Raw genomic sequence first — 134,222 nt, 5'->3', positions numbered from 1 at the left:
ATCTCTATACCCCTCAGCCCCATCTTATAAAAACCAGCTCAAATATCCCCCTCTTTTGAAACCTTTCCTATTGCCCTCCACCATCCTGGGCAAGGTCACTGCTGTCCTCCTGAATGCCCCCCTCCCACTGCCCCTCCTTCCTCCATCAGTCTTTGCCCCATGCTCTCGTGGCATTTGCTTGTCCACCTTGCTCATAAAGCTCTCTGGGTGCCCAGTCCTGGGCCTGGCACACAGTAGGTGCCCAGTAAATACTGAGTAACAGTTCCAAGAGGGGGCAGAAGACAGTGGGTCCAAGGACAGAGATGGTCCCAGCTTTGGAAAAGAGGGAGCAGTGGAGTGAAGGCAATTGCTATCCCCACTGGTCCCTCCATGCTCCCGGGAGGTCGTGAGAACCCTAGAGAGCCCGCTGACACATGCCAGACCTCAGATGGCACAGCCTGGGTCAGAGTCTCTAGCAAAGGGGCTGGCTCCCTCCAGCCTGAGCCAACCCCTCCCTCACTACCTGCCTGCTCTAGCTTCTCTGGGATGCAGAGAGGTACAAGGAGAGAGTTCTGGACCTTGAACTCTCTCCTTGTACCTCTCTGCATCCCAGAGATCTGAGTTTGTTCATTCCTTCAACAAATATGTATTAAGTGTCTACTATATTTCATGCACTATTCTAGTCACCAGGAATTCAGCTGTGAATAAGGTGGAGAAAGTCTTTGCCTTCCATGTGCTTATATTTTAGTGGAGTGACAGACAACAAAGAAATACAAAATGAGCACATGATATGTTATACAGAAGAGAAATTATGGCGTAAGGGGAGAATGTGACAGAAAGGGAGGAGGCTGCTTTTAGATAATGACGTGCGAGCAAGAAGGAAATGGTCCTGCAGAGATCTGGGGAAAGAGCCTGCCAAGCGAAGGAATGGCAAGTGCAAAGGCCCTGGGACAGGAGCGAGCTTGGCATGCTCAGGAAGTAAGCATCAAGGAGTCCATTGTGTCTGGACTGGAGTGACCAAAGAAGTGAGTGCCAGGAGGGGAGGGCCAGCTCATACTTAGGTCTCAGCGCAGCCACCAACCTGTTGGGTGAACTTGGTGCCTCCCTTCCTCTCTTTGGGCCTGTGCATGTGTTCCCATCTGAGAAATGGGCCCGCTGATATGTACCACCACCAGCCTGACTCCCAGGGCAGCTGTGAGGGCCCTGAGGAGGAGAGTATGAGGGGAGATGTGCGCAGCCACTGTGATGCCAAGGAAGTGCCTTGAGTGGGGATTCCTGGGAGCAGAGCCGAGGCCAAGCCCTAAAAGCCCTGGGCACCTACACAAGTGCTGGGATCAACATGGTGAGGACAGAACAGGGCTCAGGCAAGGGAGCCGGTGATTCCTCCATCTCCTGCTCCAGGTCAGAGTGAAGGCCTGGGACATGCACACTGGCTGAGCTGACACACCCCAGCCTCACCCAGCAGACTTCACCCCGACTACTGAGACTTGGACTGGCGCCCAGCTTTTCTAGGAATACAGCCCCTCCTTGATGACAGCAACCCAGGATCCATTAGGTCTGAGTCATGAGCCCTGCTCATGGGTGGTGGGGACAGAGGCCTTGTTTGGTTTAAGGTGAATAAACCGAACTCAGTCAGGTCTTGGGCCTGCCAGACACAGCCAGCTTGTCCCTGGACCATCTTACCTGGCCCCTCAGCCCACATCCTGCTCCACCCTTCCGCCAGCCTCAAGTGGCCCTACCAGCCCATCTACCTGTTGTGAGCAACAGGAATGGGTGTGGGCACCCATTCCAGGGAGGCCTGGTCTGGACACAGCCAGCTCCACAACCTGTCTTTTTTTTTTTTTTTTTTTAATTTTATTTATTTTATTTTTGGCTGTGTTGGGTCTTCGTTTCTGTGCGAGGGCTTTCTCTAGTTGCAGCAAGCGGGGGCCACTCTTCATCGCAGTGCGCCGACCTCTCACTATCGCGGCCTCTCTTTTTGCGGAGCACAGGCTCCAGACGCACAGGCTCAGTAGTTGTGGCTCACGGGCCTAGTTGCTCCGCGGCATGTGGGATCTTCCCAGACCAGGGCTCGAACCCTTGTCCCCTGCATTGGCAGGCAGATTCTCAACCACTGCGCCACCAGGGAAGCCCCACAACCTGTCTTATCCTGGGCTCCTCAGCCACCCAACATGTCCCAGGTCTGGCCACTTCCCATTCCACCTGGTCCAAAGCTGCAGGACCCCACACGATGGCAGTGGGAGGAAAGGACACCCCTCTACTCCTTTAAGAGCAGATTTCATCTACTAGTTTGGGATCTGACTCCAAGGAGGACTCAGTGATGGGAATGGGCTGAAGTCATCTCTCCATGGGGACACCCAGCCTGCCATTCAATGGACACTAATTGAGCACCTACTGTTGGGTACCTGTCATTGTGCTGGGTCCTGGAACCCCAGAGATGAGTGAGACTTGGATCTCTGTGCTCAAAGGGCTTGCAGTTCACAAGTGGTGGGGAGGTGGAATGGACACATGGACACTTGAGCCATATTTATAAAATGCTGTGGTTGGGGCAGTGATAGAAATAGTGAGAGAGAGATTTCACGGACCCCTCACTCAATCTGTCCAAAAGTCCACTTACCGTCTCCTCTCTACCCAGAGATGTCCTACCTCCCAGTTCCTCCATCTGGGTAAAGAGCACCATCATCTAAACCCACGCACCTACGGTCAACTAATCTATGACAAAGGAGGCAAGGGTGTACAACGGAGAAAAGACAGTCTCTTCAATACGTGGTGCTGGGAAAACTGGACAGCTACATGTAAAAGAATGAAATTAGAACACTCCTTAGCACCATACACAAAAATAAACTCAAAATGGATTAGAGACCTAAATGTAAGACCGGACACTATAAAACTCTTAGAGGAAAACATAGGAAGAACACTCTTTGACATAAATCACAGCAAGATCTTTTTTGATCCACCTCCTAGAGTAATGGAAATAAAAACAAAAATAAACAAATGGGACCTAAGGAAACTTAAAAGCTTTTGCAAAGCAAAGGAAACTACAAACAAGATGAAAAGACAACCCTCAGAATGGGAAAAATATTTGCAAACGAATCCACGGACAAAGGATTAATCTCCAATATATATAAACAGCTCATGCAGCTCAATATTAAAAAAACAAACAACCCAATCCAAAAGTGGCAGAAGACCTAAATAGACATTTCTCCAAAGAAGACATACAGATGGCCAAGAAGCACATGAAAAGCTGTTCAACATCACTAATTATTAGAGAAATGCAAATCAAAACTACAGTGAGGTATCACCTCACACCAGTTAGAATGGGCATCATCAGAAAATCTACAAACAACAAATGCTGGAGAGGGTTTGGAGAAAAGAGAACCCTCTTGCACTGTTGGTGGGAATGTAAATTGATACAGCCACCATGGAGAACAGTATGGAGGTTCCTTTAAAAACTAAAAATAGAATTACCATATGACCCAGCAATCCCACTACTGGCCATATACCCTGAGAAAACCATAATTCAAAAAGACACATGCACCCCAATATTCATTGCAGCACTATTTACAATAGCCAAGTCATGGAAGCAACCTAAATGCCCATCGACAGGTGAATGGATAAAGAAGATGTGTTACATATATACAATGGAATATTGCTCAGCCATAAAAAGGAACGAAATTGGGTCATTTGTAGAGATGTGGATGAATCTAGAGACTGTCATACAGAGTGAAGTAAGTCAGAAAGAGAAAAACAAATATCGTATATTAATGCATATATGTGGAACCTAGAAAAATGGTGCAGATGAACCGGTTTGCAGGACAGAAATAGAGACACAGATGTAGAGAACAAACGTATGGACACCAAGGGGGAAAAGTGGCACAGGGGGGTGGTGGTGGTGGGATGAATTGGGAGATTAGGATTGACATATATACGCTAATATGTATAAAATAGATAACTGATAAGAACCTGCTATATAAAAAATAAAATAAAATAAAATTCAAAAATTCAAAAAAGAAAAAAAAAAAGGGCACCATCATCATCCAAGTGAACCTGGGCATCCTGCTGAACTTCTCCCTTCCCTCTGCATTCAGGGAATCAGGTCTTACCAACTTCACCTCCTCCCCATCGCTCAGAAGTCGATATCACCTCCTCCAACTCATCCTCTATCTGCTTCCTGAGCAATTTCTTTCTGAAATGCAAAAATGAACATGTGATCCCTCTCTTGAAATTATTCAATTATTATTATCAATTCAGTTAAAATTATTCAATCTCATTGACTTGAGGATGAAAACCAAACCCTTTGGTATAGCATACATGTTCTTCCATGACTGGGCCTTTGCTGGCCTCTCTAACTTCATCTCTGGCCATTTAACCCTTCACTGCATCAGGCAAAACCACCCACCAGGCTTTTATGCCTCCAAACCTTTGCTCATGCTGCATCCTCTGCCCAGATGCCCCTCTATCACCTCCTTGGTACTCTCTTCCCAAACTCTCAGTCCTCCTCAGTTTGGGTCCCTCATCTGTACAGATATACATCCCAGTAGCACCTGTAATGTTCCCTGGCCCTTTCTTGCTTATGTGACTGTCTCCAATATTTCCTAAGAAAGAGGAGTGGAGGACATCTGATTCGCCTCATATCCCCAGTGCCCTGCACAGGGCCTGGCATGTGTGTTGATTATATGAATACATCTGGGACTGAATGCAACTTCAGGACAGCAAGGAGCCCAACTTCAGATGCTCAGTCAGCTGGGCTTGAGGGCTTCAGAGAGCTCTGAAAACCAGGCTGAACTCCAGTTGGCCCAGTGGGTCCAGCCACTGACCACACTGTGCTATGTCCATATGGGAACAGAAGTGACACTCTATTCCAAGGGCCACATTTTTTCTAGTTCTTGGCCCACCTGGCTGGGCTCCCAAGAACCCAAAATCTCCTCCAAACCCTAGATGTGGTACTTCATTCCAAAAGCCATCCTAAGCCCTTCTTTAGGGCTCACAGACAGCAGCTTCAGTACCTGCCTTCTCTCCTGGTACATGGAATCCTGGCTCGATCGCCGTCAACTAGAATAAATTTTTTGGCCAGGCCTCACCCTAGGAGTGACCTGGGGTCACAAGAGATCTGGTGTTCTGGGACCATGTGTCATCCAAGCAATTCCATTCACAGGCATAGCTCAGAGCTCAAGTCCTCTGAGCTAACACATAAAAGAGCTTAGAACAAAGCCTCATGAAATTCTCCTTCTCCCCTTCCAGAGCTCTGATGGTCTTCAGAAAGAAGACCATAGGTTATTATGGGCAGGTGCAATGTGACACCACTCCAGATCACTATTAATCTGATAGGGTCCATGGGTTGCAAGCAACAGAAACAGACTGCAAAATGGGGATTTTCCAGAAGAGTGTGTGGTGGTCTTAGGTTGGACTCACTCAGGAATATATCACCCTGAGATTTTAGATTCCAAGCTGTTTCCTGGGAGGTGATCCCAGGAAGCACTGGTAGGGGAATGAGGCTATGCAAGGTGGGAAAGGGAAGGGAACCAGTAGTGTGCATTACTGAGGTTCCATTGTGGGAAACCGGGCCTCAGTACAGCAGTCCTGCCCCAGGCTGGGACAGTGTGTGAACACATCTCAAGTTATTTTCACTGAAGGGGGAGGGACCTGGGATATATATTCACCAGCTATCATGAGTCACCGAAGGCTGCTGGAGGGAGGTCCTTAACTCTCCAGCCCTACTGGCCTGCGTCTCTTGTGTCTCCGAGCATCCAGAGAAAGCCTTCTGTCAAAGGATCTCAGTGGCTGTGAATGAAGCACAGATATGCACAGGTATGGTGAGTGCCGAGGAGATGTGGGTGAGGCACTGAGAACGCCTGCTACCGGAGCTGCACGAAAAATTAGAGAAAAATCTGAAGAATTAGGTCCTTAAAACCTGCCAGAGTTCACTTCCTAACCAGGGAAGGTGAGATATTTTGATGAACGGTCCCACAAAGATTGGATCCAATGGGGGACAGTAGGTCTCCAAAGCAAATTGGAGAAACTGTTACCAGGAGAAGGAAGAATGTTGCTAGTCAGACAAAAGCCACAGATGTCACTAAATCTTCCCCATAGGCTGATCCCTCACCTGTAGGATCAATTCACTCTCAGGAGCCCAGGACTTCATAAGGCTGGACCCACAGGGAAGTGACGAAGTCTCCTGGATATGGGAGTACTACACAGAGGTTCACTTGGGTCAGCTGGAGTGCTGATTGCTGAGTCCCCTCTGGCCTGTGCAACGCCTTACAGGTGAACCAGGAGGCATTGGTGCCATCAGGGCCTGGGCTCTGGAGTCTGGACACCTTGCCTGTGCAACCTTGGGCAAGTCATTTCACTTCTGAGCGACCGCATGTGGGTGTGTGGAATGTGGTCATCTCCAGGGGTTGCCATTCATGTCATACTCCATGGATGCTGTAGTGTGAAGTGAATTGGAGTGGTGGCAGGTAAGTAGCCAGCATCCTCAGTGGCAACCTCCACAAGCCATGTGACATGTTTTCAGGACCCTGCGGTGTGCTGGGGAGCTCCAGAGCTTTGTTCCCTATCTCCCACTCCCATGTTTCTCTTTGGGGGCTGCAATCACACTCTCCTGAGGTTACATTGTCCCGGATGTATTCATACAGTCTCCTGCTGTAGACAGGCTTACTCTCCAAAGTCAGAATGCAGTGTGCTTACATCATCCCAACTTTGTGGCCTAAAAAAACTGAGAGGGCTTCTCTCTCCACAGCCTCCTTCAGTGTATAAAAACCCAAGAGAAGACTCTGACAGGACTGGATAAGTCATGAGCTCATCTCTTGGGCCAATCAATGTGGCCAGGGGATTGGGCTTCTTTGGTTGGCCAGGCTAGGGTCACATGTACACTGCTCTTACCAAAGGAGTAAGATAAAGCCATTAGCAATACATCTTTTGGCCTGGCGAAAGACAGGAGCTGAGTCCAAAAGGCTAAAGTCCTCATTGTGCGTCCTGGAAATTCTTTCTTTTGTGAGACCCTCCCTTCCATGTCCAATGTCCCCCTGGTGATGGTGCACACCCTCTGGAGGCAGTGAGCTCACTTCCAGTCAGGGGCTGTGTTGGGCTGCACACCACAGGTCTGCAAGCCCTGTACTTGCCCAGCCTCAACGAGACAGGAGGGAAGGGGGTAGGGCACAACCATTAAAAGAATGACACAAACATTAAGAAGAATAGGATATGACAAAAACTGGTTAGAACCAACTAGGCCCAAGATGGCAGAAGATTCAACTTGCAGTAGACCTTGAGCCTCATTAATACATGCTCATTGTAATAGGTCAGCATATGCCAAACTAAACACCCACAGGCGCCATGACAGTTCATCTTTTCTCTGTGTCCTCACATGGTAAGAAGAAGCAAGGGAGCTCTTATGATCTGATCACCTTCCAAAGACCCCCTCCAAATACCATCACATTAGGGATTAGGTTTCAAGATAATAAATTTTGGCAGGACACATTCAGTCTATAGCATGAGAGAAAGAACAGTTACAAGGGCCTGCCCCAATATGTTTCTGGCACCCTCAGTGGCCCCATCCAACTGATGGAAAACATCAGTTTTATCTTCTGACCAACAATAGTCTATGTGGGAGGGGCTTCCCTGGTGGCGCAGTGGTTAAGAATCCGCCTGCCAATGCACGGGACATGGGTTCGAGCCCTGGTCTGGGAAGATCCCACATGCCACGGAGCAACAAAGCCCATGCACCACAACTACTGAGCTTACGCTCTAGAGCCCACAAGCCACAACTACTGAAGCCCGTGTGCCACAACTACTGAAGCCTGCGCACCTAGAGCCTGTGCTCCGCAACAAAGAAAAGCCACTGCAATGAGAAGCCCTCACACCGCAACGAAGAGTAGCCGCCACTCGCCACAACTAGAGAAAGCCAGCGCACAGCAATGGAAGACCCAACGCAGCCAATAAATTAATTAATTAAATAAATCTATTAAAAAAAAATAGTCCATGTGGGAATGTGCAAATCCCATGCTGAATACTTATTTTGTAGGGCCGGTGGCCCTAGAGACCTGTTGTCATTCACTCTTGTCTGTGTGATAACCAATAGCCTCCAATTTCTCCATAGCCTCATTTTAGTGAGCGTAAAATGATATCTCATTGTGGTTTTAATTTGCACTTCCCTAAAGACTAATGATGTTGGACACTTTTTCATGTGCTTTTCGGCTATTTGCACATCTTCAAGGGTCTGTTCAAGCCTTTTACCCATTTAAATAAATTGGGTTGTACATCTTTTTCTTTTTTTTAAACAACAGGAATTTATTTTTTAATAAATTTATTCATTTATTTTTGGCTGTGTTGGATCTTCATTGCTGTGCGTGGGCTTTTCTCTAGTTGCAGCGAGCAGGGACTACTCTTTCTTGCAGTGCGTGGGCTTCTCATTGTGGTGGCTTCTCTTGTTGCAGGAACACAGGCTCTAGGTGCGCAGGCTTCAGTAGTTGTGGCACGCAGGCTCAGTTGTTGTGGCTCACGGGCTCTAGGGTGCAGGCTCAGTAGTTGTGGCACACGGGTTTAGCTGCTCCACGGCATGTGGGATCCTCTGGGACCAGAGCTCGAACCCGTGTCCCCTGCATTAGCAGGCGGATTCTTAACCACTGTGCCACCAGGGAAGCCCCAGGAATTTATTTTCTTATGGTTCTGGAGGCTGTAAGTCTGAGACCAGGCTATAATCTTACAATGGGATAGTACTCAGCAATTAAAAAGAATAAACTAATGTAGTTCATCTTTGTAAACAGTTGCTGGTGAATGTGCAGAATGATACAACTGCTTTGGAGCATTATTTTGGGGGTTTCTTAAAAAATTACACATACATCTTCCTTATGACCCAGCAATTCCACCCAAGATAAATAAAAACATATGTCCACACAATGACATATGCATGAATATTCATAGCAGCTTTATTTGTAGTAGCCCCAAAGTGGAAACAACCCAAATGTCCATCATCTGGAGAATAGAAAAACTGAGAAACATCCATACAATAGAATACTACTCAGCAGTAAAAATGAATTAACTCTTTATATGTGCTATAACATGAATGAATCAAAAACATGATACTTCCCAAATGAAGGCAAACATAAAAGAGTACACACTGTATAATTCCATGTATATGAATTTCTACAACAGGCAAAGCTTATTTATAGGAACAGAAACGGATCAGTGTTGCTTTTAGGGAAGGGTGTGGGGAGGATTTCCTGGGAAGGGCAGAAGGGAATTTTCTGGGGTGATGGCAATGTTCTATATATTGTTTGGAGTGATTACACTGAAGTATACAGTTGTCAAAATTCATCAATTTAAACATTTAAGATCTGTACATGTCATAGTATATAAATTATATCTCTTTAAAAAAACTGAATTAAGCCTCAATTTATTTATTTATTTATTTATTTATTTATTTATTTATTTATTTATTTAATTTTTTGGCTGCATTGGGTCTTCGTTGCTGAGCGAGGGCTTTTCTGTCTAGTTGCCTCAAGCGGAGGCTGCTCTTCGTTGAGGTGTGTGGCCTTCTCATTGCGGTGGCTTCTCTTGCTTCTGAGCACGGGCTCTAGGCATGTGGGCTTCAGTAGTTGTGGTGCACAGGCTCAGAAGTTGTGGTGCACAGGCTCAGTAGTTGTGGCTCACAGGATTAGTTGCTCTGTGGCATGTGGGATCTTCCTGGACCAGGGCTTGAACTCATGTGCCCTGAATTGGCAGGCGGATGCTTAACCACTGTGCCACGAGGGAAGTCCCTATGCCTCAATTTTGGATTGCTATCACCAGGTGGCAGTGGAAACTAATTTCTAAGAGTCCAACTGTAAAGTGTGTGCAATGCCTAAGATCTGTAAATCATTCTATTAGTGAGTGTTCTTGAAAGCATGAGGCACAGTTCTGTAAGCATGAATTTTAAATTTCAATCAGTAGTATTGTGCTGGAGGTCTCTTTGTGTTTCTTACCCTCCCCCTGCCCCATTCAGCACCGTGTTTTAAAGAGCTATTTACTCTGTTGTGTGTCTGTCTAGCTCGTTGCTCCTTTACTGTGACAGAACGTTCCAGTGATGGACGCCTCATTGTGTCCAGCCCTCCAATCACCACAAATAACTTTGTGATAAAATATCCTCTTACATGTTCTTTATGCACCTGTGTAAGAATTTCTCTAATGATATAGCCAGGAGTGGGGTTCTTCCCAGCTCCACTCATAATATTTATTTATCTGTACATTTTTATCCCCTCTATTTCATAAATTGCCCCCAAATTCTTTGTGCTAAAACAGCTGAATCCAGGCAACATCCCAAACTTTTAAATGAAAGGAAATGTATGCTGTGAGTTGTTTTATTTGTATGTCTCTCTGCAAAATGTGTAGTGCTCTTTGTGATGTCGTTTAAATTTACAAAATAGTATTGTTGACTAAGATTTTTAAAAATAATTTATTTATTCATTTATTTTAATTTTGGCTGTGTTGGGTCTTCATTGCTGCATGCGGGCTTTCTCTAGTTGTGGCGAGCGGGGTCTATTCTTCGTTACAATGCACGGGCTTCTCATTGTGGTGGCTTCTCTTGTTGTGGCGCATGGGCTCAGTAGTTGTGGCTTGCGGGCTCTAGAGCACAGGCTCAGTAGTTGTGGCGCACAGGCTTAGCTGCTCCGCGACATGTGGGATCTTCCCGCACCAAGGATCGTACCCGTGTCCCCTGCATTGGCAGGCGGATTCTTAACCACTGAGCCACCAGGGAAGTTCCTGTTGACTAAGATTTGAACCTCCAAATTGGTAATCGTGGATTATCTTCTACTGAATAAATTTCTCCTGATTCTTTGTGGTAAAACAGCTGAATTTAAGCAACATTCTAAATTTTAAATTACCGGTGATGTTTTAGAACAAGAAGTTTTCTCCACAGTGGCACTATTGACATTTTGGGTGTGATAATTCTTTGCTGTAGGGGGCTGTCCTGTGCATTATAGGATGTCCCTGGCTACTACCCACTAGATGCCAGTAGCATCCCTCCTCCCTGGTTGTGACAACCAAAAATGTCTCCAGACATTGTCAAATGTCCAATGAGGGGGGCAAATCACCTCCAGTTGAGAACCACTGTTTTATGGTAAAAAAAACTCTGGGATTCACTTGGGACCCTTTTGCTAGACTCTCCCCCACCCCTTTTCATTTTTAATAAATTTATTTATTTATTTTTGGCTGCATTGGGTCTTTGTTGCTGCACGTTGGCTTTTCTCTAGTTGCGGCGAGAGGGGGATACTCTTCGTTGTGGTGGGCGGGCTTCTCATTGCAGTGGCTTCTCTTATTGTGGAGCACGGGCTCTAGGCATGCAGGCTCAGTAGTTGTGGCTCATGGGCTCTAGAGCGCAGGCTCAGTAGTTGTGGTGCATGGGCTTAGTTGCTCTGCGGCATGTGGGATCTTCCCGGACCAGGGCTCAAACCCATGTCCCCTGCACTGGCAGGCAGATTCTTAACCACTGCGCCACCAGGGAAGCCCCCCCTCCCTTTCTTTTTGTCAGTTTATTTCAACCCTAATCTCAACTACAGACTTGTATTACATGGTCATTTAAAAAATGTCCGTCCCTGCTTTCTAGCTGGAATAACGTTCTTTCTGGAGATACTTACCAGAGCCCTTAGTCTCTTAGTGGACTGAGCACCAAGTAGTCTTTGCTAGGTTTCCTGGCTTCCCTGTCTCAGACACTAAAGTGCATCAGAGGAGGAAGAGAGAGTCAGAATTCTCCTTGTGTCTGGCTCCCAGAGGAATCCAGAAGAGCAGGTAGAACCCCAGTGACTGATAAGATCTTAATAGTCTGTTGACCCAGTCTGCAAGGGGAACAGAAAAAGGGGGTCTTTCTTTTTAGTTCTCACATCCTCTCCCCTCCTCTCTCTAGATCTCTTTTTTTTTTTTTTTTGGTTGCACTGGGTCTTAGTTGTTGCAGGTGGGCTCCCTTAGTTGTGGCTCGCCAGCTCCTTAGTTGTGGCATGCATGTGGAATCTAGTTCCCTGACCAGGGATCGAACCTGGGCCCCCTGCATTGGGAGCTCAGAGTCTCAACCACTGCGCCAGCAGGGAACTCTCTCTAGATCTCTTTTGTAACAATTTTTATCTACAGTCCTTGGATAAGCACCCAGAGTGATGACTGTCCCCTATATTCCTCAGCACACTAGCACTGTAACTTTCTCAGGAAAGTTCTCTGTGTGGGAATTTCCTGGTGGTCCAGTGGTTAGGACTCAGCACTTTCACTGCTGAGGGCCCGGTTCAATACCAGGTCAGGGAACTAAGATCCTGCAAGCCGAGCAGCGTGGTCAAAAAAAAAAAAAAAGGAAAGTTCTCTGTGGTCAAATAAGTGAGGACAACACTGCCCACTGAATCCCTGTCTCGGACACTGGCAATGACCATTAGATTATTAAAGGCATTGAGAAGCTCTTCAGATGTCTTTTTTTTTTTTTTGGCCATGCTGCACGGCATGCAGGATCTTTCCTGACTAGGGACTGAACCCAGGCCATGGCAGTGAAAGTGCAGAGTCCTAACCACTGGACTGCCAGGGAACTCCCTCAGATGTCTATTTTTAACCTAGCATTTCTCAGATTGACTACAGAACTTTCCCATTTCTCCTCCATTGTTTAACAAATATTTATCGGTATTAACACCCCCAGAACTGGTGTCCCAAGGAACACAGTTTGGGAAATGTTGTCTTAGCTATTAACAACCTACATCTTTTGTAAATTGCCTTCAAAAGCCATTAATGCGTTCATTCATTTATTCAAAATACTGTTGGGCATCCACCATCCTAGTATGAGGACTACGAAGATTACTCGTCCAGGCAGCCCCCCCCGGCGGACAGATGAATCAGATCGTGTCAGTAGATATGTGAAGGTCTGAGCCAGATGTTGGGGAAACAGTGGAACCCAGTGATTAACTCTGACACTGGAGTTCTGCTAACCTTCACAGATCAGGCAATACCTCGCTAAGCCTAGAATACGAGATCGAGTCCCTTAATCCTTGCAGTGTCAGGGGCTTGTTAGAAAGGCAGAATCTCAGGCTCCACGTTGGAACTACCAAGTCAGAACCTGTGCTTTAACAAGATCTCCAAGGGATCTTTATGTACATTACTGTTTGAGAAGCACTGCCTTAAAATGAGCACACTCTCTGACAAGAAAGTAAACAGAAACAAAATGCAGTTCTGTGTGATGTCTTGGCCAAAGGCTGACCTAGCAGCCTCCAGCCCAGGCCAGTCAGACAGGATAGGAAGGGAAGATCGGCAGAGGCAACGAGTGTCTTCTTTCCTCTCCTCACCCTCACCCAGCAATGACTGATTCAGCAGGTAAGGCTACAGGCATGTCATCCGGTAGCAGGGACGGGTAATGAGGCCATACCTGTGGTCCTTCCTGCCTAGGTGTCTGCCATGACTGGGTAGGCATAATGGGTTTGACTGGGAGGAAGGGAAAGAGTAGGGTTTGGAGGGGAAGGGGATACTTCCCGTTACCCTCCCAGAGATACCATCTCTGCTCTAGACCAGACAAATGGCCAGCCACAGAGCCACAGAGCCCAGGGTTCAGGGCTCAGGGCTCAGGAACTTTAAGCTTCTTTCTCTTGATCCTCAACATTTGTTGAGGGAGGAGGTACAGGGAGGGTTCATGGCAGCCCGACCCATTGGGAAGGAAAGAAGTTCAGGGCGAGTGTACCTCGACGCTGAGCAGGTGGCCCGGTTTTGCAATCTCTTTCCCTCCACAGGTCGTGCACTTGTCTGGATGTAGCCCTGGGCACTGGTGGGGCGAGCTCTGCGGGCTACAGTGAGACTGAGGGCAGGCTGGGCCTTTGCTAGGGGCCCTGGTGAGGACCCGGGGGAAGGCTTTTCCCACAGACTAGGCTGTGATGGGTGGAGGGCGACTAGCCTAGGGTGGGGGTAACTAAGGGGAAGGAAACCGAAAACCACAACATTAATAACCACAATGAAGGGGAGCAGAATATGCTATTTTGAGCTGTAAGCACTTGAAAAATAGCAAATGTAGGGAGAGGCTTTCTCTGAACTCTCCTTATCTGCCTCAAGATAGATCTTCCAGAAGAACTCATTTGTCATAGAGTCCCTCCCCGGTGGTATCATCAACTAGGGAAGAGTGACTCTTATCACAGGAGAGGAGACTAGAAGTTGATAGCACACCCAGAAGATAAAATTTGTCACGAACTACCATATCTTCAATCTAAGGGCCCATTCATCTATCCTTAAAATCATTTCCCCTCACCTGAGAGTCCTACCTTCCCTGCCCAACCCCCCTCTTCCCTATTAAGATGGTATTTAATCCTGAATTCTAAGCCACCTCAGGGCATTCGTTATTCATTTCCCCCTGGGTATCTCCAGTGAGGTATACATGTTAATCAACTTCCGTTTGTTTTTCTCTTGTTAATCTGTCTTTTATTACAGGGGTCTCAGCTAAGAACTCACAAGGGTGGAGAAAACATTATTTCTTCTCCCCTACAACATCAAAAGACCAACAGCAGCGCTGCCCCTGCCCTTAGGAGGTCTTACGTGTGGTGCACCTCCCAGCAGGGGGTGCCTCTCTGCACCCTCCAGGGGCCAGAACAGATGAGGTGAGCATCCAGTGCCTGAGTCCACCAGGATGAGGACTTCTTGCTGTCCTGCCTAGATACTCCAAAGGCAAGTCAGGCAGCAGTAGACAGAGATGCGATAGGGAGGTGGCATTTCAAGCAGAGGGAAGGGCCCACACAAAGGCCCAAAGGCAAGACCACACTCACCTGGGTGGGAAGAGGGATCAGCTTACACACCTCCATCCAGTTCTGATGTAGCTGGCCCTATTGTGTTTTCTACTCTCCAAGGACACCATTCATATCCTGCGCCTGTCACTGTTGGTACAGTCCCTGTTTGTTCCCCAAGGACAGGACTACTTGCGACTCACTTTGTTTCCCAGCAGCCCACTACAGGTGGCCCAACCTAACCCTGACTGTAAGACTAAGAGCTGCCCGTAGCTCCACGGTAGGTGCTCAGGACACCTGGATCCGCTGTAGCAACCCTGCTCCCGCAGGCAACCTCCTCAGAAGGGTACCTGCCTCACCACCTCCTACTCTTTTCTGAAGAAAGGGTTAACCTAGAGAGTTGTTTGCTGAGGTTCCTGACACGAACCAGGCCAAGGCGTATCTGGGGGCGGACTCCTTGGCTGGGACTTGCCGGGGTCAGTCTGGTTTGTTCCTGATAACGTGAGCAGAGGATGATGTATGTGTGCTCTAAAAAATCCAAATAAAATTCTGGCTGCAAAAGTAATTCATGCTCATTGTAGAAAAATTGGAAAATAAAGAAAAATATAAATGAAAAAATAGATACCACCTTTAATCCCACCACCTAAAGGCAACCTCTTTATACATTTTGGTGAATTCCTTCCAAGTTTTTTTTTTTTTTCCCTACGCATATATGTGTACATATTTAACATAGCTGAGATCATACTATGAGTTTCATGCCTTCCTTTTTCACTTGGCAGTACATTATAAGCTCTTATTCATTTGCTGTAGTCATCATTAATATTCCATCCTACCCGCATATAATTTAGTTAGCTATGTCCCTGTAGTGGTTACAGATTTATATCACACTTCAACTGGGAATGTGCAGAAAAACTGTGATTTCTATATTCTTCGTCTCTAGCTGATCTAGTCTCCTGCACAACTTCCTACCTCCTCAAGAGGGAAAATTAACAGTGGGTCTAACTAAAGAATAATCTGAAGAAATAATTTGAATCGCCTGCCTTTAGGGTTTTGTCTTCCTATGTGACCCCATTTTGCATGTCAGAAACCTCCGTCTTCCTCTTTGCTTCTTTTCTGTAACAAATTCTAACCACTGCTCCTCCTGCCTTCTCATGGATACGGAATCGGCCAGGGTCTCAGCAGAAAACAGATGGCTTACCCAACGCAGTCACTGAAGAGTTTCATAATGGGACTACCTACGAAGATGCCAGCAAGCCTAGGGTAACACGTAAGAAATGGCGAAGCACTCAGGACCAGAGATATGTGAGGGCATTACCACCCCTAGTCCTGGGAGCAACGGCAAAAGCTGCAGCTGTGCTAGCGAGACCGTCGCACAGGAATTTAGGAGGAGGGATGCAGCCATGGCCTCCCCCGTGGTCTGGCTGAGAGGGAACTAGGGGAGTAATGACTCTGACATCTCCCTCCACCTGCCCTCTATCTCTTTTCAGGGCCTCCCATTGTCCCGACTGAATGGGAAGGCAGGGGAACAAGTATTCTGCAGAGGTCAACCTCCCAGTATACAGAGAGGGTGGAAAACGGTGGACAAAGGATTTGAAGGGGCAAGTGAAGAATAACCAGCCCACGTGATTTGTGCTGAGGAGGAAAAAACCAAAAGAAACAGGCACATTAATACTTTTCAAATCATATCTATTATTGGACTTCCAAGTTGCTTCTTATTTTCACTTTTATAAATAATGTTTTTTCAAATGGGGACATCTCTCAAACTCGAAATTTTCTACTGAAGTTAATATATAATGAGAAGAGGTGCAGGGTCTCCCAGAGTCCAATTGTATTAGTTAAGTCTCTCTCTCTCTTTTTTTTTTTTTGCCACGCTGCTCAGCTTGTGGGATCTGAGTTCCCCAACTAGGGGTTGATCCCGGGCCCTGGGCAGTGAGAGTACAGAGTCCTAACCACTGGACCGCCAGGGATTCCCTAGTTAAGTCTCTTTTGTTTATAAGTTACAAAAACACACCAGAGCTAGATTAAACTGAAAAAAAAAGAGGGGGACATTATCAGGATTATTAGGATACTAGAGAGTCTCCCAAGGCCCAGTGGGCTTCAGGAGTATGGGAACAGCAGCTACAAGGAGCAGCTGCTCCCCCTCGGGCTGAGGCAGCCCACACCACCATCCCACCCTCATGGCTAAGACTCAGACCTTGTAGGAGAGGGTGTAGCTGTGGTTCACGGGATGGTAGAGAAGTCACTATGGTGCTGCACTGGCAGAGCAGAATATGCTGGAAATCCACCCTCTAGAGTGCTTGGGATGTATTTACTGGGGTCCCTCTTCTACAAAACCACCTGTAGCAGGAGTGCGAGGGGAAGCTGGGGCGTTTGCATCACGCTGGCCACTGTGCACTGTAGGAGCTGGATGCTAAAGAAGCCATCTGTCCTGCAGGACGCTGATGCAGGATAAGTCACTTGCATCGCAGGAGCTGGATACTGGAGAAGCTGTCCAGGCTGTAGGAGCCAGGTGCTGCCTGCCACAGGGGCCTGCTGAGCAGAGCACACCGGAATCCGGAAGGAAAATCCCTCCTACAATGTCTCTCCAGTGCCCTCTACTGACAAAGCTTAACATCGGTCAGCTGGCAAAGGAAAAATTTTGAGATGATCCACTACATTTTTGCAGGGCAGACAATGAAGATTGAATTTGGAGCTGAGAGGCAATAGATTGAGAACTAGCACAACCCCAACTCCATATGCCCATAGGAGGGACGATGACTGATCCAGCTGGTGCCACCCCTGGATTGGTCAGTCACCTGTGCTGAGAATGGAACTGCATTCATAAAAAGAGAAGCAGTGAGCATGGACAGGCAGGTGCAAGAAAGCCAGCTGGTCACCAAGCAGCCTTCGGGCTCTCCAGGGGAGAGAAACAAGCATCTCAGTCATTAGAGAAATTGTCTGTCCTATAGATCAGGGACATTTCATCAAGCTTCACCATGGCTTGAAAAAATACTCCTCAAGACTACCCATTTTCTTTTATTCAAACATGCAGCTCACCAAGAAACCTTCTGATGTTTCCTCCCATCTACACAAAACCAGATGAGGGACAGATTTTGGGTAGTGGCTACGTATTCTGCTGTTTGAAAAGGGATATCATCCACCATAATCTAATAAATCAGCCTTTGATGTTATCAGCCATGGGTGTTATTAGTGAAAGTCTGTCACCAAGAATCTGCTCTTATGTGGTGCAGTAAGAAGTAAGGTTCTGACCCTGAGGAGCTGAGAACCAGGTTTTGGACTCGAGGGACTCAATCAGGGTGTTATCCTGAAGGACCTGCAGCCTACATCCTACACAACATCGCTAGCACATTCCCCAAGGAAGAACCCTGCAGAACACATAATTGGACATGGATATATCGAATTCTATAAATGTCCAACCAACAACCAACCTTCCTTCCTCCCTTCCTTCCTTCATAAATAAACATCATACTTACTACTGAGCCAGCACTATTTTGTTTTTTTTAAATTAATTAATTAATATTTTATTTTTGGCTGCATTGGGTCTTTGTTGTTGCGTGTGGGCTTTCTCTAGTTGTGGTGAGTGGGGGCTACTCTTCATTGCGGTGTGCAGGCTTCTCATTGCGGTGGCTTCTCTTTGTTGTGGAGCACAGGCTCTAGGCACACAGGCTTCAGTAGTTGTGGCATGCAGGCTCAGTAGTTGTGGATCATGGGCTCTAGAGCACAGGCTCAGTAGCTGCGGCACACAGGCTTAGTTGCTCCGTGGCATGTGGGATCTTCCTGGACCAGGGCTCGAACCCGTGTCCCCTGCATTGGCAGGCGGATTCTTAACCACTGTGCCACCAGGGAAGTCCAACAACCATTCTTTAGTTGCTGGACTTTTGGGCTGTTTCCAGTCTTTCACTAATTTATGTAACACAGAGATGAATGTCTTTGTGTTTAGTGTTCTTTTTGCTGTTGTTGTTTTGTATTTCAAGTGATTCCTTTAGGATAGATGATCGGATTTGGAAATAAATTGGTGTCAAATCGCATCCTCCTCTTTTTTGGGGGGAAGAGCATGAACATTTTATAGACATTTGAGACCTACTTACTGCCCAATGACTTCAGAATTGTACCAATTACAGTCCCACTAAAGGCCATTTCAGGACATCCTGACTTGGAGTATTAAGTTTGAAGTGTGTGCATGCGTGTGTGCACATACATATGAAATCTTGCTTTTTTTACACTTCTTTAGTTAATATTGGGGTTGGACGTTCATCCCACACTTATTATCTCTTGTCCTCTTTTGAGAGTATTCTGTTCAAGTCCTTCACAGTTGAGAAGTATTTTATTTCAATCTCTGGGGAATTTCATGTCCCAGATTCTCTGTTCTGCCCTCTTTTGGTTGGAGAGGGGCTCTTCTCCCACCTGTAAATCCGTTGGAAATTCCCTTCTGAAGTCAAGTTCCTTTGGCATAGGAGGACAGGCTTGGGTGGCTAAGAGCTTCCATGGGGCTGGAAACAAGTGTATGGAAGTCTGAAGCCTGCAGAGCCAGTTGAACTTTCATCCCCGGTTGGAGAGTTTTCAAACGGAAGGAACTCGTCTCTATATAATTTTCTTTTCACTTTCCATTTTTAAACACCCCAGAGGGACCCTGGGTGATTTTCTTCTCCTTATTTAACTCAAATTGAATCTCTGAATAAACTATGTCCCTCTTAGGAGCCTAAGACACATATTTAGAGGAAATGTATCATTTAAAGTGCTTTTTTTTTGAAGTCATGTGAGGAATTATCAGAGCAAGAATCTCCTCACCACCCTCTGTGCTCTGTGCCTTTTTTAGCTCAGAGCCAGGAGAAAAACTTTCTCCTCTTCCTCCCCCCCAGTTCTTTTCCCTTCTGAGTCTGACACAGAAGAAACTTGCACACAGGTGGTAAGTGGCAAGCATAGGGCAGTTGCATGTGTTGAAGTAAGTGTGGCACGTGCGGGAGTGTGAGAGGTGATAACACGCATTCACGTGGGGAGTGAGGCTGAGCAATGATAATCAAGGGAGCTCTGGGGAGAAGGGGCCATTTGTGGTCACCTTAAATGATGAACAGGATTTTGAAATACAGTAAAGGAGTCAGCTAAGTTTCTATCAGTTTCTACTCTGGCCTCACTGGTAAGTAGAGAATCCTGGTTCTCTGTGTTGATGCCAGAGACAGTTCTCCATCCATCCACCACCCATCCTTCCATCCATCCATCGATCCACCCATGCACACATGCATACATCATCTGACATTTTATTCATTCATTTCTTCATTCTTCCAATGCTCCCTCCATCTTTCCATCCATTCTTACGTTATCTATCAAGGCCCTACTCTCTGCAGCACGCTGAAGGCAAAAGTATTTTTTTTGCCTTTTTTAAAAATAACTTTATTTATGTGTTTTTGGCTGCGTTGGGTCTTCGTTGCTGCGCTTGTGCTTTCTCTAGTTGCGGCGAGCGGGGGCTACTCTTCGTTGCGGTGCGCGGGCTTCTCATTGCAGTGGCTTCTCTTGTTGTGGAGCACGGGCTCTAGGCATGTGGGCTTCAGTAGTTGTGGCTCATGGGCTCTAGAGTGCAGGCTCAGTAGTTGTGAGGCATGGGCTTCGTTGCTCCGTGGCATGTGGGATCTTCCCGGACCAGGGCTCGAACCCGTGTCCCCTGCATTGGCAGGTGGATTCTTATCCACTGCACCACCAAGGAAGTCCCGGCAAAAATATTAATAAGACAAGAGTTTAGCTTTCAAGGAGAACATAGGCTAGTGTTAGGCTGGACAACTTAAAAATAGATCATAATACTGTGCAATAAGTCCACCCTATAGGAGTTTGTTTAAAGTACGCCTCTATGAATGTCCCTTTTCCCCCAAAAGCCTTACCTGACCACTTAATCTAAAATAGGTTCTTGTATACTTACCTGGCAGGGGAAATACCACGATCAAGAAGGTGGTATTTCCCAGGGCAAGGCTCCTCCGTTGCACTCCGAGTGTGCCGACCCTTGCGATTTCCCCAAATGTGTGAAAGAAACTCAGCTGCATAATTTGTGGTCGTGGGGGACTGCGTTTGTGCTCTCTCCTTTAAAAAAAAAAAAAATAGGAAAAATATAAAATAGGTTTTTGTTACTATTCTTTTTCATAATATTCTTTTTCTTTTCCTTTAGAGTGTTTATCACAATTTGTTAATATAATAGTATGATTATTTGCTCAATTTCCGTCTCCCCAGTTGACTGTATACTCCATGGGGGTAGGTTCTATGTCTGTTTTGCTTACACTGAATACTCAACACCTGGTCCCAGCTGGCACACAGCAGGCCCAAAGTAGACATTTATTGAGTGAGTTAACAAATAAGCACTGATCGTACCCAGGCACGATGATTTCTTGTACTAAGCCAGTGGTTCTCAAAGTGTGATCCTTGGACTAGGAGCATCAACAACACCTGGGAACTTGGTTCGGAGTCAACATTCTTGGCTCCACCTGTTCGTTCACAAACTGGTCCCATACCCAGAGGGCAGGGAGAGACCAAAGAAAGAGGCAGACCACTCCAGACTGGTAGGTGGCAGATTTAATAAGCAAGGGTACTTACTTAGGAGGCTTGTCTTGGGCGCCTGCAAGACGAGTAGATCCCTGTACCCGCCCACCAAAACCTTCAAGTTAAAGAGACCTTAACTGGATTCAGTCATATATTCAGTCCAGACAGTCTCAACAATACCTTTCTGTCTCAAGGCTACGTCCTTGAAACAGCTCCCACTGTGGGAAAGTAGGCCGAGCCTACATTCCAAAGACAAAGGGTGTGGGCGGAGCCTGCGACTGGCTGAGTCCAGCTGGTGGGTCAATCAGTGGTCATGCCCTCTCGGTTCTTCCTCCAACACCAGCCCAGACCAGAATAGAATCAGAAACTCTGGAATCAGCAGTCTGTGCTTTAACAAGCGTTCTGGGTGATTCTGATGGAGACTGAAGTTTGCAAGCACTGTACTAAAGTGATAAACGGCCATTCTCGTCTACCGTAGACATCTGTGGATTTTAGCACAGAAATAAGAGTAATTATGTCTGGACTGGGAAATACTTCATGGAGAAGGTGACATTTTAAAGGAAGCCTCAAGCTAGAGAAGCCAGGGAAAAGCAATTCAGGCAGAGTACTGTGTACCCAAAGGCACATAGGCATGCATTAGCCTGGCCTTTGGAGGAGCCTATAAGTAGTTCTGCGGGAGGGTCCCGGGCATGGCAGGGAGATGAGGCCGGAGATGGAGGCAGGCGCCTTGAATGCCAAGTTTCAAGCAGGTAAGTAACTTGGTACCCCGTTTCCCCTCCCCACGGCTGTTCAGACTGGCCTGAGTCACACTTCCGCGGGCTCACTTCCCGTCCCCGCCTGCCTTTTTCCTCCCTCCCTCTTCTCCCAATTCTCCCACCTCCTCCCTTCCCCTGGGGGTGAGACGGCCCTGCTTCCAGGCCAACTCCACTCCTCGCCGACCCGTCCAACTCGCTGACGTCAGCTGGGCCGGGCGCGCCTCGTTGGCGGCTTTGGAGCCAGGCCTGGCCCCACCTCCCGGCTTTGGCGGAAAGCCCAGGATACTGGTCTGCGTCGAGGGAGCCGCGCACGCGCACTTGGTTCAGGGCGTCGCGGGGCTTTCAGGGCTCGGGAGAGAGTCCCTTCCTCCGGAGACACCTTGCTTCCGAGGGAGGGGTCCGTGGTGTCAATGTCGGTTGCTCGGGACCCACGCTTGCGTCATTTAGCGCCACCACCCTCAGGGGAACTGGCTCCCAGTCTGCGCCCTCTTCTCCGCGACCGACCGCGCTGGTGACTCACAGCAGGACTGGTGTCCACGGTCATCAACCCAACGGTGCCTGGAGGCGATGAAGGGTGATAACAGACTTCCTAACAATAGGTACTGTTTACCGAGCACTTCTTAGTGTGCTGGCACTGAGTCACCTGCACCTTGTAGTTCTCAACTTTATGCAACCCAGTGCCCTTTTCTTATAATACGTTTCAGTGCCACTTCAGCATTTATAGATAATGTAACCAACCTACATCCCAGTTCAATAATATTAAACCACAAAATGCCACAATTAGTGTAAAGGGGGAAATAGAAAGAATTTATAAGAACATACAGTTCATGCTCACTTGGGCAGCACATACACTAAAATTGGAACCATACAGAGAAGATTATATACATATACACATACACTTGTTTTTTTCAGCAGGGAAATGGTTGGGCAGACCCTCACTAGAAGATATAATGAAGTAGTTATTCCCTGCCAATCTGCAACAACTGCAAATGCAGCCCTCACTGATACAGATATGTTATATTAATGGCTCAAATACCACCAGTACTGTTGCCATTGCATTATGCTTTTCTGCAGTGGTGAACTCTCCTGCTGAAAAGTTCCAAATAAAACAGAATCCAGCCTTCCCTTGATTGACATGGTGCCCTGCTGTCTTTTGTTCGCCCCTCCAGATCCATTCTCCCTCATTGTCCCCAGGGCAGAGACCACTGGCACATCATATCTCATTGAATCCTTAAAAACACATTTGGACTGGGTATCATTATTTTACACATGTGGAAATAGGCTCAAAGAGATCAAGAAAGCTGCTTAGGTCTGTCTGTGGTGGGTCTTGAGTTCAGACTCGGATGTGACTGGATTTAAGGCCTCTGTTCCTAATTGCAAAGCTGCACTGCCCCTTTGCAGTTTGGGTCTTTGTCAGAGTCAAAGGACAGAGAGAGTGCTAGAGGAGGTCAGGTCCAATTCTCATAGAGAAGAGGGCCTTCACCAGAGTTGTACTAGTCTAGATATGCTGGGCTATGGATGATAACATATAGCCTCAAAATTTCAGTGGCTTGGAATTCCCTGGTGGTCCAGTGGTTAGGACTCCACGCTCTCACTGCCGAGGGCCTGGGTTTGATCCCTGGTTGGGGAACTAAGATCCTGTAAGCCGTGCGGCAAGGCCAAAAAAAAAAACAAAACAAAACTCAGTGGCTTAACATACAGTAAAGATTTATTTCTTGCTACAGTAAATTCCACAGCAGATCTTCTTGGTAGGGTGACTCTTTCCTGGGCAGCTCTCCTCCAAGCGGTGAAATCAGAGATTTGGCCTTCTTCCATTAAGAAGCTCTGCCACCTCAGAGCCTTTTGCTTCCAGCCTCACAGATGAAAGGGAGAGGGTGTGGAATATTACTTGGAATATTTTATGGGCAAATGTGGAGGTGGCATGCATTTCTTCTACCCTTCTCCTATGGGCTGAACTCAATCACATGGTCCATACCTAGATGCGAGGGGGCCTGGGAAATGTAGTCTGTGTTTGGTGAGCAGAGCCATGTCTCTGCAGAAGTGTCAAGCTCTTCCAGTCTCTATACTAAGAGCATAAAAAAAGGAGGCTTAAGTTCAAGTGTCATTTTTTTTTTTTTTTTTTTTTGCTATGAATACCTTTTACTTAAATACTGTAGGACTCACTTTCACAGTAAGGTACCTAAACTGTTTCTAACACAGGAGCCAAGTAACATCCAACTCTCCATGTACAGCGTCTTGTCATTTCTAGAAAAATCCTTTCACATTTTTAAAATCAGCTTCGGCTGGAAGGCCTGGGGTAATGGTTGAAGACCAGAGTGTCTCTAGAGATGCTGCATGAGAGTTTTCATTGCTGGTTCGGAGGCTGGGAGCCCCACTGGCCAGTGAGGAGGCCAGAGCCCCACCGACAGATGAGGAGGCCAGGCAAGATGAGTTGGAACATGTGCGGGGAGCTGGGTTCTGCACTTATGCAGACTCTGGGTTTCTCATCCTTCCTAGATGGGCTCTGGAAGATGGTCTCTTTATGTTTACACGTTGTGCTGCACCCCACAGGCCTACAAGGCCTGTGCTTGCCCTGCTTCAAGACTGAAGAAAGAGCCCGGAGTCAGCAACAGAGACATCAATGGTTTAATGATGGGGGAGCTTATACATCTGAAGCAAGGTCCTGGAGCGACACCCCACCATGTGCAGCAGATGGCAGGCAGGACATGGCGGCAGTCTTCACTCCAAGTGTTATCTTTGCTGTTGATCGCTGAATGACCACGCCTCATATCCTGCCCCCTTTCAGGGCCTTAGTTTCCTCATTTATTACATGGTTGTGGAAGCCCAGCCCTCAGAGCTGCATGATGGCCAGATGTAATTGGTAGGATAGAGTGCTGGTTAGGGGAAGTCATGGAGAGAGCTGCCTCCTCCTGAGGTCTGACCTTGCCTAATGACTCTCCTGACTCCACTTTCCACCTTCTTCAGCCAGGAAGGCCCAGCAGGATCTCCTGGTTGTTGAGGAGGCCTTCCCTGCGAAGCCTCAAGTGCCCATGGTCCCTCTGAACACTGGCATTGTTGGGGAAGAACGGTTCTGAGTAATTAATGAAGAGTGAAATCCAGATACTAGAATCTACCAGAGAACTCCAGCAAGCGCCCTGGAGACCCAGTGGAGGCCCCAGAGAACCTGGCATTAATCCAAGGAGATGCTGGAGCTGTGGCCGAGGAACTGGGCTGGTGTGTGTTGGGGAGCCCATGCTCACTTCAGTGGTCGTCCACAGTTTGGTCTGCCCCAAACCTCTCTTCCAGGAGTCAGCTCTCCCACACCCAAACTACAAGGTTGCAGTAGGAACTGTCATGTTTCTACAGTAGGCCCCTGGCCCCTGGTCACTTGATTGGTCCAGGGTCAGGCACTTGACCCACACTGGAACAATAATTTTTCAGCTTGGGAATTTTGGAGAGAGAAAGAGCTATCTTAACTTCTCTCCAGCTGATTGGTCCAATAACATATAACTCTTAGGTTCTCTTGACAGTCATATTTTCCTCACTGTGTGGAAGTAACAAGCAGGGGAAGCTGGTCTCAGAAGAGAGAATGAAAGATGAGGAGACTTCCAGTGGTGTCTGAGTTTCTGATTCTGCTCCATTCCTGAGGCTAGGCTGTAATCTAGACTCTGTGATATCATTAAAATTAAGTTTCCCCTTTTTGCTTAAGCTAGTTTAGATAGATTTTGTTGTTGTTGTTGTTATTGATCCAAAGAGCTAAGGAATAGTATGAACTTCCTTATCAAACACATTTATTCATTCAAGAAGTATTTCTGGTGCATCTACTATGTTCCAGGTACTGTGCAAAGTACTGGAAATTTGGGACTTCCATGGTGGCGCAGTTGTTAAGAATCCACCTGCCAATGCAGGGGACACCAGGTTCGGGCCCTGGTCCGGGAAGATCCCACATGCCATGGAGCAACTAAGCTGGTGTGCCACAGCTACTGAGCCTGCGCTCTAGAGCCCACAAGCCACAACTATTGAGCCCACGTGGCAAAACTACTGAAGCCCGTACGTCTAGAGCCCGTGATCTGAAACGAGAAGCCACCACAATGAGAAGCCCGCGCAACACAGCGAAGAGTAGCCCTCTCTTGCCGCAACTAGAGAAAGCCCATGCGCATCAATGAAGACCCAATGCAGCCAAAAATAAATAAATAAATTTATAAAAACAAAACAAAAAACCCCCCAAAACCCTCAAACTACTGGAAATTTAACGACGAATAGGATAGACGTGGTATATACCCCCAGGGACCTTATACTTGGAGGCTAGGGCAGGACAGACCTGGAACAAGTACTATACAGGTAAAATCCAGGTTTATGAGAACTGTCAAGAAGGAAAAAAATTTTCCTCTACCTTTCTCAGCTCTTCTGGCTGGTCTAAGAATTAAATTGACACGAGACAGAATAACAGGAGAAAATCAAATTTAATTACTTATGTACAAGAAATCCACATTGACGTGAGAGATTCCAAATACAGGCAGCATGAGGTATATATGTCATTCTGGACTAAGGAGAAGGGAGCACGTGTCTGGGACTTCAAAGGGAAGGAAGGCAATTTGTAGGAAGATGAAAAAAGAGCAAATGTTTGTTAAATGTTTGCTGAGGCGTGTAGAAACAATGGGACAGAGAGAGGAATTTTAACAAACAGACTTTGCTAGTTTCCTGCCTGTGTACCACACCTAGTTCATATTATACTATAGATAGCTCTGGTGATAGTTCTCTTTCCTGGAGAAGGCCCTCTCTCTGAATTCTTTTAGGTAGTTAAGGGGGAGGTGAAAAGAAAAAAAAGAAAAAAACTTCCTGAGTCTTTTGTTTTTTCCTCATGCCAAAGAGTCGTATTCTAGGGTGGCAAATTTTGCTCCCCTACAAAATATATCACAGGGTTGTGAGAACATACAAGCTGAGAACAGAAGGATGGGGCAGGGGTTGGGTGGAAGGAGATTGGAATTAGGATGTTGAGGAGGGAGAGCATCCCAGGCAGGAAGAAGAGCACGAGTGATGACAACTCCATCATGAACCAGCATCCTCTGGAGAGAAAACCACACTCCAGCTGAGCTGGACTAGCTGAGGGGCCTGATTTTTCACCTCCCCCCATTTTGAGCCCTCAGGTAATACATTGGTAAGAAGACTCTTTCCTTTTCCCCAGAAGCAGCCTAGCAGGGACCACTCCCTCCTGTCCAGACTGTTCTATTCCTTATTTATTTTTTTTTATAAATTTATTTATTTATTTTTGGCTGCGTTGAGTCTTCGTTGCTGCACGTGGGCTTTCTCTAGTTGCGGAGAGCGGGGGCTACTCTTGGTTGTGGTGTGCGGGCTTCTCATTGCGGTGGCTTCTCTTGTTGTGGAGCGTGGGCTCTAGGCGCGTGGGCTTCAGTAGTTGTGGCACACGGGCTCAGTAGTCGTGGCTCGTGGGCCCTAGAGCGCAGGCTCAGTAGTCATGGCGCAGGGGCTTAGTTGCTCTGCAGCTTGTGGGATCTGCCCGGACCAGGGCTTGAACCCATGTCCTCTGCATTGGCAGGTGGATTCTCAACCACTGCGCCACCAGGGAAGCCCTCTTCTATTCCTTATTGAGCTGTTGCATGGGGAGAAACACAAAACACTTCCAAGAAGGCCTTGACACACTGAACATGATCTGTATATGCATTCTTCCCTTTCATTCGTACCCCTTTTGGCAGAGAATGCTAACTTTCATCCTAATAGCCATTATCCCCACCTTACTTACTCCTATGTTGGGAGCACCATGTATCTGGCTAATAAAACCACATTTCCCAACCTTCCTTGCAAATGGGGGTGGCTAATGAGAGGTCAGTGGCAGTGATTGGATGGGATTTTGGGAAAGCTGTTTAAAGGAGTTAACTCAGCAAGCACCCCTTTTCCCTTTCCCCCGATTCTTCTTTCTTTGTCCCTGGGATATGAATTTGATGGGTGGAGCTCCAACAGCCATCTTTCACTCATGAGGTGATCTTGAAGATGGACGTCATGTGCTGAGGATGGCAGAGCAGATGACAGATTCCAGCTTCTGAGACCTTGTAGAATCCCCATACCAGCCTGACCTGCCTGCAGATGGTTTATCATATGAGAGGAAAATAAGTCCCTATCTTGTTTAGGTCACTGTTGTTTTGAATCTCTTACCAGCGACTGGACAAAATTCCTCATTGGTGTAATCCTAAAAGCCCTCTTGTAATTCAATTTCTCTCTACTAAATAGTCCCCAAGTCATCCATTCAATCATTTATTCATTCGCTCACTCAAACACTCTCTGATTGAAGATAGCCATCCCATATTCTAGAATCAGATGAGATTATGTGGGTGTAAAAGAGTGTTGTAGGGCTTCCCTGGTGGCGCAGTGGTTGAGAATCTGCTTGCCAATGCAGGGGACACGGGTTCGAGCCCTGGTCTGGGAAGATCCCACATGCCGCGGAGCAACTGGGCCCGTGAGCCACAACTACTGAGCCTGTGCGTCTGGAGCCTGTGCTCCGCAACAAGAGGCCGCGATAGTGAGAGGCCCGCGCACCGTGATGAAGAGTGTCCCGCGCTCTCCGCAACTAGAGAAAGCCCTCGCACAGAAACGAGGACCCAACACAGCCGAAAATAAATAAATAAACAAATAAATAAATTTATTAAAAAAAAAAAAAGAGTGTTGTAAATACCAAAGCATTAAACACATATTAGATTGTGTTATTATTTTAATTAATATTATGATTTGTTGTTGCTCAAGTGTCACAATTAAGAAGATTTTAGTGTGTAGCAATTTGCTAGAGGGAAACTCCCATTAAGTGGTGTGAAATTCAGTTCTATTTGATGTTGTAAATAAAAGAAGCAAGGGGTAACCCAGTGCAAGTGCTTCTCAAACTTTAATTTGCACAGAGAAATACTTGAGGATCTTATTAAAATGCAGATTCAGGCTCAGGGGGTCTGAGGTGAGGCCTCAGATTCTGCATTTCTCACAAACTCCTGGTTGAGGCTGCTTGCCGCCCTGGACCTTCGAATAGTGGGGACCTAGGAGATCTTTCCCTGTGCTGGAGAAAGAAATGATGAGAGAGGAGAAAGGGAAGCTAAGGGCAGAGAGGAGAGCATTTCAGAAAATGGGAAACAGTTTCTTTTAGAGGCTCTTATCTGCAAGCAGGTTGGTAACTTAATAAAAACCAGGAACTGTGCAGACCTTATTTTGTTTAATTCTTACAACCGTATATAAGAGGAATTCTAATTCTTAGTCTACAGTTGAGAAAGCAAGTGGAAGCTCAGAGAAGTTAAGGGATATGACCAAGGTCACACAGCAGGTCAGTGGCAGGGATGGGATTGCCACCCAGGTTTTTCAGAAGCCAGAGCCTGTGTTTCTTTCCTGGTCCCTTGCTAAAATTCCAGGGGGACATTTACTCCTTTTGCTGAATTCTTCCTCCTCACCCAGGAAATGCTGATCAGGGGAGGAGGACGAGGCTGCCCTAGGGAACCAGGCCCCCAGTATTTGAATGTTTGGCTCAGCTCTAATTTATCTGAAAGGCTTTCTGCGGCTGCTAAGCTCTGTATTTTTTGAACACTGGGACCTTGGTAGTGGGAAGTAAGGCGGGTACCGGTGGGATGTTTCTAAGTTTCGCTGGACAATTTCCATTTCGTAAGCCCGATCTCCTTTCTGGAGGTTGCCGTGGTCCAGAGCAGCAGGAGTATGTCCTGGGAAGTGGAGGCCACAGAGGTGAGAGCAAACCCTGCTCCAGCTCTGACCCGGGACCCTCGCTTTCTCCCTGGATGCCTTTGAAGGACTACTAAAACCTGACAGTTTGGCCCAGCAATCAGCAAACTGGCAAGTGCCAGGCCCCAGTGAGGATCCTTGCTTCCTCCCAAGATACGAGATAAATGGGCAGTTTGTGTCCCCATAAAAGTTCTGCCACTCAAGGTGGAGCCTCTGCCATAGGCTCCCACTGGTGGTGCTGTTCCCCAGGGGTCGGGTGTAAATCTGAGCCATTTCCTTCTCCAGTTTCCCAAATGTGACTAGCCTTTGTCTAATTTCACCACCGTGGGGAGCTGGGGAGGGTTCCGTGCACAATAAATCTTTCATTGGGAAGGTAGTTTTATCATTAGAAAGGATGATGCTAAAAAAGAGAGGATGTAAGTGACCAATGTGTTCAGGGATGTTGAAAGGAAGGGCTCAGGGTGAGAAGAAAGGGATGAGGCTGGGATCGCAGAGCAGGGTTGAGGAGGTGTGGGTGGAGAGAGTCATGGAGACATGCCAGGAATGCCAGTGCAAGGCCTGATTGCAGAAGAGTACGAAGGAGCTTCCTGGTGAGAAGAGAAACCAGGATACATGGTGTGGTTCCCTCTCCTCTCCTGAGGACTGGCTGTGGTCTGCTTGGACATTAGCTCCACCGTTGTGCGGAGGCTATTGGACGCACTGGTTTCAGGTCTCGGATCCAGTCACAGCAGCAACACCAGAAGTGGGGACGGAGGGGCAGCAGGGGCAGTCGTCTCATGGAGTGATGTCCAAGGCACCCTAGTGTGTAGTGTCTGAAGGGGAAAGACTTAATTAAGGGACCTCTCCTGCTCCCTTAATTAAGGGAGAGCAGGGACCTCTCCTGCTCCCAGGCTCCCCCTCAACCCTCATTTTTGAGACAGCATCAGCATTTCCAGGGCAGTGAAGGCCAAAGCCACCAGTTGGGCTGCAACACTGAGTGGTATTGGATATCCCAGATTACCCTAACTCTGGCTGGTCTAGTCCTAGAAGCAGAGGAAGGCCAGGAAAATGTTCCCTGGAGCCCATGGCCTCCACTGTCTCCTGGCCACCACTCTCTTAAGGGCCATGCTACTCTAAATAGTTGATCTTGCTGCCTCCACTTCCTTGATTCCCATTCTTCTGGCACTCTACAGTGTAGCTTCTGTCCCACCTCACCCCACTGCACTGAAACTGCTCCTGCTAATGGCATCAGCAATCGGAAGCCAAATCCAGGGGCTACTTCCCAGTTCTTACTTTTTCTTAAAATTTTTCATTTACCTTTTGATTACAATTGTTTCTTCTTGAAAAATCTCAACTCTAGGGCTTCCTAACTGGGGATCCATGAGTCCCTAGATTGTCTTAAGAAACAACATGCAGTCTTTAAAATTTTTATACCAAGTGTTGTACAAATCTGCATTTTCCTAGGGAGGATGGTCCAGGGCATTTGTTGGATTCTCAAAAGGGATCAGTGATCTGCCAAAATGTCAAGAACCAGTGCCCTTGAAATCTGTATTGGTTAGAATTAGGTTCTGCTGGCAGTGATCCAAGATAACCGTGGTTGATTTGTTCTTCATGTATACAGAATCAGTCATCAGAGCTGGAAGGGTGACTCTTTCTAGCTCTGCTCTGCCAACACCAGGGTGTAGTCCTCAACCTCATAGTCCAAGATGGTGCTCCAAGCAGCATGTTGGAAGGAGGGACAAAGAAGAATATAAAGGACATGCTCCTGCTGTCTCTCAAAGATTCCCAGGAGCTGCTATGTGACACTTTCACTTTTATATTATTGGCCCAAACTTAATCTCGTGGGTCATATCTATCTGCAGAGAGGCTGGGAAACGTCCTTATTCGGGGTAGTCTATTGCCATGGATGAAAGGGAGAATAGATATTGGGGGGCAGATATCAGCACCTGGCAGAGCTTCTGTGACACCACCAGTGGTGGATACTGTGATTCACACAATATCCCTTTCTATTTCTTTCTGGTTTAAGCTGGGAAGACACACTACCTAGATTCCCTTGCAGCTGGCATTCCAAATGTGATTTAGGAATTGCTAATTAAATGAACTTGCACAGGACTTGAACCTGGAGCTAAGTGGAGAGGAGGATCAGGTGAGGCATCAATTTTGCAGGCGTGGATTGTGGCAGACTTGTTTCCTGGTCACTGGCTTCCTGGTTTAGCAGCTTCCTGTAGCAGAGTGTTCGTGGCTTCTTTCCTGATCGTGATGACAGAGGCATGGTGATCCTGAGGGCTTACAGTTATCTCTGGAAGCTTCGTTTTAAGTCTACTCCTCCAGGCCTTCCAGCAATATTGTGAGCCAAAGCTTGGCAGATTTTAATGTTCATATTGGCCTGAGTATCCAGCTAAAGGGTAGATTCTGATTCAGTAGATCTGGAGTGAGATCTCAGATTCTGCATTTCTCACAAGCTCCTGGGTAATATCTGATGGTTAGGATGAATTTTTTTTTTCTGCACCTCGCAGCTTGCGGGATATTTAGTTCCCTGACCAGATATCGAACCCGGGTCCTCAGCAATGAAAGTGCAGAGGCCTAACCACTGGACCGCCAGGGAACTAGGATGGATTTTTAGTAGCTCAGTCCTAAGGTATCCTCTGCTTACCTACATCTGATCATAAATTCATTTCTGCTTTAACTACCTAATGATGGTTTCAGATTCTCCTAATTCTGTGACTGTTTCTTCCTTGTCTCTTTTAAGAGATCTTCTTCCTGTGTATTTTTTAAAATCTTTATTTATTTATTTTTTATACAGCAGGTTCTTATTAGTTACTGTTTTATACATATTAGTGTATATATGTCAATGCCAATCTCCCAATTCATCCCACCACCATCACTCCCCACCCACCCCCACTTTCCCCCTTTGGTGTTTCTGTGTTTGTTCTCTACATCTGTGTCTCTATTTATGCCTTGCAAACTCGTTCGTCTGCACCATTTTTCTAGATTCCACATATATGCGTTAATATACGATATTTGCTTTTCTCTTTCCAACTTACTTCACTCTGTATGACACTCTCTAAGTCCATCCATGTCTCTACAAATGACCAATTTCATTACTTTTTATGGTTGAGTAATATTCCATTGTATATATGTACCACATCTTCTTTATCCATTCGTCTGTAGATGGACATTTAGGTTGCTTCCATGACCTGGCTATTGTAAACAGTGCTGCAGTGATCACTGGGGTGCATGTGTCTTTTTGAATTATGGTTTTCTCTGGGTATATGCCCAGTAATGGGATTGCTGGGTCATATGGTAGTTCTATTTTTAGTTTTTTAAGGAACCTTCATACTGTTCTCCATAGTGGCTGTATCAATTTACATTCCCAACAACAGTGCAAGAGGATTCTCTTTTCTCTACACCCTCTCCAGCATTTGTTGTTTGTAGATTTTCTGATGATGCCCATTCTAAATGGTATGAGGTGATACCTCGTTGTAGTTTTGATTTGCATTTCTTTAATTATTAGTGATGTTGAGCAGCTTTTTATGTGCCTCTTGGCCATCTGTATGTCTTCTTTGGAGAAATGTCTATTTAGGTCTTCTGCCCATTTTTTGATTGGGTTGTTTGTTTTTTTAATATTGAGCTGCATGAGCTGTTTATATATTTTGGAGATTAATCCTTTGTCCGTTGATTCATTTGCAAATATTTTCTCCCATTCTGAAGGTTGTCTTTTTGTCTTGTTTATAGTTTCCTTTGCTGTGCAAAAGCTTTTAAGTTGCATTAGGTCCCATTTGTTTATTTTTGTTTTTATTTTCATTACTCTAGGAGGTGGGTCAAAAAAGACCTTGCTGTGATTTATGTCAAAGAGTGTTCTTCCTATGTTTTCCTCTAAGAGTTTTATAGTGTCCAGTCTTACATTTAGGTCTTTAATCCATTTTGAGTTTATTTTTGTGTATGGTGTTAGGGAGTGTTCTAATTTCATTCTTTTACATGTAGCTGTCTGCTCTTCCCAGCACCACTTATTGAAGAGACTGTCTTTTCTCCACTGTATATCCTTGCCTCCTCTGTCATAGATTAGTTGACCATAGGTGTGTGGGTTTACCTCTGGGCTTTCTATCCTGTTCCATTGATCTATATTTCTGTTTTTGTGCCAGTACCATATTGTCTTGATTACTGTAGCTTTGTAGTATAGTCTGAAGTCAGGAAGTCTGATTCCTCCAGCTCCGTTTTTTTTCCCCTCAAGATTGCTTTGGCTATTTGGGGTCCTTTGTGTCTCCACACAAATTTTAAGATTTTTTGTTCTAATTCTGTGAAAAATGCCATTGGTAATTTGATAGGGATTGCATTGAATCTGTAGATTGCTTTGGGCAGTATAGTCATTTTCGCAATGTTGATTCTTGCAATCCAAGAACATTGTATATCTCTCCATCTGTTTCTGTCATCTTTGATTTCTTTCATCAGTGTCTTATAGTTTTCTGAGTACAGGTCTTTTACCTCCTTAGGTAGGTTTATTCCTAGGTATTTTATTCTTTTTGTTGCAATGGAGAATGGGATTGTTTCCTTAATTTCTCTTTCTGATCTTTTGTTGTTAGTGTATAGGAATGCAAGAGATTTCTGGGCATTAATTTTGTATCCTGCTACTTTACCAAATTCAGTAATTAGCTCTAGTAGTTTACTGGTGGCATCTTTAGGATTATCTATGTATAGTATCATGTCATCTGCAAACAGTAACAGTTTTACTTCTTCTTTTCCAATTTGTATTCCTTTTATTTCTTTTTCTTCTCTGATTGCCGTGGCTAGGACTTCCAAAATTATGTTGAATAATAGTGGCGAGAGTGGACATCCTTGTCTTGTTCCTGATCTTAGAGGAAATGCGTTCAGATTTTCACCATTGAGAATGATGTTTGTTGTCGGTTTGTCATATATGGCCTTTATTATGTTGAGGTAGGTTCCCTCTATGCCCACTTTCCAGAGAGTTTTTATTATAAATGGTGTTGAATTTTGTCAAAAGCTTTTTCTGCATCTATTGGGATGATCATATGGTTTTTATTCTTCAATTTGTTAATATGGTGTATCACACTGATTGATTTGCCTATATTGAAGAATCCTTGCATCCTGGGATAAATCCCACTAGATCATGGTGTATGGTCCTTTTAATGTGTTGTTGGATTCTGTTTGCTAGTATTTTGTTGAGGATTTTTGCATCTATATTCATCAGTGATATCGATTTGTAATTTTCTTTTTTTGTAGTATCTTTGTCTGGCTTTGGTATCAGGGTGATGGTGGCCTCGTAGAATGAGTTTGGGAGTGTTCCTCCCTCTGCAATTTTTTGGAAGAGTTTGAGAAGGGTGGATGTTAGCTCTTCTGTAAATGTTTGATAGAATTTGCCTGTGAAGCTATCTGGTCCTGGACTTTTGTTTGTTGGAAGATTTTTAATCACAGGTTCAATTTCATTACTTGTGATTGGTCTGTTCATGTTTTCTATTTCTTCCTAGTTCAGTCTTGGAAGGTTATACCTTCCTAAGAATTTGTCCATTTCTTCCAGGTTGTCCATTTTATTGGCATAGAGTTGCTTGTAGTAGTCTCTTATGATGCTTTGTATTTCTGCGGTGTCCATTGTAACTTCTCCTTTTTCATTCCTAATGTTATTGATTTGATTCCTCTCCCTCTTTTTCTTGATGAGTCTGGCTAAAGGTTTATCAATTTTGTTTATCTTCTCAAAAAACCAGCTTTTAGGTTTATTGATCTTTGCTATTGTTTTCTTTGTTTCTATTTCATTTATTTCTGCTCTGATCTTTATGATTTCTTTTCTTCTACTAACTTTGGATTTTCTTTGTTCTTTCTCTAGTTCCTTTAGGTGTAAGGTTAGATTGTTTATTTGAGATTTTTCTTGTTTCTTGAGATAGGATTGTATTGCTATAAACTTCGCTGTTAGAACTGCTTTTGCTGCATCCCATACGTTTTGGATCATCGTGTTTTCATTGTCATTTGTCTCTAGGTATTTTTTGATTTTCTTTTTGATTTCTTCAGTGCTCTCTTGGTTTTTTAGTAACGTATTGTTTAGCCTCAATGTGTTTGTGTGTTTTATGTTTTTTCCCCTGTAATTTATTTCTAATCTCATAACGTTGTGGTGGGAAAAGATGCTTGATATGATTTCAATTTTCTTAATTTTACCGAGGCTTGATCTGTGACCCAAGATGTGATCTATCCTGGAGAATGTTCCATGCGCACTTGAGAAGAAAGTGTATTCTGTTGTTTTTGGTTGGAATGTCCTATAAATATCAATTAAGTCCATCTTGTTTAATGTATCATTTAAAGCTTGTGTTTCCTTATTTGTTTTCTGTCTGGACGATCTGTCCATTGGTGTAAGTGAGCTGTTAAAGTCCCCCACTATTATTGTGTTACTGTTGATTTCCTCTTTTGTAGCTGTTAGCACTTGCCTTATGTATTGAGATGCTCCTATGTTGGGTGCATATATATTTACAATTATTATATCTTCTTCTTGGATTGATCCCTTGATCATTATGTAGTGTCCTTCCTTGTCTCTTGTAACATTATTTTAAAGTCTATTTTATCTGATATGAGTATTGCTACTCCAGCCTTCTTTTGATTTCCATTTGCGTGGAATATCTTTTTCCATTCCCTCACTTTCAGTCTGTATGTGTCCCTAGGTCTGAAGTGGGTCTCTTGTAGACATCATATATATAGGTCTTGTTTTTGTATCCATTTAGCGAGCCTCTGTCTTTTTGTTGGAGCATTTAATCCATTCACATTTAAGTTAATTATCCATATTTATGTTCCTATTACCATTTTCTTAACTGTTTTGGGTTTGTTTTTGTAGGTGCTTTTCTTCTCTTGTGTTTCCCACTTAGAGAAGTTCCTTTAGCATTTGTTGTAGAGCTGGTTTGGTGGTGCTGAATTCTGTTAGCTTTTGCTTGTCTATAAAGCTTTTGATTTCTCTGTCGAATCTGAATGAGCTCCTTGCCGGGTAGAGTAATGTTGGTTGTAGGTTCTTCCCTTTCATCACTTTAAATATATCGTGCCACTCCCTTCTGGCTTGTAGAGTTTCTGCTGAGAAATCAGCTGTTAACCTTATGGGAGTTCCCTTGTATGTTATTTGTCGTTTTTCCCTTGTTACTTTTAATAACTTTTCTTTGTCTTTTATTTTCGTCAGTTTGATTACTGTCTCAGTGTGTTTCTCCTTGGGTTTATCCTGTATGGGACTGTCTGTGCTTCCTGGACTTGGGTGGCTCTTTCCTTTCCCATGTTAGGGAGTTTTCGACTATAATCTCTTCAAATATTTTCTTGGGTCCTTTCTCTCTCTCTTCTCCTTCTGGGACTCCTATAATGTGAAAGTTGGTACGTTTAATGTTGTCCCAGAGGTCTCTTAAGCTGTCTTCATTTCTTTTCATTCTTTTCTCTTTATTCTGTTCTGTGACAGTGAATTCTACCATTCTGTCTTCCAGGTCACTTATCCGTTCTTCTGCCTCAGTTATTCTGCTATTGATTCCTTCTAGTGTATTTTTCATTTCAGTCATTGTATTGTTCATCTCCGTTTGTTTGTTCTTTAATTCTTCTAGGTGTTTGCTCTTTAATTCTTCTAGGTCTTTGTTAAACATATCTTGCATCTTCTCGATCTTTGCCTCCATTCTTTGTCCAAGGTCCTGGATCATCTTCACTATCATTATTCTGAATTCTTTTTCTGGAAGGTTGCCTATCTCCACTTCATTTAATTGTTTTCCTGGGGTTTATCTCATTCCTTCATCTGGTACATAGTCCCCTGCCTTTTCATTTTGTCTATCTTTCTGTGAAAGTGGTTTTCCTTCCACAGGCTGCAGGATTGTCGTTCTTCTTTCTTCTGCTGTCTGCCCTGTGGTGGATGAGGCTATCTAAGAGGCTTGTGCAAGCTTCCTGATGGGAGGGACTAGTGGTAGGTAGAGCTGGGTGTTGCTCTGTTTGGCAGCTATCAGTAAATCTTTAATCCGCTTGTCTGCTGATGGGTGGGGCTGAGTTTCCTCCCTGTTGGTTGTTTTGCCTGAGGTGACCCAGCACCGGAGCCCACAGGCTCTTTGGTGGGGCTAATGGTGGAGGGCTGACGCCAAGGAGTACTTCCCTGAACTTCTGCTGCCAGTGTCCTTGTCCCCACAGTGAGCCACAGCCACCCCCTACCTCTGCAGGAGACTCTCCAACACTAGCAGGTAGGTCTGGTCCAGTCTCCCATGGGGTCACTGCTCCTTTCCCCTGGGTCCTGATGCACACACTACCTTGTGTGTGCCCTCCAAGAGTGGAGTCTCTGTTTCCCCCAGTCCTATCGAAGTCCTGCAATCAAATCCCGCTAGCCTTCAAAGTCTGATTCTCTGGGCATTCCTCCTTCCGTTACCAGACCCCCAGGTTGGGAAGCCTGATGTGGGGCTCAGAACCTTTACTGCAGTGGGTGGACTTCTGTGGTATAATTGTTCTCCAGTTTGTGAGTCACCCACCCAGTGGTTATGGGATTTGATTTTATTGTGATTGTGCCCTTCCTACCATCTCACTGCAGCTTCTCCTTTGTATTTGGATGTGGGGTATCTTTTTTGGTGAGTTCCAGTGTCTTCCTCTCGATGATTGTTCAGCAGTTAGTTGTGATTCTGGTGCTCTCGCAAGAGGGAGTGAGCGCATGTCCTTCTACTCCACCACCTTGAACCAATCTGTTCTTCCTGTGTTTGTCCCTTAATACTGGTGTATCCCAAGACTCAGGATTAGGATCAAACTACAGACTCTTCCTGCATGATCCCCTTCATTCTCCAGGCTTCAATCACTATCCGTATGTTTCTCAAATCTTTATTTCCAATTTGTACTCTCTCTTTAGCCCCAGATTCTAGTATCCACAGCTGACAAGAACTGAGTTGTACAGACGAGTAGGACATGAAAGAAAGCTTCCATGGTCAAATAAATTTGGAAAATGCTGGGTTAAATAGAATGAAATTGACTTTTTTGCTGAGGTGCTCCTAGAACTGTTAATGTGCTATTATGCATCGCAAGTGTTTAAGAGGGAGTGTGTAATACCCTGTGTTTCTTAAACTTATTTGACATCTGTATTGAACATAATCAATACATTTCCTCAGATTCTCTCAGCCCTGCCTGAGACCTGGACTCCTGACTTTTTGCTTTTCCTTAACTATTTAACTGTAGCCAGTGGTGTAGTTCTGTGGCCAACCAGCTGCTGCTGCCTGCATCTTGCATTGCTTTCCATCCCTCCATGCCTCTCTTCCCTTTTATATCATTCTTGAGGCTTTGGTTTTGTGCCTCCATAAAAAGCCTGAGCATATAATCTTTGCCTCAGGCTCTGTTTTCTAGGGAACCTGGGCTAGTATAACCTGCAACAGACCCCCCCCCCCTTTTTCCTGGAATATTAGCATCTCCTGGAACTTGGGGTTCCTAGAACACACTTTGCAAATGCTGCATTGGTTATTTTTCCCTGGATATCTGCAGGCACCTGAGACTCAGTGTGTCCAACTCCGAATCAATCTGTTTTTTTTTTATATCTGTTCCTCATTTGGCCTTTCCTGTCTTAGTGACTGCATCACATTTGCTCATCACCCAAGTGACCTGGGTGTTGTTCTTGACTCCTTCTTTTCCTCTCCCATCCAATCTGTCACCCCCTCTTGCTTCCTCCTTTCTTCTTCTCATCTAATTAACAATTATTCATTCTTAAAGAGACAGTGTAGATATCATCTTTTTACCCTGTCTCCTCAGTCTGTTGGGGTCTGGGTGATGTACCACTCTGAGTTTTCATAGGCCCTTAAATTGTCTCTCTTACAGCACTTTTAACCCTGTATGGTAATTGATCTTTTAAAAATGAATCTGTCTCCCCCACCACCTTTGGTGTCTTATTCAATTCTTAATCCCCAGCACCTAGGATAGAGAATTTACTGATTTATTGATTGATGGGAGTGGATGAGGCAGGTGGGAGAGAGAGAACTCCAATTTGTAAGTCCTCAAAGGGAGGAAAAATAATTTCCCCTCTAACTTTGTGAGTTCTTTGCTGAGACCTCTGTAATAAAAACACAGATTAACAAGAGAAAAGCAAAGAGAAGTCTATAAACATGTATACCTTATGCATACATGGGAGATCCCCAAGGGAAAATAAGTGACTCCCTGAGGTGGCTTAGAATTCAGGATTATACAGCACCTTAATAGAGAAAAAAGAGGGGGAATGTAGGACTCTCAGGGGAGAGGAAATGAGTTTTAGGAAAGATGAATGGGCCCTTAGAAGACTAGAAGGGAGGTATGATAGTTTGTGACCAAGTTTGTCAGCATGTTGTATCAACTTCTAGCCTCCTTTCCTGTGATAAGACTCAATCTTCCCTGGTCAATGATGCCTCTAGGGAGGGTATTTGTGACAAATGAGTTCCTTTTGGAGGATCTATCTTTAGACAGACAAGGGGGGTTCAGAGAAAGCTCTACCTGCATTTGCCATTTTTTCAAGTGCCTACAGCTCAAAATAATCAATATACCAAAGGAGTATATTGGGGTAGCATGTCCTGAACTCCTGCAGTCATATTTTGGGGCAGCATATTCTGCTAGCCTCATTCCCCACCTTTGAAAATTCCTCAAGAAATTTCACAGTCTAGAAGCTGAGTTGGTAGATCTCATTGAACCAGTCTCTTAGTCCTGAGAATAGGTCAGTTCAGTTAAACAACTGTGCCTCATTCCAGGAGGTGGTATCTCAGGTGGGATACTAGCAGGTATTTGATAAGAGACATTTCTTTGGAAACAAAACATATAATAGTTGGAGCACACTATAAGTCAGTTTCTGAGTCCAGAAGGCAGCCATGAGAAGATTTCTAGATATTGGGCTAGAAGCACCTTTCACAGTTTAAATGTTTTTGATGATGTCATTGGGTGTTCCAGTGAGCTTTCTGAGTGACCCAGACAGCAACAGACATGAAGGTTGTCCATACATGATCTGTTGTGGTGATATCTCTGAGGTTTATATCAAGTTGTCCAGTTTCAGCTTCCAGGGCTTTTGGAAAAGGGAAGTTTTTGTTCTTAGTGATTCCAAGTCAGAAGGGTGAAAGAAAATTGCAAGCATTAATTTGGAGAGTTTTAACCAGATATTAGAGAAAACTAGAATTCAAGAGCCAGTCCAGTTTGCAGGTAGATAACAAAACTTCAAAGACAATGCACAGGGCTAGAATCTCATACCCACAAGGATGTGTTATAATTTTCTATTGAAACATGATTTTTCTCTGTACAATCACCCCCATTTCTAGCAAAGGTAATCATGGTAAGATGAATCTGTTTGCAAAATAAGTCTAGTCTCACTAAACTTGGCCTGATTATTTACATAAGTGCAGCAAGAATAGCAATTGACCGTATAGGCTCTTTTAAAATCTGCTTTGTTGGAACTTTCATAAGGAATCTCTGATTGGACTTTTAAAAGACTTTCAAGGCTAGGAAGCCAAGCCAAGAACTCATCATCAGACTTCACATGCATATCTATGTATTTGGGTGAATTCCTCTGTGCCCCAAGTCCCCAAAATATCCTGAGGTTCCTGGGTCTGCCAGGAATTGATCTTCCTTACTCACCTGGTAAGGCTGGAAACCCTGAAATCAAGGAACCAGGAAATTTCTCAGAAGGGAGCTTAATAAGCATTGGCTCCTTAAAGTCAACCTTATTTCCTTAAAGCTGTCTGGCCATATCTGATTCTATGTACATCATTCTCAAATTTGATATCCTAGTCAAAGCCTTAGTAATATAACCAATGTTTCCAATTGTGTCCTATCACAAGGAGAACAGATTCTTATGAAACTTACACAAATAGTTATATTGCCATGAAAATAAGAATACTCAATAAGAGTCTGAATTCTGGAGGGATCAGGTAGGGAGAAAAGATAAATGCCTCAATTCTGTTTACAAAGGTACACTTTACCAAATTGCCGTAAATCATAGATAGCTTAAGAGAAAAGAGAAAAGTTTTCTTAAATCTAGAAAACAAAACATTAAAGAACTAGCAATGTTTCAAACAAAAAGTCATAATTATTGTAATCATTCTCATCAGTTTATTCAGTCCCAGGTAATTAATTCTTGTTTGCTTGATCTTGAGCTAGTAGTTTTATGAATCATTCTGTTTTTCCATTAGAATTCTGGAAATTCTTACCCAGTTCAATGGTATGATCTCAAAGTTATTGGAAACTGATATTCTAGAGTACTTATCAAAGTCCTTTCCATGAATATGAAGACAAAGTGTTTTTGGATCATAGCTACTTGCGAAAGCTTTCAGGAAACATCAGATTAAAACAATAACTGTCTGTGACTGACCAAAAGACTTAAAAATGGCCATGGTTAAAAACCTGATGAGAGTTCCTTTAAACACAATTGACAAGGAAATTTGGTTATTTCTGTGTCGTACAACATTTTAAGATGATAACTAGAGTTATGACTGATAACATTATACCAGGACATATCAGATTCTAGGAATTTCATATAATTTCTGGAACACCTATACTGATAATATAACACCCATACAAATATAACTTAAGAAGGTTAAACATTATTACTTTTTTAAAAATAAATTTATTTATTTTATTTATTTATTTTTGGCTGCTTTGGGTCTTTGTTGCTGCATGCAGGCTTTCTCTGGTTGTGGCAAGAGGGGGCTACTCTTCATTGTGATGCGCGGGCTTCTCATTGCAATGGCTTCTTTGTTGTGGAGCACAGGCTCTAGGCGCATGGGCTCCGTAGTTGTGGCTTGTGGGCTCTAGAGCGCAGGCTCAGTAGTTATAAGCCTAGCACTTATTTTTCGTTAAGCCAATTAAATAGAGCTCTTTTACAAATCAATTTTGGCACCACCATCCAGAGGTGGAAAAATATCACATATACATAACATACATGTAAAGACATACATAAACATACAGACAAATGCAAACTGAGATCTTACAGCTTTCATTTAAAAATTTTAGCCATATGTCAGGTACATTAATTCAAAACTCACTAGTACATGAAAGAACAGTTGGATCCAAATTGTGTTTCTGGCAGATGAATATGTTAAGGTTACTCACTAGATGGCTAAAGTTTTCACTTGTATTTGTGGAGAAGACTTTTAAGAGTTTTCACTTTCCCAACTTCCAAAAGCTCCTGTTTCCTTTTTAGCCCCAAGTAGTTGCTTTTATAGGTCTTTGAGCCCCTTGAGAGCCCCTGATGGAGGATATGGGGGCCTAAAGTTCAAGTGACTGTAGGGGGTTGAGGGGCTGAAGTGGGAAGGGAAAGGTCTGGCAGGGTGGACAGAGGGCTGGAGGAAGTAGGAGTTTGAGGGGGGACATAGCAAAGGATTCAAGGGAGCTGAATGGAAGATGGAAGGCAGCAAAAGGAGGAAGGAGGAGCAGAGGATATGGGAAGGAAGAGGTCTTAGAGGAGCCAGTCTGGGGAGATCTTAAGTTTTCCCAGTGAAGTTTCAAGTTATCCGTAGCAAAATCATGTCAACAAAAAGGAAGTGGACACAACTGGCAGAGAATGCAGTCAGCAGGGGTTCGAGAAGAGGGTTTCAGTTGGAACTTCCCTGGTGGCGCAGTGGTTAAGACTCCGCACTTCCAACGCAGGTGGCCCGGGTTCAATCCCTGGTCAGGGAACTAGATCCCACGTGCATGCCACAACTAAGAGTTCGCATGCCACAACTAAGGAGCCAACAAACCACAACTGAGGAGCCCTCAAGCTGCAACTAAGGAGCCCACGTGCCACAACTAATACCCAACACAACCAAATAAATAAAAAATAAATAAATACATAATAAATTGAGTAAGAGGTTGCTAAAAAAAAAAAAAAAAAAAAAAAAAAAAAAAGAGGGTTTCGGTTGACCAGAAAGTCCTCATGGGAGGAACACGATCAAATAGAACAGAGAAGTCTTTTTAAAAAAAAGCTTCTCAGCTGCATCAAACAGGGAGATCAGCTCGGTGCTTTGTGACCACCTAGGGGGGTGGGATAGGGAGGGTGGAAGGGAGATGCAAGAGGGAGGGGATATGGGGATATATATATATATATATACATATAGCTGATTCAGTTTGTTATGCAGCAGAAACTAACACAACATTGTAAAGCAATTATACTCCAATAAAGATGTTTAAAAAAAAAAAAAGCTGACCGGCCTCCAACGTCCCGGCGGGAGGTTTTTCTACATGAGTGGAGAAGGTAGATGTTGCAAGTAGAAGAGATACGACATTTTTTTAGGATGTCTGAAGATGAAGAAAAAGTGAAATTACGCCATCTTGAACCAGCTATTCAGAAATTTACTAAGATAGTAATCCCAACAGACCTGGAGAGGTTAAGAAAGCACCAGATAAATACTGAGAAGCAACTCTGCTCCAATATCCGAGAAATGGAGAAGCTTTGTTTGAAAGTCCAAAAGGATGACCTTGGACTTCTGAAGAGAATGATAGATCCTGTTAAAGAAGAAGCATCAGCAGCAACAGCAGAATTTCTTCAGCTCCATCTGGAATCTGTAGAAGAACTTAAGAAACAATTTAATGATGAAGAAACTTTATTACAGCCTTCTTTGACCAGATCCATGACTGTTGGTGGAACATTTCACACTACTGAAGATGAAGCTGATCCTCAGAGTATGACTCAGATATATGTGTTGCCTGAAATTCCTCGAGATCAAAATGCTGCAGAATCATGGGAAACCTTAGAAGTGGACTTAATTAAACTTAGCCAACTGGTCACTGATTTCTCTCTCCTAGTGAATTCTCAGCAGGAGAAGATTGACAGCGTTGAAGACCATGTCAACAGTGCTGCTGTGAATGTTGAAGAGGGAACCAAAAACTTGGGGAAGGCTGCAAAATACAAGCTGGCAGCTCTGCCTGTGGCAGGTGCACTCATCGGAGGAGTGATGGGGGGTCCGATTGGCCTCCTTGCAGGCTTCAAAGTGGCAGGAATTGCAGCTGCACTTGGTGGTGGGGTGTTGGGCTTCACAGGTGGAAAATTGTTACAAAGAAAGAAACAGAAAATGATGGAGAAGCTCACTTCCAGCTGTCCAAATCTTCCCAGCCAAACTGACAAAAAAATGCAGTTAAAAACCAAACTTCAGTATTACTGGCGCCAACATGTCTATCCTTTGCTGCTGTTGGACACTCAGTCAGCTTTTGGAACATGATTATATCAAAATAGTGGCTATAGATGCTCAAGTGGGATTAAACTGTGATAAGTGGATATATTTTGTTGTTTGCTGGGGTGTTAATGGGGATGTTAGAGGTTGAGGAGCCTGGACTGAGGGTGTACAATATTTGTCAGGTAAAGTTTAAGGACTGCCAGGGAACAGATTTTTTACCTGGAAATGTGAAAACCCAACCATAACTTTGATAAGGACTTGTGATGTGTGAACATGTTGGGTTACAGAAGGATAGTTTTCAGAATAGTTTCTTCCATAACCCTGACTTGGAGACTCCAAGGCTAAGCATATTGTAAATATGCTTCTTTATCTCCTAAATATAGATTTTTTAGGCATTTTAGCAGAGAAAAGAATGGAAGTTCAGCTTTTCGTATCAAATAGGGAAATCAGGATCTAGCAAGGTGCATGAGTAAACTGCATAACGGAGTCTATTTGGTGAGCCCTATTGCAATTTGGTCTAACAATATTTTCAAGTGAAGGAAACAAATAGTGTAAGAAAATGGAAAGAGAGGCCCAACTTCTCTTTCAGATATCTTAATTTATGACCCTGGCTTCTTCTCTGAACTCTTTTTCTGCCTCTCTGTAAATAAAGAACACAGAGTCTCAAGTGGTAGACTTATAAAGCCAGTCACTAAGCTTGCTCTGTCAGCCTGTCTCTTAACACCTCAAATATCTAGTCCCCTCTGCCTTCCCTCCCTTGTAATTTTGAAAAGTTCTTCGACTTATGGGGTGAATTCTACCCATGTGTAATGCAGACTTCTCTCATAATCTGTTTGTTTGTGTTTTTTTTTTAAACATCTTTGTTGGCGTATAATTGCTTTACAATGGTGTGTCAGTTTCTGCTTTATAGCAAATGTTTGGGGGTTTTTTTTGTAGTTTTTGGGTTGTTTTTTTTTTTTTGGTATTGGCTGCCATCTTTGTTCATCCTCTACTGTAACCTCTAGGTAAAAAAGAAAGTGAGAGGAAAAAAAAAAAAAAAAAAAGCTTCTATCAGGCTCTGAATATCAGCTTCCAATTAGGCCATCTTCTGACCATAGAACTCTTTTAAAAACATCCTTTCGATATCTTATTTTATCAGATTTCAGCCAGGACAAACAGTAAATATTTCTGACAATATTGAACTTCTTTTTAAAACTTATCTCTTTCCCTTTTCTTTTATACCAAAGGTATAACTATCAAGTGACTCAAAACCAAAACTTTTATGCGTTAACTATGGACGCAAGAGCTGTCCTGAAAAAGGGTGCAAAAGATGCAACTCTCCCAAGATCCAGAACTACTCACAAATATCGCTGGAAAGAAAAGGCTTAGCTCCCCTGCAACAGGAGGCTAGCTGCAAATGGGGTGTGACCCACAGTCTTGTCTGGCCACATTCAAGGTGGCTTAGAAGTCAGGATTAAATACCATCTTAATAGGGAAAGGTGAAGGGGGATTTAGGCCTAAGAGGAGAGGAAATGATTTTTACGAAAGATGAATGGGCCCTTAGAAGAATAGATGGGAGGTATGATAATTTGTGACAAAGTGTGTCTGGATGTTTGTGGCCTCCTCTCCTCTGATAAGAGTCGGTCTTCACTAGCTGATGCTACCCCTGGGGAATAGATTTATGACAACTGAGTTCATTTCATAGGAAGACAGGAGGTTCTGTCTTCAGACAGATAAGGGGAGTTCAGAGAAAGCCGCTCCTTGCATTTGCTGTTTTTCAAGTGCTTACAGCCCAAAATAATCAATATATCAAAGCAGCATATTTTGGAGTGGCATGTCCTGAACTCCTACAGTCACATTTTGGGGTGGCATATTCTGCTACCCTTCAACCTCCATCTTAAGCAAAACGGAAGTATTCTGAGATGGTGAGAAGTACATGTTTGCTCTGCCCTGGGTTAAAGTGGCTGGAAACTACATTTTATAATTAGCTCCAAAGCACCATTCAAAGATTTTAGATAAAGCGTTCAAGCAGGACTACTGCCACACACTCCGATATAGCCAGAGGTGCCCAGCTCTCAAGGGGGCACCCACCGTAAGGATCGGCCCTTGCAGGAACTTGAGAGTGATTGCATCCAGAAATGGTGGGCCCTGGCACCTTATGTGCCTCACCCTAGTCCTTGGGCCTGCTAGCAGTTAAGCTGGGAGATTCACTGACTCATGATGAAGATCAGAAATTCATGTCTGTTGTAAAATAAAGTTCCATTTAGGGAAGTGTATTAGTTTCCTCGGGTTGCCATAACAACATTTCACAAACCAGCTGGCTTAAGACCGAAGAAGTTTATTTTCTCACGGCTCTGGAGGCTAGAAGTCTGAAATCAAGGTGAGGGTAGGATTAGCTCCATTTGAGGTTCTGAGGGGGAACCTGTTCCATGCCTCTCTCCTAGCTTCCCATGATAGCCAGCAATCCCGGCGTTCCTTGGCTTGTAGATGCATCACTACAATCTCTGCCTGCGTTTTCATGTGGCCTTGTCCCTGTGTCTTTCTGTCTTCACATGACTGTCTTCTTCTAAGGGCACCAGTCATATTAGATTAGGGGCCAGTCCTACTCCAATGTGACCTCATCTTAACTAATTACATCTGCAATGACCCTATTTCCAAATAAGCTCATATTGTTGGGGTTAAGACTTCTACTTTTTTTTTTTTTTTTTGAGAGGGGCTGACACAATTGAACCCATAACAGGGGGAAAAAAAAAAGAATTTTATTTTACATCAATTTTGAGAGCTGCTTTGTTCTAATTACCCTTATTTTTGTTTAGAGCAGGGGTCACAGGCTGGTGACCCAGGGCCTAATTTGTCTTCCAAGAGTGTTCATTAGGTCAGGGTCTCCACCATTCCCTAGTGTCTTAAGCTGGCCACTTCACAAATTTGCATTACCTGAGGGGCCCTTGAAGGCATCTGCATAAATGACCCTTAGTTTAGAATTTGCTATCTCAGAACATCTTCATTGTTTTACCATCTTAGCCTCAGAACTACCCTGAGAGGCAGAACAAATGTGTTCCCATTTCACTGACCAGGAAACAGGCTCAGAAAGTAAAGGTGATCTGCCTGGATCACACTGATCACACAGTTGGAAGTAGTGGAGCTGAGTCTCCAGCCCAAGTCTCCAGCCTCCCAGACGCAGCTTGAACACTGATCAGGCCCACATCTCCACATCTCCAGCCCTGCAAGGCAGCAGTGGCTCTCAGGACCCGCCTTCCACCCCATTTCCCCAGCTAGATTTTCAGAGTAGCAAATGCCACTAGCATTCTTGAGTCTTAGAGACTTTTTAAAAAGCAGGCACATTCCTGGAGGAAAACCTTTGTAGATGTTCCTCTCAGAGAGAAGAAAATATAATAATGTGCTGTCTGAGTTAAGGGCAGTCTGGTTTTGAGCTTGGTCAAACTTTCCTTCTGCAAGTATGCAAGAAAAAGGAGTGAAAGGGACCACACCCTCTCTTCTCTTATTCTGGAATTCCTATTAAACAGGATGGCAGACCTTCTGGATCTATCCTCCATGCTTCCTAACCTTTTTTTTTATTTTTTTCCCCTATGGCAGCATGAGGTATTTTTTTTTTTTTTTTTTTTTATTAAAGATCCAGATTTGGAACAACCTTTGGGGGAGGGTGTCACTTAGGGGTCAAGCCCCGTTTCACCAGCCCCCCTGTTTGGAGAAGTTGCCTTCACAGAGGCCAGTGGTTTTTCGACTTCCTTTTTGGTTGTTCTTTTGAGAACTTGATACTTGTTCTGGGCCCCCTTCCTAGAAATATGCACTTACAAATGTAAGGAGATGGAACAAAACTTCTTGGAATTTCCCTTATGCTCGGTATTTTGAAATTTTATCATAATTAATCCAGGTGTAGGTCTTTTTAAAAAAAAACTATTCTTGGTGCTCAGTGTGCCATTTTACTGTGAAAGCTTACTCCTTTCTTCACCTCTAGGAAGTAGGACATAATTTACTTCTTTTTTCCCCCCTCCATTCCCTCTGTTCTCTCATTATGGAATTCCTATAAAATAGGATGGTAGGACTTCTGGATCCATCCTCCATGCCTCCTTCTCCCCCCTCCCCCAACTTTTTTTCTATGCCAACATGAGGTTTTTTTTTTTTTTTTTTTTGTAATCTCTTATTTATTTATTTATTTTTATATTTATTTTTGGCTGTGTGTTAGGTCTTCGTTTCTGTGCGAGGGCTTTCTCTAGTTGCGGCAAGCGGGGGCCACTCTTCATCGCGGTGCGCGGGCCTCTTCACTGTCGCGGCCTCTCTTGTTGCGGAGCACAGGCTCCAGACGCGCAGGCTCAGTAGTTGTGGCGCACGGGCTTGGTTGCTCCGTGGCATGTGGGATCTTCCCAGACCAGGGCTCGAACCCGTGTCCCCTGCATTAGCAGGCAGATTCTCAACCACTGCGCCACCAGGGAAGCCCCAACATGGGGTGTTTTTATTAAGAAATAAAAATAACTAAATGAAATCCCTTAAGTCCCTTTAAGACTTGGCCCTGCTGTGTGCACAGTAGTGCTGAATAAACATGACCTCCTTCTTCTTCGTTCTCAGCACCTACATCAACAAGCACATCAGCAACAACGATAGCTAACATTTATTGGCACCTTAGTGTGTGTAAGGCAATGAGCAAAGTACTTGACACATTACGGTATTTAATTCCCAGAACAACCCTATGAAGTAGGTATAATTATTGTCCCTATCTTACAAATGAGGGCACTGAAAGCCATAAAGCAGAAGCTGGCAAACTACAGCCAGTGGGCCAAACTGGCTGCTGCCTCTTTTCTTTTTATTATTATTATTTTTTTATTATTTATTTTATTTTATTTTATTTTTTTGGCCATGCCATGTGGCTTGTGGGATCTTAGTTCCCAGACCAGGCATCGAACCCAGGCCCTGGCAGTGAAAGCACCAAGTCCTAACCACTGGACCACCAAGGAATTCCTATCTAAATTTTCTTTTATATTTCCCAACTCTGGTCTTTTGAACTGCATTTTGGGAGAATTTCTCCACTTGATCTTTCAACTTTGTTTTTCACTCTTCAGCCATATCTATTTTGTGATCAGTCCATTGAATTTTTATTTGGAAAACTGAGTTCTTAAATTTCCAAAATCCCCACTTGATTCTTTTTAATACGTGAAATATCCTTTCACATTTCTTGTGAACCTATTAATTACACTTAATCTGAAGGCTTGTTCTTTAGTAGTTATTAATTCTGTTTCTTGATGTTAGTTTTTCTGATGGTGGATTTTGATGGCCCTCTTTCATAGTCTTGACTTTACTCAAATGTGTAGTTTTCTAGATGTTTGTCCATGTTTTAATTGTGCATTCTTGTTCTTGTCTGTTCTGTTTACTGAGTCTGCATGTAGCAACTTGGTGGGAGGAGTGGAACGTGCTGGTTGGGTATCGATGGGGTATGTAAGGAAGAAGAGGACCTGCCTTGTCTTTTGGGTACGACAGTCCTCTTCCCTTCCTGGGCATTAGTTTTTTGGGACAAGACCTTGCCTCTGGTCCAAGAGCCTATGCTCAGTGGTTTGGTCTGGGGTGAATCCCCCCTGCATCTGGCTGATTAGTACAAATGTGAGGAGAAGGGGATAATTTCATTAGATACTCCAAATGCAGTTTCCAAATTAACCATCCCAAGGAATGGCCCAGGGCCCATTAAATCTGAAAGTCTGAAATTGAAGTTCTTTCTTAATATTTCTACTTTTGTGCCAGGCTTCTTGTGCATGATTTTTTTTTAAATTTATTTATTTTTTGGCTGCATTGGGTTTTCATTGCAGTGCATGGGCTTTCTCTAGTTGTGGAGAGGAGGGGCTGCTCTTTGTTGCAGTGCGCTGGCTTCTCACTACGGTGGCTTCTCTTGTGGAGGAGAACGGGCCCTAGAGTGCACGGGCTTCAGTTGTTGTGGCACGTGGGCTCCGTAGTTGTGGCTTGCGGGCTCTAGAGCGCAGGCTCAGTAGTTGTGGTGCACGGACTTAGTTGCTCCGCGGCATGTGAGATCTTCCCGGACCAGGACTCGAACCCTTGTCTGCTGCATTGGCAAGTGGATTCTCAACCACTGTGCCACGAGGGAAGTCCCGATTTTTTTTTTTAACCAATGTCAGTCTTCTCTTTATTATCTGCCTTTGGTGTTAAACTTCTGTACTCCCCTTCCCCTGCAAAATGATAAATATTCATCTATCTTCTTCTTTTACTATTTTTATGATTTTATGTTTTACATTCAAAGCTTTCAGCCATCTGGAATTTATTCTAACATCAGCCATGATTTAGAGCTCTAACTTAATTTTTTTGGTGAGCAAGTTGTACCCACCATGCTTTCCATGTGTGGGCTTTTAAAAGGCAGCTCATGCCACTCTCTCTCCTTGTCACTACCAAACGTAAAATAGATAGCTAGTGGGAAGCAGCCGCATAGCACAGGGAGATCAGCTCTGTGCTTTGTGACCACCTAGAGGTGCGGGATAGGGAGGGCGGGAGGGAGGGAGATGCAAGAGGGAGGAGATATGGGGACATATGTATATGTATAACTGATTCACTTTGTTATAAAGCAGAAACTAACACACCATTGTAAAGCAATTATACTCCAATAAAGATGTTAAAAAAAAAAAAAAAAAAAGGCAGCTCAACCCCCAGAGTTCCATAAAAGCCTAAGAGCTAAGAATAGAAAAGCTAGGACTATACCTCAGTCAGATCCTAATCTCTGCTCCATTACTGCTCACTCTGGGACTCTGGCAGAGCTCCATTCTCCTTAGGGAAAAAGCTCTGGCCAATGATGTAAGGCCGAGAGCGCTGTGGCAGTGAGAGAAGGATTTGCAAAGTACCCTCTAGAGGAGGTTAATAGTTGCTGCGTCCCTGCCACCGGGCATGGCCTCATGGGAAACAGTTGCTCAGCCTTGCCAACTATTGCAAGGGACCCCAAGCTCTACTCCTTAACTGTATTTTCTTTCTTAAACCCCCATGTCCTTTCCTGATTCAAAGCCCATCTCATGCTGCTCCTCTGTGAATCATAAGTGCTCTTTCTCCTGGTCCCCACTGCATTTTCCACAGATCTCTAGTGCAACTTTTGCAATTGTTTGTTGATATGTCAATTAGTTAACAAATAAAGTAACTTACCTGGTACGAAGGATGCTATCTGCCACGTACAGGAGACAAAACCCCAAACACCAGAAGATAGAAGATGCTGCTGCCCCTGTAGTATTTGCTGGGGCCCCAGGTGTTTGTGGCACCGTGGTTGGCACCATGGAGTGGCTGTGACTTTGATTAGGCTGCCTGAAGCTGAGTCCATTCTTTTTTACAAGTGTCAGGTCCTGGAGAGAGCAAGAAGAATCAACTTTTTCTCTTTCCTCAGGGAACTGATAACCTGGTGTATAAGTGTGTAGAGAGAATCTTGGAAGAAACTTCAGGAAAGGGAGAAACAAGGCCATCAAAACCTTCAGAGCGAATAAGGAATAAAGTTGAGTTGAAGAATGCTCCCTCATCTATAAAATATGTGCACTGGCAGTTCTTGTGTGCTGAGTGTGTGTGAGGCTCCAGACTCTTTTTTTTTTTTTTAACATCTTTATTGAAGTATAATTGCTTTACAATGATGTGTTAGTTTCTGCTTTATAACAAAGTGAATCAATTATACATATACATGTGTTCCCATATCTCTTCCCTCTTGCATCTCCCTCCCTCCCACCCTCCCTATCCCACCCCTCTAGGTGGTCACAAAGCACCGAGCTGACCTCCCTGTGCTATGCGGCTGCTTCCCACTAGCTATCTATTTTACGTTTGGTAGTGTATATATGTCCATGCCACTCTCTCACTTTGTCACAGCTTACCCTTCCCCCTCCCCATATCCTCAAGTCCATTCTCTAGTAGGTCTGTGTCTTTATTCCCGTCTTGCCACTAGATTCTTCATGACCTTTTTTTTTCTTCCCTTAGATTCCATATATATGCATTAGCATACTGTATTTGTTTTTCTCTTTCTGACTTACTTCACTCTGTATGACAGACTCTAACTCCATCCACCTCACTACAGATAACTCCATTTCGTTTCTTTTTATGGCTGAGTAATATTCCATTGTATATATGTGCCACATCTTCTTTACCCATTCATCCGATGATGGACATTTAGACTCTTAACACACCTTATCTCATTTGATCTTCATGAAACCGGGTGGCATTATCAGTTGCATTTTGTCGATGAGGAAGCTGACTGTCAGTGAGGTGAGATGATTTACCTGTGGTCACCGCGAGGAGGCCACAATCAGAAGCCCAGGTAAGGAGGGCGTTAACTTCAGAGAGGAGGAGGACCCACCCTTGGCTGTTTGTACTCTCTCTTCCTCTCCTTCTCCTTCTGCTTGGAAGTACCTGGTGGGGCTGAACAGAATTTTCAGTTTTGTTCTCTGGGCCTTTGCTCTGTGGTTTCCTCTGCCTGCACTGCCCTTCACAGCACTTCTCCGCTGGTGAAATCTTAGCTTTCTCTTAGAGGCCAGCTCCAATGTCCTTGTCCTGGTAGGGCCTCTTCCCCCTCCTCCTCCCCTTCCTGTAGCCCTTCAGGCAGGGTCCAGCCAGGCTCTGGTTCATGAGGTACATAACTCCCCAAAGCCTGCCTTCCCCCAGGCTGTCCTCACCGAGGAGAGACAGACTCAATACTTTTTGGTCTCTCCAGGGCCTAATACAGGGCCTGGCACACATGCTTGTTGACTAAGGGCAGGAAGAAAACCAACATTTTTCTGAGCAGTGTCAGCGTGTCATTCTCAGAGCTTGTGCTGTTCAGAATTTACCCCTCTAAATCCTCCCCTGTAGATTATGTGAAACTTAGACAATAACCACAGAAATGCTCGTTCCTTTGACTTGTCTTTCGCACTACTTCCTTGGGAATTATCCTTTTGTTTTTTTTTTTTCTCCAAAAGGTATTTTACACTTTGAGAATTAACTAAGAGAAAGTTTCTTAAAATACGTATAATATAAAATTTACCATCTCAACCCTTTTCAAATGTACAGTTCAGTAATGTTTAGTATGTTCACATTACTGTGCAAAATATAAGATGAACTTTTTCATTTTGCAAAACTGAAAGTCTATACCCATTAAACAACTCCCCACTCCCCACTCGTCCCAGCCCCTGGAAATTACCATTATATGTTGTTTCCAATGTGATGTGTTAATTTGACCACTCCAGATACCTCAAGTAAGTGGAATCATACAGTATTTGTCTTTTTGTGGCTGGCTTATTTCACTTAGCATAATGTCTTCAAGGTTCATTCATGTCGTAGCATAGGTCAGAATTGCCTTCATTTTCAAGACTGAATAATATTCCATTCAGGTGTAGTTTTTTGTTTGTTTCTTTTTGTTTAATTTTCAACTTTTCTATTGCTCTTCAGTTTCTGTTTTTGCTATTGCTTTCTAGTTTTACTGCATTGTAATTAGAGAATGTTATCTGTATTCATCCTACTTTTTGAAATGTACTGAGATTTTGTTTGTTTTTCGTGGCCTTTCATGTGGTCATTTGTTAATGATCTCATAGAGTATATTCTAGGTTTTCAAGGTACAGAGCTTGATATCTTTTAATTTGATCTACCTTACTAAGTTAACAAATCAAGTCCTCCATATCCTTACTTATTGTATGATTTATTGATCAGTCATGGGCTAAAAGAGGTGAGTTAGAATTTTCTACTATTACTGTATTTCTGTCCATTTCTCCATGTACTTCCTATTGTTTTTGCATTATAAGTTCTGATACTGTATTTTTGGTGCATAAGTATTGATGACAGATCGTCATTGTGGCTCTCAGCCTTTATCATTACAACATTTTCTCCTGTATCTTGTTTTCTGATTTTCTGTGAATTCAACCGTGTCTGATGTTAATACTATAACCCTTGGGTTTTTTTAGTTGTTGTTGTCGTTGCTTGTATTTGCATATGTGGTATTTGTTTTGTTTTCTATTTTTTCCTTCTCTTTTACTTTCAATCTTTCTGAGGAGCACTATTTTAGATGTGTCTCTCACACATGGCACTAGTTAGGTTTTGTTTTATGACTCCATGAGCTATTTCTAAAGAGTGAGGTGATCAGGTCAAAGAAAGCTTTTAAAGCTCTTGACCCTCATGGCCAAATAATTTTTTCACTGGTTAGACCGCTTTGTCCTGTCGCCAGCGTTTAGAAGCAAACCATCTCCCCACCACTGCCAGCATGACTATTACACGGCTGCTTAGATATTTAATAGGTGAAAATGGGACCTCATCGTTCTTTCATGCTTTTCTTGGCTTCATCTAATTCTACTTTAAGTAAATAAAGACGGAAGAAAAAAGAAGTTAAAATGAAACATTCCTTTTCAGATATCTCCAGTGAGATTAAGATGGGTGGTGGTGTTTCTTATTCCAGATTTCCATGACATTGGGCCAATCACTTGCCACAGGCGCCTCAGCTCAGGCCTTGGATCTTCCCAGGAGAAATTGTGTAGGTTTCTTCCTCATAGCCCTACACCTTGCTTTCTCGCCTTCTGTAGTGAATAGGCAATATAACAGAACAGAAATATATAGGGTCTGGAGCTAGATTGAGTAGATTTAAATCTCAGCTCCATCTCTGCTATTTACTAGCTGTGTGTTCTATGGCAGTTACTCAACCTCTCTGTGCTTTGGTTTCCCAAGGTAATAATTCTCAAGGGTAACAATGATTACAATAGTAACATAGTAACACCTGTTGGGGTTGTTGTGAGGAATAGTTAATTTATGCAAAGCACTCAGACAGGATTATTACTGTTGGCTCTTCCTCTGGGAAATACCCATTTACCACTTCAGCTAGGGTGGTTTTGGTGGAAGCATTTCCTTCTTCCATGGCCCTGCTTCCGGATTAGCCACTGCATTTAGTCTTAGGCCAGGGGCAGGCTCCTGACACAAGCAGAGCCAATCAGAGTCCTTTCCTGGGAACTCTGAAGTTGGGACATGAGAAAAGAAGCCTTTGGTGCCTTTCTGGTGGGGAAGCTCCCCGAGGTGAGACCCAGGCTCCTGGTAGCCATGTTTCCAGCTCCTGTGAAAGGAGTCCACCTTCGAGAGTGAGGCTGACTGACCAGTGGAGAAAAGCTGACATTAGAAATGGCAAGAGTCTGACATTACTGGAACCCTTAGTTTTGGCTGTCTCCAAAGGCACCGTATGAGCCAATGAATGTCCCATTTTCTCTAAGATTGCTTGCATTGAGTTTCTGTCACTGCAATCAAAAGAGTTTTAATACATTTCCTACGGCACCTTAGGACAGTACAGATCATGGGGTCTCCTGTCCACCTCTCTCTGAAAAGCCCTCCCTAAGACACATGCGCACGCGCACACACACTCACACAGAGTCATGGCAATTGCCAGCTCCTAGGAGAGAGCTGTAGTTCCTTCCCCGCCTGCACTGCCCGCGCAGGCCTCTACTTCTCCACACACACCAAAAGACAGCTGCGCCAGTGCCCAGGCCCGAGGAACTGCACTTGCTAAACAGGGTGTTATCCCGGAAATCTGTGCCCTTCTCTGTACGCTCCTTGTCCTTTTCTTCACTGCCCTATTCAGTAACTTTGCAAATGTATAAGGAGCACCTGCCAAGAACCAAGTCAGGCCTGGGGCCCCAGAGAGGCAGTTCCTGCTGTCAAGGAACCCTCAGGCTGTGGGGCCATCAGGCCGTCAAAAGACTGCTCTGAGAGAGACAGTGGGGTGAGTGTTGAACAGATGTGCTCGGCAAGTGCCGCAGGAGCTTAGAGGAGGCTCTGTCGCTGGTTGCCTGGGATGGTCGTCTGGCTGGTCTACCCGCCTCGAGGTTCTCCCCACCCCAGCCCACCCTGCCCACTGCCGCCAGAATGTCTCCCCAAACAGATGTGCGACTGCCTCTGCCCCCCGCAAGCCTGAGCCCACATGCCTTAGCCTGGCAAAACCCTAATCCAGATATTGCCTCAACTTACTTTCTCAGCCATGTTGTCCACTGTTCCCCGTTCACAAACCTTACCCACGAGTCTAACCGTGCCACTCACCTTCACCAGATGCATTCAGTGTTTTCCCACCATGGTGCCTGTCCTCACTCTGTTCCCTCTGTCTCCCATTCCTGTATGTCCCGGCTGTACACACCTTCCGAGGTGTGGGGTGGCAAATGCGTTTCGTGTGCCTGCTCTGATCGTCTGGGCTGTGTTGCTGTGTTAAGAAGGATTCTGTAGACATACTTGGGCTCAGTGAAAGAGTAAAGGATCAGTCAGCAAAATGTACCATGGCCACCAAATTGGGTGTGTGCTGGGGATGGGCGTGGGAGGCAGTGGGTGGTGATGAACAGCACACCTGGATGCATGTGCACTTTGTTCCAGGTCCAGGTCTTACGCATCTTCCCATCCCCGTAAAGACTTCCTTGCTCCTACAAGTGAAATTAACTTCTTTCTCTTCTGAACTTTTATAGCCTTCTCTCTGTGCCACTGTAAGAGCACTGGTTTCTCCTACCTTTTTATGGGTACATCTGCTTTTTTTCTATTTGAGGGGACAGATGGTACCCTATGGAGCATGGTACAAGGGAGGGATTCAAAACACATTAACTGAATGGATGGAACCATGTGGAGCACTAAGATGGACGTACAAAGGGCTGCAAGGGGCCCATCCTGAGGAGCTGGCCTTCCCCATGGGCCTCGGCTGACTCTGGGGATGGTGTTGTTACAGATTAGTTCTCACTCCTGAACCAACTTCCTGCACTGCTGCTTCTGTCTGACCTGCCATCTGCTGTCGTCTTGTGCATCTGTGACCATGAGGTCTGAGCTCCCAACTTCTCTAATTCATTCCTTTACTCACTAAATCACGGCGATGCCTCCTCGTTGGCCAGTTCTGTGCTCGCTGTTAGGGGCCCAGGGACGATGTCCTGCCTTTAATCTTCTCTAATTCATTCCTTTACTCACTAAACCACGGCGATGCCTCCTCGTTGGCCAGTTCTGTGCTCGCTGTTAGGGGCCCAGGGACGATGTCCTGCCTTTAATCCGATCACTGACTTGGGGAGAGGGGGGCAGAGGTGGTGGAAAGACGGAGACCTGAGTCGTGGGATTCAAGGAGAAGCAATGTGGACCCTAACACAGGAGTAGGGAGGGTGCTGTGGGAGAAAAACAGAGGCTTCTGGGGCGGGGTGGGGGTGGAGGTTGTTGATACATCCACATCCACCAAATTGCCTCTTTCTCTATGATCCTCAGCACCTCATGACTGGGTTGCCTGATTGTCACTGCAAGCTCTGTGCTCCCAAGTTTCAGGGCCCGTATAGATGGAGTCAGGAAAAAAAAATGTTTTTTTAACATTTACTTATTTATTTATCTGGTTGTGCTGGGTGTTAGTTGCGGCAGGTGGGCTCCTTAGTTGTGGCTCGCGGGTTCCTTAGTTATGGTTTGCCGGCTTCTTAGTTGCAGCACGTAGGCTCCTTAGTTGTGGCATGTGAACTCTCAGTTATGACATGCATGTGGCATCTAGTTCCCTGACCAGGGATCGAACCCTGGCCCTCTGCATTGGGAGTGCGGAGTCTTATCCACTGCATCACCAGGGAAGTCCCAGCATCAGGAAAAATTTAAACAGCCTCAGTGCATCCTACCACTCCCCATCCCACACAAACACTCAGACCTCAAGAGCCCAGCGCTAATTACCATTCCAGGCCTGAGATCCTCATGCCACCCCCTGGACTCCCTCGAATCTCCTTAGCTGCTGTTCACACTGGGACTCTGGGCCCAGGTAACCACCCGTGCTCCTGAGCTGCATGGGTGCCCTGGTGCGCCTGTGCCCTGGTGACCACCAGGGCATGCCCCATTTGGGGCATCTGTGATGTCCCCAAATTATTAGAGGGGCTCCAGAATGATTGGCAGATTCGCTCAGGCTGCTCTGTCACTCTGGGTTTCTGGTGCCCACCTCCCTCACCCTCCTACCCACTTCCCCTGCTCCTCATCCCACAAATGTGTTTAGGCTGCAGAGCCAGCTGCAGAGCTGTATAGCACTGTTGGCAGGAGATGGGCTGGCTCGAGAGCTGCCTGGAGGGGAACGTGGCAGATCACATTTCTTCAGCTCGTGCCAAATATTATTCAGATGCAGCTTTTCAGACAGACACAAATTGCTCATCCAATAAACACAGAAGGGCTAATCCCAAGACATTTATCAGAGTGGGGAAAGATGAGAGAAAAGACAGACGCAAGAGGCCTTTGAGAGCTGGCCTGGTGTGGCTGGCCTGAGGGGAGGTGGGGAGACCTCCAGGCACTCCTGGGGTTTTCTTCCTAAGGGCCTGAAACCCAGCACCAGGGCTTTGGGATTTGCTTTCATCGTGACATACAAAGCCGGCGTTGGTGCATACACTTCCCCACAGAGAGGAAGAAATGAACACAGGCCAGGGCGCCTCTGTGGGTAGTCAGCGCCCACCTCCAGTTGTCAGTGGTCGTGGGGATTAGCTGTCTGCAGAGGCTCCGTACACTTCCCCACCACACACACACACAGAAAGTCCTCAAGGTGTGCTGTGATTGTTCGCGGAGTTCTCAGGAGACAGTGCTCCTGGCCTGGAATCTCTTACTTCTGGCTGACAGGTGTGAGGGCACCGCTGCTGAGAAACAGGTTGAGGGACGCAGCTGACCACGATGGCAGGGGACCAGAGACATGGGGGTCCCCCATCCATACCAGAGCGCTGGCCAAGCCATTGAGGTCCTTTGTGCATCCCTTTCTGCTAGGCCCTTCTAACGGGCCCCATGAGCGTTCCTCTTCAAGGATTCTGCCCAGAAATGAAAGAAATCAGGCCCTCCTCTGAGGCCCCATCTCAGAGCCAGGGAGAGGAGGACCAGGTGAAGCCTCTAGAGTCAGGCTGGTCCTCCCACTGTCTGTGCCAGGGTCTGCACCAAATGTGCAGAATCTGTGCACTTAACTTGCCATACTGCCTGCAGGCCTATGGAGAGATGCGGTGGTTTCAGAAATGCCAGTTGTATGGGAATCCTTAGGAGAGCAGGATTTGGAGGCTGGAGTCCCCAGATCTGGGATGGTGCCTTTGAGGCACAATGCTAAGGCAGGCTTCCACTGAGGTCCTGGGGGCTCTATAATTAGGCTGATTAACTCTCCTGGTTTTCCCACAACTGAGAGGGGTTCCTGGGATGTGGATTTTCAGTTTTAAAACCACTATGGGGCCACTGTGGGCTAACAGGGGTAAGTTGATCATCCTACCTGTAACGAAAGGGCTGGGCTTGGATCATTGCCTTCAGGACCAACCTGCAGGCCAACGTCCTCCTCACACTCCCAGGCTAGAGACTGACAGAGTGACGTGCTGATTGGGAAGGTGAGCAGAATAACAGCCAGCTGGCAGCAGCTCTTTCCAGACACTTAGGAGGGGGAACTATAATATCAGGTGGCAACAAAGCAGGGACACTGCAGCCCTCAGAACCTAGTGGGAACAGGTGCCTTCTGGCGTGGCCAGTCTTACACAACTAGGGAGACTGGGAAATGCCCAGGTGAGGATGGCAGGCAGGCCAGGTGGCTTCCAAGGAAGTCTGGGCAGGGCCCAGCTCACTCTGCCTGCCGGGAACAAGTTTCTATTCTGGTTCCTGAAACTTCATTCCTGCCAGGAATGGCCTCTCCTCTACTCACCTGCTCGGTGACCCACATTGACCTGCATTCCTAGGCTCAGCAGCCCTTACCTTTCACCCTCTCCGATTGTGTCCCCACTTGTTATATGACCATGGCTCTTTGTCAATCTCTTTGATTGTAAAGATCTGAAATTCACTCGTGCAATACCAGGAAGGTTCCAATAGAAGGAGGATGGATCCTGAGGCACTAATGGGCCAAGAAGCCTCGGGAACTTGGGCAGTAATCACTCTTCACTTCCGGGCCCACTTCTCTTTGTGGTCTGTATAAAGCTGGAAGACATTGCAGGAGATGGTCCAGCTGCTCAAAATAAATTTGTTTCCTGGCCAAGTGAAGTCAATCCAAGGCACTAAGAGAACTTCCAAATGAGATTGCTCAATCCCTGTCAGTCAGAGATTTTGGAGGATGAGTGCAGTAGGGAGAAGTCTGGAACATTGGTCACGTGCAGATGATCTTCCAGTTTTGAAAAAGGAGGGGGTGGTAGTTGGTTTCTTTCTGTTACTTCAAACAGACTTAAGGGGAAAAAGGGAAAGGGGATTTGCCAGTTCACAAAACCGATCAGTCCAGGGAGAGTCTGATATGGCCATAGCAGGGCACACCCCCCTGCCTCCTTTTTGGCTTCTTAGGCAGGCTCTTTCTGCATGGTAGCTGTAGGGGGCTGAATAGTGTACCCCCCAAATTCATGTCTACCCAAAACCTCAGAATAGATTTTATTTGGAAAGAGGGTCTTTGCAGATGTAATTAGTTAAGGCAAGATTAAGGTGGACCCTATTTACAGTGATTTGTGCCCTAATAAGAAGAGGACGCATCAACAGAAGAAAAAGATACACACAGAGAAGGCCGTATGAAGACAGAGGCAGATTGGAGTGACGCAGCTAGAAGCCAAGGAATGCCAAGGCTGCTGGGAGCCACTGAAGATAAAAGAGGCAAGGAAGGACTTATTCCCTAGAGCTTTCAGAAGGAGCATGGCCCTGCTGACATCTTGTGTTTGGACTTCTAGCTTTCAGAACTGTGAGAGTAAATTTCTGTTGTTTTAAGCCAACAAGCGTGTGGCAGTTTGTTACAGGAGTCCTAGAAAACTAATACAATACCTTCGGCAACTCCGGGCTGGCCACCCTAGAGTAAAGGAAGAGCCTTTTTTTTCAACACATACAGAAATTTGGGGGCGGAGGGGATCTTTGCTTCCTGAACGTTATCACTATGGCCAAAGGGAAACAGTGCTCTCATTGGCCAGATATGAGTCCCACATCCATTCAGGGGACCGTGGTGAGGTTAGACTATCCCAACCACATGGGGAAGAGTGGACATCTTTTACCAGAATGAAGAGTGAATACAGGGAAGACAAAATTAACACCTGTCCATTACACGGAGAAAAAGTTGATTCTGCAGACTATGCTCTCATCCAACAATAGATTTTTTAAAATATAAAGGAAGTACAGGGACTTCCCTGGTGGTCCAGTGGGTAAGAATCCGCCTGCCAGTGCAGGGGACACGGGTTCGATCCCTGGTCCAGGAAGATCCCACATGCCGGGGAGCAACTAAGCCTGTGTGCCACAACTACTGAGCATGCGCTCTAGAGCCCCTGAGCCACGACTACTGAGCCCGCGTGCCACAACTACTGAAGCCTGTGCACCTGTAGCAACAAGAGCAACAAGCTCCTCAACAAGAGAAGCCACCACAATGAGAAGCCCGCACACCGCAATGAAGAGTAGCCCCTGCTCGCCGCAACTAGAGAAAGCCCGCGCGCGGCAACGAAGACGCAATGCAGCGAAAAATAAATAAATTAAATAAATAAATTTAAAAAAATAATAAAGGAAGGAGAGATTTCTCAGAACAATTCAAGGCAAGGACAATCAAATTTCTTTTTTGACAGGTCCCTGAACTGACAGATCACAGAGCTGCATTTGATAGCCTGTATGTTAGTAAACTGGGTCTTCAGTAAGGCTTTTAACAATCTCTGCCATGATATCCTTGTGTGGATAAAATGGGAAATATGGGTTAGATGACAGTATGATTAAGAGGAAAAGTAACCTGCTAAATGACTGGAGTGAACCTATGTCATTACATTTGTCCACTCAGCATGCAAACCCGTATCTTATTTTGCAAGAATTTTCTAATAATAACAATTTAGTACTGGAGGGCTGTAGTGCCCTGGCTCCCACCATGGAAGCAGAAAGGGGAAGATTTTCCTTTTCACTTCCTTGCAGCCAGGGCTCAATCATGTGAATTGGGCTCAGCCACTCCCACCAAGGACTTTTAATTTTTAGCAGGTGAATTTAAGGGGCAGATGTAGTGTAGGAAGTATTCATGGCAACAGCAGCAGCAGCTTGGCCAGTCCTGAAGTGGTGATGTTGAGTGTTCCCTGGCAGTGGTGGCTGTGGCAGAGCGGTGGTGTCATTAACTGTTTATGCAGTCAAAAACCTTGATTGGTACAAGGACTGTTTTTAAAAGGATTCAAGTTTCCACTGTTCCAGGATTTGTCTTTAACATGAACATCAAAAAGTGAAAGTTGTGTTAGAAGGCATTGGTGAAAGTACAGTATTTGGGACTATGGAGGTGAGTGATGGTCCTGTTCTCTTCTGTTGCTGAGACCCCAGCTGGAATGTTGAATTCAGTCCTGGGCACTGCTCTTTTATGGAGGAAAGACAGGCTAGAGCCTGGTCAAAGAAGAATGATCAAGACAGGGAAGGAACTCAACCATGAAGCATGAAGAACAGTAGAAATGATAGGTATTAGTCAGCCTAGAGAGGAATTGTCTTTAGGTTGGGAGAAGGCATATGTCTGATCTTTTTAAATAAGTTAAAGACCATCAAGGGACTTCCCTGGTGGCACAGTGGTTAGGAATCTGCCTGCCAATGCAGGGGACATGGGTTCAATCCCTGGTCCAGGAAGATCCCACATGCTGTGAAGCAACTAAGCCCGTGTGCCACAACTACTGAGCCTGCGCTCTGAGCCCATGAGCCACAACTACTGAGTCCGTATGCCACAACTACTGAAGCCCGCACGCCTAGAGCCCACGCACCGCAACGAAGACTAGCCCCTGCTCCCCGCAACAAGAGAAAGCCCGCATGCAGCAACGAAGACCCAACGCAGAAAAAAATAAAATAAAGACCATCAAGTGAAAGAGGATTCAGTTTATTCTCTGTGGCTCCATGTAACATAGCTAGCATCACTGCTACTAGCGAGTTTCACCTTAATATGAGAAGGGTTTAATTTTTGGGTCCATGATATCCACAACAGAGCAGGCTGCCTCATAATATAGTGAGTTCACTGTCGCTGGAGGTGTGCACACAAAACTGGATGAACTCTCAGAGAGTATATTGTGTTGGGGGATCCTACTGTGTGTGGGTGAAGGAAGAGTTGGTGTCCTTCCAACTTCTCTCCAATTCTTAAATCTTATCAAGTCCATAGGACAGGTTGGGAAGGGGAGGAAACTGGAGGTGGGGAGACCAGAGGAATTGCAAATTGTGAGTTATAAAAAAAAAAAAAAAGGAACGGAAGGTTGCATTATTCTGAATTCTTCACCACTCCCCGTACCCAATCCCTTTGCCATGTGACTTTGAAGTCCCTCCCACTAGAGATAGAATACACTTTCTTGTCCTGCTAATGTTGGGTTGGCCAAGTGATTTGCTTTGGCTCACGGAGTGTGAGTAGAAGTGACCATTCCAAGCATAGTCTCTAAGAGGCATTGGATTTTTTTGCTCACCCATCTTGTGCTTTTGCCATTACCATGTGAAAAACATGCCCTTGGTAGGTATCACAGAATAGAGACACATGGAGTAGACTCACCTAGCCAACTTACAGACCTAAAGCCTTAAGCAGAGCTGCCCCAGCTAACACATGGACACATGAGAGAGAAATAAATGCTTTATTGTTGTACAGCACTTAGATTTGGTGGTTATTTGCTACGTAGCATCATTATGGCAATAAGACAGATCGGATATTCCAACAGACTTTCAGATACAGTATTGAAGGCAGTTCTCAGGCTTCTGCTGGACTTTCTAGGATCTGAGGAAGTAGCACTTGAGGGAAGGAACTCATCCCAACAGATTGTGGGTATATCCTGTCCTGGGTATAGATGTTGCTGGGAATGGATGGCCAAGGTCACTTTGTGGGGCACAGACCCAGTGCTGGAGGCACTTTGTGGGTTTGGGGTAAAGAGTGAGAGGAGGAAGCCAACCTCACTTCAGGTCATGGGAAGAAGTCCAGCTGGACACTCAAAAGAAAGTGTGGATGGGAGTACCATCCTGAGAAACAGTTTGTGTTGTGATGGATTAAAGATGACCACAAATTCTTTACCACATCTCTCATCAAGAGGTAAAGTCTATTTCCCCTCCTCTTGAATCTGGGCTGGCTCTGTGACTTGTTCTGACCAACAGAATGTGGCATATGTGTCACTGAATAACTTCCAAGACTTGACCTTAACAGATCTTCCACTCCCTCCTATGCATTTGGAATATGCCTTCTTAGAGTCTAGCTGCCATGCTGTTAGGAAGCCCAAGCAGTCATGTGGAGAGGCCCACATGGAGGAAAACTGAGACCTTTGGCTAAGGGTTCCAGCTAAACACCCAGACAGCAACCAGCACTAACTTTTAGCCATGTGAATGAGGCCATTTATACCTTCCAGACATTCTATTACCCCAGCCAACACTATATGAAGCAGAAAACCACCTAGTTTTTCTAAGAAACCCCAATCAGGGTTTTTGACTGCAAAAACAGCTTACTCAAAGTAAACTAAAACCTAGAGAAAAGATTAATTCTAGGACACTCCCAGTAAAGTTTGGATAAAGTCAAGAATGTGACTGTGGCTCTTTACGATCTCATAGATTTCAAGCAGTGTCTTATAGACTTCTCAGCTAGACAAAAGTGCTTCCCATAGTACCCCGACTCACAGCCAAAAGAAGGGAGGAACTTATCTTAAGGTTTGGGGATATAGTTTTTGTCTAATGGAGTGAAACTCAATAAGGTTCATGGGAAATGCACAATATTTTTGTTTGTTTATTTTCTTCCCCTCCAAGAGAATTGTACCAGCGTTAAGTACCACTAGCTTGGACTAAAATAGGCAAAGACAGTTCAAAATGAAATGAGGACACTGGGCACTTAGCAAAGCAGCCTGAACAAATTACTCTGCTGCAAACAAGGGAAAGGAGGAATGACCCAGAGGATGGAGCCAAGAGCCCAGAGGGTGAAGAGCCACAGAGAATCACATTCCCTGCTCCTGGAGCAGGGGGAATTGGTGACATTTGCGCTATTGGATCTCAGATTTCCTAAAGACCTAAGGACCGCTATGTGTCTTTTATTACCCCTTTTTAAGTGGGAGTTTCTATTATGATTTTCCTGTCTCTGTCTTCCCATTGTATGTTGGATCTGTACGGGAAAAGATAACTTACAGGAAAGTTGCAAGTTTAGTACAAATACTTTTTTGGACTCTTTGAGAGTAAATTTCTGACGTGATGCCACATTACCCAAAACCTTACGTGCATATTTCCAACATAACCACAATCATCAAAATAAAGAAATTAACATTATATATTACTATCATCTTTTTTGTGTGTGTGATGGCCCAACAGGGCAAATACTTTTATTTTTTTAATTTTTTACTAATTTTTATTGGAGTATCGTTGCTTTACAATGTTGTGTTAGTTTCTAATGTACAGCAAAGTGAATCAGCTATACGTATACATATATTCCCTCTTTTTTGGGTTCCCTTCCCGTTTAGGTCACCACAGAACACTGAGTAGAGTTCTCTGAGCTATACAGTAGTTTCTCATTAATTATCTATTTTACACATAGTATCAATAGTGTATATACGTCAATCCCAATCTCCCAATTCATCCCATCCACCCTTTTACCCCCTTGGTGTCCATTCATTTGTTCTCTACATCTGTGTCTCTATTTCTGTTTTGCAAATAAGATCATTTATACCATTTTTCTAGATTCCACATATATGCATTAACATATGATATTTGTTTTTCTCTTTCTTTTTTTATATGTAACTCTTTTTTTATTCTTTCATTTTTAAATGGCAGTGAATTTTTTTTTTCTGTTCCTTTTATAATTTTTTAAAATTGGGATATAGTTGTTTTACAATGTTGTGTTAGTTTCTACTGTACAGCGAAGTGGAGTTCCCTGTGCTATACAGCAGGTTCTTATTAGTTATGTTTTACACATATTAGTGTATCTATGTCAATCCCAATCTCCCAATTCATCCCACCCCTAACCCCCAACCCTCCGCTTTCCCCCCTTGGTGTCCATACATTTGTTCTCTACATCTGTGTCTCTATTTCTGCCTTGAAAACCAGTTCATCTGTACCATTTTTCTAGATTCCACATTGTTTTTCTCTTTCTGACTTACTTCATTCTGTATGACAGTCTCTAGGTCCATCCACGTCTCGACGAATGACCCAATTTCATTCCTTTTTATGGCTGAATAATATTCCATTGTATATATGTGCCACATCTTCTTTATCCATTCCTCTGTTGATGGGCATTTAGGTTGCTTCCATGTCCTGGCTATTGTAAATAGTGCTGCAATGAACATTAGGGTACATGTGTCTTTTTGAATTATGGTTTTGTCTGTGTATATGCCCAGAAGTGGTATTGCTGGATCATATGGTAATTCTATTTTTAGTTTTTTAAGGAAACTCCATACTGTTCTCCATAGTGGCTGTATCAATTTTTCATTGCCACCAACAGTGCAAGAGGGTTCCCTTTTCTCCACACCCTCTGCAGCATTTATTGTTTGTAGGTTTTTAAATTTTTATTTATTTTTTAAATTAATTAATTTATTTATTTTTGGCTGTGTTAGGTCTTCGTTTCTGTGCGAGGGCTTTCTCCAGTTGCGGTGAGCGGGGGCCACTCTTCATTGCGGTGCGCGGGCCTCTTACTGTCGCGGCGGCCTCTCCCGTTCCGGAGCACAGGCTCCAGACGCGCAGGCTCGGTAGTTGTGGCTCACGGGCTTAGTTGCTCCGCGGCATGTGGGATCTTCCCAAATCAGGGCTTGAACCAGTGTCCCTGCACTGGCAGGCAGATTCTTAACCACTGCGCCGCCAGGGAAGCTCTGTAGGTTTTTTGATAATGGCCATTCTGATGGGTGTGAGGTGATACCTCATTGTAGTTTTGATTTGCATTTCTCTAATAATTAGTGATGTTGAGCATCTCTTCATATGTTTGTTGGCCATCTGTATGTCTTCTTTGGAGAAATGTCTATTTAGGTCTTTGGCCCATTTTTTGAGTGGGTTGTTTGTTTTTTTGATATTGAGCTGCATGAGCTATTTGTGTATTTTGGAGATTAATCCCTTGTCCATTGCTTCGTTTGCAAATATTTTCTCCCATTTTGAGGGTTGTCTTTTCATCTTGTTTATGGTTTCCTTTGCTGTGCAAACGCTTTTAAGTTTAATAAGATCCCATTTGTTAATTTTTGTTTTTATTTTCATTACTCTAGGAGGTGGGTCAAAAAAGATCCTGCTGCGATTTATGTCAAAGAGTGTTTTGCCTATGTTTTCCTCTAAGAGTTTTATAGTGTCTGGCCTCACACTCAGGTCTTTAATCCACTTTGAGTTTATTTTTGTGTGTGGTGTTAGGGAGTGTTCTAATTTCATTCTTTTACATGTAGCTGTCTGGTTTTCCCAGCACCACTTATTGAAGAGGCTGTATTTTCTCCATTGTATATTTTTGCCTCCTTTGTCACAGATTAGGTGACCATATGTGCGTGGGTTTACTATCATCTTATCTTTAGGCCCCAGTCAAGTTTCACTGGTTGTTCCCCAAATATTCTTTATGGCAGAAGGATCCACTTCAGAATCACGGTGATGCATTTGGCATTCACTTCTCTTTAGTCTCCTTTAATGGGGAACAGTTCCTCCGTCTTTCCTTGACTATCATGATCTTGACATTTTTTAGGATTTCAGGATAGTTATTTTGTAGAATGTTTAATAATTTGGATTCCTCTAATGTTTCCCATTGAAATCACAAGTGTTTTGTGGGGGAGGTACTTTGAAGTTATGTAAATATCTCATTACTCATTAAAGTGTCTTTATCCTAATTAACTTAAAAGCTTCACAGCAAAGGAAACCATAAACAAAACGAAAAGACAACCCTCAGAATGGGAGAAAATATTTGCAAATGAAGCGACCAACAGGGATTAATATCCAAAATACAAAAGCAGCTCATGCAGCTCTATGTCAAAAAACCAGACAACCCAATCAAAAAATGGGCAGATCTAAATAGACATTTCTCCAAAGAAGACATACAGATGGCCAAAAAGCACATGAAAAGATGCTCAACATCACTAATTATTAGAGAAATGCAATGAGGTATCACCACACACCCATCAGAATGGCCATTATCAAAAAACTTACAAACAATAAATGCTGGAGAGGGTGTGGAGAAAAGGGAACCCTCTTCCACTGTTGGCGGCAATGAAAATTGATACAGCCACTATGGAGAACAGTATGGAGTTTCCTTAAAAAACTAAAAATAGAATTACCATATGATCCCGCAATCCCACTCATGGGCATATATCCAGAGAAAACCATAATCGAAAAAGATACATGTACCCCAATATTCATTGCAGCACTGTTTACAATAGCCAAGACATGGAAGCAACCTAAATGTCCATCAACAGAGGGATGGATAAAGAAGATGTAGTACATATATACAATGGAGTATTACTCAGCCATAAAAAAGAATGAAATAATGCCATTTGCAGCAACATGGATGGACCTAGAGATTATCATACTAAGTGAAGTCAGACAGAGAAAGACAAATATCATATGATATCACTCACATGTAGAATCTAATTAAAAAATGATACAGATGAACTTATTCACAAAACAGAAACAGAGTTAAAGATATTGAAAACAAACTTACGATTACCAAAAGGGAAATGTGGGTGGGGGGAGGAATAAATCAGGAGTTTGGGATGAATGTACATACACTACTATATGTAAGATAGATAACCAACAAGGACCTACTGTATAGCACAGGGAACTCTATTCAGAATGCTGTGATAGGGACTTCCCTAGTGGCACAGTGGTTAGGAATCCACCTGCCAATGCAGAGGACACGGGTTCAATCCCTGGTCTGGGAGGATCCCACATGCCGCGGAGCAACTAAACCCGTGCGCCACAACTACTGAGCCTGTGCTCTGGAGCCCGCAAGCCACAACTACTGAGACTGCACCACAACTACTGAAGCCCGCGTGCCTAGAGCCCATGCTCTGCAACAAGAGAAGCCACCGCAATGAGACACCTGCACACCGCAGTGAAGAGTAGCTCCCGCTCACTGCAACTAGAGAAAGCCTGTGCACAGCAACAAAGACCCAATGCAGCCAAAAGTAAATTAATTTAAAAAATTTAATGTTCTGTGATAACCTATATGAGAGAAGAATACAAAATAGAAAGAATATATGTATATGTATAACTGAATCACTTTCCTGTATACCTGAAACTAACACAACCTTGTAAATCAATTATACTCCAATAAAATAAAGTAAAAAAAGTTTCTTTATATCAGTATGAACTCATGGTTTCCTATTTTGTTCAAGTGGTTGTAAACTGTTCCTATCAATATTTATCTTCATGCTCAAATTGTTCCAGATTTGGCCAATGGGAGCCTTTTCAAACTGATTTCTGTGCTCTTTTGACATATTGTCTTCATTCTTTGAGCTCTTTCTTACTTTCTGGCACAAGATTTTCCAGGCTCATCTTGTAATATCCCTGAGGTCAGCCTTTTCTCCTAGAATATCTAGTTTCTTTTATTCGAAAATGGTATTTAGAAACCAAGATTTGGGTATAGATGTGCTCATTGCTATTGGGAAGTTTCTGCCCTCAGGAGTTCTCCCAGATATTCCCTCATATTTACATATAAACACACACACATCTATATTTATTTCATTATCTATCTATATATTGAAAAGTATGAATTCACAGCAATTTCTCCAATTCCAGTAAAGTGTCAGAGTTCATTTTAGTTTTCTATTTGTCCATATTTGTAACTCCCTTCTTGGACAGTCAGAAACTTGGGTGACTCTCATTATGTATATATATATAGTTACTTTTAATCAGTCTCCCTGTATTTAACAATCTCCTCATCCCACTTGGGCTCCAACACGCTGCACTGGGCTGCCCTACTTCACAGAAACCCCTAATACCCTAATACTCCATGGATGCCCTCTTTACTCTGCTTGGGCTTTGACACCCTGTGCTGGGCTGCCCTCCCCTCCTTGTTCAGTTGAGCTTTGACACACTATCCATGCCTATGACATTTGGACTCTTACCTTGTTTCATCCCTACGTAGTGGCCTTTGGACTGAATTACTCAGGAAGAGGAAGAAGGTAATTTGTTTTATAGTTCATACGTCACTGAACCTGAGGAACCATATCTGGACCTAATTTAGATGATATGATTTCGAGGAATTGAAATTTGTGGCCACTGGGCAAACTATGGTGGATTAAAAAGGATGACTGCCAATTCTTTACCCCTCCTCTCATCAAGTGGTAGAGTCTATTTCTACTCCCCTTGAATCTGGGCTGCCCCGTAATTTAACTAAAATGCCCACAGAACTGATGCTTAAGGCTAGGCCCTAAGGGATGTGCATTTTCTTACCTTGTTCTTGAAATGCTCATTGTAGGAACACACCCTCCAGTTTGTGAGGAAACCCAAGTAGCCATGTGAGAGGCCCTTGTGGAGAAATCCACGTGGAGAAGAACCAAGGCTCCTGAAACATGACCCATTCTAATCCAGCCCCCAGCCAGTGTCAGCTGCCAGCCATGTGAGTGACGCCATTTTGGAACTTCCAACTGTGCCAGTGCCCCAGCTGATACCACGTGAAGCAGAACTGCCAGTCAACCCACAATATTCTAAGAAAGAAATGGCTCATTTTAAGATACTAAGCTTTGGGGTGGTGTGTTACACAGAAATAAATAACTGTCTACCATGTGCCAGGCACTATTATATGCCCTTCTGATCTACTAGGGTGAAACAAATGTAAACTGACAGGTGCAGTGAGGGTACTATGAGAGGGCAGAGGAAATGCCACTAACCAGCTGAAGGCAGCCTGCAGGGAGGAGCAGACAGCGGGGTGATTCTGGGCAGATCAGCATTGGATGGGCAAACTACCAAACCCACGCAGATCCCAGCTTTTGTCCAGTCAGCACTGCTACTTCTTCCTCCAGGTATCTCCCCATGGTATTAATTTTTCACCTGACAAAGCCGAGAGTGAAAAGAGCTGGAGAAGGTTATCTTGGGTCTGTCTCTGTCTCTAACTCCAGTTCAGGTTTAGACAGCTGGACAATGTTGTCCGGAGAGTTTCTGACTTTCTGGGCCTTTGTGAAGCAAGAAATTTACCAATTCTAGGCACCTCTGGGTGGGGGGCTGTTGAGGCTGTGTCAGGCCTCAGTGGACTCTGCATGTTCCCAAGAGATAGTTAGCAAGTACTGTTCCTTTTCCTGCTTTCTGGCCACAGCGAGGGTCTTGGGGTAGGTCTGTGACCCCTAACCTCCCCTCAAGTCTGTCTCCTGGTCATTATCTGGACACATGGAAGATACACCTCCATTTTCCCCTCCTCACATTTTTCAGATAGGGGACAATTCTGACCCATCCTCACTTATTAGCCAGGCATTTTTCTCTAGGCATAGACTGTTGGGGCCAGCTTCACCCTCACCAGTTCCCTGGTGAACGACTCTTGAATTTGTGTTCTAACTACAATAGTTCTTCCCCTCTCCCCTTCCCACATTATCAAGATGATCATAAGCATTCATTAACAGGTATTTTAACAAATATCTATTCAGTGCCAACTATGTGTCGGGTTCATTTCTAGGAGCTGAGGATATAGTAGTGAACAAGAGAGAAAGTTCTTGCACTCATGCAGCTGATCTTCTAATGAGAGAGACAGACAACAAACAATAAATTAAATGTATAATTCTGGGTAGTGATACCTACTCTGAAAAAAATCAAGCAGGTTAAGCAGCTTTGGGTGGGGGACTATTCTACATAGGGTAGTCTGAGAAGACCTCTCTCATAAGGTGACATTTGAGAGATCTGAATGAAGTATGGGGCTAAGTATTTCGTAAGTGTTTCAGGCTAAGTGAACAGCAAGTACGAAGGTCCTGAGGTAGGAAGTAACAGGGCAAGTTCAAGGAATAGCAGCAGTTAGGTCAGTGTGGCTAAAGTACATAGAGCATGGTAGAGGGTGATAGGAGAAGAGGATGGGGAATAGAGATAGAAACCAGATTAGACAGGGCTTCTACAAATTTGGAGTTCGTTCTAAATAAAATGGCATGAACTGATTTACGCTTACAAAGATCTCCCTAGCTGCTGTTTGGAGAATAGACTGGGGAGGGGGCATGGTGGAGGTAGAAGCAGGGTGACCAAGTAGGAGGCTACCTTATAACCCAGGTCAACATGATGGTGGCTTGGTCCAGGACAGTTACAGCAGAGTTAGCAAGTGGTTAATTTTGATAATTTGAAGGTAGCACTGACAAGACTTGCTGAGGGATTGGAAATGGCATTTAAGAATAAGAAAAGCACATTGAGGACACCTTTTAGGTTCGAGGCTTGGGGGAAATGGATGAACAACAGTGCCATTATCTGAGGTAAGTAAGAATGGGAGTGGAGTGTAGGGAGTAGGTGCTGAGTTTGAGATGCCAGTAAGAGAGGCAGTGGAATATGAGTTGGTTGGTCAGGGCTGGAGATGGAAAATTTTGCAGTCATCAGCATACAGATATTACTGAATACAAATCACACTCTTTTCTGTGTAGATGGAAAAGAGCATCATGGACTATGGCCTGGGGCCTTCAACAACCAGCGAAGAGAGAAGCCCAGAAAAGAGACAGAGGAGTGGCCAGTGAAATGAGGAAGATCAGAAAAGCCTGATGTCCAGGAAGCCAAGTGAAGAAAGTAGATTCTGTGTGATCACAACCACATGTCAACTCCTGAGCCTCAGTTTTCTCATCCGTGAAATGGTGAGAGTAACAACTGCCCACTTCATGGTGTTGTTAGGATTGAGGCAATGTAATGTAAAGCAGTTACACTTGTGTCTGACTGGTATATAGGAAACTCTCAGTCTATGGTAGCATTGTTATTATTTCCTCCACTTCAGAGTAGGCTGCCACAGCCCTCAGCTTCCCCATCCACATAAGTGACAGCACCTCCATGAGTCCTTCTCAGAAATGAGGTGTCCCTGCTCACTCAGGCAACCAGGTGGGCCTGACGAGTGGCCTCTGGGTCAAATTTGAACCAAGGGACTTCAGTGCCTAAACCTCTCACCCATACAGCTTCCAGCCCTTACTAGCAAATCAACAAGTGGTAAATAAAGGTTTTAGAGCCAGAATTCTGCCTCTGCCTCTCACCAGCTGTGGGATCCTAAGCAAGCTTCTTAACCTTCCTGAGCCTTGAATTCTATCTGTAAAATGGGAACAATTCCTACTTCATGACATTGTGTCCAGGCCCGCGCAGACTGTAAATAAAGCCTGCTGATCTCCTCCTGCATGGCGGCGCGGGAGTCACTGGGGCTCTTTGACACCCTCCCACGCAGTGCATGGTGTGGGATGCGCTAGAAGAAGCACCCACGCATCCCCCACAACCGAGCTGGGCGGGTCTCTGGGATCCCCTAACCTGGGCTGTAGGACAGTGAGCTCAGAGAGGCGGAGACTCGTCCACTTTCTTTTCCGCAGGGCGCCGGGTGAGCCGCGCCTAGTTGCTGGGCCCCCACCTCGGTAGAGGGGCCTAGCTCGGCCAAGGGAGGGGGTTCCGAACGTCCCAGAGACTCCCTCTTCCGCTGTCCTACCTCCTGCTGGGCGTCGAAGCCGTTTCCTGGGCAACCCTTCTCCGCCCCTCTTCCTGACCCTCCCCCCAGGTCTACCGAGGTCCACCGTCAGGAAAGCCGCCGCGGCCCCCGACCCCTCAAGACCACGACTAGTCTGCTCTGTTCTCTTCCCTCCTCTCTGACGCGGCGCTGCAGGCCCAGGCGCATAACCCAGCCCTTCAGCACCGCAGGAAGTGGCGGCGCTTCTCGGGGGCAGCTCGGAGGAAGAGGAGGAGGAGGGGGAAGCGCGGCTTAGTAGGGACCGAAGCCCCACGGGGCAGGCTGCGGAGGAGGGCGGCATGAGCGCCCGAAAGCTCGGCTCCAAGGCTGCGGGCTGCCAACTGCCGCCCCGAACGGCTCCGCCCCGGCGGCCCACCCTCCACAGGCCCCGCCCCGCAGCTCGGCCCCGCCCCACACAGTCCCGCCCCCAGCTCCTGTACCGAAAACGCGGCTCCAGCCGGCGGCCCTGCCCCCGCCCCGCTGGCGGCCTCGGCCCCGCCCCCTTCCGCGCCAGCCCCTCGGCCGCACTTTGCTTGCTGGGCTGCTGAGCCGGCCCGAGTCTGAATTCCGCCGCCTGCCCGCCGGCGCCGCTCCCTCGCCTCCTCCCCCGATCCCTCCCCCAATTGCAGTGGTCTGGCAGTGTCTGGCCGGCGGCCCGCGGGCGGGCCGCCCTGCCCGCGGTAGCCCACCCCCCCCTCTTAAAGCGGCGGCGGGAAGATGAGGTTTCGGGAGCCGCTCCTGGGCGGCAGCGCCGCGATGCCGGGCGCGTCCCTGCAGCGGGCCTGCCGCCTGCTCGTGGCTGTCTGCGCGCTGCATCTTGGAGTCACCCTCGTCTACTACCTGGTCGGCCGCGACCTGAGCCGCCTGCCTCAGCTGGTCGGGGTGCCCACACCGCTGCAGGGCAGCTCAAACGGCGCCACCGCCATCGGGCAGCCCTCCGGGGAGCTCCGGCCCCGAGGGGCCGCACCGCCGCCGCCTTTGCGCACCTCTTCCAAGCCGCGCTTGGGTGGCACCTCCAACCCAGACGCGGACTCTCGCCCCGGCCCCGGCCCCGGCCCCGGGAGCAACTTGACTTCGGCCCCAGTGCCCCCCGCCACAGCACTGTCGCTGCCCGCATGCCCTGAGGAGTCCCCGCTGCTCGGTAAGGTACCATGCACGTTCGCCCATGCCCTCTTCCTCGACAGCCAGTCTCCCTATTCCGGATCAGAGCCCCTAATCCCAAACAGGTTCCGGGCTGGATGGGGGTGAGAGGTTGGGAGGTGAGTCCCTTCGGATTCATGCTGGAGGCTGGGTCGGGGACGGTTTAAGTAAGCCGTAGCCACCGCCACCCACCCACCCCCGATCCCAGAACCGGAGAAGGCCTTGGAGACTTCCCTGCTCTGGCCCAAGCCTCAAGAAGTTTTGGGAGTTTGAGTCTGCTTAGAACTCGGAGCAGCCTTCTCTCTGCTAACTCTGGTAGGGACTACGAGGCAGCTCAGAGTAACCCGCTCTCTCTAGTTTGGAACGCTGATGATGAGGCCTCCAGGAGGGAAGGGAGCAGACCTCCCAGGTCACATCTCCTGTCTTCACATAGAGCCACTGCCTCCTGAGTGTGGGTTAACTCTTTTCCTAAGCTTTTGGGCAAGTAACTTGTCCCTAAACCTCTGGTTTTTCATCTGTTAAATGGGAATAAGTGGTACCTGTTTCCGGGGGGGTGTTTTGGAAGATTAGACCAAACAGTGTAAACAAGCGTTTACAAGAATGAGGGTAAGCCCTCAGTAAATTGTCACTATTGTGTTCAGTTCCTCCTCTGCAGAGATCCGTGCCCTGGGGCCCTCCTACCCTGCTTCCTGCCCTTGTAGCTTCCCAAAAGCAGGGCCCTCCCAGGGGCCGAGGGTATTTGTACCAGTATAATGTGTGTACCCTGGGGGCTGGAGGGCTAAAATATAATCAGTTAGCACCAAGTTGTCCCTTCCTGGTAGCAGCAGCCTGGAGTCTCAGGTATCTTGCCCAGATGATCTAAACCGGGACTCCAGCCTCTGTTTCAGCACAAGCAGAGAGCTTGGGTCGGTGGGTTTGCATTCCTTATGTCACAAGTAGGCTGAGCCCATGCCCACCGGGACCTCCCCTTGACCTGTAATCCACAGGCAGTCAGGCACAAGGCAGCCACAGGTTGCTCCCAAGATTACCAGACAGGTGGCTGCTCAGTTTCAATGCCAGGGTGTAGAGAATGTCGTTCTGAGTGAGGGACCCTGGCAGGAGGACAGGCATCCTGCCAGTAGGAACTCTGTCACTTTTTCACAGAGCCCAGACAGAGCAGGCCTCCTACACACTCTTGCTCAATTTCTCCAATAATTACTTCAATATTTTCATATCAAGTTTGGGAGGATGCTCCTGGAATTGGTCAGACATGAACTGTGGTAATAAAGGGGACTTTTTTTTTTCTTTTTTAAGCAGAAACTTGAATTCTTTTGGACTTGATGGTTAGTCTGGGAAGCAGACTGGTCCTGTAAAATGAAATGGAATCTTTGCCATGCTGCTAAGTGTCTGACCTCAGGCATGTTACAGAGTTCCTCAGAGTCTCTTTCTCTTGTGTAAAACGGGGTTGTCCATGCTTAACTCACAGAGTTATTTTTAGGACTAAATGAGATTGTGTATGTTAAGTACATGGCAAATAGGACCTGGGACTTGAAGTTTCATTTTCTCAGACTCTGGAGATGGCTGTGAACAGCAGAGAAGGAGGAAGAGGGCTGGTGAGTTCTCAGACCACAGAGGCCAGATTTTGATCTTTTGTTTTTAATTGTTGCCTGGATATTATGTAGAAGGAAAGAGAAATTAATTAGCAAATTAAAGGAAAGTACCCCAAAGTTCATTAGATTGGTGTTTGAGGTGTAGGATCTTCTCAATGAATCATGAGAGGCCGTGGTGGCCCACCTTGGTGTTGCCCAGTGATTGGGTGACGAGTTACTGCTGTTTCTACGTTGACTCTGAACTGGCGGCACGAACAGACTTCATGAGAGATACAGTGTTGGAGGGCGAGGGGAGAGGCCCTGGGCTTTCTGTCGCTTGTCTGCCTTTGTGTGACATGCATGGGACCGTGACGTTTCGGCTGCTGCGGAGGTAGCCCCGGAAGGTGAGGGTGGAGTGTTTTTCTTCACTTTTATTGAGCCCTTGGGTTTGAGGGTTGGGTGCTCTCGAAGTGGAGGCTCCTGGTTAGGAGAGAGGCTTGAGAAAGCTGAAAGTCTCCTGGAGAGTGTGTGGGCTGGGGGAGTCAAGCCCATCTGTTCAGCGGGGCAGGTGTCAGCCAAAGCCATTGCGTGGTGGTTTCGAGGTTGGTGGGAGAAAGCATCCGTGGGGTTTAAAGCTGTGGCCTTTTCACTACTTGCAGTTCCTTTCCACAACTGGGCTCTACTTTCTGGTGTCCAAGGGTCTGTGCCAGATGCTGTGATCCCTCCGGGCTGGTAGGTGGTGGGTAACGGGCATGCCCTTCCCTGCAGGAGCCAGGCACCAGACTGGGCTGCTGACGGGTCACTGTTGGATCTGTCCTGGGTTGTTAGAGCCTCAGGATAGACTTCAGATAGACTTGGGTTTGAATCCTGCCAGTGTCTACACTGTGCATTAGGGCAGGTTGCACAGTTTGGAGCCATAGTAGGCTCTGCCCCGGGACACCTGCTGGGCTGATGTGAGGCTTTCAGGAGTGAGGGCTGCAGGGGAAAGGTGGGTCTTTCCTGAGGATTCCTGCAAGTTCCCCAGGGAGTTCTCCGGGGGAGTCCAGGCCTGTAGGCGCTGTCGCTGTCGTGTTGGCCCTTGGGCTGTGCAGCATCTCACTGACCATGGCAGTGGGGCTCCCTTTTCTGGCAGCCTGGGTGTTTGCCGGAGATGTAGTCAGCCTGGGAGGAGCAGCGGCCTTGCGTTGAGTTACTTTTCCCGGAATGAATGTTTATCTCTGCTTAGATTTGGCGGCAGCTCCACGTGACTTGACTAGCACTGGCGCTGCCCGCCCAGAGAGGGGCTGGCTGGGGGCGGGGCGGGGGCAGTACCTCAGGTAGGACTGGTTAGGGGAGGCTGGGCTGACCTGGGCAATTGGTACAGTCTATGGGTGGGAGGCGGGCAGTGGTGAGTATAGGACTGCCTAAACCCGGGGCCCCTCTTGCCCAGCTATGCTTTGAAGAGAGCCTCTTCCTTTGTTCAGAAAAGGACTCTGATCTAGAGGTGGGTGCCAGAGAGTCATGGGCACCTGGGCCAGCAAACAGCCACAGGTAGCCAGGGCCCTGGGAGAGCACTTATCCGTGAGCCGTTTTCCCCAGGTCTCATGGGGGGTGTCAGCCGAGCCTCTGCCGTGGTTTGTACCCTTGACAAGACAGAGCACTTGCTGGGTGTCTGCCGGGCTCTCGGCTGTCAGGTGTTTCTCCACCAGCACACTGTTCCCGCTTCTCCCCCTACCCCCATATGCACACATGTGGACACAAGCACGCTGCCTGGGACATAGTGTACTTCGAGGACATCTGTCTTGGCCTCCCCTCCGGAAAGGGCTCTCTCTCTTCTTTGGGATGAGTCTTAGAGCCTCATCACCTTCTGGCTTGCGGTGGAGCCTCATCCTGGGGGTTGGGGAGGCACCGGGAGCCTCCCCTGTGTCCAGATCTTTAAGCTTTGGGAGGTTAGGTAACTAGTCTTTTAAACCAGTTTTGTCCTGTTGCTTTTCCCGGGGAAAATAATTTCTTGACCTACACACAGACATGCCTTCTTGTCTAACAATCTGAGGTGGAGAAATACCCTCCATGACTATTTGGCTCACTTTTTTCCACTCAGCCTGATGGTCGCAGAAGTGTCTCCTGCCTGTTGTAATTCGTCCCAGACTCTGAGCAAGCACCGGGGCCTCCACCTGGTGAACCAGGTGCAAGCTCCTTGGGTTACAGGTTGCAAGAGCCACACGTGAGATTGGACTCAAACTGCAGCATCTTGGAACCACAGCATCCCAGGATGGGTCTCTGCAGTTCCCTGGCCCCCATCCTACATTGTGCTAGAGGGGAAGGGTCTTGCCTCAGGCCATACAGCCAGGCAGTAGCCAGCTGGGGCTGGAAAAACCAGGTATCCTGCTTCCCAGTCTAATGCTTTTCCTTAAAGTTATTGCCCGGTAGACACTTAGTGCAGAGGCTCAGGGCGGCCTAATGTGGCATTGAGTTTGGGAAGATCCCTGCTAGGTGTGTCTGTGGGTCCATCTGAGAGGTCTGATAAGGTGACAGCTTCCCTGGATTCAACAATATGCCTGTCCTAGGCTGGGCGCTAGAGCTACAGAGAGGGAGATGACAAAATGCCTTCTCTTTTGGAACTCACGGTTTAGGCAGAGGAGGCATAATTAAACCACACCGATGTCATTTAGGGAAGCCAGAGTGTGTGCGTGTATGTTTAGTCTCTGCCTCCCTAGCCATCCCCTTTCCTGCCTTTCTTCCTTCTTTCTTTCCCTTATTCAGAAACCCAGAGTTGGTATTAAAGTTCTCCAGTCCCGGTTTTATCTGATTGTGTGAAAATGTTCCTCTAATTTCTGAAGCCTTGCATTAGCTTTGTGGGTAATCTTTAACTTGCTGCTTTATAATGACTGTAACGATACATCAGCAGCCATATGGTTGGGTATTACGGTCTTTGGATAGCAGCAGTGTAGGGATTTCCAGGCTGGGGATAGACTAATTTATGGTTTGGGAAAGACGGGACAGTTAATGCCCAGGCAGTCCCAGCCCTTCCGTGGATTCCACCCTGGGGGCCTTCCAGACTTTGGGGGCAGGGCCAGGAGACTCATACCCTTTGGGCTCAGCTGGGCTCTGGATGTGTGTGAAAGGGGCCCAGGCATCCTGTGGTCAAGTCAAACCTGGTGATTTCTTCACTGACCGTTTACCCAGTGCCTCCTATGCCTCATTCCCTGCTCAGTGTTCCTTGCCTGTACTTGATAAGAAGCAGAGACTGAAATTCTGCTTGAATCCATGTCCACCTGGAAATTCCAGTTATTCTTATCTGGTTAAGCAGCAGTCCAGTTGTTTTAGGACAGATAATCAGTCCTCCCTCGCAGCTAACTCCCTTGAGGGCCTCCGCCGTGGCCATTTTACCTTTGCCTCTGGTACTGCCCATGTGGTCCAGGTGATGAGGTCACTGTAAGCCAGACCCTGACTCCTGGGGAGTTAACAAGGCATGAGATTGGATTCGGTGATCTCCACAGGGTCCCTCCTGTCCCTTAACTTGGCGAGGGATCCTGAGAGCCAGACTGTGGCTGTGATTGCAAAAGCCTCAGTTGTGAGGCCCTCTGTGTTTACCTGGGCCTACGCAGGTCGCCGGCTTGGGGGAGAGATCTTGGATCCTTTTCTAAAGGTCAGAGACCTCCAGGTTGGAAGGTTGCGGTGGCTTGGGGGGTAGGGGACAGGGTCTGGCGGGGAGCTGGTTCTGGGAGAACGTGGCCTAAAGGGATTCGTCCTTAGGAGGCAGAAGGGCTGAGTCACACGCTCAGTGTTTCAGGTTCTACTTTTCAGCCTGGCTCAGCCCGCCCCTTCCTTGCACAAATGAAGGCCAGGGGCTGTATTATTGGCTGTTGCTGAATTCTTTGGCAGTGATTTTAATGTCTGGTCTGGGTGTGTAGTGTAGCTGCTTCTCTTTCCCCCTGCCGCCTCTCCAAGCCCCTCACAAAGCCCTGAGAGAGAGGAGGAGGATTTGTCTCCCTGGGATGCCGGAGGCCAGGGTTGTGGGCCTTTGCTTTTGCCTGTTTTTTTTGAGGAGCGGGTAATCTCTTCCTCCTTTTTGTAAAAAGTAACGCAGGCTCATTGAAAACCATTTGAGAAGTTAAAAGAGGTTGAAAAGCACATCTATATTCCTATCACCTAGAGGACGCATGTTGGCAAATTTCCTGCTAGTCTTTTTTCTTGTACATGTTTCAGAATTTAGTTGATATCTTTATAGATGGGTAGATAGATTGGTATAGATAGATATAGATATAGATAGCCTGGTGTCCAGGATTTTTCCCTTAAGATTCTGTCACAGGCTTGGTCCTACACCTTTAAAAACATCAAAGGGTATAACTTTTATTATTCAACTGTTGCCGAACACACATACAGATAGTTTTTGTTTTTTTCTTAGTGGTCCAGTGAGGCTCATGCCTAAAGCTTTAGGTACTTTTTGGATTGTTTCCATAGTAGAGTTTTTTAAAAAGGAAGAAAAGGGGATGAATGCTTTTTGAGAAGGGCTTGGTTTTTAAACCAGTCTTACTAAAGGATAGACTCATTGAAAATTTCAGGTTTGCTTAGTGGTGGCAGATGAACATCATTTATTGCTGAAAAAAAGATGTGTCTAGAATTGTGATTAAAACCTAGGTGCAGGAAGCTCTTGGGGCAGGGACAGAGGGCCAGGCTGCAGGACAGACTGTGCAGTGGGGGTGATGCCCTAGGAGTCAGCTTCCTCAGGAATTGCTCCGTTTGTCTCCTTAGCAGCCAATTCCCTGGGCCGGACTTACGTGCACTGTGGCCCTGGGGCCATGGTGCTGGGTGAGCACCGGTGCTAACGCAGTGCTGGTGACGTGACTGAGATGTGACCGTGTCCACAGGAGGTGTGGGAACAAGCTAGCAAACCAGGTTCTGAAACATACAGCACAGTTCTCCTACCTCCAGAGGGTCCTGAGATCTGGAGAAGGGCCAGGAGGTGAGAACCTGTAGGTTTCTGGGAATTCCTTTCAGGAGAAGCCTCAGAGACCAGCAGAGCTGGCACTCAGGCTCTTCGCAAGGCGCCTGTTTTGAAGTTATGCCACTTTGAATGTCCTCACTGGAGCTAAATTCTCCTCTTCTGAGGGGCACTTTGGATTTGGGACTCTGCCGAGGGTCACTGGCCCAGAGCCCGGGGGTCAAGGGGGAGGCTGCACTGCGGGAAGGGGCAGGGTATGTCAGACCAGCGTGACCAGTAGGGTGTGAGGTCAGGCTCCTTCCTGCCTCACCACGTGGGTCTCCAGGTCCTGGGGAGGGGCCCTGGCAGGGGCTCCAGTAACTGCCTGGCCTCGTGACAGGTTGCATTCTGAAAATGCCTTTAAACATTTCTTTAAAAGTTTCTTCCTGTTTTGCATAATGTCCTTTTGCCTTTGACGTTCCTGAAACTGAACTGCAGAGCTGTCGTGTTTCAGGACACCACCAGCTTGAAAAAACAGGAAAGGACTCCCAGTTAGGGTGGACCTAGGGAAGCTGGTATTTGCAATATAGGAGCTCAGACACTCGGCGTGGAGGTGTTAGGTAGCTCCTGTCATTCAGATGAGCGCTTCGGGCAGCCTGGACAGGGTCCCTGCCTGGCTGAGAATGGGTAGAATTGAATCTTCACTCCAAAGTCAGAAGGGCACCGCCCACCCCACCCCCACCCCCCACCTCCCCACCCCCCCACCCCCCCCCACCGAAGAGGGTGAATGGGGACTCATTTGCTCATTCAGCAAACTTTTCTTGGTAACTACACTATATGAAGCATAGGAGACAGACATGAGCAAGGGCTGGCCCCTGCTCTCGGGGAGCCCCTCAGCGGTGGACAGATCCTGGCAAAGAGAGGACAAAGCGTGGGTGTGCCCAGGGCACTGAGGAGGTACAGGGAGCTGGATGGGTGGCCTGGGCCAGGGCCAGAGTCAAAATGAAGGGCCTTTCTTCCAAGCACTGATTTTTAGCATCCCTGTCTCTCAGCATGTTTGAACAGTCTCCCTGGTTGGGAGGGGCAGGGGTCTACTGCCTGTCATTTCCTCTAGCTGCTGTTACATGGGGAGACTGCCATAACCGAAGTCCCAGCTGTTGCATGCAGTCGCCGGCAGGGCAGGAGAGGGCAGGAAGTAGAGGCGGCGTGAAGGGAAGATGATAAAAGAGAGAGAAGTTGGTGTAGCTGGGACCGTGCTGGACGAGGGAAGGCTGAGGATAGCTAGACTGAGGAACCAAAGGGAGGAAGGAGAAGGGAAGAGGTCAGAAGGAGGTGCTTGTGGTCTGCAGAGCGGGGGGGCGAGCCTCGAGGGCCTCTGGAGCGAGGAGTCTGAATTCTGGTTCTAGCTCATTATATCATTTCGGGCAAACCCCGACTGCCTTGGTCCCTTCTCCCCTCTCTGAAGTTTGAGTCACGCTAAACCTGTTGGTCTTTAGTGCCCTTCCTCTTCTTCCTCCTGGAGTCTAGGCTGGGGTGGAGGGAAATCCTGGTCATATCTGCAACGTGAAAGCCCTCTGAGAGTCCCTGTGAGGCTCATTACCCACTACCCATTTCAGGGGTCCTGTGGTGAGGCTTCTGCTGAAGATTTTGTCATCTCTGTTTAAGCAGGCAGAAAGATTTTTAGGTGGGTGACCTTTGAAATGGCACGAGTAGTGTTTCTATCATGCTGAGTGGCTGTGTGATCTGGGAAAGTTGTTATCCTCCCCGTGCCTCACTGCTCTCACCTGTAAAATGAGGATAATAAAAGTACCTCACAGATGTTGTGAAGTAAGTAGGCACAAAAGGGCCTGCAACAGTGCCTAACACAGAATAAGCTCCAAATATATGTTGTCTTTTATTGGTAGTACTAATAGTTCTTATTTGTGAAGATTTTGGCATTTGCTTTGTAGGATTTCTTCTTCTTCTTCCGTTTTCGATTGAAAATGCAATGTCACCACATTAAATGTTTAAAAACATATCATTTTACTCCCTACCATTGTAACAAAACATGCATCTACCACTGTAACAAAACTTGCCATTACTTTCCAAATGCATACATGTTTTACACTGTTGCGACCATAGTGTGAACTATTTTGCCTTCTGCTATATTTGTTCAACATTATCTTATAAACTGTTATGTTGCTTATAAGTATCCAAATTATCTAAAATCCTTATGGCTATTCCCTTAGCATTCAACATCACATGTTTCACCATCACAGATCATCTTGAACATCTTTGCTGCATGTAGCTCCTTGCTTCAGTTGAATTATTTCCTGGGGATAAATTCCTAGAGGGGAATTTCCAGGCCAGAGGATATGGTCATCTTTAGGACACTGGTTCACACTGCCACTTTGCTTTCCTGGAGGGCTGGAATAACCCACAGGCCCTAAATTGTAAATTCCAGGGCCAGGGATATGGGCTTTTAAAGAGTGTGGATTCCAAGAGAGAGTCAGATTTATCTGGAGTCTCACCCTTATACTCTCAGCTCTCTGTGTGTGAGTGTGTGTGAAGTTCCCTGTGTAGGGCACTGCAGCTGCTCTGGACATGAGGCTTTTCCTACAAGCCATTGCTTCTGGGCAGTTCCTGCTGAGGTTCCTGGGTATCCACAAAGGAGCCTTACTGGTGGCTCTTTCTACACTTCACACACCTTTGCCCAAAATGTTGATTTACACAACATAAGGACCTTTCCTTCTTCCTTTATTTGTGGAGTCAAACCTGTAGATTGGGGGCAGATCCTAGCTTTAAAAGCCTGGCTTTAAAATGTTGTTGATCTAAAACTTTCCAGGTTGGTTGCTGGAAACACTGCATGCAGAACCCATGTTTGACTCTAATGGGTTAGCCTGGGCACCTGACCTTTTTTTACCCCGTGCGGACGAACTCTGATCTGACAGCCCTGGTTTATGGGATCCAGACATGGGGCCCAAATGAAGAAAGGCCTTTAACTTATATTGGGTATAAATAAGTTGATCAGTAGCCCAGGGTCTGCAAACATGAATTGCCGTTTCTGTCCCTGTAGCCACCCCCCATGCACATGCCTCTTTTGTAGACAAACAGGAGCCTGCTACTTGCATAAATGTAGGAATGGCTTTAGAGCTAGTGATTTCAGTGACCAAAGGTTTACAGACTCAGTAGACGGAGTGCATTCAACCTGTGACAGCTGCTCCATTCATCCTGTAGCCCCTCCACGGGTCCTGTCTTCTGCTGCATTCCTCAGCAATCAGCTGTGACTTAACAGGGTACTCTCAGGGGTCCATTTGGAACTAGGCCAGAGCTGCTGTCAAGCATCTTGTTCCTGGGGGACCCAGGGCAAGAATTCCTTCCTGTGTAAAGTGGAGAGATAATTCTTACCTCAGAGGGTTGATAGGAGGATTGGACAGAGATGAGGTACTTGGTAATGGCAGTACTTTGTCTTTTGATCAATGCATCCCCTTGGGCAGCAAAGGCATACATTCAACACAGTAGACTGCAGGGTAAGATTTTTTTCAAATGAAGTTTTTTCCCCACTGCCCTGGGGCAGTGAAGAGGAGGAGGAAGACGCCTGAGACTGTAACCACAGTTTAGGGACAGGGTTTAGCCTGGAGCCAGACTTTGGTAGAGATATCGCCTGGCTTAGCTGAACAGACCCCAGGCCACAAGGAGAAGCCTCCGTCTTGTTGAATCCACAACACTGGGAACTTGGAGTGCAGGTTGCCGTGTCTTAGGCATGCCAGGATTCTGTGGTCATCCAGAGCCTTCCCTTCTCCAGGTGGACATTGTTCGTCAGTGTCCTGGGGAGAGGCCATCACAGATTATATGTAGCTGAGTGGTCGGGGGGAGGAGCTGGAGGGAGCATTGGATATTTGGTGGAGTCTCAGGGGGTAAGAAAAGGGCTGTGTTAAAAAAAAAAAAAAAATGAGGGCTGGACATAGGTGGGCTCAGGCTGGGCTGCCCAGTGGCCTATACCACTGTGTTGTTAGAAAACCTAAGACACAGGCCTGTAGATCACCTGTCTTTACTCTACCCAGGGGCTGGTGATGGAAGCCAGGATGCTAAGCCCTGAAGTTCAGTTTTGGCACCAACCTACTGAGTGATCTGAAAGAAGTCATGTTCTCTCACTGGGCCTCACTTTGCGCATCTATAAAACGAGATGAGGGGGTTGGCCTGGATGTTCTCCGGAGTCTCTTCCCGCCTGGGAATTCTGATGTAGCCTTGTACTCCTGCTTAATTGAGCTCAATGTCTTGGCCGCAGGTGGGCCAGCCGTGTAGAGCTGGGTGACTGTCAGTGGACCCTGAGCCAGGATTGAGTCAATTACTGGACAAATCCACACCCAGCTGACCCTTCCAGCAATTCCAGTTTCTAGGCCCCAAATCACAAGTAAATTGGTCAGCTTGAAAACCCAATCAGTGGGAGCTGCTGTGAATCTTGAGTTCTAGGCTCCAGCAATAGTCACATCAACCACTCCCACAACAGATAATGCTTACTCAGCACTTACTGACATGCCAAGTGTGGGAAAAGTACTACATATGCATTATTTTCAGTAACTCTCACAGCAACTCTTTTTCTTGCCTATTTGACCTGGTTAGACCTTCCAGCACATTGTTGAATAGATGCAGTAAGAGAGGACATCCTTGTCTTGTTTCTGATCTTAGGGGGAAAACATTCAGTCTTTCACATTCAGTCTTTAAGTACGATGTTAACAGTGGGATTTTTGCAGATGCTCTTTATCAGGTGAGGAAGTTCCCTTCTGTTCCTAGTTTGTTGAGTGTTTTTTATCATGAATAGGTGTTGATGTGTTTTGTCAAATGCTTTTCTGTGTCTGTTGAGATGGTCATGTGGTTTTGTCACTTGTCATTCTATTGATACGGTGTTTTTCAGGTATAAATCAAACTTGAATCCCTGGGATAAATCCCACTTGGTTGTGGTGTGTCATCCTTTTTATATGCTGCTTGCTTCAGTTTACTAATATTTTTGTTGAGAATTCTTATTCATAAGAGACATTGATCTATAGGGATATTTTTCCAGCTTTATTGAGGTATAATTGGCAAATAAATCTGTAGTTTTCCTTCTCATCCTTCTCATGATGTCTTTGTCTGAATTTGGTATCAAGGTAACACAGCCTCACAGAATAAGTAGGGATGTGTTCCCTCCTCTTCAGTTTTGGGGAGAGTTTGTGAGGGTTGTATTAATTCTTCTTTAAATTTCTGGTAGAATTCACTAGTGAGACCATCTGGGCCTGGGCTTTTATTTGTGGGAAGCTTTTTGATTACTGATTCAATTTCTTTATTTGTTACAGGTCTATTCAGATTTTCTTTTTATTCTTAAATCAGTTTTGGTAGTTTGTGTCTTCCTAGGAATTTGTCTACTTCATCTAAGTCATCTAATTTGTTGGCATACAGTTATTCATAGTATTCCTTATAATCCTTTTTATTACTCTAAGGTTGTTAGGAATATTTCTGCTTTCATTCCCAACTTTGATAATTTCGTCTTCTCTCTTTTTTTTTTCTTGTCAGTCTAGCCAAAAGTATGGCATTTTTGTTGATCTTTTCAAAGAACCAACTTTGGGTTCATGGCTTTTCTCTATTATTTTTCTGTTCTCTATTTCATTAATTTCTGCTCTAATCTTTATTATCTTCTTCCTTCTGTTTTGCTTTAGCTTTGGGTGTAGTTTGCTTTTCTTTTTCTTAAAACCCTTTTTAAGGTGGAAGGTTAGGTTATTGATTTGAGATCTAACGATCACGTACTTTTAACATTTTAATACATACTGTCAAATTGCCCTCCAGTTTACCCTCATCAGCAGCGTATGAGAGGTGCCTGTTTCCCACACAGGATGTTATCACTCTTTTTACATTTGTCAATATGATGGTCAAATGTGGTATCTTGTTTTAGTTTGTCTCTCTGATTACTGATGGTGTTGAGCAAATTTCATGTGTTAGTTGGCCATTCTTATTTCTTCTGTAAATTACTTGTTAATATTTTTACCCATTTTTCTATTAGTTTTTAAGTAAGTTTATAGGAGTTTTTAATACTATGGATATTACTCCTTTATTATATATCATTTGCAAATATGATCTCCACGTGTCATGTGTCTTTTAATTTTACCTCTGGTATCTTTGATCATACAAAAGTTTTATGTATTTAAGTCTGTCTTTTCCTTTATGACTTCAGGTTGTCTTGCATTTAGGAAGGAAGGTCTTCATCACCCTAAGATTGTAAAAATTTTCTTTTGTATTCTTTTCTTTTTAAAAAATAATTAATTAATTAAATAAATAATTTTTGGCTGCTTTGGGTCTTCGTTGCTGCGCACGGGCTTTCTCTAGTTGCGGTGAGCAGGGGCTACTCTTTGTTGTGGTGTGCGGGCTTCTCATTGCAGTAGCTTCTCTTGTGGAGCATGGGCTCTAAGCGTGCGGGCTTCAGTAGTTGTGGCCCATGGGCTCTAGAGCGCAGGCTCAGTAGTTATGGCGCACGGGCTTAGTTGCTTCGCGGCATGTGGGATCTTCCCGGACCAGGGCTCGAACCTGTGTCCCCTGTGTTGGCAGGCGGATTCTTAACCACTGTGCCACCAGGAAGGCCCTGTATTCTTTTCTAAGCTGGTTCTTTAACATTTTAGTACTTGTCCCTGACAGTAAAAGATGAACAGAATCACTGTTCAACCCTCATATGTTGTAAGAAGCCTTGTATCATACCCCCAGGACCCTTTGAGGTCCCGGACTCTTTTTCCAAATCTATCACTTATGCTGGTGGCTTAGAATAGAAATGTGAAATTATAGCTGCTTGTGATTATAGAGTTGTAATAATCTGTAGGCTTTGAAGTTCTAGGGAGTCAGGGGAGAAGGCAGAGTAATATTTATTGAACATCTATTAGTACGACGTAATGCTTATTGAACATCTGTTAGTGCTAAGCACTGTGATAGGCACTGTGATATATATGTGTTATCTCATTTACCGTGTGAAGAGAACACATTATTATCTCCACTCCTTAGAGGAAGAAATTGGAACTGGCTGCATTTAAAGAGGTCTTGATGCCAGAGGGGTATTGCTAGGAGTGCATGTCTGGCTGACTGCTCAGGTGGCCCATAGGGCAGCAGGCTTTCCACAGTCCAAGGTCTGGTTCTATTTGGAGAGAGAAGAATGTACTTGGAACCAGCATTGCAGATCCAGAAATGCAGTCAGGGCTCCAAAACTGATCAGAGGGTCAGCTGACTCAGTAATAAAACTTATTTACATGCTGGAATGCTAAATCTCTGCACTACTGCAAGATTGGAACTGTCAGGTGGCTTAGAATTCTCTGGCTGCTGGCAGCACTATAAGGGAAGCCATAGTATAATCAGGCAGCTGCTAAGTCAGAAGTCACAGCAGGGAGGTGAGTTGTACTCTAATGTAGGATGGTGTCAGGCTGTCAGGCTGATGAACCCATCCCCACAGTGTTGCAGAACTCCTTCAGGGACCTTGGTCTGGTCTAGAGGTCAGGGTTCCTCTCTCCCTTGTACAGCCCTGGAAGGACACATCCAGCTCCAGCCTCCACCACTCCCCTATTTATTTCCTTGTGTACTTTCTTCCTTCTTTTCTTCCTTTCCATCCAGCCATCCAGCTTTTTATTTCATAGCCTATTATCATCAAGGACTCTCTTGCCTTATTTGCTTTTTCTATTTTATCCTCATTCCCACTTCCATTTCCCAACCCCACCATGGGCAGCGATTCTAAAGTGTTTAATGTGTATCTTGTTTTCGCTTTTGCTAAATGGGAGCCACTGCTTCATATATATGCAATTTTTAATTTAAATTCAATTTTTTAGATTAACATACAGTAAAATTGGCCCTTTTTTGGTTTATAGTTCTATGAATTTATATATATGTGTGTATATATACATATATATAAAACTACCGCCACAATCCAGATGCAAAATAGTTCTGTCACCCCCCAAAATCCCCCTGTAGTCACATTTCCTCTCACCCTTCACCCCTGTTAACCACTGATCATTACTGTTGTTTTGTCTTTTTGAGAAGGCCGTATAAATGGATCATACAGTGTATGTATATATGTATTTTTAACTTATGTAAATGGTACCTTTTTATAGCTCATTTTGATTCTTTTTTTTTTTTAACCCAAATCTGCTTTTTCTTTTTTCTTTTTTTTCAATTTTTAAAAATTTGACATAACTGCAAACTTATAGAAAAGTTGCTAGAATTATACAAAGAGTTTCTGGATATCCTCTGGATCCCCCTAAATTCCCCAAATGCTAACATTTTACTATATTTGCTTTTTCTTCTCTCTCTCCATGGTTGTGCCTGTGTGATATTCCAAATCATGCCCCTTTACCCCTAATTATTCAGTATGTATTTCCTAAAAACAAGGATTTTTTATATAACCATAGTATAATGATCAAATCAGGAAATCAACATTGAAAATTTTCTATTATCTCATCTACAGACCTTATGAAGATTTTTGTCAGTTGTCCCAAGAATGTCCTTGTAGTAAAAGAAAATTGAAGAGCACGCGTTTTATTCAGTCATCGTGTCTCTTTCGGCTCTTAATCTGGAACAATGCCTGACACTTCTTTGTATTACACGACACTGACAATATTGAAGAGTGTGGGCCAGTTGTTTTGTAAAGGCCCCTCAATCTGAGTCTGTCTGATGTTTCCTTGTGATGAGGTTCAGGTTATGCCTTGAATAAGAATACCAGTGAACGATGCTGAGTTCTTCTCGGTAGGTAGTATCTGGAGGCACATGCTGTTAATTCGTTCCTTACTGGCCATGTGAACTTTGATCATTTCATTATGGTGGTGCCTGCTGTTTCTCCGTTATCAAGTTTGCTATTTTACCCCTTTTAATTAAAATGTGTCTTATGGGCATTTACTTTGAGATTATGTAAATACCTTGTTATTCCTCAAACTTTCATCCATTGGTTTTTAGTGCCTATTGATGATTCTTACCTGAACTATTATTATTATGGTGGTTGGTGATCTATCATTGCTTCTACATTTATTAGTTGGCATTTTCCTGTGAGGAAGAGTTTTCCCATTTCCCTATTTTCATATATTAGTACAGAGTTATGGATTCTTACTTTATTCAATAATTCATAATCCTTTACTAACATTATTTATTTTGATGCTCAGACTGTCCCAGCTTTGGCCAATGAGATCCCCTTCGAGCTGGCTTCTGTGTCATTTTGGCATATCCCTTCATTCTTTGAGCATTTCCTTTCTTTTAGGCAAATCAAGATGTTCCAGGCTCCTCTTGTTAATTCTCTGACTCAGCCCTGGAATCAGCCACTTCTCCAATGAGCACTAGTTCTTTTTAGTAGATAATGGTATTTAAAAACTAAGAGCCGGGCTCCAGATGCTCACCCTTGATTATAAGGTCCATCCACATTGCCGTGTGTAATCTAGTGTCTGTGGTGTTCATCCCAATTTTCTCTCTCCATTAATGGTAGACTCCCACACTGCCTTCAACACTGCCTTCACACATACTGCTGTAAGGAACGGCCTTCTACATGTCCTTTATGGACCTATGTGTGTATTTATGCTGCTTCGAGGGTGCCAGATATGGGTCCAGAATGGCTGCCCCCATTTATGTTTCCACCAGCGGAGCAAGAGCAACTCTATAAATACTTGGCATTAACCAACTTCCTAATTTTTGCCAAACGCGTAGATAAATGGGTGAGCTCTTTTTTTTTTTTAATTAATTAATTAATTTACTTGACTGCGTTGAGTCTTAGTTGCAGCACGCAGGATCTTTCATTGCGGTGTGCGGGCCTCTCTCTCTAGTTGTGGCACGCGGGCTCTAGAGTGCGTGGGCTTAGTTGCCCAGAGGCATGTGGGATCTTAGTTCCCCAACCAGGGATAGAACCCGCGTTCCCTGCATGGGAAGGCAGATTCTTAACCACTGGACCACCAGGGAAGTCCCTGGGTAAGCTCTTGTTTTAACTTGGTTTTCTCTGATTTCAAAATGAGCTGGAGCATCTTTTCATATGCTTGGTGGCCTTTGGGATTCTTCTTTGGTAAATTGCTTATTCATAATAATTCTTTGGCTGTTTTTTCACGGGGACTCATATTTTTCTTGATGACATGGAAGGTTTCCTTATACATCCTGGATACTAATCCCTTGCGGGTCTCAGACACTGCAGACCTCTTCTCTCAATCTGTCAGCTCTGTTTGCTTTGCCCATGCTATCTTTTGTTTGAACAGAAGACTTTTTTCCCCATTGTTTTGTGCCTTCTCTCACCAGTACTCTTTTTCTGTAACTATGTTAATACCCTTAGTCCCTCCGCATTTTAAATGTGCTGGTATAATTAAACTCTGCTGATTCTCCTCAGCAGTCTGTCTTATGACTTTTAGCCTCTATTAAATTCTATTAAGAATGACTTTGTCTCTTAGAGTGTAAGGCCCGCATGCAAGTATTATTCATATATTTATTCAGCAAATACATGTTGTAGACCTACTGTGTGTTAGGCACTGTGCTATATTACAGACAAGGTTTAGAGGTTATGAAACGTGCCTGTGGCTTTTCATAGGTGGAGCCGGGGTTTGAATCCTGGTCTGTGACCTTTCCTACCACTCTGCTTCCCTTGCAAATTCCATTTGGTTCCTATAGAACTGTGTGTCAAATTTCTACATCTTTTCTAACAAATGGCCTAAGAAGGTGCAGAGCAAAGTGTTCTCCCACAGCATCCTGAGGAGGGGAAAGTAATCAGGAAAGGAATGGAGGTAAATGTGGCTCTGGCCATCCGGGGCCTGGCAGGTCCGGGGCCTACCTGCTGGTGACTGACCCCAGGCTGAGAGTGCAGGACCCGGAGGAGACTGGGAGGCTGCCTCAGCCTGCAGAGGAAGGTCTTAAAATAACGCCCAGGCCTGTATCATCTAATCCTTCCTGAGAAGCTCAAATCATCCCTTCCAGAAGTGCTCTAGTTCTAAGGGGCGAGAGATACAGCACGATCATCCTGGGGCTAATTTCCAGGCAAGTTGGCCTCCCGAGCCTTTCCTGGTAGTGATAACTGTGGGCAGGCGCAGTTTTCACAAATTCCAGTGGAGGGAGGGCAGCCAGTCAGGAGAAGTGCTGGGTGAGGAGGAAATCTGCGTTTGGGCCGGAACCAAACAAAGCAGAAATTCCTCCTGGGACAGTTTTTCCCCAGAGGACAAACACTGGGAAGCCTGTTTACTGGGCTTTAAAAGCCTTGATCCCTGGGCACTGCTTCTTGACCTCAGGCCTTGCATCTCTGTGGTTCCACTGCTGGTGGAAACCTCCTTGGGTCACCCCAGGACAGACGTGTACTGTTATGCCCCGAGTTCTGGGGTCTCCCAGGGTTTCCCAGTGCTCTATCCTTGTTTCTGCTGCCCCCTTGAATTCTGAGCCATGACCATGTATGTATAGAAATGCACTTGAGAAGGGTTTAGATCAGTGATGTCACATCAGGTTCACTTTTAGGCTCCTTGGATCAGTTGGTGGCTTGCTGGAATCCCCATGGATTCTGAACCCTAGGATTCTGAGACAGAATCCCCGTGGGCACAGTGGAGGGAGAGTAGAGGGGCACGTGAGCTGTAATCTGTTGTCTGCTGTGTAGATGCATCCATGAACATCAGAACCCTAAAGGATTAATAAGGAAAAGATAAGGACGGCTTTTTTGTAAATCCAAGAGTGTCCTTGAGGAAGCCTGTTAGTCTCTCTGGCCTTCAGTTTCCCTTACGTGTAAACGCTGGGGTTGAAATATAATTCTCGAGGTCCCTCCAGCCCTGGTCTGCCAGGATTATCCACGGGTCTGTTTCAAGGTGGATCCTGACCCTTCGAGGTGATGGAGTCTGACCTTGACTTTGCTCCCTTAGGTTTAGGCCTTGGTACCCTTGGTAACAGGATCCTGGACTGAGTGACCACCCAAAGCTTTTCTGGTGATCTTAATGACCCATATTAGACTTTGAGCTTTGGGGTTATTCTCTCAAGGAACAAGTGGTATTTGGTGAAATGCCTGTTTGCTGTGGCAGTGTGAGGTTTAGGTGAGGAAATAGCAACATTTTCATTAGGAGGTTAGGCTGTCCACCGCCACACAGTCTCAAATTATAGGTCTAGAATCTGGAGGAAACTCATTTAAGATTGAGGGCGGGGGATGTGCCTGTAGATCATGAATCAGGTGCTATACCTGGAAACCAAAGGCATCTTTGGAGCCCGGAAAGGAGAGTGTTCTTGCCCTTGGTCGCCTTGGGTGTAGGCGTGTACTTAGGACAGCAATCTAGGTTCTCAAGCATCATGTAGGCAAGATGGTTCCCGACTCTGCTAGTTCACATTCTTACCTCGTAGTTGAACAAGTGCTGTGGGGTCACCACACGTTTGCGCAGCCTGTTCTGCCAGAAACTGTCCCAAGTACAAAAAGGAATGGTGTACAACTCCTGCCCTCAAGGAGACGAGGGTCTGCTGGAAGAAGCAGGGAGGTAGACTGGCACCCTCCCCCTGGGGGGGGGGGCTTGGATGCGTGCTTGTGAAGGTTGTGATGTTGGTACGTAAAGGGTGTTTGTAGGCATCTGGAGCAGGGACCAGTTGGCCTGAGGGAGTTGGGGAAAGCTTTGAAGTTTAAAGTTTGAACTTTGAAGGACTGCTCCCTTCACAAAGGTTTTTGAGGTAACTTATAAGAATACGCACCATAAAAAGGGTCGACATAAATAAATTAAAACAAGAGAAAGAGAAAATGTGGCTTAAAAAGTTAAGATTCGGGAAGAGTTAAAATGTAGATATTCAGGCGCTGCAGCCCAGAATAGCTATTACATCTGTCCCTTTGCAAAAGCCAAAAGTGAAACATCGTCAGAGAGCAGCCATACGCAGTAAGTTGTTTTTCTTGGTGCCTCACTCTTAAAGAGCTTCATGGGGGTGGGAAGGAGGTGGTGGTGAACAGGTGAGCCTGTAAACCAGCGTTTCTCAAAATATACTCTAGGAACCTGCATTAAAGCTACATAGAGTTCTGGTAAAAAGGCAGAGTCCGGGGCCCCAGCCCCAGACTTAGCACATCAAAAGCTCTGGGAAGGAGGATCCAAGAATCTGCAGTTTTACACGCTTCCCCAGATGATTCTTTGTGTACTCCACAATTTGAGAACCTCTGCAATAGATGGAAACCTCAACAGTATCTTGAAAGCAAATGCAATAACGCGAGTGAGGGTGCTTGGCCCTTGTTTGAAGGCTGGGTGAGAATTTAATGGGAGCGAGAGCAGTGCCCAAGAACAGGCAGTTCCCCTGAGGTTCATTCCCCGCCAGGTCACTTGCAGGTCATATTTTGGAAGACCTACACAGCGTGGCAGTTCAGGCACACGGCAGGGCCGCTCCTCAGCACAAAGATGGACGGAGGAGCAGCTGGCCCCAATATGCCCGATAGTGCATATGCCTGGGGTCCAGCTTCCCCCTTGGCCACCTGGGCTCTGCTCTGCAGCCTTCCTGTGGCAGGCTCTTTTATTTTTTTTTTATTTTATTTTTACTTTGTTTTTCTCTGTGCCCCCAAATGCAGAGTTCTGAGACCACAAATGTGCTCTGCTTCCTGTCGAAAAAGTGTTTTTCCCCCCAGGGTCTAATAGTGGCTTGGATGGTGAGTTGGCAGAAAGAACAGTGGGTGTTGAAATTGTATTCTGCACGCACTGTGCCCAAGACATATCAAGTCAGCCTTTGGAATAGATTATTCCTGTTTTCTGGTCACGGAGTTGTATGTTTTGAAGTCTTTATTTTGGAAGACACTTCTTTATTGAGAAAGGGATGAAGGAGGGGTCACAATTGTTGTCCTTGGGTTATATTTTTAAATATTTATTGTTCAATTTTAAAGATATACCGAAAGGTATAAAGAAAAATACCCTGAACATCTGGTTTAAGAAATAAATCATTTCCAGTACTTTTGAAGCCTTCGTGATTTAGATTTTAAAACCCAATAAGACATGGTTAATGTGAGCCTTGAGCAGTCCCATCTGGTGGCTCTCTGTCCTGTGCTCCTCCATCGGGTTTTCTCGAGGTTTATTGAAATCCTCTTGGTTGCTTGCGTTGGTGGCAGGGAGACTAGCTGTGCACCATTCACTCAGCTCAGATTTGTTGGCGTACTCCGTGTCCATGGCAGCCAAGTGGACACTCACAACTCTTCTCCCAGAGAGGAGCTGAGGGGCCCAGTGGAGTCAGCTGCTTCTCTGCAAAGCTTTTCTTGACTCTGTTCCCTGGCCCCAGAGTTGACTCCCCTTCCTTTGTGCCACTTCAGCTGCTCTCACCACCGTCACCCTCGCCATCGTTGTTTGCTTTGCTGGTCTCCCCCCTGCCAAGGGCAAAGACCTCTTCTTAACCCAGCCCCACTGCTGCATGCCTGGCACCAACTGGCATGTGGTGTGTGCTAATCAGGTGCGTGGTTGAATGGATGTGGTGCTATGAGTGTTTAAAGAAGGCGGAGGAAAAGTAAGAACCAACCTTGAGTGGGTCTGAGAAGGCTTCCTAGGGGAGGTGATGTTTGAGCTGAGGCCAGGCAGCTGTTGGATTGGTGATAAGGAAGTCCTTGGAGAATTCTGGAGAGCTTCTCTTCCCTGAAGGACCGGGGAGAAGATTTGGGATGAGCCCCATGCAGTAGATGGTGCTTCTCATTTTTAGTGTAAGGGGTTACAAGGGGCATCATGAGTTGGTGAGACCACTGCAGACAACTGTCATTCCCAAGCCTGGGGATTTAGTAGTGCCTGGCTTGGCTTCCAGCATACATCTGGCCGTCAGAAGACTGGTACAGAGAAAAATGGCTCACCCACAAGAGCCTGAGGAACGACACTGTAGTGGGGCTGAGGGGTGGGCAGTGGGAGGGATGGCTTGAAGGGGGGCTATGCCATACTGTTAGGTCTGAGGCTTGACCAAGGAAGAGATTCCAACATCTCAGCTTGTTGAACCACAAAGCTCTGGGCATTGTCTAGTTCCCAAATCGGTGAATTTCATTGCTCAAGAAAAATTTTTTTTTAAAACTTGGAGGCCTGACCCATGGCTGCAAGTAAGGGTGTTTTAAAAAATTAAATTAAAAAAGATCAATCCAGCATCAAAATCCACTGTGATCATTTCATAAAAGAAAGGGGATTTTAACATTTAAAGAATAAGAAGCACTTCATCTTGGAGGAATGGGCATTCTGATATATTGATTACATTGAGCTTAATGAAGGACCACTTACATTATCTTTGACCATTTTGTCTCAGGCTCGTGAAACATTGTCACCACTCCATGTCAGGCCAAGGACTGTCTTGACCCATTGGCTGGTCAGTTGGGAAGCAGTGGCTAGATGTTCCAGCCTCTTTTGCTGAGGCTGGAGGAATGAACGAGTGGTTCAGCCAGCATGGAAGTGAGGCAGGGAGTCTGTGCTGGGCTGGCTCTAGATTCACAGGGTTTTTGATGGAGGGGCATATGTGTGTTTGGGTTTGCCGTGCTGGGCAAGGGAGCAGTGGAATCTGTCTGAGTTGAGTTCACACATTGAAGTTATTGAGCGACTTACATGCAAGGCTGTGACCTAGACTCCCAGCTGAGAGGCCCACGTGGCAGGGCTTTAGTGGGGGGAGCCGAGGACAGGCTCACATCTGCTCATCTGCTTACGTAACCCTGCTTCCCAGCTCTTAGAGCCAAGAAAACACACAAGCCGGCCCAGCAGGGCCGAGGGCTTGTGGTAGCACGCGCCACGCGCTGCACAGCAAGGGGGCCTTGGCTCGGCCCGAGGACCGTCAGGAAGCCTCAGCCCTCCGCTTCCTCCCCACACCTCTCCCGAGGCCCCCGCGGTGGCTCTGAGACCTGCTGGCAGGTCTGTGTCGTTCTAGGCAGAGCTGGTCACTGCCCTCTTGGAGTCTGAGCTCTTTGGACTTTCTAATTAGGGCAAAGCCAGGTGTGCCACGAAGGGCATCCCCTGCCGCGTGGCAGGAGGTGTGCCGGGCATGCAGGGAGGCCTCCCGGCTAGCGCCGGCCCCAGGAAAGCATTCAGCTCCGGGTCTGGAGCCACCACAGCTGCCAAGCACTGACCCGTCTCAGGGGTGTGAACTGGGGGGGTTCTCAGAGCGGTGGCAGCTTCAAGGAGAGAAGGCAGGGAAAAGAATTGCCAGATTGGGCAAGATGGGGGTCAGGGTGCTCTAGATGTGTGGGAGACATGGCGGGGTTGTGAGAGGGCACAGGGAGGAGTAGGGGAGTGAGAAAGAGGCTGTTCGGTGATCAAGCTCTGCATGGAGCCACTGGGGCAGCAAGTCCTTCGGACAGCCTTGAACCAGGGTAGTTTTCACGTGGGTCCTGCCACGCTCAGCAGGGGGCTCCCTGAAGTCAGGAACTGTCCTGTCCATCCCATCACCTCCCGCCTCCCTGACCTGGCACACCACCTGGCACACAGTAGGTGTCCAGAAAGGATTGATTGAAACGAATTGAAAGTGGCCTTGACACACCACAGAAAATGTTTACATTAAACAAACTCTTCAGAAAAGACTCTGGCTTGATGGTTGAGTAGGTTCCCGTGGATGGATGGTCACATGCTGTTAACCCCTATGCGGGGGCTGAAGGAAGAGGAGGGGGATGGAAGATGGACCACCCAGGTTATCAGCTCCCATAATTGGGTAGACAGTGTTATCAGCTGCTGAAGGAACTCTGGAGCAGAAGCGGATTGGCCATAGGTGGTGGTGGTGGTGGTGAGGTTAAATAAGTGTTCATGTGAGTTCCAATCCCTGCAGTTTACAAATGGAAACCAGTATCCTGAGAGTGGCTGGTAGTCGCCCAAAGATTATCCAACAAGTCACTTGTAGAGCTGAACTAGGACCCAGGCAGCCTTTCTCCTGACCAAGAAACTCTACCTCAGGACCGTCTTTCTGGAACTGCTGAAGGGGTGAAATTAAGACGCTTCTAGCCTGCAGGTGTCTGCTCCAGGGAGGGTGGGCAGACCAAGTGTGAATTCCTGTTTTCTGGGTTGGTTTCAGAAGTTGTGAGAAGGTTGGTAGGGTGACAGTTCAGATGCCTCTTGGGTTCCCAAAAATGGAGTTATGTTTAGCAGCATCTTCAGAAGCAAAAGTGGGGCGGGCTGGGGATGGGGTGCAGATGTCGTGGGGCCTTCTGAAGTGAGAAGAGCCCAATGACAGATCTTCTTTTCATGTTTTTCACAAGTGCCCTTGTGAAAAGTGCCCTTGTGCAGCAGGGTCTCCCAGAAGGCTTTGCCCAGGGTTGGGGAGTAGAGCAACCCAGGCCTGCTGGACCCTGTGGGACAGGGCTACCTCCATGAAAGCCCCAAGGCTTGTGAAGATGGGCAGTCCGGCTCCTATCTGCCCATCTTGCCCAATAAGAATTCCTTGGGCTCCTTGTTATTTACGTGGGTCCTTCCCAAGATCTACCGAGTCAGGTTCTCTAGGGCAGAGGCCTGAGATTCCATATTTTTACTGATTACTTCACATGATTCTGATGATAGAATGTGTTCACACTCCTCACATTTTTCTGTGGAGACAATGGCCAGGCTGACCCCTTACTTAGTTCTGGGGCATAGTACCTACTCACCTGAGGGCACCCTGGGAGGTTGGAGCTGGGTCAGCAGGCAGTCATGTGAGGGACTGATCTGTGAGGCCTCTTCCTCCAGAGACCGAGGTGCACGGCCAGGCAGAGACTAGGGCTTTTGATCCCTGAAGACCCCCTTCCTGCCGCACGGGGTCTGCCGTCTGTGCTCTGTGGGAATGAGGAGAGCAAAAGGACAAGGCCAGACTGGGGCTTCGATTTTAAGATCCTAGTCTCTCAATGACGTTAGAGGAAAGAGGGAAGAGCGTTTCTGGCAAAGGGAAAAGTGTGGGCATAGGCACAGTTTACAGGAACGGGAAGGGGGGTAGAGCTGAGACTGAAGGGCCTTGTTGCCAAGCTAAGAGGCTTATTAGCCCTACCTTGTCCAAGGCTATAGCCTTAGAGCCATCGGAGGGTTTTAGCAGGAAAGTGATAGGCTCAGAGCTGTGTCTCAGAAGAAAATGAACTAATGGGAGCAGGTGCTCTGATGATAGAACTGGGTCAGCGTCAGAGGGAGGGAAGGTGTGAGGAGTCCTGGGGATCCAGGAGAGGGGAGAGGAGGAGGAGATGCAGGTCCACACCTGCTGACAGGCAAGAGGAGCGAGAGTCACAGCTTCCTTTTCTTGGGCTGCCTCATTTCAGGAGGGTGAGTGATCCCTGAAGACAAGAGGTGCTTGGAGAGCTACATACTATTGACAAACAAACAGGGCGGCAGAGGGCTGCACACTGGACCCTGGGTGGTTCTCACCAGCATGTTTCAGGTGAACTTGCTCTGAGTTTGTGGTCTGGGTCTGGCTTCTGTTCTGTAGTGTTTAGGTTCCTTCCTTTGTTCCTGTGGATAGTTTACTCCACAGGTAAAGCTGGTTATGCTAGAGTAACGGTTCCTAAAGTATGTTCCCTGATAAAATGATTCTATGGCCAAATTTTAGGAAGTGGTGGGGTAGATAAAGTGAACTTCTTGACTGCACAGCTTCTCAGAGCTTTTGGTATGCATTATGACTTTCCAGAAGCAAGATTTAGTATGCAGCGTTCCCAAACTTATTTGACCAGGGGACGTGTGCTTCCATTGAGCATCTCACTGGGACTAGTGTTTCCTGGAACCCACTTTGAGAAAGTCTGGCCTATAGGGAATACTGGGGGCCTGGGTTCAAGTGTTGACTCTGTTCCCAATTCCCTGTGTGTCCCTGGGCTAGTCATCTTTCTCCTGCCCTCCCCATGTGTGCTGTGGCAGGGGTGGTCGTCGGACTTGGAGGAGTGAGGTCCTCTCTCAGCTCCACCTGTTTCTACTTAGGAGACGGGGACTTTCATGCCTGTATCTGGATCTTCACCCTTGCCTTTTCCTCTACTACTAACCTGCCACTACCTCACGAGCCACCATCCACGTCTCATCAATTTGTCTTCTGAGCCCAGAGCTCTCTTACTAACAGTTCTCTCATTTGGAACCATGTTCTTCTAGGCCAGAAACTTTGGAGTTGCCCCTGACTTGTCCTCCCTTCTTCATCCCCTACTTACTCTAAGCATTCTTCTTTGATGTTTGTTCTGGCTGTTTCTTCTCCCTGCTACCCCTTAGCTCCTCCAGTCCCTCCCTGTCGAGTTTGTTTCATCTGTGCTTCACTTCCGTTCCTGAGACATGGGTTACTCATGCCACCCTCTGCCGCCTTGTAATTTCAGGCTCATTTCCTCCACAGGGACCTCCCCAACACACACGCAACACTTTCCCCCGACTAGGTTAGGTTCAGAGAGATGATGTAAGTCATCTGTCCAAGGGCACACAGCTGGGAGGTGGCAGAGTTTCAACCTCAGGATTTCTGAGAAAGTGCTTAGAACAGCTTGTCAGGAAGTCTCAGCAGGAATTACTCCATTTCCATTTTTCGGTTGAGCAACACAGTCTGAGAGGAGTGGGTCCTAGGAAGGTGAAGTGCTTCAGAGGGTGACCAGCTGTCTGGGTTTGCCTGATACTGAAGCGTTTCCTGGGATGGTCAGTCACGCTAGTGCTGGACATGGTACCCAGTGCTGGGCCAGAGTGCCTTTTCCACAGCCACACTGCCTCCCAGGAGGAGATGCTTCCAGCGGTAGCGGCCTGGCCACCTGCAGAGTCCTGTGGCCTGATATCTTCTCCTTCCCTCCACCTCTCTAGTCGGCCCCATGCTGATTGAGTTTAACATACCTGTGGACCTGAAGCTTGTGGAGGAACAGAACCCGAAGGTGAAGGTGGGTGGTCGCTACACCCCCAAGGACTGCATCTCTCCTCACAAGGTGGCCATCATCATTCCGTTCCGCAACCGGCAGGAACACCTCAAGTACTGGCTGTATTATTTGCACCCAATCCTACAGCGTCAGCAGTTGGACTATGGCATCTATGTTATCAACCAGGTGAGGTCTGGGAAGATGGAGGGAAGGAGGGAAGGAGTGTACACGTGTGTGCATGTGCGTGCGTGTGCGTGCTTGTGTACTCAAATATGTGAGTAATGAGGGGTGAAGGAATGGAAGTGATTTTTTAGACATCTGGCATTTTGCAACTCCACTACCACCACCACCCCTCTCCTTATCTTGGTGCAAATGAGCTAAATGCCATACAGTGTTGTTTTTGTTTTTTTTTTCCCAAGAGTATAACTTTGGTATTTCAAGTTTATCCTGAATATCTAAATTCCTATCTTTAGACTATAACCTCCCAGCTGGAATAACACATCTAACTTATCTATATACCAAATTCCCTTGAAATTCATCTGAAGAGACAGGATGCATTTCCATTTCTAAAGGGTCCAGTGTCCATTTCATTTCAAGATAAACTCTGGGTCTGCTTGTAGTAAGTTAGCTTGAGTAGTAAGATTGCTAGCAGTTGACAGCTTCCATCAAAGTTGAGGGACTTTGTGGGCCTTCCTTGGACCAGAAGACTTGCTTAAGAAAAACCCTGCCATCAAGGAACACTTGTCTGATGCCAGTGAGCACATGTTGACCATGACAAGACTCAGGAGCCCGTTATTAAAGCAATGGCAGTGAGCGCCTGGAAGAGGAAGCCACCATCACCAGGAGCCAGCAGAGATTACTAGGAACAGGCCACGCCAGCTGCATCTCCTTTCCCGCTTTGACAGTTGTTTTACCAGTAGATGAATGATACACTGTAGACACCGTGTCAGATCTTATTCATCGAGGCATCTGGTGGCCTCCCACAAATCTGCCTGAGCAGAGGAGAGACAGCTGTGGTCTGGATGGTGTATAAACTAGATTAGATTAAAATATATACTTGGGTAAAGAGTGTAAAAGATAGTTAGTGACGATGCCAAGTTTTTGAATTTAGGTGACTGTGGTCAAGGAAGACTTGGTGTGGGCGCCCGGGGTGAGAATGCGAATGTATAGAAAGCTTGTATTTTAGGTGAATGTGAGATTTCCCTTCAATTATAAAGTCAAAACAAATATTGGGCCAGTGAAATTTAGCCACTATCTTAAATTCCTATGACATGTTTATATAGATATTCCCCACGTTTCCAATAGCAGATTTCCAAACGTCCTACACCAGCTATTTCCTCCTGCCCGCCCCAGTCCAAGCTGGCAGAACAACTAAGCAAGCCAGCTTGGACCAGTGGCCCCGCTGTGCCGGCTAACACTGGACACTGCCTAGGATGGGGCTTCTCCCAAAGTGTGCTTTCCGAAAAGGAGATCTGAGGCCAAATGCATCTAAGGGATGCTGGACTGAACAACATGAAGCAGGTTTCATTCCTGCAGAACCTTCAGCGTACTGGTGTACATGACAGCCTCCAGAAGGACTCCACACATAGTGTTTCCTGAGCTCATCTGACCGGAGAGCCGTTTTCCAAGAACCATCTCAGGAGAAGAGTGTTCCGTGAATTGAACGTTGGGGGACGCAGGCCTGCATTAACACCTCCTCCCCTCCCACCTCCTTACTTGCCCTAGGATACTGAGAAACACCCCCAATTCCTATCTTTTCCCCCATGTATCTCAGCATCGGAAGTATTTTATTTTTCGTTTTTCAAACATTTACGTCTTTTTTTCTTTACGCAGGTTTTTAATTGTAAAATACGATATGCCTACTGAGAAGTGCACAGAACAAAACTGTCAGTGTGACAAATAAAAAGAGAATACTTACATAACCACTACTCGAATCTGAAAGTACTGATACTTGTCAGCATCTCAACAACCTCCATACCCTTTTCTCATCACAAGCTCCTTCCCTCTTCCCAGTTAAACACCATCCTCACTACTTGACAATCATTTCCTTTAACCTGCATGCATCCGTAACGAAAGAGTTTAGTTTTTTCAACATCTAACTTTATTTTTTTTTTTTCACACACACACACACACACACACACAGTATTTTATTTTTACAAGAGATAAATAAACTGACACCAAGCATTGTAACATTTACGTCTTTTTTTCCTCTAGTCTTGTCAGTATCGTCGTCTCTCCCCCACCCCATCCCCCCTACCCCTGCCCCAGTGCGTGTCTTTTTGCTTCTTCATCTTTTCCTTCTCTTCCAAGGGTTAACTTTTCACCTTCGGTGAATAATTTCCTCTTTATCTCCCTCTCCCCCAGTTAATCTAATTTCTTCTGCTCCAGCTCTGCCCTGATTATTTCTTTGGGAAAATATGATCTGACTTCCGGGTAACCAAGTCATAAAGAAACTTGAAGTCTGCTCTACCTTTCCAGTGAAGAATATCTTGTATGGTATCTGTAAAGAACCCATAATAAAGTGATGATAGGAAACCTAAGCCTTGAAAAGAAAGAGGTGGGAGGGGAAACATTTGGAGCGTGCCCCGCCTACAGATTAGGACCTTCCTGTGTTCTCTGCTTTACTGTTATAGTAAGGGAAAGGGAGTTCATAGCATCTGGCTTGGGCTTTGTGTACCATTTGTTGAGCAAATAGGCCTCCCAGCGTCTTCCTGTCTCAGACACCCTGCTGTCATTTTGATGCTTCATTCACCACCACCCCCAACACATACCCCATTTAAGATGAGAAAGTGCTTAAAATAGGAGGGGCCCCTGAGACATCTAGTCCAGGGGTTCTCAGACAGGTTTTTAAGAACAAAACCTCTTCCTGCCGCTTTAAAATCCTCCACAGCCCCCCATCCACAGTGGGTGACAATGGTGCTCTTCTACTTGAAGTGGGGGCCATGTCCCCATCTCTGTCCCCTGACTTCTCCTTCAGTCTTTGCTGGGGTTCACATGTACCCCTGAGGCCAGATAGTGTGAAAACTGTTCTATCTTGCAGGTGAGGAAACTGAGGCTCGGAGAGGGGAAGTGACGGGTAGGAAGCCACGTAAGCCACAGTAGGGCTGCAGCTCAGAGCCCAGTGCCCGTCTCCGAGTGCCCTCTCAGTGCGTCTGCACTCACTCCCTCCTCAAGGCCATTTAGTCCCTCCTTCTCAAAGCTGGGTGTCCAGGGCTGGGGGTGAGCACCTGGCGCAGGCTGCCTGGGTTCCGGCTCGGCTGCTTGCCAGCTCGGTGACCTTGGGCTTGAGTCCTTCACACCTCGGTTTCCTCAGTGGTGGGAGGGCAAGGTCTTAGTCCTTATTAGCACACAGGGCTGTGACGCACCCGGCACACAGTGAACCCTCGGTAAACATTAGCTGATTTGAGTTCCTTCTCCCCCCCCCGCCCCATCCCGTCCCCTTCTTCCTGCCTATTTTCTCTGCCCAGGACTGTGGTGATAAACTCTCTACTGCTCTCTCCCCGCCTCCTGCTTCACCCCCACTCAATGCCAGCGTTCAGACCCTCCCTCCCACTCGTGTGGCCTCCGTGGGGTCAGATAGTGGACTTAGGGACCACGGCAAGCCCACCAGCTTCTTCAGAGAAGGCTTGTGTCTCAAGCTCCACACACAGGGGTGAGCTTTCACGGGCTTTTGTGGCTCCTACCCTGTCCATGCTAAGCTGTTAACCACTTTCGTTTGGTTTAGTCCCCTCCGGTCACCGTAATGACTTCCATCTCCCCATAAGCGGGGTACAGGTGGGTGGTGTGCTTTACCGGTTGAGTAAACCTGGGGAAGCGGCAGCATTGCTCTTGGTTCTCAGTGTCCAGCTCTCTTCCTGCCCTGGCCGGCCGGCACCTGAACATCCCATTAGGGTTCTGGCAGGTCCAGCCTCTTGGAGCCAAGGGTGCTTCTCTGAGGCACAGGTGTCCTGCCCAAGGTCCAGCACTGGGACCCTGGTGCGGAGGAGGACATCAAGACGTCGTAGCAGATGGGAGGTGGGGTGCACACTACACTTCTTCATACTTTAATTGGGAAGGGAAACCAGAAAACCACCAAAGGTAAGGGGAAGGCAGGTTGTCACCTGGCAGCACTAGCCCTGAATAAGAAATACAGGATGTTTGTGGGATTAGCCGCCATGGGAATTAACAAACGGGTGAGGAATGCAGGCCCAGCTGGCCAGGTGGGCTCGTAATAACCATGGCAGCCCTTTGCCCCAGAAGCAGTGCCCAGGATCTGTCTCTCTGATTCTGTTTGTATATGCCCTGGCGCCTCTGATCTCACTCAGCTGCCGACAATTTTTCTAGTTCTGGCCGTGTCATGCCCTCTCTAAACTCTTCGGTATGTCCCTGCCGTCCACAGGCGAGGGTCTAAAGGGCCTGAAGGCCTGAGCTTGGCATCTGAGGGAGGCCCTCTGCAGCCCACCCTGACCGACCTCTGGCCACCTCCTCTCAGGCCTCCTTCACACCTTTAGGCCACAGTCACGCTGGACTCGCCACCATCCCCGAGACACGCTCAGCTGCCCTCCTGTACCTTTGCTTACGCTGCACTGTCCACCTTCCCCCGGCATGCCTCCCCTTCCCTCCCCTGGTTGCTCTCTTTCTGGCCACTATGGGAGGCCCTCCCCAGCCTTATTCGCTCTGTGAAGGCCTGGAGTGGAGCCGACTTCTCCATCCGAGCTGTCCCAGGCCACATTGTGCTTTCTAGTGAGGGGGGGAGAGTGGAGGGGTGATTCCCTATGTGCGTGTTCTCCCCTCCCAGCGGCCCCTAGACCCTCAGGTCTGACTTGCTCGTCTCCCTGACCACGCAGCTCCATGCACGGTCCACCGCAGGGTCAGGGTTTGGAGCACGGAGTTGCTCCCTATGGCTCCTGCCCTTTTACTTCCACCTGCTCTCAGGACCCCTTGCTCTCGGTTCTCTGGAGAGGTCTGTGTCTCTTAGAGAAGTGAAGCCTCCTTTCCCCTCCAGGCCAGGTCATAACCCTTGGGAACCTGCACAGCCTGCTCCCTCCGCTCCCTCCCCCGGGCCTCTCCCCAAAGCTTCCTGTTCCTGGTGGACCAGGGGTGACCTCCCTTTTCAGGAAAAATGCAGAGAACCTACTCTAAGCCCTGTGGTGTTTGATGGTCATAAAACTTTGTGGTCTTTGGGACTGAACCTCTTTCACGGTCTCACTTTGAATTCTGGCCCTAACAGCCCCTCAGTGAGGCAATGGGTACTCCCACCGTCCCTGCTGAGGGGAGGCTTCCGGAGGGGAGCAGCTTGCTGGGGGTCCCATGACGGCTGGGTGGCAGAGCTAAGATTTGGACAGAAATCACCCGAGGCCTAAGGAATGCCTCACCTTGCCACGTGTATTCCCCTCACTGGGGAACAGCTCCACATCCACTTGGCAATGCCCCCATGAGTCCCACTGGGTCACGAGAGGGGGGCAGCAGCTTTGGAGTAGCAGCCTCAGAACCTCCTGGAAGGCTTGCCCAATTGTCATGCTTACGGGTAAAACCTGGCCTGAAAGGGGGCCCCAGCTCGCACCTCAGGAGTCTCCGTCTAGCTTTGGAATTTTTTCCCTCTTCCTTTTCATCTGTGCACAGTCGTGAGGTGGTTCTAGGCTGCTTGTCTGAGACCAAGTGTGGGCAGGTTTGGAGACCACCCTTTGCATGCTCAGTGAGTGAGAGCATCTGTCACCGCCCCTCAGCAGCTTACCTCTGTCACTGGGCCAGGCAGCTGGTTCCTAAATGAGGCCAAGACGAATTAGAGTGAAGCAGGCTCGTGAGGACAGCTGCCTGGTCCTGAGGCCCCCCTGGTTTCGTTTCATCTTGACTGTGTCTATTTACCATCACCCCGCCCTTCCTTCCATTTCCTGCCCGAACTGGCAGCACCCAGATTGATGTGTGCAGGAGTGGGGCTCGGGAGGGGTGAGGCCAGTCCTGTTCTGTAGCACCCGCTTGCTGCGGATATCTGTACCCTACCACTGCTTGCGTGCTGCCCCAGTGATTGGTCGTTTCCTTTGCTGTGTGTTTTCCCCTCTCTCTGTCTGTGGCTCGCTCCAGTCTCCTGGGGAATGTGTAGAAGCACTTACAGGTACTCCAGTCTCCCGGGGAATGTGTAGAAGCACTTACAGGTACTCGCAGAGCTGGGGAATTGCCTCCCTGGGCATTGTTCTGGGAAATGTCATTTTCTCTGTTCACCATTGACTTCGTGACAGGGAACGACAGCTTATTAGGAATTTGCCTTTGCCCTGGAACAAGGGTGGTCACAGCCTGGACATTTGCCTCTCCTCCTTAACGTCTCTCCCTTGCAGCCATCTTTGTCTCCTTTTTCTTTTTCTTTTTTTTTTCCTTCTAGTGGGGGCCTTTTGCTTTTATTTGTTAATCCTGTTTGTAGCAAAGCAAGCTGAAGGAGGACCTCCTCTCTGTGATCTGCTTCTTGCTCTCCACCTACTTCCTCTTCTGTGCCCTTCACCTCCTAGAGAGAGAAAGAAAGAGAGGAATGCCGACCTAACTACTGCTGTGACTGCTGCTGCTGCTGCCACCACTGCTGCCACCCTGGTAATGTCCACGTGCCCCCAAATCCAACTCAGAGCCCAGGCCCTGCTGGTCAGGGGGAAGCTGTGTAAATAATCCTGAGAGTGTGCCGTCTCGAGCCCTGGGGTCTCCCGGGCAAGGCCACGGCCTCTGTGGGCTCACTCAGAAATGCTGAGACTGGTGGGAGCCAGCCTGTTGGGCAGAGGTCGAAGAGACTTTGCCTTAAAATCAAGCCACAGTTGTGCTCATACTGTATGTGTATATACTTTTGTATCTTGCTTTTTTTCTTAAATTCTATATCATCAGCATCTTCCCATGTTATTTCATAGTCTTCATAATCATCACTTTCCATGCCTTCATAGTAGTTGAACATGTAGTGCTACCATAATTAACACAGACATTCCTATATTAGAAGACATTTAGATAATTTCCACTTTCTCACTAGTGTAAATAATACCATAATGAACATCTTTCAGTCTGCAGCTTATTCTGTGTTTGCTTCTTCCATATTTAGATTCATTTCCCCAGGCTAGATTTCGGATACGAGACTATGGGTTCAGAAATGGTTTAAACATTTTTCTGGTTCATAACATAAGTGGCCAAATTGCTTTCTGAAAAAGAAGCCTTTATTTTCTAAGTGTTTTTCTGCAGAAAATATCGTCTCAGTGCCTTGGGCCCTGGGAGAGAGGCAGGCATCCTGCTGTGGCTGCTGTTGAGCTGGGGTTTTAAAACTGTTCTCTGTGTTTACCTTGCCCAGAATCCCTGCTAAGCTGTTCTATTAGCTCAGTTCTCTCTGAAGGTACCTTATGGCTCTGACGTGTGTTCTAGTCCAGGAGAGGCCAAGGATGTGCTCACTCTTGTGACTAATGACTTTGGCAAACAGAGAACCACCCTCTCAGCACCCTGAACCTGAAAGGGCCCGTTTCCTTCACTTGCTGGGAGGAGAGCTTAAGTCTCAGATCAGGTTTTACTGAGGGCCCTGTCCAAGCTCAGGGCTACCATATTATTATGGTTCAAAGCCAGAGACCCAACTGTTGTGAAATCATGGGTGAGTGGATATTTGCCCTCCACAAACTCAGCATTTGTATAATCCCAGTAATTCTCTGGAGATCACCTCTCAGCCAGCCTGTCTACCACCCCAAGGCCTGCAGGTCAGTCCTGCCGCAGGGCTGCCCAGCCAGAGCTTCCTCTGCTTTCCTACCACCCATTCGGCCTAGGTCTTTCCTTTTGGCGTCTGAGTGGGCACAGAAAAGCATGAAAGAGGGTATTTCTGCAAACATTTGCACTGCCTGCAGACCTGCCTCTGGATCTGTGGGCTTGAGAGCCTGTGGGTTACTGTCGGTATTGCGGGGGTGGCTTTGTGATGGGCAGGGCATGTGTACAGAAGCAAAATTGTCTTTCCCATCACATAGAAATTTTGATTCTTTGAGACTCTGGGCTTCCGGTTGATGTTTCCAACCTCATTGCTGCTGTGTCTCTTGGTGGAGGAGGGGCCAGGTATAGTCAGCCCCCAAGCCATCATGGTCGGGGGATACGTGTGCTGGTGTACACACTGGGGACTGACATCCAGGGAAGCCAGGATGGTTTGGTGGATCTTCTAGAGACTGTTAGAACTTGGACAATTGGGGCTGTGGTTTTCTGTAGCTGGTCATCTGTCCCCTGTTGCAATCAGGGAAAGGCTGCTCTTGCCTTAACCACAGGATTTGCCTGGGGATTAGACCAGATTTTGGTACCTTTCCTGAAAGCCCCACAAAGGCTGCTTGCAGGTGCAGTACACAGGCCGAGGGAGCAGGTGAGGCATGAAATGGGGAAGTGGAATCCTTGCCTTAGCCCTTCCGGGGAGGCATTCTCTGCTTGCCCAATGCCATTGCCTCGTCTCCGATGTCTCTCACATGAATCATGCAACAGCTTCCAAACTGGTCTTGCTGCCCTCATTTGGGGAGTAGGGCACAAATCCCTCCTTGACGCACAAAGCATAATTCTTGTTTAAAACCGCAAGGGCTCCTGAATAAAAGATGAAACCTTGAGTAATTTAGCAGAGTTCCCAGCCTCCCTCTCCCCGACCATGTTTTGGTCCACACATCCGCCTTCATGTCTTATTCTGGCTTTCCCAGTCTGTATTTCTTGTAGTTCCTTGAATGCTCTCTTTTCCTCACAGCCTTTACAAATGCTGCTCGCTCTTCTAGGAATATTTTTCTCATGCCTCCCAACTAAACTTGGCTAACTTCTTCGAGGCGTTCTCTGATTTTCTAGAATTGGGTTTGTGTTTCCACCTCCACTTCTCCATGTGTGCCTGGCTCCGGAGCTCCTTCTCTTCCCTCCCGGGTAACTGTCCACCCTAAAGAGCTCATCGCCCCATGACAATTGCCTGTTTAACTTGGAACTCCTCAAAAGCAAGGCTTGTGTCTTTTCTTTTTCTGTATCCCTACTGCTAAGCATAGACTAGACACCCAATAAATGACAAGAATGATATATGAGAAAGAGGGAGAAACAGGACCCTCCGGTCCTCTCCTGTCTCTGGAGCTGGCTTTTCTTTTCCTTCTTTTTTGATAATCACTTAATTGAGATATAATCACATACCATACAATTTACCTATTTTAAGTATATAATTCAGTGGCTTCTTAGTATACTCAGAGTTGTGCATCTGTCACCACAATCAGTTTTAGAACATTTTCATTAAGCCAAAAAAAAAAAACAACACCCTGTACTTCTTAGCTACCAATTCCTCCATTCCCTCCAGCCCTAGTAGCCACTAATCTACATTCTGTCTCTATGGATTTGCCTATTGCGGACATTTCATATAAATGGAATCTTATATGTGATCCTTTGTGACTGGTTTCCTTCACTTAGCATGGTGTTTAAAATTTTTTTGTGGATGTGTTTTCATTTCTCTTGGGTATATACCTGGGAGTAGAATTGCTGGCTCATGTGGTGACTCTTTGTTTATCCACCTGAGGAACTCCAGACTGTTTTCCAAGATGGCGGCACCATTTTCTATTCCCACCAGCAGTGTATGAGGATTCTGTTTTCAGTGGACGTGCTACTTGCCTTCCCTTGTGTTTAGTATAAACGAGGGCTCTAGAAAAAGGTTTTAATGCCCTAGAGAGCCATCTGATGCTTTTTTAATTTTTTTAATCAATGTATTTATTTATTTATTTATTTTTGGCTTCGTTGGGTCTTCGTTGCTGCACGCGGGCTTTCTCTAGTTGCGGCGAGCGGGGGCTACTCTTCATTGCGGTGCGTGGGCTTCTCATCGTGGTGGCTTCCCTTGTTGTGGAGCGCGGGCTCTAGGCACGTGGGCTTCCGTAGTTGTGGTTCATGGGCTCCAGAGCGCAGGCTCAGTAGTTGTGGCGCACGGGCTTCGTTGCTCCGCGGCATGTGGGATCTTCCCGGACCAGGGCTCGAACCCGTGTCCCCTGCATTGGCAGGCGGATTCTTAACCACTGTGCCACTAAGGAAGCCCCATCTGATGCTTTTTAAGACATTTGTCCCTGCCGCCCAGGTCTGCCAGAAGGGCACTGGGTTTGCTGCGTGAAATGTCTAAGGGTGTAGCCTCTGCCAGGCTTCCCACCTCACGTCTCCTCCCTCTACCCCAGGCCAGCACGCCTGACCAGGCCCGGGCTTCTGTCCTCTCTGGATTGATCATTGTTGGCTTTGCTTGACTGCTACACCCACTCTCAGGATTGTATGCCCCGTCATAAACAGTGTACAGGCTTTTCTGCGAGCTTTGGTCAGTGAGATAGTTGCCCTGTCCAGCTGTGGGAATGTCATATTGGTTTTTGGCCTTTCTTCTTTCTTCCTGTTCTCTCCCTCTGTTAAGAGGAGCCAGTTGCCCTAGAAGGAATGGATAAGTATAACTAACTCTTGTCTATCAATGTAAGATGCAGCCTGCACTTAAAAAGCTCGGCCTTTCAGAGGGACACTTGCTCCCAGTGCACCAACTTCTCTATGCCAAGTATGACTTCCCAAGCTTATCACACATCTCTCAAAGTCTCTCTGACTTTTTTCTGCTGCTATAGAGGTCCTGATCATATGAGCCACAGGCTAACTCACTTGAGCCTTAATCCTTTTTAAAACCCTCCTCCTCCATCAGAGAAGCAGGATTTGGGAGGAATCTTGAAGCTGATTAGGAGGGACACACACAAACATGAGAGAAGAAGGAGTCTCCAGGTTGGATCTGAAAAGGTCTGACTCTTCAAGATGGATGGGAAAACCTATTCCTGTGATAATGAGAGTAGCTGCCATTCGTGCGTTGCCAGGCAGTGTGCTAAAACCTTTTCATGCATTGTCCCATTGAACACAACTCATCTGTTTTCATCCCTGTGCCCAAATGAGGAAATGGAGGCCTAGTGGTGTGATTTGCCCAAAGTCATATAGCTAATAAGTGAAGAAGCTGGCATTCCTGGGATAAAAGTGCATGTGTCTGTCACAATTGTGTATTTGGCTTTGCCAGACAGTAGGTGCTTGACCAGTGTTTCCCTGAGTGAATAAAGTAGTGGATGCACTGGATGAATGTGCCCGATGAAGAGGGGCAGGAATGAGAGCTGGGTGTCTTCCCATTCCCTGGAGAGGAACGAGCACCTCCTGTTAATCGTGGTGATTGGCAGACTTCCCAGGGCCTTTCTTATCCAGAAAGTTACCCAAGGTGCTGTACCATTTCATCCAAAGAAGCCTAGAAATGACTTTTCTATAATCCCAGGGGAGGAAGAGAAACATACACACACACTTTCCTCATCTACCATTCTGCTGCTCTGGTGTTCCTAGGGGCCCTGGTAGGTACATCTGCAAAAGTGTACCCTGCCCTTTCCAGCTCCCAGGATCACACCGGTGAGGCCAGGCTGAGAGGGAGGATGGGAGGAATGATGTGTAGTTTTCGGTATTTTGGAAAACTGCCTCACTAGTTGTAAGCGTGGGCCAGACACTGCAGCACCTTATTGAGTTGAAGGAGCTGTTACGCCACACACGTGGAAAGGGGTAGAACAGGTCTGCTCCTTGGGTTTCTCCTCCAGGCTGCCACTGGTCTTGGGGCTTGGCACCAGAGGTGCCCACTCATGGTTCCATGTTTCTAGTTCCTGAGAGAGGAGAATGCTTAGTGTAGTCTCAGTCAGGCATCTGCTTAGATCAAACAGTCGTGGCCAGTAGGCCAGGTGCTGTGGTTCAGACATGGCCACCAACACCTGCTCCTGTTACGGGGAGGGGACCAAGAGGAGGGAGCACTGGGCAGCCACCCGTGGGGGCCTACTGCACAGCTGGGAAAAGGCTTTGTTGGAACATTGCCTTTTCACTTGTTGGAAAAATGTTCAATGGGGCTGAATTTTATCTCACAATGTTAGAGAAAGCTATCTCTTTTAGGGTCTTTATGGGGCTGGAGGAGGAAGATGGTACAGGCCTCTCTCCCATCACTGGGAGGTAGAAGGGTGTGGGAGGAATGAAGTTAATCTGATTTGGCGTGAAGGTTGTTGCAAGATTGTTGAGATGATTAAGTGATGCACCATGCTTGAAAAGTACTTACCTGTGCCTGGTGTATCATATCCCCCAGAGAATATTAGCAATGTGTTATTGTAATAATTCCAACAACTTCATATTCTTCATATGCACTTCCTAAACTTTGGCTGTTTTTTTTTTTGGTTTTTTTTTTTTTTTTTGGGACCTCGTGACTTACACAGAATTAGCTGAAGGCAGAACTCTAAATGATTCTTAACTGGTGAGGCAGCCAAAGAACACCCTGAGTGCCACAGGGCACAGCCTTCTCCCTTTACCATGCATGGTGAGAAAGCTTTGTCACGGACTGAAGAAAGGAGCTCTTGTGTAAGATGTTTCATTTACTCTTCTGGGCTGCTTTTTCTGACTTTCTAGTACTTGTCTTTCTCAAGTGGTTTGTTTCCCTGAGTCACCCTCCTGAGACAGGGGGCTGTGGCACCGTCTGTGCTCTCCGTACTCACACGGTCCTCTCCACTGGAGTCCTGGAGAGAGGATATTCAGCATTCTACCGTTGAGACTGTATAGCTACTGCAGGCCCTTCTGGGGCACATTTTTTTTTCCCAAAATAGAGGACCCTGATCTTGTTGATCCCAAGAGATATTGGGAAAGAGCACTCAGTGAGGATTCCAGGGTGTTGGGCCCCAGCACCAGCTGTGTCATGTATGTGGCCTTCGTTTCTTCACGGCAACGTTGGGAGAATTCTGGCCAGGGTGAGAGCATGGGTATGGAAGGGCTTGTGAACTAAGTGTAAGGGTGGCTGTGTCGATGCTGTTACTAGCCTTACTAACCTGGGGTCATGGGAGTTGGTGATTGGTAAGAGCACAGACCCATGGTGGTGACCCTGAGGGGCCCCTTAGGTCGGAGTCTCCCGAAAGGATTGCCATCTGCCATTGTAATGTTGAAGCCCATCTGTTGGTCTACTCATCCATCCATCCATCCATCCATCCATCCATCCAGTGGTTATTTACTGAGATCTTATTATATGCCAGGCAGTATTCTAGGCAGTGGGTGAATAAAAAGTAAAAAATTCCAGCCTTCATTGACCTTATGTTCTAGTGGGGGGAGACTGAAAATAAACAAGAGAAGTCAATAAAATGTGAAGTACCTTTGCACCAACACACTTGATTCTGGGGGACCCGATGGCTGGCGTCCTGAAGCAGGTGTCCTCCTCGCTCATACACACTGTGTCTATCGTGCCGAGGATCGCACCGCTCCCCACCCTACGCTGTGAGCGCTGTGAGGGCAGAGATTGATTTGGGTTTGCCCTATTTCCCTGGTACCTAGTTTAGTGACAAACACCTGGAAGGCACACAATGTGGTGATCAAACCATAGTCAACCACACAAAGCAGGTAGAAGTGAAAAAGTCCCATGGTCACCAGTTACCTGCGTGACCTGCAATTAGCCTATATATACTATATGAATAAATGACACGTTATCTTTAAATGCCTTTCACCTAACAATACCATCTTGATGGTCATTTCCTTTTAGAGCCTCCTTATTTTTTTTAAGCAGCTCTATCCCATTGTATGGCTGTACCATGGTTTATTTAAGCAGTTTCCTGGTCATGCTTACGTCATTGCTTGCAATCTTTTGTTTTGGTGAACGTGTGATGAACAGAGTGAACACGTTCACCCGTCATTCGCACACTTGCAAGTCCTACAGGATAACTCCTAGAAGTGGGATTGCTGATTCAGGGAATGCCATTCGGTATTGAGTTGTAAAGTGAGGGCAGAAAATGAGGCCCAGGAATGGTCTAATGACCACATGCAGTGGACAAGTCACCAGTCCCCATGAGTGTTCTGCTCAAAGGCCTTATAGCATCTGATATCATGTTTTTTGTTTCTGCACCAGGCTGGAGAATCCATGTTCAACCGTGCGAAGCTCCTCAACGTTGGCTTTAAAGAGGCCTTGAAGGACTATGAATACAACTGCTTTGTGTTTAGTGACGTGGACCTCATTCCAATGAACGACCGTAACACCTACAGGTGTTTTTCGCAGCCACGGCACATTTCTGTAGCAATGGATAAGTTTGGATTTAGGTAAGAGATGTTCACCGGAATCTGCAGAAAACATATTGGTCTCTTCTGTGACAACTAGGGAACGCAATTCCTCCAGCCCAGGAGTAGTGCCTCTTAGGCTCTGGAGGAGAATGCCTGCTCTGAGAACTGGGTGCTTTTTAAGCCCATAGTCAGTTATTATTTAAGGAGGAAAATGGAGTCCAGAAACACCTATACCTCTGCACATCCAGGCAAGAAGAGTTGTTATATTTGGGATGGTGTTCGTCTTTAGGCTCCAAACAGCAGCTATATTATTTCACTTTCTTCTCTCCCCTTCCCCACACAGTTTGGGAAACAAATTGGAATCATCTTCCCCCAGTAAATTCTTGGGCTTGGATACTTCGGTAGATGTTCCTTGGCACTTTAAGAAGGAACATGTTTCTGTGTCCTTGCAAAGCACAGGCTTCTGCTCAAACACTGGGGCTCAAACTTCTCCACCAAAATGCCTCTTGTGAGGAAGCTGGCTGAAGCCTGTCCCCAGGAGCAGCAGTGTTACCTAAAGCACATCGTCACAGGGGCAAAATAGCCTGGTCGTCCATTTTTTTTTAATCTTAAAAAAGAAATTTGCGTTTTGTTCTGTAATTTAGCCACGTTTGTATCAACATAAAATTGTTTTAAGTCGCCTATCAGTTGGGAACCCTGAGCTCTCCCTCCCTGTTCTGAGTCGACACGGGAGCTCTGGGAAGCTGCGCTGCGGGTACCCGTGTGCTAGGCATCCCTGGCCTTGGCTGACTACCGCGGTGTGGCGGGCCTCTGCCGCCCAGCAATGCCTTGGTTTAGATACAACAGCTTCTTTCAGACTCATTTACTCTCATCGTTTCTTTCTGTCCTCCCTTGCTGGGAGCATGAGGGCTGTGAGATGAACGTAGGGATGTTCTGAAGTCCTTCCCCCAAATTAAAGGCCTTCAGACCATAAACTTACTGTCTTAAAGGGGGGGAAATTTGACTACAAATGGCACTCTTTACCCTCCTATCTTCCCCCTCTCCCTCCCTGTTTGTGTATCTTCTTCTCTTTGAGATACACCAGCTCCTCTGAGTTCCTCCCTTGAAGCGTGGTGGTGCTTACCTAATTCTTTACCACAACACCGTGTTTGTTTCACCCAGAACTAGTTAGGCTTGGGAGACGGGGCAGGTAGGTAAGAGAAAGCAGCAGAGACAACAAAACCAAATCTTGTCAAAATAGCATATACTTCCCCCTTGAAGTGGCTAAGAGTCCATTTCTATAAAAACACTGATTATGAAGAAGCCTTAATGGCCTGGCTACCTCTGGTTCAAACCCTCACATTACAAGTGCAGACTGTAATGTGCGGTATGCCAAAGGGGGATGACTTGGCACTTAAATGATGACACCTACTTACAAGTAGATTATTTTTGATTCGTTAAAGCAGGCCCCCAGGGATCTTTGCTTGTATATGCTTGCAGTCAGAATTCCGGAATGTATTTGAAAATAATAATTGCCTCTTTTTTTCATATGTTCTATATGGTTTGGCTGACTTCCCCCTCAAAGTCTGAGTTAGAGTTTTCCTTCATTTGTGTGATGGGTTTTGGTCTCTTTGGATTACAGTAAGAGCCCAAGTGTGGTTTGGAGCTGCACACAGGGTTGTCACAAAACCGCAACCTTTAAAAGACCCACAGGAAGGCCTTTGCTTGGCCTCTAGGCATGTCCAGATTCTTAACATTTCTTGTCAGTTCTTCCTCTGCGTCCCTCAGGAGTCCACAATTCATAACCACTAAAATATTGAAATACAAAAAGGTTTGGAAGGATGAGAGCCCAGGTGCCCTACTCCTTGAAAATGTGTCAAAATAGATTCACCATTATACATTTTGCTATGTCAGGATATGGTAGAATTTTCCAAGAAAATTTTATTTTAGCAAATTTTCAGAAATGCTGTCTTGACTCTTGGGGTCAGTGTTGAAGCTAGTATATCTCTGGAAGAATGAAAGCTAGACTGTAGATGGGCTGGGGGTGGAAAGGGGGTGTTGGCAGTGTGGGCACAGGAGACTCCTAGGACCTTCTGTACAAGGATTTCCTGTGCAGGAGCAAGCAAGACACATGGGGAGCAGGTTCCTGAGCGGTGCAACAGAACTGGGCTTATGTTCTTGTCACAGACTGATTTTCTAGATAATCACAGGGGCAACACAATGTTCTTAGAAAGAGCAAGATTCTACTTTTTGGTATCTGTGTCTTCTCTAAGATAATCTTGAGTCTGATCTGAAAACAAAACAAACAAAGAAAACCCACATAAATCCCTAATTTAAAAGTTCCAGAGAATAAAAATAACTTTAGAAGTGTTTATATTTTGAGCAAGCTTTATTTCAAAAAGTCAAAACTTACTAACCACTGGTCATGTGTGTGTGTGTGTGTGTGTGTTTGTTTTTGTTTTTTTCCCCCAGCCTACCTTATGTGCAGTATTTTGGAGGTGTCTCTGCTCTAAGTAAACAACAGTTTCTCACCATCAATGGATTTCCTAATAACTACTGGGGCTGGGGAGGTGAAGATGATGACATTTTTAACAGGTAATGGTCACAAATTAGATCTCTTTCTTCAGTGTCTCCCTTCACTTCTGGTCTTTCTACCAGTGCTTGGTTATTCTGCAAGGATTGACCCTCAGGAGGAATGCAGTTCCCACCCAGCCCAAATTCTTAGGTGTGCCCTGCTGTAGGTGCTATAGGTGATAAAGAGTGTCTTTAGGTGGGACTTCCCTGGTGGCGCAGTGGTTAAGAATCCACCTGCCAATGCAAGGGACACTGGTTCGAGCCCTGGTTTGGGAAGATCCCACATGCCGCGGAGCAACTAAGCCCATGCGCCACAACTACTGAGCCTGTGCTCTAGAGCCTGCGAGCCACAACTACTGAAGCCCGCGTGCCTAGAGCCGCAACTAGAGAAAGCCCATGCCCAGCAATGAAAACCCAACGCAGCCAAAATAAATTGAAAAAGTGTCTTTAGGAAAAGCAGCTTCTGTGATTTTTGCATTACCCTTTTGGAAAATGTAAAATAAGAACCATGTGAAGGGGTGAGTTTACTTTGACTCATGCTATGTGGCCGTCCACACCCTGGGCCTCTTTGTAAGCTGGTAAACCTTTATCATGCGAGTTGTCATCACAGATGGTAAAAAACCATTTGTCCGTGGCATTTGAAACCACATTCTGCTCAGTTCTTCCTGGCAATGGAATTTCCAGCCCTGCTGGCTGCAGGCAGAAAGCACCTTCTCCCTCTGGGAGCCAGTCTGAACTCGTCACTGAGTTTGATATCACAATACACCCTAGTGCCTTTCTGAATTGGAGGACGTTAATTTGATAATTAACAGAAGGTGTCTGTCAGAGCAGCACCCAAAGTCATTTAAGGTTAGCTTCGTGTGGGAACTTGACATCGACCCAAGTCTTTAATACAGGCCTTGAAGAAAACTTACGTTTTAAAGTGTCCAGATTTGTTATCAGTGTGCAGAGCACTGGGCCAGGAAGGCCCGGTGGGGAGGAGGGCACTGAAGCCCTGAGCAGGGAGTCCAGACAGAAACAAACCTGCTTTCACAGCGCCACACCTGGGCAGCTGGGCCCGTATGATGGTGTACAGGGCTGCCGCCATGCACAGACCTGAGTGATCAGAAAGGTTGGCAGGAGCGAGCCCCGAGGACGGCCTCCCGAGGGTGGCGGGACTAGAAGCATGAGTGGTTTGTGGGGGAGCTTTCTTTTCTTCCTTTTTCAATTTTTTTTATTTTTTAAGTTGAGGTATAGTTGATGTACAATGTATATGTTTCAGGTGTACAACATAGTGATTCACAATTTTTAAAGGTTAAACCCCTTGTATAGTTACTGTAAGATATTGGCTATATTCCCTGTGCTGTACAATAATATATCCTTGTAGCTTATTTATTTCATACATAGTAGTTTCTACCTCTTAATCCCCTACCCCTATCTTGCTCCTCCCCCTGGAGCAGCTTTCCTGAATGATAAGGAACCTAACTCCTGTTGTGTACCGACTCGCTGTGTGCCAGGCACTAGCTCAGCACTGAGGGAGGCCAGGCTGGGAACCCTGAAGTCATCTAGGACCGGCCATTCCTGCCTCTTAGCTTACTTTTGTGTTCCTGCTGTCAAGGCTTTGGTTTTGGTCCTCATTCCTTTCTCCCCCAGAACCTACACAGAATCTTGCACCCCGTTCTGGCTGCCCCTAGTCTTGTTCCCAGCTCTCCATTCTGATACTGCTTATCAGAGAAACTTCCCTTTGGCCAAAAACCTTTGGGAAACACTGTATACAGTCACCTCTCCATATCTGCGGATTCCACATCCACAGATTCAACCAACCTTCAATCGAAAAATATTCGGGAGAAAAGATTCCAGAAAGTTCCAAAAAGCAAAACTTGAATTTGTTGTGCGTGGGCAACTATTCGCATAACATTTACATTGTATTTACAACTAGCTACATATCATTTACATAGTATTAGGTTTTCTTTTTAATTAATTAATTAATTAATTAATTAATTTTTTGGCTGCGTTGGGTCTTCGTTGCCGCACGCCGGCTTTCTCTAGTTGCAGCGAGCAGGGGCTACTCTTGGTTGTGGTGCGTGGGCTTCTCATTGCGGTGGCTTCTCTTGTTGTGGAGCACAGGCTCTAGGTGCGCAGATTTCAGTAGTTGTGGCATGTGGGCTCAGTAGTTGTGGCTCACGGGCTCTAGGGCACAGGCTCAGTAGTTGTGGCGCACGGGCTTAGTTGCTCCGTGGCATGTGGGATCGTCCCGGACTAGGGATCAAACCTGTGTCCCCTGCATTGCCAGACAGATTCTTAACCACTGCGCCACCAGGTAAGTCCCTGTGTTAGGTATCATAAGTAATCTAGAGGAGATTTAAAGTATATGGGAGCTATACCCCAATAAAAATTAAATACATAAATAAGGCTTAAAGAAAAGTATATGGGAGGGTGAGGATGTGCATAGGTTCTATGCAAATGCTACACCATTTTATATAAGGGACTTGAGCATCCACTGTACAAGGGGGGTGTTGTCCTGGAACCGGTCCCCCGCGGATACCGAGGGATGACTGGTGTTATATCCCTTTCCGACACTGGCACTGTTCTCAGGGATGCTAAAAGCTCTAAGAAGGCCTCCATGACGTAGTCTTTGCCCTTCTTTCCGGCCACTTCCTACCCCAGACCCTGTTCACCAGTCCCCAGAAGCTTGTGGTACTCCCTGAGGGCACTGTGCTTGCCCTCGCCTCCCTGCCTTTGTGTGTGCTGTCCTAACTGCCCGAAGTGCTCTGGCAAGCACCCACTCATCTTCAAGATTTGGCTCTGCCTAGTCTTGCTCAGGTAGAGTTGGTTGCTTCTCCCTCTGTTGCGCGCATCCCCACCCTTCCCTCCTCCCCTCCGTACTGGCACCGATGGCCCTATGTTCTAAGCACCCACATTATAAAGTCCATGAGGGCAGACACCCCCAGTGCTTGGCACAGGGTGGTCACCAACACGACCTAGAACCAGTGGTAAAATGTTATGGGAAAGGTGTGTGAGTTTTAAGCAATGCCTGTACACTGGGCTGGGGTGTGGGCCGGGTGAGAACAGCTGACAGGATGGTGGACAGGACAAGAGTCTTGCAGCTGGGACTGTGGGACCCGAGCCTTATGGAAGCTCTGTAATGACGACTTGTCTCTTTACGCCTTACAGATTAGCTTTTAAAGGCATGTCTGTATCTCGCCCAAATGCTGTGATCGGCAAGTGTCGGATGATCCGCCACTCGAGAGACAAGAAAAATGAACCTAATCCTCAGAGGTGTGTTCTGTGTTTTATTCTCTCCCCCGTGTGTGTGTGTTTCCTTCTTTACCCTTTCAGGTGGGGCAGGCTGTAGGAATGAAGCTCTGGAATGGGCTTCATGCCTTGAGGGTTCAATCCACGGGACAGGATTGGAGTAGGAAGGGGGAGGAGGGGCCAAAAAGTACAAATGCTTAAAGTTTTTTTTTTAAGATTTTTGTTTTGGCTTCAACCCTTTGCCCGTTTGTTCCCTGTAGGTTTGACCGAATTGCACACACAAAAGAGACAATGCTCTCTGACGGTTTGAACACACTCACCTACCTGGTGCTGGACGTGCAGAGATTCCCGTTGTATACCGAAATCACAGTGGACATCGGGACACCGAGCTAGCATTTTGGTGCACTGATAAGAGACCTGAAAATGGCCAGGGACCTCTGCTGTGTGTCTCTGCCAATCTGCTGGGCTGGTCCCTCTCATTCTTACCGATCAGAGTGATAGACCTTTTCGGCTCATCGTTCAGACGCCTTTCCAGATGACCAGGACGAGTGGGATATTTTGCCCCCAACTTGGCTCGGCATGTGACTTCTTAGCCCCACGAGGTGTATGTAAGCATAGCAACTATCAGCCTTTGGGGGGTTCTCAACATGTTCACAGTGTCACCCCAAAGAATCAGAGCTATACACAGCCCAAAATTTGGTGACTGTGGGACTCACTCCCTGAGAAAAACTGCTAATTTGTTGTGATATAGGTAAGAATTTCGCTTTAAATTGTGGTATTATTACTTTATGAAAAATTGGAGAGTGCTGCTGAAATTGGATTGGTGTGATGTTTTTTCAGTGTCACATTATAACAGAAAAACACACGATTTCAACCATTCTCATTTTACCCTCTTTTCCCCACCTTCTTTCCGTGGTATGCAACTGTTACAATCACTGTGTGTGTGTGTGTGTCTTTCCTTAGCAAAACAACTTTAAAACTTGAGCCTGGGACCTTTCGCCCTGCTAACGTGTGAATTCCAAGGCGACTTTAGCCACCAGAGCAAAAGCCTTGGGTGTTCTCGCATTCAGTGGCCTTTCTCCAGATTGTCTGATTTCTGAATGTAAATCCTTTTTTAAAATAGCAGTTTGTAGTATTTTAAAGAAAGAACAAATCAGGTTCTAATTACGAGCTAGCTTGATTTTGTGTTGATCCAGAATTGCATAGTGTTTAGTCATGGCAATTTATTTTTCTGAGCATGCTATATAAACTTGAATTTCCCATGTATTTTTATTGTGGTGTTTTAAATGTGGGGAGGGGACTGAGCATTTTTTAAGGGAAAAAATGATGTATGCTGTAGTGGCCACACATGGGCCTCTGATGTAGCTGGCAGGCCAGGTTTTCTGAAGGGCAGAGTCATCTTTGGGCCCCTTCATGAGCGCTAGGCCTCCACATCAGCACTACTGAGCTGGACTCCTGGGGGGGACAGAAGCCTCGGCCTGCCTGGCTGACCTCTCCACCTCCCTCCCCTCCCCCCGGTGGGCAGGGCTGAGGGAACCCTCACCTCCTCAGACTGACCCCAAGACCTCCCGCTAGGGCCCTAGGCTGTGGAGCTGTAAATGACAGCCGTGAGGTCGTTCACTGGCCCTTAGCCAAGGCAGGAGGAGGAAGCCTCCCTCTGGCCCCTGGGTGCTGCCTTCTGGGCTCTGGTGGCCACGCTGCCTGGCCCACCTTGCAGGACCGGTTCTCCTACCTCCTCCTCCTTCCTCCCTTCTGCTGCCTTTCTCTTCCCTCCCTCCCCCTTTTTGTTCCTTTGCCTCTTGCCTGTTCCCTAAAACTGGCCTGTGGCGCTCAGGGTCAAACAGACTATTCATTCTCCAGCATGAATGTGCCTTTTAATTAGAGATCTAGAAAGAAGTTCAGCTGAACCCACCCACACTCCCCCACGACCACTCTGGTGCCTAAAGCCTCCCATTCCCCCTCAGGTTTTTAGCAGGTGCTCCCACTTCAGGGAGGCTGAACCACAGCGACATCTTCCCCAAGCCCACCTCTGCTGCCAGAGGTTTTAGCCTGGCTGGGGTGAGATGCACAAGGCAGTTCCTGCCACTGGGTGCCCTTGCTGGGTCCAGCCTGGGCTGAGGGCTTAAAATTCAGCTTTCTAACCCCAGGGTGGACCTTACAGCTGGTGGCAGCCTGGAAACCAGCCCTCAGTGTGGAGGCTGAGCTGGTGCCTGGCCCCAGTCTGAACCTGTGCCTTTATCACTTTGAGCATCTCAGATGCTAATGTGTTTCTTTTTCCAGAAGCCTTTGTATTGGTTACAAATTATTTTCCACTGCAGAAGCAGCTGGGCTATGCAAAGAGTATTCCTTCTGTCAGTTCCCCACTCCTTAACAGTGATGTTGATAAAGCCAGGAATGTACTGACAGGAAGTTTTGGGAAATGCAAAGAATGAAGGCCTCTTTTTCTATCCCCAGATCCTGAATTTTCCAAAGTGCCTTAGAAGAAAGGAGACAAATATCCTGGGTGGTAACCTCTTTGTTACTTACTTTACTCTTAAAACAAAATTCTGACTTTTTTTTCATTTTTGTTTTCCTATTACATTTTCTTTCATGTTCCATTGTAATAGTCAAGTATGTGGTTCATTCTCAGGACCAAGGGAAATTCTGCTGCACCTCTTCCCCATTTGCTGATCTTCCGGTGCGCTAACGGGGTCTCAAGGTTAGGCCTGGACCTTGCCTGGTTCATGAGATGCTGCAGGTCCTGTTTCCTCACTGGGGAGTTCAGGGCTGAGGGTTCAAGGACCATTTCCTTCACCTGGAAGTTGTCACCATGAAGTTGTCATGTGCTGTGACTTTCTCTATTTCTGTCCATTCTGTTGCTGGTGACCCTGTAAAGTGGCCTTTGGGAAAGATCAGAGGGCAGAGGTGGCATAAGAGGGTAAAGGAAATGCTGGTGCTGACTGTCAGCCTGGGCAGGGTCTCTGCTGACCTGAGGGCTGGATGTGGGGCACCCCACACGGCTGGGAGGGGAGCGTCCCTCTCCTAGAGACCTGTTGTGCTGTGTATTTCGATTTCCCGTGTATGCAAATGTATGTATTTACCATTGTACGTGGGGGAATGTCTGACCTTGGTGTTCAAAACAGAACTGTATTTTTGCCTTTAAAATCCAGTAATATAACGTGAATAAATGACCCTATCTTTGTAACGGCAGGTGGTTTCTCTTCTGATGTAAGGGGTTTGGGTTCTCCCAGAGCTGGAGGGCAGTGACTGGGGCTGCCTGCTGGGAGGATCTGAGGAAAGCAGAGGTCTGCCTCCTGTGCCTGCCTCACTCGGGAGGCTGGGGGGTTGGGTGGGGGGAGGAGGTGGTATCTCACCTAGCTACGCTCCACACCCCTGCCTGGGATCACACAGAGTGCACGCACCTCACTGGGATCAGCCATTTCCCCATCCGAGCCTCATATTCATATCTGTAAAATGGGAATAATAACACGTAGAGACTTTTTGAGGCTTAAAAGAGATGATGTGTCTGAAACACAATGACTGACACCTCACAGGTACTCACTATGCAGCAGCTGGTGCCACTTCAGAGTAGAAGTTTCCCCAGCAGTTCTCTGGCCACATTCTGCTGTTTTCCACAAACGCCAGCATGGTTCTGAGATAGTTCTCAGAGCCATTTACACAAGGTGTTCACAGGGTAGCTTAGATAAATAAGCTTTCTTGTCAGCCCCAGGAAATTTAACCAGACGCTCTCAAGGGTCTTAGCTGTGACCCAAGGACTTGAGACGGTAAGTACCCTGGGCACCACCTCCTCCTCCTCCTCCGCAGTGCCCCTGGGGTCAGGCATCAGCAGCCTCTGACATGCTGCTTCGATTGAATCGGCATCTGGAAGAAATGGGCCGGAGGAAACCAGTGTGCAGGAGAGGTCACTCCCGCCGTCCAGGCTGAGGGGGCTGCAGGCCCTGCTGGGATGGAGCTGTGCTTGTGGGACCGGTTGGGAAACAGAGCAGGAAGGGCAGCCCCTTGTAACCCCACCAGAGCCATCTGGCTGTCTCCACTCATCCCTGTGACTGCTGGAAGGACCCCTAGTGGCCTCAGGCTTGAGCAGAGGTGGCTGGTACTCAGATCTGACTTTCCAGCCAGGAGACTCCTTTGGACAAAGTGCTGCCTTACAGGGCTTTCCAAGCTGTAAGGTCCAGGTTAAGTGGGGCACCCTTCCCTCCCCAAAGATGCACATATCCACCCAGATGCATATATGCTGACATGTGCCTAGGAGAGGCCAGAATGCTTGGGTTCAAATCCTGTTGCTGCTTCTTCCTAGTTCCACGACCTTGAGTGAATGATTTAGCCTCTCTGTGCCTCAGTTTGTTCATCTGTGTAATGGGGATAACAGTACTTCTTTCATAGGATTGTCAAGTGAATTAATCTTATAAAGCACTCAGACTGGCTCATAATAAGCATTATACATGTTACAAATATTCGTTAAATTTTTAAAAGTGCAGGTGAACACACGTGCTGAGATGTACATAGAGACTGCTGTGCACACATTACCCACATATACACATGCACACACCAGGTGTGCTGGGGATCTTCCTTTTTTCCTCTTCTAGGGCACGTGTCTGTGGCAGATGGGTGAGTGGATCTCAGGGCAAGTGACCGCTCCTCTTCTGGAGACGCCCAGGACCTCACCAGTGCTGCTTCCCCACACCTTCCTGCCTCCCCTGAATGAAGGTGTTTGGAATGACGGCCTTGGTGATGGAGGGGGGCTTGAACCCCGCCTTGGTGGGCTCCAAGGTGCCAGGGAGGAAGGGGGCCAGGGCCAGGCTCTTGGGGTTGCCATTTCCTTGAGAAGTGCCCTTAGTCTCCCACTTCACCTGAGACCCAAACCAAGTCTGAGCCAGGCAGAGCCCAGTAGCCGTGGGTGTGGATTTGGTGGACACCAGCCACCCCCCCAGTATATTATCTCTTTTCCATGGGAGAATGTGACCTGGATACCTAATCACTGATGTCCTTTGGAAGCAGAGCTGTGGTGCCCAGAAGGGTGGGTGCCCATGGAGGTATTGATATACGAGTAAAACCTCCCCAGGCAGGAGTGTTTGCTGCTGGTGACAGAGGGAAGCTGTGTCGGGGGAGGATGGGGGAGAGGTTGAGGAAATGAGAAGATAACTGAGTTCTAGGTGTTGCCAAGTCTCCACCACACTCCCAGGCTCCCCTCCTCCAGTTTCTTCCAGGAGGTGGGAGTTCGGACATTCCTAGAGGCCAATTTCTTCATAGAACTGGAACTTCTTCCCCCATCAGAAAGGAAATGAGGTTTGCCTGGCTGAGCCGGTTGTGCCAGACAAGCCTCATTTCCTTCTCTGGCACAGTCCCCGGGCAGGGAACGTGGCTGCTGCCTTCATTTGGGCTCCAGGACCTGTACCCAGGCTGGGAGGCAGAGGAACCGGCGGTGTATGGATGTCATGCGAAGTGATAGGGTCAATGGACCAGAAACCAGAGGACCGTGGCATTCCCAGGATAGCTGCCCTTGTGCAAGTTGTGTGCCAGGTCACCAGGGAGGGGGCCCGGGAAGAGGGCCAGGAAGAAGCCATACAAACAATGGTCATTGTCTGGCCCTCCGCTTTCCCACTTGCTGTGTCACTCTGGGCAAGTCCACTCCCCTCTCTGAGTCTCAGTTTGCTCTTCTGTTTTATGAATCCACCTCTGGTCTCTCCCGCCAGTAGGAAGTGCCGTGGTCTTGGGTTTCCCCTTGTCCCTGAGGCTCACCCTTCATACTGCCTTGAAGAAAGTCATTTTATCTGAGTCTTCATTTGTAAAAATAGCAGGATCACCCCTGCCTTCCCCCCTCCTTTCCCAGGAAGGCCTTGAGCATCACAGGATAATCTGCTGAAGCTCTACGTGGTGGCGCAGGCTGAGATGCTGTGGCTTTGCCATCTCCCTCTTCTGCAGTCCCCTCCAAGCTCCGGCAGACTCCTTTCACCTGCTCCCCCTTAGGTTTTCCAAACTCAGGCTCCCTGATTATCCCATCGGCCCTGAGGGAGAGGCGCAGGAGGGAGTGTTTGTCGCATGCAGCAGTGTTCACCCTGCCATTCCTCGTAACACTGAAAACCTAGAAGCCACCATCAGTGGGGGACTGTGCTAAGTAAAATGAGGATCATCCAAACCGTGAAGTACTAGGCGGCCACTGAGAATGATGAGGTGGATCTATACTTACTGATTAGAAAGAGGTCTGAGGGAAAAAAGCAAACTACAGAATGGTATTTCCACATATGGCAGGAAAATGAATAATTTAGTGCAGAGATTATTCTGCAGTTGTTTGTGGGAGCAGATGCACGAGCGATAAAATGAAGAGATGATCTCCCTTCTCTGCACAGACAGTGTGGCCAGGCTCCCATTCTGGGGTAACTACCTTTAGTGTTTTGGGGGCTGCCTGAAGGCCGAGGCCTTTAACAAGGACTAGCCCCGTTGAGAGAATGAGCTGGTTGCCCCCCAGGGGAGTTGCATTCCATGAAAGTGCCCAGACTTGGAAGGGAGACGGGGGCTTCCTCCTTTGGGGGGAGTGATGGAGGCCTGTGCCCTGTTCACATTGAGGGGGGACGTGGCATGCTCTGGGGATGTCCATGGAGACTGGACGGGGTCAACTAGGGCCAGAGAGCTTCTAGCGATTCTCTCGGATTTAGAAAAATAAAGTTAGGACAGTTTTGCCACTCTTTCCTGAGTTCCATTAAATATTCATGCCTGTTATACTTGGTTAATAAAAATGTTAACCAACAGAAAAAATGGCAGGGATGGGGGCACTGTGCCCTGGCTCTGGAGGGGCAAGATTGGCCTGAGGCACCTGATCAGGGCCCTGGGAGGACTAAGAACCCAGCAGGAAGCGGGGGCGATCCCGCTGCCTGTGGATCTCTGGCCCCGGAATCCAGGTGTCCTGCTGCTGAAGGAGGCCCTGACATCTGGATTTTGACACAGACCCAAGCCTGCAGCTATCGTAGATTCATTTCCGGGCCAGATGTGAGTGCCAGACAATTGGCGTGTCCTCCTGGACCTCGTCCCTGCCTGGGAGGCATGTGCCACAGGAGGGAGGGTACCAGGTTGTGACCAGTAAGAGTGCACGCCACTATCTTTGACGCTCTGTCTGGTGGGGTGCCGAGAGCTGGGTGCTGAGCCCTGCACCCCACCCCCTCACTCAGCTCCACGGGGGCCCAGCCAGCTGGAGCTGCCTGCACTGAGAGTCTTGGTCAGGGTGGGCCACCAACGGTTATCCAGTCGGGGACTTGGGCCGTTGGTGGGGCCTTCAGAGTACTCCCTTTCTGTGAAATGTCGTGTTGCTGTGTGTTCAGTGACTTTGCTTTCCCCAGCAACGCAGGAGACAGGCCAGGTCCCAGGCCCCAGCTCTCTGGTTCCCCACTTCACCAAAGGCACGTCTGTAATGAGGGAGGGAACAGGAGGACTTGGCGAACTGCTGCACCACTGTGATCCCTCACATGGCTTCTCCCCTTATGAGCACACCTGGCCCTTTCCCACCTGCGCTGCGTTGCTCATTACAGTAATCCCCATCATGAGAATCATAGGTTCAGGGAGGTCATGTGACTTGCACAAGGTCACATGGAGTTAGTGTCTGATCCAGGAGTACCGGCCCGGGGCTCTGGCCACAGAACCATCATCCAGCCACTCATCCAGCCTCAGCTGCTCTCCCTGCACAAAACAGCGTGAGAGCTGGAGGCCTGAGGCTGAGCGGTGCCCAGCCTCAGCCAGAAGACACGGCCCTCGCTTCGAGCCTGGCCTCAGCAGCAGCGCCAAGAGAAGTGCAGTGTAGAGAGGGGGCTAGAACCAAGACCTGGTTTCTGTTTTGTGCTGTTTGGGTTTTGTTTTGTTTTCCTTTTACAGTTTCAGAGGACTTGGGAATCTGGCACACTTTGTGGCAGCAGCTCCCTATACCAGGGACATTAGTGCGGCCTCCATCTGGGAGACACATGGGAGTGGCTAACACTGAAATCATCCACCAGGATGCAGGGGGCCTGGGTCATGGGTACAGGGAGGAAGGGAGACGCCTGAGAGCTGAGGACCCACGTGGACCTGAAGAAGAAGCTGGGCTCCTTTTTGCCTGTGGAAGCGTCGCTCTGTGAGGCAAGCAGCAGCCCCCGGTTCACAGACAGTACAGCTCCCTCATCCCAGTGCTCAGCCCTGTCCCCTCCCTGGGCTGACACTTGGTGTCCAGGGGGGCTGGGCACAGTACTGTCCCAAGGCTGCTGGGGACATGGGGAGGGCAGAGAGACAGGCAGCTCTGCGGAGGCCTGGACTCCTGCTCAGCTCTCCCTTTTCCTTCTAGGCACCTCTTCTCCCCCCGTGCACCCTCTCCCCAAAGGAGGGCAGCCGCCACACCATTCCCAATCCTCCCAAACCTTCTTAGCCAATGGCATTTTCCTAAATGAAACCAGGGGCTGTGTCTGATGATTCATGGTTTTTAGACAGGCTGAATCAAGAGTTCTAAAAAGCTCTGCTGGGTTTAACTTCATCAGACTCCAGACCTCAGTGATTTATGTTTCATGCGGTTCGCTCTGGATGGAAGCTGACCCAGCCACAGTGAGACGTGGAATGAGGAGAACTGACCTGATGCTGAGGACGGAAGAAATCTCCACCATGACCAGTTTGTTGGGCAATGTCTCTCAGATGCCAGCCTGGGCCCTGCCTGCCAGCTCAGAACGCTCTGTCTCTGACTCAGGTGCTGGGGCTCAACTTCGTCTCTCGCAGGCCCTGGGCTTGGTGCCTGGTGGGCTTGGCTAATGACCTTGGCCCTGCTGGCTCTGTGGGGCCTGTGGGTACTCTCGCCACCTTGGGCCTGCCCTGCCTTGCAGGTTCACCGCCCACACCCTCCAGAAGACCTTTCCAGAGCTTTTCTTCATAGGAAACAAGGCCTGCTAGGTCTTTCCCTGGCCCTCCACCAACCCTGAGGCGAGCACACATCCTAGCACACTGCGGGGGGTGCCTGGCTTTGGGAGGATGAAGGCAGGAGAGAAACCCGAGGAAGCCCTGGAATGGAAGACCAGTGTTGACTGGCTAGGTGACCAAGACCAGATTGTCTTTGATCCCCATCCAGAAACTGGATGGGGAGGCTGTGAGAGCCTGCTGGGGCTGCCAGCTTGTGGTTATAGGAAAACTCTTTGGGGTGCTTTATTCCGCCTGGCCCCTCTGCCTGTTTGAGGTTGCTGCTGGGGCACTTAAGCTAGGACTCAAGGCCAGAAACAAAAGTCCTCTTTGTCAATCCAGGAAACCAGGGCGGGGGAGGGTGGAAGGAAGGGAAGCTCCTGGAAGTCCCGAGGCACCCCCAGGGGCATGGTCCAGAGTCCAAAGGGAACTAGCCTTTGCTGCAAGCCTTCCTGGAGAGCTCTATTGATTTTCCTTCTTTTTTAACATTTTTATTGGAGTATAATTGCTTTACAATGGTGTGTTAGTTTCTGCTTTATAACAAAGTGAATCAGCTATACATATACATATATCCCCATATCCCCTTCCTCTTGCGTCTCCCTCCCACCCTCCCTATCCCACCCCTCTAGGTGGTCACAAAGCACGGAGCTGAGCTTCCTGTTCTATGCTTCCCTGGTGGCTCAGTGGTTAAGAATCCGCCTCCCAACACAGGGGACATGGGTTTGAGCCCTGGTCCGGGAAGATCCCACATGCCGCGGAGCAAACAAGCCCACGTGCCACAACTACTGAGCCCGCGTGCCTAGAGCCCGTGCTCCTCAACAAGAGAAGCCACCGCAACGCGCACCGCAACGAAGAGTAGCCCCCAGAGTAGCCCCTGCTCGCCGTAAAAGCGCTCGCGCAGCAACAAGGACCCAACGCAGCCGAAAATTAAAAAAAAAAAGATAGCTAGCTTTTTCTTTCTTTAGCTACTTTTTCTTCCCACTAGCTATCTGTTTTACATTTGGTAGTGTATATATGTCAATGCCACTCTCTCACTTCGTCCCAGCTTACCCTTCCCCCTCCCCGTGTCCTCAAGTCCATTCTCTATGTCTGTGTCTTTATACCTGTCCTGCCCCTAGGTTCTTCAGAACCTTTTTTTTTTTTTTTTTTTAGATTCCATATATGTGTGTTAGCATACGGTATTTGTTCTTCTCTTTCTGACTTACTTCACTCTGTATGACAGTCTCTTGCTTTTCCTTCTTCCGTCTGCCTTATCACCTGGACTGAAGCTGCAAGAACACAAAGTTCAGCTCACAAGGTGAAACACAAAACTTGTCCCCAGGGTCTCTGGTGGCCTAACTCCTGCTTTCCCCCAAAAGTTCCACCAGAAAACAACCACCACCATCACCCCGCTTGTTGAGATTCTGATTGAAATGATGATGAGTCTATGGACCACTGTAAGGAGACTTGACATCTTTTGAACACCGAGCCTTCAATCTATAGACATGCTATAATCCTCTTTTGGTTTAGGTCTTCTATTTTTCTTTTTTTTTTTGGCCACGCCACGCAGCTTGAGTGATCTTAGTTCCCCAACCAGGGATTGAACCCAGGGCCAAGACAGTGAAAACACCAAGTCCTAATCACTGGATCACCAGGTAAGTCTGGTTTAAGTCTTCTTTATCCTTAGGGGTCTTACACATTATTTCCCCTAGGTATTTGATATGTTTATATTGTAATAAATAATAGCCTTTTAAAATTTATTTTTCTGTTGTTGCTGTTGTATGGAAACACAATTGATTTTTGTGTATTGACCTTGTATTCTGTAACCTTGCTAATTAATTCTAATAATTTTTCTACATTCTTTTGTTATTTATTTATTTATTTGGCTGTGCCGGGTCTTAGTTGCAGCATGAGGGATCTTCGTTGCTGCATGCGGGATCTTTAGTTGCAGCATTTGGGATCTTTTAGTTGCGACATTCAGGCTCTTAGTTGCGGCACGCAGGATCCAGTTCCCTGACCAGGGATCGAGCCCAGGCCCCCTGCACTGGGAAAACGGAGTCTTAACCACTGGACCACCAGGGAAGTCCCTCTACATTCTCTTGGATTTTGTATCTATACTATCCTATCATCTGCAGATGATGTTTCTTCCTTTCCAATCCTTTTAGCTTTTATTGCTTGCCTTACGGTGCTGTCCAGGCCTTTTTATTTATTCTAAATCTAGATATGTAAAGGAAAACCTTTACTATTTCACCGTTCAGAATGATATTTAATGTAATTTTATGTAGCTATTCTATGTCATATTAAGAAAATCCCCTCTGTCCTTTATTTGCTAAGAGGTGATTTTTTGTTTGTTTTTGTTTAATCATGAATGGATGTTAATTTTATTAAATGCTTTTTCGGCATCTATTAAAATGATCATATGATTTTTTTTCCTTATTCTTTTAATGAGGTGAATTGCTTGGATTGGTTTTCAAATATTAAACGGACCTTGTATTCCTAGAATAGAACAAATTTAGTCATTAACTTTTTTATGTACTGCAAGATTTGGTTGGCTAATCTGTTGTTTAGGATTTTTGCACTTACGTTCATGAATGAAACTGGCAGGTAATATCCTCATAATATCCTCATCAGGTTTTCATATCTCTGAAGGAGTTATTTTTCCTTTTTATTGCAATCTTAAAAGTCTGTTCAAAGAAAAACATCTTGGTTTTGACCCTTTCTATTGTATTTTATTTCCATTTCATTAATTTATGATCAAATTTTAAAAAAATATTTATTTATTTGGCTGTGCCAGGTCTTAGTTGTGGCACGCAGGACCTTTGTTGCAACATGTGGGATCTTTAGTTGAAGCATGCGGGATCCCTGCTGCACCACCAGGGAAGTCCCGATCAAATTTTTAAGATTTCCTTCCTTCTATTTTATTTGGGCTTAGTTTGCTTTTTTCCTAATGCTTTGAGACTAAAGATGATCTCTTGATACATATTTAAATATATTCATTTAGAACTATAAATTTCCCTCTAAGCACATATTTAACTGCATTCTAGAATTTTATGTGTTATGTTTATTACTATTAGATTCCAGTTCGACATTTTTTCCGATTTCAGTTGATTTTTTCCTTTCATCCAAAGATAACATAGAAATACATTTTTTAAGTGTCCTATCATACGTGGGTTTTCAAATTGTTGTTTTTGGTCATTGTTATTGGCTTTCTAGCTCAATTGCATTGTAAGCAGAAATGATCCTCAGTATGGTTATCAACTCTTTGAAATTTGTTGAGACTTGCTTTGTGGCCCACCATATGGTCAACTTTTGCAAGTGTCCTTATATGCATGAAAAGACAATGTAGTCAGAATTTTGGGGACAGCGTTCTGTGTATGACCACTAGTTCAAATTTGCTAACTGTATTATTCAAATCTTTTATAACCTTAATGAATTCTTAAATAAAATCTTCTAAACCCTTTACTTGTTAAAAATCTTCCATTATGATTGTGCATTTTTCTGGTTATTCTTGTAGTTCTTTTGATTCTGACCTTTTTTTGTTTTGAGGATATGTTATTAGGGGCTTACAAATTTAGAATTGTTAATCCTCCTTGGCTTAAAGCTTTTACTACATCAGCTTTCTTTTGGTTAGAGTCTTCCCATTCTATATTTTTTCATCCTTTTACTTTTAATTTTTCTGTATCCTTATGTTTTACCTGTGTCTCTTGTAAACAACATATAGTTCTTTATTTTTTAAGTCCATTCTAACAATCTTTGTATTTTTTAAAAAATAAATTTATTTATTTATTTTTGGCTGTTTTGGGTCTTTGTTGCCGCCTGTGGGCTTTCTCTAGTTGCAGCGAGCAGGGGCTACTCTTCGTTGCGGTGCACAGGCTTCTCATTGTGGTGGCTTCTCTTGTTGTGGAGCACGGGCTCTAGGTGTGCAGGCTTCAGTAGTTGTGGCACATGGGCTCAGTAGTTGTGGCTCGCAGGCTCTAGAGCGCAGGCTCAGTAGTTGTGGCTCATGGGCTTAGTTGCTCCCCAGCGTGTGGGATCTTCCTGAACCAGGGCTCGAACATGTGTCCCCTGCATTGGCAGGTGGATTCCCAACTACTGAGCCACCAGGGAAGTCCCCAATCTTTTTATTTTTTTTAATTTTTAAACAATCAGGGCCTT

The 134,222-nt window shown here is 46.5% G+C and overlaps 2 protein-coding genes and 1 pseudogene across 8 annotated transcripts; 2 read left to right on the top strand and 1 right to left on the bottom strand.

Annotated features, from left to right (window-relative positions):
* Positions 1-43,644: 43,644 nt before the first annotated feature.
* Positions 43,645-46,458, top strand: LOC309663562 (syntaxin-17 pseudogene; annotated as a pseudogene). Its single transcript has one exon. The product of its transcript is annotated as a syntaxin-17 pseudogene (transcript).
* Positions 46,459-63,265: 16,807 nt separating this feature from the next.
* LOC309663572 (uncharacterized protein) lies at positions 63,266-74,807 on the bottom strand. The gene is made up of 2 exons (XM_082467643.1): positions 70,897-74,807; positions 63,266-64,657 (listed from the first exon to the last, which is right to left on the bottom strand). The coding sequence occupies exon 1, from the start codon at positions 74,394-74,396 to the stop codon at positions 73,794-73,796; it is 603 nt and encodes a 200-aa protein (XP_082323769.1). The 5' UTR covers positions 74,397-74,807; the 3' UTR covers positions 63,266-64,657; positions 70,897-73,793.
* On the top strand, positions 74,630-124,374 carry B4GALT1 (beta-1,4-galactosyltransferase 1). Of its 6 annotated transcripts, XR_014265347.1 has the most exons (7): positions 74,649-75,236; positions 101,338-101,573; positions 115,255-115,442; positions 117,855-117,977; positions 121,110-121,214; positions 121,451-121,941; positions 123,645-124,374. XR_014265347.1 is itself a non-coding variant. In XM_082467600.1 (6 exons), exons 1-6 carry the CDS (start codon positions 74,813-74,815, stop codon positions 121,581-121,583), a joined length of 1,209 nt encoding a protein of 402 aa, XP_082323726.1. In that variant the 5' UTR covers positions 74,649-74,812; the 3' UTR covers positions 121,584-124,374. The 6 variants fall into 6 exon arrangements, 5 of the variants coding, with proteins under 5 accessions (XP_082323727.1, XP_082323728.1, XP_082323729.1 ...); XM_082467600.1 differs by having other exon boundaries at positions 121,451-124,374; XM_082467602.1 differs by lacking the exons at positions 117,855-117,977; positions 121,110-121,214; positions 121,451-121,941; positions 123,645-124,374 and adding an exon at positions 107,867-107,945 and having other exon boundaries at positions 74,632-75,236; positions 115,255-115,436.
* The last annotated feature ends 9,848 nt before the right edge of the window (positions 124,375-134,222 follow it).

This window comes from Balaenoptera physalus (genome assembly GCF_965194825.1).
Source record: "Balaenoptera physalus genome assembly, chromosome: 7".
Taxonomy (NCBI): domain Eukaryota; kingdom Metazoa; phylum Chordata; class Mammalia; order Artiodactyla; family Balaenopteridae; genus Balaenoptera; species Balaenoptera physalus.
Note: the sequence above shows the minus strand (reverse complement) of the source record. Positions and strands in the feature narration are given on the sequence as shown.

Excerpts from the sequence above, each read along its gene's own strand:
- LOC309663572 (XM_082467643.1), bottom strand. The coding sequence starts at position 74,396 with ATGCCGCCCTCCTCCGCAGCCTGCCCCGTGGGGCTTCGGTCCCTACTA.
- B4GALT1 (XM_082467600.1), top strand. The coding sequence starts at position 74,813 with ATGAGGTTTCGGGAGCCGCTCCTGGGCGGCAGCGCCGCGATGCCGGGC. Across the intron at positions 75,237-101,337 it reads TGAGGAGTCCCCGCTGCTCG|TCGGCCCCATGCTGATTGAG; the intron begins GTAAGGTACCAT and ends CCACCTCTCTAG. Across the intron at positions 121,215-121,450 it reads AATGAACCTAATCCTCAGAG|GTTTGACCGAATTGCACACA; the intron begins GTGTGTTCTGTG and ends TGTTCCCTGTAG.